The sequence below is a fragment of the Scyliorhinus torazame genome, chromosome 10, assembly GCF_047496885.1.
Source record: "Scyliorhinus torazame isolate Kashiwa2021f chromosome 10, sScyTor2.1, whole genome shotgun sequence".
In the NCBI taxonomy this organism is placed as follows: Eukaryota; Metazoa; Chordata; class Chondrichthyes; order Carcharhiniformes; family Scyliorhinidae; genus Scyliorhinus; species Scyliorhinus torazame.
In genome coordinates, this window is record NC_092716.1 from 176,285,566 (window position 1) to 176,429,744 (window position 144,179).

Genomic DNA, 144,179 nt, shown 5'->3' on the forward strand with positions numbered 1-144,179 from the left:
CTTCCCTCTGACGTCACTTTTGGGGGAAAAACTGGAAAACAGGAAGTTTCCGTTAGGTTTTTATACTCACAGAGACTGCTCCTCCTCCTCCGAACGGCTCCCGAAATTAGGCCCGAAGAAAGAGAGAGAACAAAACAGTAGGGAAAAAGCACCTTCTCCCACTCTTCACCGAATTACCTCACTGCACCAAATTACCAAATTCTCACTCGGTCTGTATCTCTCTCACTCAGGCTGTGTGTCCTTGACCTGCGCAAACCCATCCGGACCTGGAGACTTGTCCACCTTAATGCCTTTTAGAATACCCAAAACTTCCCCCTTCCTTATGCCGACTTGACCTAGAGTATTTAAACATCCATCCCTAGCCTCAACGTCCGTCATGTCCCTCTCCTTGGTGAATGCTGATGCAAAGTACTCATTAAGAATCTCACCCATTTCCTCTGACTCCACGCATAAATTCCCTCTGTTGTCTTTGAGTGGGCCAATCCTTTCTCTAGTTACCCTCTTGCTCCTTATATACGAATAAAAGACTTTGGGATTTTCCTTAATCCTGTTAGCCAAAGATATTTCATGACCCCTTTTAGCTCTCTTTATTGCGCGTTTGAGATTTGTCTTACTTTCCTGATATTCCTCCAATGCTTCATCAGATTTAAGTCGCCTAGATCTTATGTATGCTTCCTTTTTCATCTTAGCTAGTCTCACAATTCCATCCGTCATCCATGGTTCCATAATCTTGCCATTTCTATCCCTCATTTTCACAGGGACATGTCTGTCCTGCACTCTAATCAAAGACTCCCACATTTCAAATGTGGATTTACCCTTAAAGAGCTGCTCCCAATCCACATTCCCTAGCTCCTGCCGAATTTTGTTATACTTGGTCTTTCCCCAATTTAGCACTCTTTCTTTAGGACCACTCTCGTCTTTGTCCATGAGTATTCATAACTTATGGAATTGTGATCGCTATTCCCAAAGTAATCACCGACTAAAACTTTAACCACCTGGCCGGGATCATTCCCCAATACCAGGTCCAGTATGGCCCCTTCCCAAGTTGGACTATTTACATACTGCTCTAAAAAACTCTCCTGGATGCTCCTTACAAATTCTGCTCCATCTATGCCTCCAACACTACATGAGTCCCATTCAATGTTGGGGAAGTTAAAATCTCCCATCACGACCACCCTATTGCTCCTACATTTTTCTATAATCTGTCTACATATTTGTACCTCTACTTCACGCTCGCTTTTGGGAGGCCTTTGGTAAAGTCCCAACAATGTTAGTGCACCCTTCCTATTTCTTAGCTCTACCCATATTGCCTCAGTGCTCAAATCCTCCATCATGCCCTCCTTAATCATAGCTATGATATCATCTCTGATCAGTAATGCAACTCCTCCACCCCTTTTACCTCCCTCTCTATCCCTCCTGAAGCATCTATACCCTGGAATATTTAGTTGCCAGTCTCGCCCTTCCCTCAACCAAGTCTCCATAATACCAATAACATCATATTCCCAGGTACTAATCCAAGCCCCAAATTCATCTGCCTTACCTGCTACACTTCTCGCATTGAAACATATGCACCTCAGACCACCTGTCCCTTTGCGTTCTTCATCTCTTCCCTGTCTACTCTTCCCCTTAGTCACATTGAGTTTATTATCTAGTACCTTACTGGCTTTAGTTGCTGCCTCTTTACTGACCTTTAACTTCCTAATCTGGCTCCCATCCCCCGGCCACATTAGTTTAAAACCTCCCCAACAGTGTTAGGAAAAGCACACCCTAGGATATTGGTTCCAGTCCTGCCCAGGTGTAGACCATCCGATTTTTAATGGTCCCACCGCCCCCAGAACCGGTTCCAATGTCCCAGAAATCTGAACCCCTCCCTCCTGCACCATCTCTCAAGCCACGTATTAATTCTGACTATTCTTGAATTTCTACTCTGACTGTCGCATGGCACTGGTAGCAATCCTGAGATTACTACCTTTGAGGTCCTACTTTTTAACTTATCTCCTAACTCCCTAAATTCTGATTGTAGGACCTCATCCCGTTTTTTACCTATATCGTTGGTGCCTATATGCACCACGACAACTGGCTGTTCACCCTCCCCCTTCAGTATGTCCTGCAGCCGATCTGAGACATTCCTGACCCGCGTACCCGGGAGGCACATTCCATTCGGGAGTCTCGTTTCGACCACATAAACACCTGTCTACTCCCCTTACGATTGAATCCCCTATGACTATAGCCATGCCAGTCTTTTTCCCGCCCTTCTGTGCAGCAGAGCCAGCCACGGTGCCATGAGCCTGGCTACTACTGCCTACCCCTGGTGAGTCATCTCGCCCAACAGTATCCAAAACGGTATACCTGTTTTGGAGGGAGATGACTGCAGGGGACACCTGCACTGCCTTCCTGCACTTTCTCTGCCTTTTGGTCACCCATTCCCTGTCTCCCTCACCAATCCTAATCTGCGGTGTGACCAACTCACTGAACGTACTACCCACGACCTCCTCAGCATCGCGGATGCTCCAAAGTGAGTCCATCCCCAGCTCCAGAGCCATCATGCGGTCTAACAGGAGTTGCAGCTGGACACACTTCCCGCACATGAAGGAGTCAGGGGCATCGGCCGCGTCCCTGAACTCCCACATTGAGCATGAGGAGCATAACACGGGTCTGAGATCTCCTGCCATTTTTACACTTTACCTTAACTGATTACAAATATAATATCAAATAATGAATAAGTGAAAGGAATAAGGATTTTACTTACCAATCACAATACTTACCAACCCACGAAGAGTTACATTTCTCCCAGCTACTTACCTTCCCGACAGACCCCTGGCCACTGCTCCCGCCGACAATCTGAAGCTATAACTTGCGGATAAAATAAAAATAAAAATAAAAGAGAGAGCGTACCTGATATTCACTCACCCACTTAGGTTAGAAGAGGTGGAAGGGTGGGAGACACTACAAGTGTAGTGTCTCGGGTTTAGCAACCGCCCAACTTAAATAGAGGTAAAAATCAAACACTTAAGCACCTACCTGATTCCCAAGCTGCACTCCGGCTCCCTCTCTCTCTCCTGCTCACGGAAATGAAGGCCGCTGGAACCTGGGGGCAAGTTTAAACACCTACCTGAATCCCAAGCTGCACTTGGGCTCTCTCTCCTGCTCCCGAAAATGAAGGCCGCTGGAACCTGGGGGCAAGTTTAAACACCTACCTGAATCCCAAGCTGCACTCGCTGTGATCCGGCTCTCTCTCCCGCTCCCGAAAATGAAGGCCGCTGGAACCTGGGGGCAAGTTTAAACACCGACCTGAATCCCAAGCTGCACTCGCTGTGCTCCGGCTCTCTCTCTCTCTCCCGCTCCCGGAAATGAAGGCCGCTGGAACCTGGGGGCAAGTTTAAACACTTACCTGAATCCCAAGCTGCATTCGCTGCGCTCCGTCTCGCTCTCTCTCTCTCCCGCTCCCGGATAGTGGTAGCATCATGCCAAGATGGTGAAACACACTCTGAACAGGCCAGTACGTGGCTGGGGCAGTGGCACAAGGAGCTACCCGCCTTAAAGCCATTGACTGATTAAACTCATTGCAAAAGATCTCACTCGGGCAGATTAAATAAGCTATTTGCTTCTCATGACTCTCTCTTGCTCTCCATCAGGTCTCCCTTATGCAATCAATTCAGAAACCAGCCCAAATGGAATCCACCAACATGATGCTTTTTCTAGCAGTTATAATTACCATCCCTTAAGGTATGGGATAAAGATGCCCATTGTTTTGAAAATAGAACTTCATGATTCATATATTTTAACATAGAAACATAGAAAAAAGATGCAGGAGTAGGCCATTCGGCCCTTCAAACCTATACCACCATTCAATATGATCATGGCTAATCCCATTCCCGCTTTCTTTCCATACACCTTGATCCCTTTAGCGGCAAGGGCCACGTCTCACTCCCTCTTGAATCCCCTTCCCGGCTTGGGTCACTGTCTGTGCAGAGTCTGCACGTTCTCCCTGTGTCTGCGTGGGTTTCCTCCGGGTGCTCCGGTTTCCTCCCACAAGTCCTGATAGACATGCTGTTAGGTAATTTGGACATTCTAAATTCTCCTTCCATGTACCCGAACAGGCACCGGAATGTGGCGACTATGGGATTTTCACAGCAACTTCATTGCAGTGTTAATGTAATCCTACTTGTGACAATAAACATTATTATTATTATTAACTCCAGTGAGTACAAGCTCAGTCGATCCACTCTTTCTTCATATGTCAGTCCTGCCATCCCGGGAATTAGTCTGGTGAACCTTCGTTGGACACCCTCAATAGCAAGAATGTCCTTCCTCAAACTAGGAGACCAAAACTGCACACAATACTCCAAGGTGTGGCCTCACCAAGGCCCTGTATAACTGCAGCAAGACATCCCTACTCATATACTCAAATCCTCTCGCCATGAAGGCCAGCATACCATTAGCTTGTCCTTTTCACTGCACACAATGTCTTCCAGCTTAGCGTCATCTGCAAATTGGGAGATATTACATGCAATTCCTTTGCCCAAATCATTCATGTATATTGTGAACAGCTGGGTTCCCAGCACTAAATCCTGCGCTACCCCACTAGTCACTACCTGCAACTCTGAAAAGTACCTGTTTATTCCCACTCTCTGTTTCCTGTATGCCAACCAGTTCTCTATCCACGTTGTTATGGGCGAGGTGTTTTCAGAACCCCAAAATGTAACATGGAGTTCAACCAACCTCTCCCTTTAATGGATTTGTTGCTTTTCCGAGCACACGGCTTTTTCCCAAGGTGTGGGATACAATTATGGACAAGTGGGTTTTTAAACACAAAATACTGTTTATTCCATGAACTCAACTTAACATTGTAAATAAACATTGGATCTCTTAACACCCCTTACTTCAAAGATAACTCAGAAAATATTGCAACAGTAAATAATTCCTTAAAATGTTCCTTCAAACGTCCAAGAGACTTAACACCTTTAAACAAAATCACATCAGGTTAAAGGCTTTACAATTATGAGTTTAAATCACCCAAATGATCCAGAGATGGTCTTTTATGGCAGAGATCTCAGCTCACTGCAAAACACAGACACAAGCCCAGCTCTTTTCCTCCAAACTGCAACTTCAGCTCTCTGGAAACACACAGACACACACAAGCTGCTTTTTCAAACTGTAAAACTAAACTGCAAAATGGCTGACCTGAGCTCAGCCCCACCCACTCTCTGACATCACTGTTTTCTTAAAGGTACATTGCTTAAACATCCATGTCTTAAAGGTACTCTCACATGACAACGTCAATACATTACCCCCAATACCATGAGCTTTAATTTTGCTCACTAATCTCTTGTGTGGAACCTTGTCAAAAGCCTTTTGAAGTCCAGATACACAACATCCACTGGTTCACCCTTGTCCACTCTACTGGACACATCCTCAAAAAATTCCAGAAAACCTGTCAAGCATGATTTCCCTTTAGTGAATCCATGCTGACTTGGATCAATCCTGTTCCCACTTTCCAAATGCTCAGTTATTTCATCCTTAATAATTGACTCCAGCATTTTCCCCACCACTGATGTCAGGCTAACCGGTTTATATTTCCCCATTTTCTCTCTCCCTCCATTTTTAAAAAGTGGGGTTACATTAGCTGCCCTCTAATCCATTGGAACTCTTCCAGAGTCTATAGAATGCTGGAAAATGATCACCAATGTGCCCATTATGTCTAGGGCCACTTCCTTAAGTACTCTGGGATGCAGAGCATCAGGCCCTGGGGACTTATCGGGTTTTAATCCCATCAATTTCCCCAATATTATTTCCTGACTAATAAGGATTTCCTTCAGTTCCTCCTTCATGCTAGACCCTCTGCCCCCTAGTATTTCCGGAAGGTTATTTGAGTCCTCCTTAGTGAAGGTCGATCCAACGTATTTGTTCAACTGGTCTACCATCTCTTTGTTGCCCATTATGATTCACCTGATTCTAGCTGTAAGGGACCTACATTTGTCTTCACCAGTCTTTTTCTCTTCACATATCTATGGAAGCTTTTGCAGTCCATTTTTATATTTTCTGCAAGCTTACTCTTGTATTCTATTTTCCCCTTCCAAATTAAACCCTTTGTCGTCCTCTGCTGAATTTGAAATTTCTCCCAATCCTCAGGCTTGCTGCTTTTTCTGGCCATTTGTATGCCTGTTGTTTGGCATTAATACTATCCCTGATTTCCCTTGTTAGCCATGGTTGAGCTACCTTCCCTGTCTTATTCTTGCACCAGACGGGGATGTACAATTGTTGAGGTTCATCCATGTGTTCTTTAAGTGTAGATGTATAACTTTTAGTTTTGGGATTTGAATTTTCAACTACTTTTAATTTATTCATGGGATGTGAGTGGCACTGACTAAGCCAGCATTTATTATCCATCCTTAACGGCCCTTGGGAAGTTGCTGGTGATCAACTGCAGTCCATGTAGTGCAGGTACACCCACAGTGCTGTTAGGATGGGAGTGGCTTAGAGGGGAACTTCCAGGTGGTGGTGTAAGACAGATTGCAAAAAGCAGAATTTAAAAACTGGTAAACACTCCAAATTACAATTCAAAAGATAGTCCACATGTATTTTGTTTTTATTCATTATGGAATGTGGCCGTCACTGGTCAGGCTAGCATTTGTTGCCCATCCCTAGTTGCCCTTCAGAAGGTGGTGCTGAGTTGCCTTGTTGAACCACTGCCGTCCTTGAGGCATAAATACACCCACCATGCTGTTAGGGATGGAGTTCCAGGATTTTGCCCCAGCGACAATGAAGGAACGGCAATATATTTCCAAATCAGGGTGGACAGTGACTTTCAGGGAAACCTCCAGGTGGGCTTTCCAGGTATCTGCTGCTCTTGTCCTTCTGCATGGTAGTGGTCATAGGTTTGGATGGTGCTATCTAAGGAACCTTGGTGAGTTACTGCAGTGGAGCTTAGATGGTACGCACGGCTGCCACTGTTTATTGGTGGTGGAGGGTTTGAATGTTTATTGAAGGAGGATCAATCAAGCGGGCTGTTTTGTCTTGGATGGTGTCAAGCTTCTTGAGTGTTGTTGGAGCTGCACTCATCAGCTGCACTCATCCAGGCAAGTGGAGAGTATTCCATTACACTCCTGACTTGTGCCTTGTAGATGGTGGACAGGTTTTGGAGGGTCAAGAGGTGAGTTACTTGCTGTAGGATTCCTAGCCTTTGACCTGCCTTGGTAGCCACAGTATTGATATGGCTAGTCCAGTTCAGTTTCTGATCAATTAGCTTGGCTAGGGGTGCGGCAATTTCTGGTGCACAAGTCTTCACTACTATTGACGGAATATTATCAGGCCCAAAGCCTTTGCAGTATCCAGTGCCTTCAGCTGTTTCTTGATATCACGTGAACTGAATTGTATTGCTGAAGACTGACATTTGTGATGCTGGGGACCTCTGGAGGAGAATGAGATGGATCATCCACTCAGCACTTTTGGCTGAAGTTTGTTACGAATGCCTCAGCCTTGTCTTTTGCACCTTTGTGCTAGACTCCTCCATCATTGAGGAAGGGGATATTTTTGGAGCCTCCTCCTCCAGTGAGTTGTTTAATTGTTCAGCGCCATTCACGGCTGGATGGGGCAGGATTGCAGAGCTTAGATCTGATGCATCCATTGTGGAATCACTTTGCTATTTCTATTATTTGCTGCTTATGCTGTTTGGCGCACAAGTAGTCCTGTGTTGTAGCTTTACCAAGTTGATACCTCATTTTTCGGTATGCCTGACGTTGCTCCTGGCATGCTCTCCTGCACTCTTCATTGAACCAGCGTTGATCGCTGGCTTGGTAGTAATGGCAGAGTGGGGGATATGACATACCATGAGGTTGCAGATTGTGGTTGAGTACAATTCTTCTGCTGCTGAGGGCCCACAGCGCCTCATGGATGTCCAATCTTGATTTGCTAGATCTGCTAAAGTCTATCCCATTTAGCATGGTGGCAATGCCACACAAGATGGAGGGAATCCTCAATGTGAAGATGGGACTTTGTCTCCACAAGGACGGTGCGGTGGTCACTTCTACTGATACAGTCATGGACAGATGCAGCTGCAGCAGGCAGATTGGTGAGGATGAGGTCAAGTATGTTTTTTCCTCTTGTTGGCTCCCTCACCACCTGCTGCAGTCCCAGTCTAGCAGCTACGTCTTTAGGACCTAGCCAGCTCAATCTGTGGTGGTACTACCAAGCCACTCTTGGTGATAGGCATTGAAATCCCCCACCCAGAGTATATTCTGTGCCCTTGCCACCCTCAAGTGCTTCCTCCAAGTGGTGTTCAACATGGAGGAGTGCTGATTCATCAGCTGATGGTGGTCGATATGTAGTAATCAGCAGGAGGTTTCCTTGCCCGTTTTTAACCTGAAGTCATGAGACTTTATGGGGTCCAGAGTAAATGTTGAGAACTCCCAGGGCAACCCGCCCAAATGTGTACCACTTTATTTCCACCTCTGCTGGGTCTTCCTGCCAGTCTGACAGGAATGGTCAGGGTGCTGCCTGGGACATTGTCTGTAAGGTATGATTCTGTGAATATGACTATGTCAGGCTGTTGCTTTTTTAAAAATAAATTTTGTGTACCCAATTACTTTTCCAATTATGGGAAAATTTTAGTGTGGCCAATCCACCTACCATGCACATCTTTTTGGGTTTGGGAGTGAGGTCCATGCAGACATGGGGAGAATGTGAAAACTCCACATGGACAGTGACCCAGGGCCAAGGGCCAAGATCGAACCGGGTCCTCAGCGCCGTGAGGCAGCAGTGCTAACCATTGTGCCACCATGTCGCTCATGTCAGGCTGTTGCGTAACTAATCTTTGAGTCAGTTCTCCCAACCTCGGTACAAGCCCCTAGATGTTAGTAAGGCGGACATTGCAGGGTCGACAGGGTTTGTCATTGTAGGGACCAGTGCCTGGGTCGATGCCGTCCGGTTTAATTTTTTTTGTGTGTTTTCATAACATTTGAATACAACTGAGTAGCTTACTACAGAGGGGATTTAAGGGTCAACCACGTTGCTGTGGGTCTAGAGTCCCATGTAGGCCAGGCTAGGTAAGGATGGCAGATTTCCTTCCCGAAAGGATTGAACCAGATGGGTTTTTATGACAATCAACAATGGTTTCACAGTCATCATTAGACTTTGCCACATTGGGATTCAAACCCGGGACACCAAATCATTATCCTGGGTCTCTGGATTACTCATCCAGCAACAATACCACTACGCAATCACCTCTCCTCACAGGATCATAGGAGTTAGAATTAGAGGTGTGAAAACAATAAATAGCCGATCTTCTCTTAGCTTCCGAATGGAGCCAGTGAGTCTGATAAGATTGCAGTTATCCCCGTTAGAGATATAAATTATTTGTGTGGGTTCCGGAATCAAAAGGCTGTTTTGAAAGTAAAGCTAATTTGTTCTTAATCTTTATCTGGCACAGCCTAGGTGTACCACATTGTCATGGGGATATATTGCAAGGTTTTTATTTTGTTTTGTGTTTATCTCTGTGATGTTCTCACTGAAACAGGCAATCAGCTTGGTGGAGGTTTTCAGACAGACAGTTGACGAGATCATGGGTTGGAAAGAAGCTGTTGATCAGGACCAGAGGATGATCAGAAACCAAGGGCGATTTTTGATTTGGATTCACTAGCAAAAATGCAATTAGGTCCATGCTTGAGCTGGGGTGCCTTCAATCCTGTGAGGAAGAAGGATAAATACGGCAATTTTCGGGAACCTTGGATGACAAGAGATATTGTAGGCCTCGTCAAAAAGAAAAAGGAGGCATTTGTCAGGGCTAAAAGGCTGGGAACAGACGAAGCCTGCGTGGAATATAAGGAAAGTAGGAAGGAACTTAAGCAAGGAGTCAGGAGGGCTAGAAGGGGTCACGAAAAGTCATTGGCAAATAGGGTTAAGGAAAATCCCAAGGCTTTTTACACGTACATAAAAAGCAAGAGGGTAGCCAGGGTAAGGGTTGGCCCACTGAAGGATAGGCAAGGGAATCTATGTGTGGAGCCAGAGGAAATGGGCGAGGTACTAAATGAATACTTTGCATCAGTATTCACCAAAGAGAAGAAATTGGTAGATGTTGAGTCTGGAGAAGTGTGTGTAGATAGCCTGGGTCACATTGAGATCCAAAAAGACGAGGTGTTGGGTGTCTTAAAAAATATTAAGGTAGATAAGTCCCCAGGGCCTGATGGGATCTACCCCAGAATACTGAAGGAGGCTGGAGAGGAAATTGCTGAGGCCTTGACAGAAATCTTTGGATCCTCGCTGTCTTCAGGGGATGTCCCGGAGGACTGGAGAATAGCCAATGTTGTTCCTCTGTTTAAGAAGGGTAGCAAGGATAGTCCCAGGAACTACAGGCCGGTGAGCCTTACTTCAGTGGTAGGGAAATTACTGGAGAGAATTATTCGAGACAGGATCTACTCCCATTTGGAAGCAAATGGACGTATTAGTGAGAGGCAGCACGGTTTTGTGAAGGGAAGGTCATGTCTCACTAACTTGATAGAGTTTTTCGAGGAGATCACTAAGATGATTGATGCAGGTAGGGCAGGTGATGTTGTCTATATGGACTTCAGTAAGGCCTTTGACAAGGTCCCTCATGGTAGACTAGTGCAAAAGGTGAAGTCACACGGGATCAGGGGTGAGCTGGCAAGGTGGATACAGAACTGGCTAGGCCATAGAAGGCAGAGAGTAGCAATGGAAGGATGCTTTTCTAATTGGAGGGCTGTGACCAGTGGTGTTCCACAGGGATCAGTGCTGGGACCTTTGCTCTTTGTAGTATATATAAATGATTTGGAGGAAAATGTAACTGGTCTGATTAGTAAGCTTGCAGACGACACAAAGGTTGGTGGAATTGCGGATAGCGATGAGGACTGTCGGAGGATACAGCAGGATTTAGATTGTTTGGAGACTTGGGCGGAGAGATGGCAGATGGAGTTTAATCCGGACAAATGTGAGGTAATGCATTTTGGCAGGTCTAATGCAGGTAGGGAATATACAGTGAATGGTAGAACCCACAAGAGTATTGAAAGTCAAAGAGATCTAGGAGTACAGGTCCACAGGTCATTGAAAGGGGCAACACAGGTGGAGAAGGTAGTCAAGAAGGCATACGGCATGCTTGCCTTCATTGGCCGGGGCATTGTGTATAAGAATTGGCAAGTCATGTTGCAGCTGTATAGAACCTTAGTTAGGCCACACTTGGAGTATAGTGTTCAATTCTGGTCGCCACACTACCAGAAGGATGTGGAGGCTTTAGAGAGGGTGCAGAAGAGATTTACCAGAATGTTGCCTGGTATATTGGCTATGAGGAGCGGTTGAATAAACTCGGTTTGTTCTCACTGGAACGAAGGAGGTTGAGGGGAGACCTGATAGAGGTATACAAAATTATGAGGGGCATAGACAGAGTGGATAGTCAGAGGCTTTTCCCCAGGGTAGAGGGATCAATTACTAGGGGGCATAGGTTTAAGGTGAGAGGGGCAAGGTTTAGAGTAGATGTACGAGGCACGTTTTTTACGCAGAGGTTAGTGGGTGCCTGGAACTCGCTACCAGAGGAGGTGGTGGAAGCAGGGACGATAGTGACATTTAAGGGGCATCTTGACAAATACATGAATAGGATGGGAATAGAGGGATACGGACCCAGGAAGTGTAGAAGTTTGTAGTTTAGTCAGGCAGCATGGTCGGCACGGGCTTGGAGGGCCGAAGGGCCTGTTCCTGTGCTGTACATTTCTTTGTTCTTTGTTCTTTGTTCTAATCATGAGCTACGTAAAAAGAGTTGGAGTATAATGAACCCCACCACCCCCACCTCCTGCCACCTCTCACTTGTGGCCTGGATTCTTTGGCAATTATAGGTCTTGTGTGGGTGCATTACCGGCAGTGGGTGTGCCGAGCAATGAGGAACTGCCAGTCACTGATTGGCAGGCAGTTCTCAGTGGATGGGACTTCTGCTCAGTCCTTGATCTTGATGCCCAATTAATTAGTTGGGCAGCCCTTCCTGAATAAACGTGATGCGGACTTTCCGTTGGCTCTTCAGCCTCTGGGTGAGGCCTCCATTGCCTATGTTAAATTCTGCACATAAATATTTTGGTTACAAGAACAGTTCAGAGGTTAGGAATTCTGTGGCAAGTAATTCACCTCTCGACTCCCCAAAGCCTGGCCACTATCTACAAGTCACAAATCAAGAATGTGATTGAATACTCTCTACATGCTGGATGATTGCAGCTCCAACAATACTCAAGAAGCTTGGCACCATCCAGGACAAAGCAGCATCCTTGATTGACACCGTATCCACCACCTTGAACATTTACTCTCTCCATCACCAACACACAGTGGCAGCAGTGTACACCATCTACAAGATGCACTGCAGCAATTCACTAAGCCTCCTTTAACAGCACCATCCAATCCCATGACCTCTACTACCTTGAAGGACAAGCACAGCAGATGCATTGGAACATCACCACCTGAAAGTTCCAAACCCCCCCCAAGTAAAATCCTGGAACTCCCTTTCACATCAATACAATCCCAAAATTTCAGGCCATGAATATTGATCTTTTTTCATGCTTACACACAGGTTGTCTAAGGTTTATTTAATCTAAATTTAATGAGTGGGAGTAACAATTTATTGCACAAATCATTTAATTATTGGCATTCACAATTGCTCATGCAGGGCACTACTAGGATCAAAGAGATTAGGAGAGAACCAAAGTAATTCAGTAACTAGTTAAGGTTCGAACCAAACAGGAGGTGAGGGATACTGAAGAAGTTCTAGAGTTCCATACTCGAGGCGCAGAGAATGAGTGTGAAGGGATAAATTGCAAAGATTTCAAGCCTTGATTTCAAGGCTGAGGGTGTAGGAAAGAGGAAATATGTAGGATCAACTGTTGTGAATTTAGGAGAAAGAAGGGATGGAGAGTTCAAAGCAATAATGGACATACTTATACTGATAAAACAGGATTGGAAAAAAAGTGACTGAGAGCAAGAGTGAGAACTTAATGGGTTGACATGAGAGAAGGATTTTGTTTTGCATTTTATCTAACAGTGTAGGAGAGAGGAGTTAGAAGATTGCCCCTGGGTAAGGGAGCGGTATTTAAATCTAATCCAGTTTGGGCTATAGATTAACAGTTAACAGATGCTGCGGGGAAAAAGAAGTGCTTTCCACAAAAGAAATTTTAAAAGGGCGTTTGTGGAACTTTAACAACAAAAGATATGTGGAAGCTCCACTCGAAGCCAGAGGAGAAAGTAAGCTATGAATATTAATTGATCAGAAAGGACTGAGAGTGCAGGTACCAAAGGTAAAAGGATGTAACAGTTTAAGCAGCCTCCAGATAATTTCTCCCTCCTGCTCACATGAAAATTTGCTTCCTTCAGTGAGCATTTGCGATCAACCGGTTATATGTAAAGTATCTGTGATAGTCTGCCATCAGATGTACAATGAATCAGCAAAGACAGTAAGATATGATTGGCCATAATTAATGAATAAAATTATTACGCATTTAATGAATAGAATCTGTGTTGTAGCATGTACATTTACCTCATCTGAAAAGTGGAAAACTCCATTACACCACCATTGAGAATTTGGCTCAGTCATTGCACACAGTAATTTGATTGGGTAAAGTTGTCCTTTATTAGTGAAGTACAAGCATGTTGGGCACGTTATTTGGCACAAGGAGGACAAGCACATTTAAAGTACTAGAATCTAGCAAGAATTATACAATTGAACACTGTGCCTATATGGGATCCAACCTGTTCCCGTACCAGCCTCCCCGAACAGGCACCGGAATGGGGCGAATAGGGGCTTTTCACAGTAACTTCATTTGAAGCCTACTTGTGACAATAAGCGATTTTCATTTCATTTCATTTCATTTTCATTTCAACCTAATTTGTCATTTTTAGACTATTAATGTTCATTATACATACACTGATGGCTACAGATTATCCCTGCATGATCCCAGTTTCATTTCAATATGTGTACAATTAGTCCCAAATTCTATGCATAGTGCTAGATTATACCAGTGATGCTCATTTGCTGCCTGCTTCATTTTAATCTGGGAGTTCATTCAAAAGCCTTTCCCATTGTGAACGTTAACCAATTTGGGATTCAATGTTTCGTTTTCCGTTCAATTACAATTACCCCAGGTCCACCCAGCAAGCAAATGGCCCCCTAAGACCTGAACTTAAGTCCAGTATTGTTTCCCTTCTTGTAAGGATGTCCCAACCTCCTGTGGGCAACTTTCCACAGTGGGATGCCTGAAATGTGTGTGAATCACAGGCTCAGATCCATCACTCTGTCACCATGCGTCCCATCATTACATGGTGCAGTATTCCATGGTCTTCAAATACTAGGTGAGATTGTAACCCTTGACAAAATGTTTATGGGTAACACCAGACCAAAGCGCCTTCACACAAACTTATCCACCAGCTAAAAATCACATGGGGGGGATTTACGGGCCATTCTCGGCAGCAAGATCTTCCGGTCCCGGCGACGGCAAACCCCACAACAGCTTTCCCAACGGCGTGGGGCGAATTCAATGGGAAATCCCATTGGCATCAGTAGGCCCAAAATATCCCATTGCCGGCCAACAGTGGGCCATCTTCCTCCGCCGAGAAACACACCGCAGAGGGCAGGGAAAATCCCCCCCTACCATAACTTTTCCCTTTGATCATCTATGTAGGACTAAGCTCACATCTGATTGTTTAAGAACTCAAATGAAGTTGGTGTTGTTCAAAGATTGGGGGCAGAATTCCCCCTCCCCACACTGTGTTTTCCAGCAGCGGAGGCAGCTTGCCATTGGCCACCAGAAGGACCTTCCGGTTCTGTCCATGTCCACAGTGTTTTGCGTGGTTCATCTGTCTCACTGCCTTTAACGGGACAGGAAGTTCCTACCTGCGGGGAAGGCTGGAAAATCATGCCCTAAGACTTTCATTTTCTTCTTTCTAGGGGCTGATCCTCCTGAGCTACTGCATAGCCATCCAGTGCCTTGCCCAAGAAACCACTCTCATGCGTGAATTTAAACAGTAAATGTCAACAAGACTTTTCAATTCTGAGGGGGAGACTCACTGCCAATCCTGTTGCTGTTGAGTGTGTCTTCAAACAGCAGATATGTACTTTCTGGCAGGAGTCAAGCACAACCAGAAGCTGGAACCTATCCCACATTCGCCCCTGCACAGCACTCAGACCCATCCTCTATTTGCACATGGAGACCTCACAAGAAGAGATCATACTCTTGAGTCTATGCAGCCCCTCAATGTAATGGGTAGAAACTGAAGTCATTTACGTTTAAGTGATTCTCGAAGCAGAAATGCTACGGGTGATAGCAAATGCATGCACATACATACGGAACAATCAATATGAAAATACTACTGCAGGCAGCAAGGGGATAAGGAAACCACTCACACAGAAGCTTCCAAACTTTCAGAGTGGCTACTATTGCAAAGCAGCTGGATTTCATTCAGCGTACTAGCGATAACCAGGGTTTGCCAACATTAACCTGCAAAACTCAGTGGGCATGGATAGTGTGGGCCTTCGCACCAGAGGCATAGTAGTATCAGGCGACATGCAGTCTCTCCAAGGTGTGATGATTATACCTGAAGTCAGTTGCTGGATTACATTCAGTACCTACTATTATCTTCAGATAATCCTCCAAATTTATATTATAATGCCTTAATAACATAAAACGATGGGCCTTTCAAAGCTCACCCTTCCAATATTCTAATTTTCTCAGCACAGTGCCCACTGCATGTTTCATATGTGACACCTCTACAGACTCCAACCTAGATATTCCACTCCACCAGTTCCCCTTTCACCCACTACCAGAAACGTCATTGCGAGTATGATATGCCTTCCCCATTAAAAATAGGCAAAATGTCACGCAAGTGACAGAAATATGCCAGAATATATTTTCCTCATTTGTTCTCAGTAACACTGGAAAGCAGGAATACCTGCTAGTTTCTGGCATCCAGTATTCCTGTGGGAAGATGCAATGGATAAAAGTTGATGGGGACGGAAATCCATTCCAATCTTTCACCTTCAACTGAATTCTTCAAGCTCCCACCAGATAAACAACCAGCCAGTGGCCAGGGAACCTAATTTAAAAATGTGAATGACCTGATGGCATGGTGGCACAGTGATTAGCACTGTTGTCTTACAGCTTCTGGGACCAGATTCAATTACGGCTTTGGGTGACTTGTGAGGAGTTTGCACATTCTCCCTGTGTCTGCATGTGTTTCCTCCGGGTGCTCCAGTTTCCTTCCACAGTCCAAAGATGTGCCGGTTAGGTGGATTGGTCACGATAAATTGCCCCTTAGTGTGCAGGGATGTGCAGATTAGGGCGGGATGGACGGGGGAGTGGACGTGGGTAGAATGCTCTTTTGGAGGGTCAGTGCAGACTCGATGGGCCGAATGGCCTTCTGCACTGTAGGGATTCGTTAATTCTATGATTTTCACCCCAGAAATATTTAATTGTGTGTCCGTATAGTGGTCAGAATTTTTACCTTGTTGATGCCACTTTGTTAGATTTTCCACTTTTGTTGAAATCAAGTTTGTATCCCGTCTGGCAGATTATCCCAAGTACATCTTTTATGGAGGAGTCGCTTCTGGCATCTTCTTCGCAAATGCATATTTTTGCTCTCTGGCTAGCCTGGCATACCCTATTCTACAGTAATAATCAAGATTTAACTCATATAATACTTCATTTATTTCAATGAAGATTACCCATCACAGCAGCAGGCCTGAACATTAGACTAACAACCAAAGGACAGGCGGATGTTAATTCAGCATTCAGTTTCTTGAAGCTGCAGGTGTGAAAGATATTTTTTGTAACAGGCAATGCACATTGGCCAAATTTGCTCATTGCCGATCATGGAACTATTGATAACTAAGCAATGTTCCTCGGGAATTTTCTCACGATCAAAAAGGTGGCCATTTTATCAACATTATTTTAATCATAGGCAATGGGGAAATGAAGAACGTGCTGCCATCCACTTTTTTATTGCATAAAGGTCCAACAATATGAATGATGGAAACTGTCAGTCTGGTGTTCTAGCTGCATGCCCTGAACTGTACTAGATGATGGAAAAGAACCCATAAGTACACCAAAGCAAAATATTGCCCTCGGCAAGTCTAGCAGTATTCTGTGGAGAGAAAACCAGAGCTAACTTTTCACTGTGGTCTTTCTTCAGAGCCTGACAACCTGACTTCCATACCTTCAAATATCTGGGCCTAGGTGGCTAATTCAGTATTGAGATTTCGTAAACATAGCAACTTGAACAAGGAGCAGTGTCAATGTGTTTCTGCTGAATCCTGAGCTAATTGCACATGGATAGCATGCTTGCTTTCCAAATGCAGATTGTTTCGAAATTGGGAATGCTTTCAGAGTTTGTGCTTTTGCAGGTTAATGTTTTGTAAGGTAATTGGTCAGGATGTTATCTAATTACACCTTAGGAATAACAAACAGGGTTGGACTTGCATTGGGGTGAGGGTTTAGGGTAGGAGTGAGGGGATGGGGAAGAGCTCAGATGCCAAATTGCTTATTGATCCTGTTGAGAGCATCTGAAACAATATCGAGTTCCTGACGAAGTTCCTGTACAATGTTGGTGATGCTCTTGGTGTCTTTCAGAACCTCCACACTTTGTAAGTATGGGTTGTATCTCACAGCAAATGGGCGTTTGATGATCTTTGCAAACTCCCTTGAAAAACAAAGTTGATAAACTGAGGTTAGATAGTTATCTGTGTCACCACACCAAAAGTCCTGTTCTTAAGGTAGACTGGACAAAAGATCCCAGAATACAACCCTTTGTTAAGAAAGCTGGTCTCAGCTGGGAAAGCAACATAGCTTCAGTGATCCTGGGATGAAAAGGAAAAGCAGTCCGGGGTTCCCACTCCTAGTTATTGTTCATTATCTGCCTCTCATTAGTGCTGTTCAGATATCAAATAAGCTACATCAGTCCATTAGGCTGTAATGCACTGCTCCAAATAGCCTCTGGACATTGAATATAAAGGCTAAGACAGGAAGGGTGGCAACTTGAACAAGGTACCAGAGGGTTAAAAGTGTCATTGTTTTCTGGAGAAGTCAACAGAAAAGGGGAGAAGCATGTTCTTGGCCTATAATTATTATCTGCATGTGTACATTCCAGCAGGGGTCTTTGGATAGTGATCAGGAGCAGGAACCATGGTTTTCATTTCCATAATTAGAGAGAATTTTATTGCCAATTGTGGTGTCTTTCCCAAACCTGGGCTGTGATCAGATAAGTCAAATATCAAACCAGAGAGATTTCTGGTATTCCGGGCTCAACCAAGTGTCCCTTCACTTGTGTTGGCAGCAGTCTCATAATTTCTTCAAATCGCCTAAACAGATTGATTACTCTCATAGTCTATTTCAACAAGATGGTAAGAGTGGGCTGAATTGCTATTTAAAGATTTTCCTTGCACAAAGAGGGTAGCTTACCTCATTATTTATTGTGAATTTTATAGTTTAGTTAAGGGATGTTATAGTGATTGCCCCTTTAAGAACAACATAACAGAGTAAGGGTCACATGGCCTGTGTGACCAATCAGGATTCAGAGTGGAATCCCCTCATGGTGAGAGGGGTTCCTTAGCAGAGAAACATTGTGGGAGCTAGAGACAGCAAAGAGACCGCTGTACAATTCTTATTAATAAATATCTATTGTGTTGATTAATGAAGTCTGTGAAAATGCATCTTTGTAGATGTCACTGCTGGAGAATAGAGAATTTGGATATTCATTGTCACCATATAGAACAGGTTGGTGGAGGTAAAGGTCCCTTTTACTCACTTTCATTTCATTTCATTTCAATAATGTCATAGCCTCAACCTCACACAAACAACCAACTTCATCAGTATGACTTTTTTCCATTTTGCACAACAACCATTCTGCATTTTAATTAAGATGCTAATTTAGTGCCACAATGTTAATTTGGAGGGATTTTAGCATAATGTAGCAGCTGATAAGAACTGGATTGACACTGCACCAACCTACTTGGACCCTTGCAGCTAGCAGGCAGTTTTTATTGCAACAACTTGAGGTTGATTTAAGTACAAAAACCAGGGTTGAAAGTTTATTGTCCTATTCAGTCCTCAGCTACCACATTCTACTAGTCCTCCTGCTCACCTCATCTTCTCTTTTGCATCTTCAAAACTTTCTGAAACAAAATAGACATCTTGGAACGTGGTGATGAGACACTCCTGCTTGCTTGTGACTTTTGGGTCAAAAGGCTTCACCTTGGTGTTTCCTGCGAGTGAGTGCTGAAACATTACAGAAAGAGCAGGTTAGTATTCCTCAAAAATAAGACAAGCAACTGCAGGCCTTCTACTTTAAAAAAAAATCTTTATTGTCACAAGTAGGCTTACATTAACACTGCAATGAGGTTACTGTGAAAATTCCCTAGTCGCCACATTCCGGCGCCTGTTCGGGTACACAGAGGGAAAATTCAGAATGTCCAAATTACCTAACAGCACACCTTTCGGGAATTGTGGTAGGAAACTGGAGCATCCAGAGGAATCCCACACAGACTTGGGGAGAACGTGCAGACTCCGCACATACCCAAATCCGGGAATTGAACCCAGGACCCTGGAGCTGTGAAGCCACAGTGCTAACCACTGTGCTGCCATGCCACCCATATTCGTCTGCCTTTAAGGTTGGCGGGTGGGCTGATTAGCCAGGCGGCTTTTACATTATCCATGCCGGGATAAAATGTTAGGGTTGAAATTAAATGTTAAATGTGCCTGAGGTTTATGTTTGAATGCGCTGCCTAGACCACACTCAGTGGTGTTTTCCCATCGCAATTCATTTTTTACAGGCCAGCAGTTCTGCAGTGGCTGTTCCCCTGAGGGGGTACATTAGAAACACCAGCCCACACCCTCCCCTTTCTCGGTGCTTGCCCTCTCCCTGTCATCCCTGACACTTGAGCATTTCTCAGCGCACATCTCACACTGGCTAACCATTAATTGGTCAGCGTGAAATCACGTTCCGGAGCCAATCGCGGCTGGGAATATGCTCCATGTCCATCGAGTGTGTGCGCTCAACATGCGATTAATTCAGGCCTTTATCATAGAATTTACAGTGCAGAAGGAGGCCATTCGGCCTATTGAGTCTGCACCGGCCCTTGGAAAGAGCACCCTATCCAAGCCCACACCTCCACCCTATCCCCGTAACCCAGTAACCCCACCCATCCTTTTTGGACACTAAGGGCAATTTAGCATGGCCAATACACCTAACCTGCACATCTTTGGACTGTGGGAGGAAAGCGGAGCACCCGGAGGAAACCCACGCAGACATCAGGAGAACGTGCAGACTCCACACAGACAGTGACCCAAGCCGGGAATCGAACCTGAGACCCTGGAGCTGTGAAGCAACTGTGCAAACCACTGTGCTACCGTGCTTTATGTCAGATTGAAATGTTAATTATGTAGATCCACTGTACTACCAAGTCCTGGTTTGCTTAGAGTGATACTAACCTTCAGTTCACTGACAGAAGACAGCAGGCCAGCTCCATAGACTCTGAGTTGGCCATCTTGCTTACACAGACCAAATTCCACAGTAAAAAAGTAGCACTGTAAAATGAATCAATGATGAACAGACTTGAAATACAATCAGTCCCTTACATCAGATAGCTGTAGTTCCACATTGAATCACAATATTAATGTAACTTACTGTAGCTAGTTTCTGAACTGCTTCATCCGATGCTCCCAGAGAAGCCAAGCCAATCTCCTGGGAAAATTGAGCAAAGCTTGGTTCAGCCAGAAGAGGAACATGCCCCAACAGCTCATGGCATGTGTCACTGAAAAGGAAGTACAAGAAAAAAAATTGCTTTCAATTCCTGGGGGTAAATGCTATTTGGTTTTAATTATGTAGGCGATGGACAAAACATCAAACTGTAAAGGAACAATTAAAAATGCAATTAAAGATTTAATTCGAAAACCAACGTTGAAATGAGTGAAATAAATTTGAATTACACTCCATTTTGGAATTATAATACAACAAGGAAAGATTCACTATAATGTAGGTTCTCGATTTCTATCTTGGAACATGTTGAATGATTGTGCTTTCACAGCCCTCCGCAGTAGAGAATTCAAAATGATTCACCATCCTCCGAATGAAGAAATTCCTCCTCACCTCAGTGAGATCTTCAATGAAATCACCTTTTATTTTTCGAAAGTGTAAAGAATACAGACCAAGTTTCCTCAATCTTTCCTCTAAAAGAATCCCAGGGATTAGTCTGATGAATCTCTCCTACACTCCCTCCATGACAAGGATATCCTTCCTCAGATAAGGAGATCAAAACTGTACACAATACTCAGGTGCGATCTCACCAAGGCTTTATACAATTACAAGACACCTGGACTCAAATCGATGAATGTCAAACTACCATTTGCCTTTCTAATAGCTTGCCGTACCTGTATGCTAGATCTTAGTGACTCATGAACAAGGGCACCATGGTCCCTTTGGATATTAACACCTCTCACCATTTAGGAAATACTCTGCCTTTAGGTTTTTTCCTACCAAAGTGAATAACTTCACTCTTATTCATGTTATATTCCACCTGCCATGTTCTTGCCCATTCACTTAGCCTGTCTAAGTCTCCGTGAAGCCTCCTTGCATCCTTCTCACAACTTGCATTCTCACCTAATTTTGAGTCATCAGCAAATTTGGAAATATTACATTTGATCCCCAAATTCAAATCTAGATTGTGAACAGGTGTGGCCCCAGTACTGATTCTTGTGGTACCTCACCAGTAACAGCCTGCCATCCTGCGAATGACCCATTTATTCCCAATCTATTTCAGTCTGTTAACCAATTCTCAATCCATACCAATATATTAACGCCAATCCCATGTGTTAGAATCATAGAGGCAGGCAGCGAGTTCAAGACTCCCATCGCCCTCTGGGTAAAAAAGAGTTTCCTTACATCCCCTCCAAACCTCCTTTCCTTTACCTTGAATCTATGCACCCTGGTATTTGATCCCTCCACCAACGGGAAAAGCTTCTTCCTGTCTAGTCTATCTATGTTCCTCATAATCTTATACATCTCAGTCATGTCTCCCTTCTATCTGCTCTTCTCCAACGAAAACAATCCAAGTCTATCCCATCTCTCTTCATAACGAAAACTCTCCAGCCCAGGCAACATCCTGGTAAATCTCCTCTGGACCCTTTAATAGAATCATAGAATCCCTACAGTACAGAAGGAGGCCATTTGGCCCATCAAGTCTGTACCAGCCCTCTGAAAGAGCATGCTATCTAGGCCCCGTTCCCATTACCCCATCTATGGGAAATTTAGCATGGTCATTTCACCCAACCTGCACACCTTTGGTCTGTGGGAGGAAACCAGAGCACCCGGAGGAAACCCACGCAGTTACAGGGAGAATGTACAAACTCCACACAGACAGTCACCCAAGATTGGAATCGAACCCGGGTCCTTGGCGCTGCGAGGCAACAGGGCTAACCACTGTACCACCATGCCGCCCATAAGTGCTATCACATCTCTCCTATTATGTGGATTCTAGAACTACATAACCTCCCCGCTCTTAAATTCTGTGCCTCGCCTAATCAAGGCAAATATACCATATGCCTTCTTAACCACTGTATCCACCTGCTCTGCTACCTTAGGTGCATCCTAAGGCCCTGTTGTTTATCGTGTATTCCCTTGCCTTGTTTGTCCTGCCCAAGTGCAACACCTCACACTTATCCGGATTAGAACATAGAACATACAGTGCAGAAGGAGGCCATTTGCACCGACCCACTTAAGCCCTCACTTCCACCCTATCCCCCTAACCCAATAACGCCTCCTTTTTAAAAATAAATTTAGAATACCCAATTAATTTTTTCCAATTAAGGAGCAATTTAGCGTGGCCAATCCACCTACCTTGCACATCTTTGGGTTGTGGGGGCGAAACCCACGCAAACACGGGGAGAATGTGCAAACTCCACACGGACCGTGACCCAGAGCCGGGATCGAACCTGGGACCTCGGCGCCGTGAGGCTACAGGGCTAACCCACTGAGCCACCGTGCTGCCTACCAATAACCCCTCCTCACCTTTTTGGTCACTAAGGGCAATTTATCATGGCCAATCCACCTAACCTGCACATCTTTGGACTGTGGGAGGAAACCGGAGCATCTGGAGGAAGCCCACGCAGACACGGGGAGACCGTGCAGACTCCGCACAGACAGTGACCCAAGCCGGAATCGAACCTGGGACCCGGGACCCTGGCGCTGTGAAGCCACAGTGCTATCTATTTGTGCTATCGTGATGCCCACACACTGGATTGAATTCCATTTGCCACTGATTTGCCCATCTGACCAACTCGTCTATATCCTCCTGCAAGCGAAGGCTATCCTCACTATTTACCACGCCACCAATTTTCATATCATCCCCAAACTTACTGATCAACCCTCCTACATTCATATCCAAATCATTTATATAAACCACAAACAGCAAGGGCCCCAACACTGATCGCTGTGGGACCCCACTGGACACGGACTTCCAGTCAGAAAAGCACCCCTCGACCATCACCCTCTGCTTCCTGCCATTCAGGCAGTTCTGGGTCCAATTTACCAAATTCCTTTGGATCACATGGGCTCTTACCTTCGCTATCAGTCTCCCATGTGGGACCTTATCACAAGCCTTGCTGAAGTCTAAGTAGACTACATCAAATTAATTTCCCTCATCTACACACCTGGTCACCTCTTTGAAAAATTCAATTAAGTTGGTCAGACATGACCTCCCCTTAACAACACCATGCTGACAGTTCTTGATCAATCCCTGCCTCTCCAAATGCAGATTAATTCTGTCTCTCAGAATTCTGTCTCTCAGAATTGCTTCCAATAGTTTCCCCATCACTGAGGTTAGACTGACTGGTCTGTAGTTTCCTGGTTTATCCCTTCCTCCCTTCTTGAATAATGGTTCCACATTGGCTATCCTCCAGTCCTCCAGCACCTCTCCTGTCGCCAGAGAGGAATTGAAAATTATTGCCAGCACCCCTGCTATTTCCTCCCTTGCCTCACTCAACAGCCGGGGATACATTTCATCTGGCCCTGGAAATTTGTCTTCTTTTACTCCTGCCAGACTACTCAGACCTCCTCTCTGTCTAATAATCTCTTTAATTTTATTACAGTCCTTCTATCCCCACACTGTCCCTCTCATGAGTGAACACTAACACAAAGTATTAATTTACAACCTTACCGACATCCTCAGGCTCCACGCATAAATTACCACTGTGGTACTTAATGGGCCCTACTCTTTCCCTGTTATCCTTTTACCCTTAATGTACTTGTAAAACATTTAGATTTTCCTTTATTTTATCTGCCAGTCTCTTTTTAATGTCTCTTTTTGCTCTCCTAATTTCCTTTTTAGATTCTCTCTTGCACAATTCATATGCCTCTAGGGCTTCTGTGGTTTTGAGCCCTCAATATTTGCCATATGCCTCCATTTTTCTCCTTATCCAGTGCTGTATATTCCTCAATATCCAGGGTTCACTGGATTTGTTGGTCCCACACTTTTTCTTGATTGGAACATGCTGGCCCTGCACACTCCCTATTTCCTTCTTCAATGCGTCCCACTGCTTTGTCACATTTACCTAAAAAAATGTTTGCTCCCAGTTCACTCTGGTCAAATCAGATCTGGGGCGAAATTCTCCCGAAACGGCGCGATGTCCGCCGACTGGCGCCCAAAACGGCGCCAATCAGACGGGCATCGCGCCGCCCCAAAGGTGCGGAATGCTCCGCATCTTTGGGGGCCGAGCCCCAACATTGAGGGGCTAGGCCAACGCCGGAGGAATTTCTGCCCCGCCAGCTGGCGGAAACGGCCTTTGTTGCCCCGCCAGCTGGCGTGGAAATGACATCTCGGGGCGGCGCATGCGCGGGAGCGTCAGCGGCCGCTGACAGTTTCCCACGCATGCGCTGTGGTGGGAGTCTCTTCTGCCTCCGCCATGGTGGAGACCGTGGCGGAGGCGGAAGGGAAAGAGTGCCCCCACGGCACAGGCCGCCCGCGGATCGGTGGGCCCCGATCGCGGGCCAGGCCACCGTGGGGGCATCCCCCGGGGCCAGATCGCCCCGCGCCCCCCCCCCAGGACTCCGGAGCCCGCCCGCGCCACCTTGTCCCGCCAGTAAGGTAGGTGATTTAATTTACGCCGGCGGGACAGGCAATTTATCGGCGGGACTTCGGCCCATCTGGGCCGGAGAATCGGAGAATCGAGGCCCGCAAACCGGCGCGGCGCGGTTCCCACCCCCACCGAATATCCGGTGCGGGAGACTTCGGCAACCGGCAGGGGCGGGATTCACGCCAGCCCCCGGCGATTCTCCGACCCGGCGAGGGGTCGGAGAATGTCGCCCCTGATCTTATTAAAATTGGTCTTCCCCCAGTTTAGAGCTTTGATCTCAGGCCCATCCTTGTCCTTTTCCATAACAATCTTGAACCTAACGAAGTATAAGAACAAAGAACAAAGAAAATACAGCACAGGAACAGACCCTTTGGCCCGCCAAGCCTGTGCAGATAATGATGCCCTAACTAAAAACAAAACCTTCTGTCATTTCTTGGTCCGTATCCCTCTATTTCCTCCCCATTCACGTACCTATCCAGATGCCTCTTAAATGTTGCTAATATGCCTGCTTCCACCACACCCTGTGGCAGCGTGTTTCAGGCACCCACCACTCTCTGTGTGAAAAACTTACCCTGCACATCTCCCTTAAACTTTCCCCCACTTATCTTGAACCTGTGCCCCCTTGTAACTGACACTTCTACCCTTGGACAAAGCCTCTGACTATCCACCCTGTCTGTGCCTCTCATAATTTTGCAGACCTCTATCAGGTCTCCCCTCAGTGTCTGTCTTTCCAGTGAAAACAATCCTAGTTTATTCAACCTCTCCTCATAGCCAAAACTCTTGAGACCAGGCAACATCCTGGTGAACCTTCTTTGCACTCGCTCCAAAGCTTCCACGCCCTTCTGATAATGTGGTGATCAGAACTGCAAACAATTCTCCAAATGCGGCCTAATCAAGGTTTTATGTAGCTGCAACATGATTGCTCAATTCTTGTACTCAATGCCCCGGCTGACGAAGGCAAGCATGCCATATGCCTTCTTAATCACCTTGGTCACTTGTGTTGCCACTTTTAGGGAACCGTGGATTTGCACGCCCAGAACCCTCTGTATGTTAATGTTCTGAAGGGTTCTGCCATTTACAGTATAATTCATACCTAGATTTGATCTCCAAAATGCATTACTTCGCATTTGTCCGGATAAAACTCCATCTGCCATTTCTGTGCCCAAGTCTCAAATCTATCTATATCCTGTTGTACCCTCTGACAATCATCGACACGATCAGCAACTTCATTGCACCTGCAAACTTACTAATCAGACTGCCCATATTTTCCTCCAGATCATTTATACATACTACAAATAACAGAGGTCCCAGCTCTGATCCCTGCGGAACACCATTAGATGCAGATCTCCATTCTGAAAAACACACTTCCACTGCTACTCTCTGTCTTCTATAACCAAGCCAGTTCTGAATCCATCTAGTCAACCCACTGTCTCCAAAATGCTCCCCACTGATACTTCAAACACTTTCCCAGCTTTGTTGCTGAAAATTAAGTCCAGGACCACCCCCTATCTTGCGGGTTCTTGCATGTACTGGCTTAAAAAGTTCTCCTGGATGCATTTTAAGAATTCCGCTCCCTCTAAACCTTTCACACTATGGCTACCCCAGTTAATATTGAGAAAGTTGAACCCCCCCCCCCCCCCCCCCCGCTCCCCCACCCACAATCACTACCCTACCACTTTTACACTTCTCTGAAATTTGCCTACATATCTGCTCTTCTATTTCTCTTGGACTGTTAGGGGGCCTATAGAACACTCCCAGCAATGTGATTGCTCCTTTTTGGTTTTTAAGTTCCACCCACATGGCTTCAGTTGAAGAGCCCTCTAAGATGTCATCCCTCTTTACTGTTGTAATTGATTCCCTGTTCAAAATTGTGACACCCTCTCCTCTTTTACCTCATAGAATCATAGAATTTACAGTGCAGAAGGAGGCCGTTCGGCCCATCGAGTCTGCACCGGCTCTTGGAAAGAGCACCCTACCCAAGGTCCACACTTCCACCCTATCCCCATAACCCAGTAACCCCACCCAACATTAAGGGCAATTTTGGACACTAAGGGCAATTTAGCTTGGCCAATCCACCTAACCTGCACATCTTTGGACTGTGAGAGGAAACCGGAGCACCCGGAGGAAACCCACGCACACACGTGGATAATGTGCAGACTCCGCACAGACAGTGACCCAAGCCGGGAATCGAACCTGGGACCCTGGAGCTGTAACGCAATTGTGCTAACCACAATGCTACCGTGCTCCTTCCCGATCTCACATGAAGTTCCTGCATACTGAATTTTGAGCTGCCAATCATGCACCTCTCTCAACCATGTCTCAGTGACAGCAATGATATCATACCCCCATGTTTTAATTTGTGCCCTGAATTTATCTGCCTTGTCCGTCAGACTCCTTGCATTAAAATAAATGCCATCCAATTTTGCCAAACTCCCTTGTGACTTAACTAGTCTAGACATTCCATGCCTTCCTGACTCACTTAATGTCTGTTTGAATTTTGGCAGTGCATCTATCCATGCTGAACCTTCTCTCAGCATCCCACGCCCCTGCCAAGTTAGTTTAAAACCCTACCCAACAGCACATGCAATCCTTCTTGCATGGACACTGATCCCATTTCGGTTCAAGTGCAAATCGCCCACCTTGTACAGATCCCACTGTCCCCAAAAACAGTCCCAATGTCCCAGAAATCTAAAGCCCTCATTCCTGCTCCATCTCTCCAGCCACGCATTCATCTGGACTAATCTCCTATTTCTATACTCACTAGCACGTGGCACAAAAGGTAATCCAGAGACTACCACAGTCTAGTTCCTGCGTTTTAATTTACTTCCTAGCTCCCTAAAATCTGCTTGCAGGACGTCATCCCTTTTTCTGCTTATATCGTTGGTACCAATGTGTACCACAATATCTGTCTGTTTACCCTCCCCCTTCAGTATGGTCCGCAGCTGTTCAGTGACATCCCTGACCCTGGCACCAGGGAAGCAACATACCATCCTTGAGTCTCTTTTGTGGCCACAGAAATGCCTGTCTGTTCCCCATACAATTGAATCTCCGACCACTATATCACTGATATTCTTCCTCCTTCCCTCTTGGGCAGCAGACCCACCCATGGTGCCATGAAGTTGGCTGCCACCGCTTTCCCTGACATAGTCATCTCCGTCAATAGTACCCAAAATGGTACATCTGTTCTAATTTTGTTTACTGACAAAAGGGGAAGAATACAATTGAAATGGCCCATGTAGGTACCAATGACTTTGGTAAGATTAAGAAAGATCTTCTGCTCAGAGAGTATGAGCAGCTGGGAGCCAAATTTTTAAAAAACTACAAAGGTAGTAATCTCTGGATTATTACCTGAGCCACAAGCAAATTGGCATCAGGTAAACAGGATTCGACAGTTGAATGTGTGGTTCAGAAATTGCTGTGGGAAAACTGGGTTTAAATTCATGGGGAGCTGGCACCAGTTCTCGGGAAAGAAGCAGCTGTAGGGTTGGGAATTTGGCAGGGGGGTGGGAACCAAAACAAAGGTGAATTAACTGAAGGGGAACTAGAGAGTCGTGTCAGTAAGACTCAGAGGAAGAGCAGACAGGGTGTGGTTGCTGATCAAAGAGGGTCTGGTGGTCTGAAGTGCATTTGTTTCATTGCGAGAAGTGTAACAGGCAAGACAAATTAACCTAGAGCTTGGATTAGTACTTGGATCTATGATGTTGTTGCCATTACAGAGACTTGGTTAAGGGAAGGACAGGATTGGCAGCTTAACGTTCCAGGATACAGATGTTTCAGGCGGGATAGAGGGGGATGTAAAAGGGGTGGGGGAGATGCGCTACTGGTTAAGCAGAATTTCACAGCTGTACTGTGGGAGGACACCTCGGAGGGCTCATACAGTGAGGCAATATGGGTAGAGATCAGGAATAGGAAGGGTGCAGTCACAATGTTGGGGGTTTACTATAGGCCTCCCAACAGCCAGCGGGTGATAGAGGAACAGATATGTAGGCAGATTTTGGCAAGGTGTAAAAGAAACAAGGTTGTTATGGTGGGTGACTTTAACTTCCCCTCTATTGACTGGGACTCACTTAGTGCTAGGGGCGAGGATGGGGCAGAGGTTGTAAGGAACATCCAGGAGGGCTTCTTGAAACAGTACGTAGATAGTCCAACTAGGGAAGAGGCCGTACTGAATACGCCTGGCCAGGTGGTCAACGTGTCAATAGGGGAGCAGTTCGGGAACAGTGACCACAATTCAGTAAGCTTTAGGGTACTGATGGATAAAGATAAGTATAGTCCACAGGTGAAGGTGCTACATAGGGGGAAGGCTAATTACAACAATATTAGGCAGGAACTGAAGAATGTAGATTGGGAAAGATATTTGAGGGCAAATCAACATGTGGGAGGCTTTCAAGTGTAAGTTGATAGGAATTCAGGACCAGCACGTTCCTGTAAGGATGAAGGATAAGTATGGCAAGGTCCGGTCACCTTGGATAACGAGAGATATTGGCCGGGATTCTCCAACACCCCGCCTCCCGCCTTGGAGAATGGCGGGGACCGGCATGACTCAATGGGCCCCGGGGCCGTCCAAATTCTCTGGCCCATGATGGGCCGAAGTCCCGCCTGTTTTTTGCCAGCCCAGCTGGCGTAAATTGGAGTAGGTCCTTACTGGCAGGACCTGGCGGCGTTGGCGGTCTCTGGGGTTCTCGGGTGGATCTGGCCCTGGATGGTGCCCCCACGGTGGCCTTGCCCGTGATTGGGGCCTACCGATCCACGGGAGGGCCTGTGCCATGGGGGCACTCTATTCCTCCGCATCGGCCGCTGTGGTCCTCTGGGATGGCCGATGCGGAGATGAACACTCCCGCGCAAGCGCCGGGATGACGCCAGCAGACGCTGGCGCTCCCGCGCACGCGCCAACTCGCGCTGGCCGGCGGAGGCCCTTCGGCGCCTCCCTTCCCCGCCAGCCGACGGGGTGCAAACCACTCCAGGGCGGGCCTAGCCCCTGAAGGTGCGGAGGATTCCGCACCTTTGGGGCAGCCCGATGCCGGAGTGTTTCACGCCCCTCCGTCCTGCTGGAGTTGCCCGCCCCGCCGATTACGGCAGAATCCCGCCCATTGAACCTAGTCAAAAAGAAAAAGGAAGAATTGGTCAACGCTAGGAGGCTGGGAACACACAAAGCAACTGTGGAATACAAGGAAAGTAGAAGGAAACTTAAGCAAGGAGTCAGGAGGGCTGTAAGGAATAATTAAAAGTCATTGGCCAGCAGGATTAAGGAAAATCCCAAGGCTTTTGATACATACATAAAGGGCAAGGGGGTAGCCAGGGAAAGGGTTAGCCCACTCAAGGACAGGGGAGGGAATCTATGTGTGGAGCCAGAGAAAAAGGGTGAGGTATTAAATGAGTACTTTGCGTCAGTATTCACCAAAGAAAGGACTTGGTGGATGATGAGTCTGGGGAAGGGTGTGTAGATAGTTTGGGTCATGTTGTGATCAAAAAGGAGGATGTATTGGGGGTCTTGAAAAAAATTAAGGTAGAAAGATCCCCAGGGCTTGGTGGTATATACTCAAGAATACTGAGAGAGGCAAGGGAGGAAATTGCTGGGGCTTGTGATAAATCTTTGTATCCTCACTGGTTACAGGGGAGCTTCCAGAGGATTGGAGAATAGCCAATGTTGTTCCTTTGTTTAAGAAGGGTAGCAAGGATAATCCAGGTAATTACAGGCCGGTGAGCCTTCCGTTAGTGATAGGGAAATTATAGGAGAGGATTCTTCAAGACAGGATTTAGTCCCACTTGGAAATAAGTGGACGTATTAATGAGAGGTCAGCATGGTTTTGTGAAGGGGAGGTCGTTTCTCACTAACTTGATCGCACTTGAGGAAGTGACAAAGATAATTGATGAGTGTAGGGCAGTGTGGATGTTGTCTATATGGACTTCAATAAGGCCTTTGACAATGTCTCTCATGGCAAACTGATACAGAAGGTGAGGTCGCACTGGATCAGAGGTGAGCTGGCAAGAGTGATACAGAACTGGCTCGGTCATGGAAGACAGAGGATAGCAGTGGAAGGGTGTGTTTTTGAATGGAGGGCTGTGACTAGTGCCTTTCCCCAGGGATAAGTGCTGGGACCTTTGCTCTTTGTAGTATATATAAATGATTCGGAGGAAAATTAACTGGTTTGATTAGTAAGTTTGCGGACGACACAAAGGTTGGTGGAATTGTGGATAGCGATGAGGACAGTCAGAGGATACAGCAGGATATTGATCGGTTGGAGACTTGGGCAGAGAGAATGCAGATAGAGTTTAAACCGGCCAAATGTGAGGTAATGCATTTTGGACGGTCTAATACAGATGGGAAATATACAGTAAATGACAGAACCCTTAAGAGTATTGACAGGCAGAGGGAGCTGGGTATTTAGGTACACAGGTCATATTAAGTGGCAAAGCAGGTAGAGAAGGGAGTCAAGAAGGAATACGACATGCTTGCCTTCATCGGCTGGGGCATTGAGTTTAAAAATTGGCACGTCATGTTGCAGCTTTATAGAACCTTAGTTAGACCGCACTTGGAATATAGTGTTCAATTCTGGTCGCCACACTACCAGAAGGATGTGGAGGCTTTGAAGAGGGTATAGAAATGATTTACCAGGTTGTGGCCTGGTATGGAGGGCATTAGCTATGAGGAAAGGTTGGAGAAACTTGGTTTGTTCTCACTGGAATGACGGCGGTTGAGGGGCGACCAGATAGAAGTCTACAAGATTATGAGGGGCATGGACAGTGTGGATAGTCAGAAGCTTTTTTCCAGGGTGGAAGAGTCAATTACTCGGGGTCATAGGTTTAAGGTGCGAGGGACAAGGTTTAAAGGAGATGTTTAAGGCAAATATTTTTACACAGAACGTGGTGGGAGCCTGGAATTCGCTGCCGGAGGAGGTGGTGGAAGCAGATACAATAGTGACTTTTAAGGGGCATTTTGACAAATACATGAAAAGGACGGGAATAGAGGGATATGGTCCCTGGAAGGGTAGCGGTTTTTAGTTCAGACAGCATGATCACTGCAGGCTTGGAGGGCTGAAGGGCCTGTTCTTGTGACGCAGAGACATCTGGTGGCGGGGATGTGCTGAGTGGAAGCACGGAAGGTGGCTCCCCTCCTAGGACACCTTTTAGGAAATTTTATCCGAAATAACCCGCCAGAACCAAGAAAAAAAAGTATCCCCTCTTCAATTTATACAAGAAGATCCAGGAAATCTAAAAAAAAAATGCCGAACAACAGATGCGGCAGGGCCACAAGGAAATGAGGGGCAACAGGAGCCTGGAGAAACCGGCAAGTGAGACGGTGGAAGCACAAGGCGAGGAAGCCCTGCCGGCTCCTGAAAGGAGAGGGACCAACAAGCCACACAAGGCTCACTAGAGGACAGCTTGAGGAAGTTCCTCACCAGACAGCTAAAGGAGCTCAAGGAGGACATAAGGCTAGGAATCCAGGCAGCAATCAAGATGGCGGTCACAGAAGCGCTGACCATTCAAGTGGCCCTCGACAAAGCAGAAAGGTGACTAGAGGCCCAGGGAAGCACAATCAGGGAGTTAGAAAAGGCATCCACGGACAGATCACCTCTGGCGTTCTCTCCCCGGATGGGGTCATATCGCGTATAGCAGGCACCTGGGGCGAGATTCTCCGACCCCCCGCCGGGGGCTGGCGTGAATCCCGCCCCCGCCAGTTGCCGAATTCTCCGGCACCGGTTCATGCCACTCCTCGGCGCCGGAGTTGCCAGCCCCGCCGGTTTCAGAATCCCGCCCTTGGTCTTTCTCTTTTCTGGGTATCAGCAAGATTGAGGCTTGTGCTAGCATTGTTGGCAGGGTGCCCCTTGCCAGCAAGTCTGTGAACATGTCCCGCAGGTGCAGGGCCAGTAATGTGGCAAATGTTTTGTAGAAGTCCACTCGGAGATCGTCAGGTCCCGGGGCCTTCCCCGGTTGATGCTCTCCATGACTTCACCCAGTTCTAATGGTGCCTCCATGTAGTGACTTCTACACGGACAACGCTTGAAGAACTGATGGAGAGGTTCCAACTGACCAGGGGAATGAGTTATGACTCATGCAAGCCAAAAGCTTCCTCTGTAGGGAAACAAGGGCATACCCACGGGCACCAAGACAAACACTACAAGAAGGATTGTTAGATGTGGGCAACCTGAGGGGGGGGGATGAACTGCAGGGACCTGTATGGACGAATGTTAAGAAAAGCATGCTCCCTACTGGACAAGACTAGAGAAAAATGGGAGGTATAGCTAGGGATCGAAATAGGGTGGGGACTCTGAAGCGAAGCACTGAACAGGGTCAACTCCACCTCCTGCTGCGCAAGGCTAAGCCTGATGCAGCTAAAAGTGGTGCACAGAGCAACCTTAAACAGAACCCGAATGAGCAGGTTCTCCCCGGAGGTGGAGGACAAATGTGAATGGTGCCAGGGAGGCCTGGCCAACCACACCCACATGCCCCAGATTTGTCGGGTTCTGGACTCCTTCTTCGATACAATGTCCATGGTTGTGGGGGTGAGGGTGAAGCTGTACCAAAAGTGGCAGTCTTCAGGGTATCGGACCAGCCAGAACTTCTTATGGGGAGGGGGTCAACGGCCTTGTCTTTGCCTCCCCAATTGCCCGCCGAAGAATCCCGCTCAGCTGGCGATCAGCAGCACCGCTTAAAGCTGCAGACTGGCTAGCAGACCTGTCGGAATTACTCCAACAGGAGAATATCAAATTCACCTTCCGGGGGTTGGAAGAGGGCTTCCACAAAATGTGGAGGACGTTCACCAACCTGTTCCAGGATCTGTTTGTAGCCAACGGCCAAGAGAAAAAGGGGAGGGGTGGGCTCACAGAAAAGGGGAGGGAGGGGAGAAAATAAGGAGGTACATAGGCCAACCACATCCTGCGCAGAAGGGGCACCATCATCCCCCCAGCCCAAAGGTTTGTAAGCACAGGCAGCTGAAGAGGAATAACCTACCAGGATGTAATGTGTTGCCATACGCACCGACTATGTGTGAAAATGGAAACAATAAAGAAAACATACTGGGCTGGATTCTCCGATTAAAAGACTAAGTGCTGACGCCGGCGTGGGAACAGTGGCGTTTTGCACCTGAATAAATGGCGCAAAAGCAGCACTGATCCTCTGGTGGGGGGCTAGCAGCCATGCAGCATAAAGCTCCCAGCTTTAGCTGCGGATACGGCCGGAGAATTGACGGGTCCGTGGCTGCGCACGCAAAAGGCGGCGGCCCGCAGCGGCCATGACGTGCAACATGGCGCCGGCCGCGCGCAGACCCAGCCTGCCAATTAATGTCCCCCTTTGCTCAGGCTTGCCACCCCCGGACCATCCCCCCAACAGTGCCCCAGCCCCTGCCAAAGACCCCCCTGCCCGCGGAACAGCTCCCACCCGACTGCCGCGGCGCTGGACTCAGTCCGCAGCCGCCACATCGGGTTCATGAAAACAAATATCATGAGTGACCCACGCCATCGGGAACTCAGCCCATCGGGGGCGGAGCATCGGGGGAGGGCCTCAGGTGATGTCCTGAAGCCGTCCATACGGCGTCCGGCGTAATCTGTGAGTATGCCGTTTTGGGGGGGATTTCGGCGCAAACGGGGATTCTCCGGCCGATCACCGAACGCGACTTCAACGTTGGAGACCAGAGAATCCCGCCCACTATATAAGAAAAAGGGGAGGGGGCTGGGGGAGCAAGGGAGGGTGGGGTGTTGGAGGTTAACTTCAAAGCGGGGTTTTTGTTAACTGTGATGGGTTTGTACAGACGTGTGTATGTCTATTTTAGTTGTGTATAAAAGAAAAACTTTAATAAAAAAAATTTTTTTTAAATGACATCATTAAGTGTGCAGAGTACTGAGAAAAATAGTTCAATAGTGACATTGGAACTAGTCCACAAATGTTGCAGCTGGACAGTGGCATTTAAAGTCAATATTTGACATTAGTATTTCATACTGTTTACTCAATGCATCAACAGGATAAATAAGAGCATTGGTATACAACTTTTATATCATAACACTAATATTAATGCATTCATTATCAGGTTGTTCATTAACTGTTAATTGTAATTAATTGTGTTTAATTATACGCAAATGGTGACTTTTAACTGGTGATTCATGTGAGTCCCGATGTATGGACAGACTGATGCTTGTTGGGATAGGAGGTATATGCTTGAAATGTACAACTCTATGAATATTGGTTCAAGTTCCATCCTTCAGCAACTGGTTTTGTGTAACAGAAAACCCACTTGATTTTATAAGTCCTTCTTCCTGGGCTTCCAAAACACATCCTTATTAGTACCATTCTTATTAGCACTGGTAATGGAAAGCAGAGACAGCCATTACTAATATTGTCACAATGAATGCATCAGAATATTGGGATTTATTCTAAAATCGTGCTATAGAAATATTAAGATTTCCTTTACTTTCAGCAGTCCAAACATTTCAAATGTACTTGAAGTAGCTGTGATAGCTCTAATTTTATGAAAATAAATTAATATGTAGCACTTTCCAAGTCATATCATGTGTTCTTCTCTCCCCTGCTATTTGATATCATATCCAGCTAAAGCCAGTGCAAGACTTACGGTTCAGGAGTGTATAGAGGGTCTGAACTGTGCCTCATGTATTGAGTACAATGAAACACTCGAAATGCCAGACCTGCCAGGAAATCTCGAGGGGACAGGTAACCAGCCACAGGTCGGATAATGAACCCAGATCTTTCTGAAAAAAAGGGACAGGTGTTACCTTGGCTATAACAATAGAAAAAGATATAGAATGCCATGTAACGTGTAAAAAAGAGTCCCATTTTCAGCGCGTAAAGCGTGGTCTTTCTCAGCACCTGCAGCACTGAGAAAAACCCCACTATCAAAAAGGACTGTGTCGTTTTTCCTGGCTTCGGTCGGACTCGCATCGCCAAGGCCGCACTTACCTCACTTCCTGCACTGAAGGGTTCAGCTCATCAGTGCAGGAAGAGATCAGGTGCCATTTTTAAATGCAGTAGCCCCGATCTCTTTTACACTCCACAATGGCCTCTAGATCCCCTCCCCCCCCCCCCACCCCCCCCCCCCCCCCCCCCCCCCCGCTGCCCCAACGTACCTCTTAGGGAGTCCTCAAGCCCCCCACCCCACCTTTTAAGAGCAGGGCACCCCGAGGCCCGAACCCTGGCACAAGCCACCTGACACCCAGGCACTTTGGCACTGCCGGCCTGGCATTCTGGTAGTGCCACCTGTGCACCCTGGAAGGGTGGCACTGCCAATATGCCAGGCTGGCAGTACCAAAGTGCCTAGGTGGCAGCAAGAGTGCCCGAGTACCATCCTGCCTCGAGCTCGACCACCCGGGGGCCTCTGATAGCCTGGGAGAACCCCCAGGTGCCATTACACCTGGTCCACATTTGTGTGGACAAGTGCTAATAAAACGCCATGGTGAGGTCACCCAGGCGAGGGCGTTCGATCCCAGGCCTCAGGAGAATTGGGCGCAGACATGTTTAAATGAGTCCAATGGCTCACTTAAATACGTAAATCTGGATCTCGGCCAGTGAGGATGAGATCCAGATCGTGGCATCTCACACGATTTCATTAGATCTAGCGAGGCATTCCGAGCGTCGCAAATCTCGCAAGAGGCCTTTCACAAGATTTAACAGCCTTGTCGTGTCACAGAGTCGGCTGCAACAAGGCTGTCGATCGCGCGGATAACTTTAGGAAATAAATAAAAGTTACATGAATGGAAAATATCTAAAGAAAATAAAGATTTGTCCTTTGAAGCTTTCATAAATTGTCCTTAATTGTCCAACCATGCTTCCGGGCCATTCTATTCCACAATGCATTAATTTTAAAAATGCATCAGACTTAGTTTTCATTCTGAATTCCTTGTGTCTTGAACATTTTAACCTTAGCAATATGAACAACATACCTGTATCAAACTTTTAAATTTTATACATAATTTTCTTTAAAACGTAAAAAACATTAAAAAATCCAAAATGAGATGAGAAGATTTTTTCATCCTAACTCACTCCATCTAGAGCCAGTCAGAACAGACTCAGCTCTTCAAGCCTGTTCTGCCATCCTGTTTGTTATGCTACTCCTTTATCTCTTTCACTCCAAATTCCCTCTCCTTTCTCCACATCTCGTTGGTCCTTCAAGTGGCCTTCTTGCTCTTTAAATATCTCAACTGATTTTCTGGCTAACACACACAATTTGCACATAATCGTTGTTTGAAAAATGCTTCCCTATTTTTGAGGGTACCTAATTCAGGCCTTGAATACGTTAGTCAGACTGCCAAGATTTTTTCCCCATAAACTACAAGATATGTGGAATTCCCAAGGAAGGAAATACATTTGGGATCAACGGATAGCTTTTGGAGAATATAAGCCAAATGTATGCATCCTGTCCTCAGAGTTAAATCCCTTTATCCCAGCTCTTGACCTATTAAATTAGCCCTGCACTCCATCCTGAGAAATTATATATCCTTCAGAAACTGGGCACTAACCTGAACAGAATGCTACAGAATGGGGTCTAACTAGCACTATTTTTATAATTGCTTGCTTTGATAGTCAACGTGATAGATCTTTTGATCATGGTGCTCAGATTCTGGTAACAGTGTACATAAAGTCAGTCTAATTATTGATGTTGTGTTAGGTCCTGGCATGCAATGTGCTCAGAATGGGTCATGCAACCCTCATGGAATGTTTTAATGAGTTCACTGAAACACGGGTTAGAGAGAAGTTCCACCAACAGAGAACAAAGAGTTTGACAAAATGCAGGTGAAGTAAGGTGAACTGTATTATTCACATTGCCTTACTTCACAATTTATATTTTTGTGAATTACACCAGTTCATTATTACGATCCAAGACCAGAATCCAGCAATGGCTAGAATACTGGACCAAAACCCCAATATTTTAGTTTATTTGGAAGACTGTGCGGAAAGAATGATTCGCTCCAGGAGTAATTGCATGAAGAAATAGGGATTTGGTATTTTTTTTTTAAACAAAACTTTATTAGGAATATAATATTAAACACTTTAACCTCACACCCGAAAGGAATAGTTTACAATTACCCTTTAACACTATTACTCAATTCCCCATCAAACAACAAGAAATATACAGCTCTCAATCCATCTTAAAATCAGCATGGCATAGAGTAATACTTCCTTTACAGAACAGATTTGGCTCCTGTTAGAACCCCTTCAGACTCTGACTGAATATATTCCCAAAAAATTGGTTCACCTGGCGTGTTTCAGCTTCTTCCTTTTCCTCAGACAAGACTGCTCTGCTTTAAATATTATCATTCTTTTCTAACTATCCTGCTGTGAGAGAATTGTGGTCTCAGTGTCAGACCGATCAGACTTCAACTCCTCTTCAAAGCATTTCCAAAATGTCTCACTGCATCCCTTGGCTCCACCCAGCAATGACATTATCACCCCAAGCTGCAAAACAAATTAACTCTGCAGGCTGAAAGCACATTAACTCCCCTGGGACTTCTTCCAGTCATACCACAGTCCATTAGCCCAAACTGAAAACCGCATCCCTCTGTTCAATTTCACCTTCTGGCTACTAAAAGCTTCCTGGCCCTGCAAAACAAAATCCTTTTTAAAACGTGACCACTGGAGTCAAACACACTATAACCCAAGCTTTTAACCGTTAAATTGCCTCAATATTTAGAAGACAACATTCGTCAATTCGTCACACCATTGATTTATATTTGGCCTTGCTCACTAAATGTTAATATGTTGGTATTTTGGAAGAATGGAGATGGACACATGGCATTACTGCTTGTAGTTCATACAACAAGAAGCCCCAGATTTCACCATCGAAGGACTAAATATTGAGCAGCAAAGGTAACTCCCGATTGTAAGTGATGCTGAACCCAAGAAAATATCTAACATAGAAATCAAATTGTAACAGTGGCATTTAGCGCCAAACCAGGGAGTCAGAAATTCATGGCAGCAAATCAGTGAGATTGCAGTTCACAGCACCAAACCATGGAAACGTGGTTTAAGACCAGAAATGTCACAGCATCAAATCACAGATAGTGTGACACAAGGTGCCAACCCACAGAAAATGTCATAGATCATAGAATTTACAGTGCAGAAGGAGGCCATTCGGCCCATCGAGTCTGCACCGGCTCTTGGAAAGAGCACCCTACCCAAGGTCAACACCTCCGCCCTATCCCCATAACCCAGTAACCCCACCCAACACTAAGGGCAATTTTGGACACTAAGGGCAATTTAGCATGGCCAATCCACCTAACCTGCACATCTTTGGACTGTGGGAGGAAACCGGAGCACCCGGAGTAAACCCACGCACACACGGGGAGGATGTGCAGACTCCGCACAGACAGTGACCCAAGCCGGAATCGAACCTGGGACCCTGGAGCTGTGAAGCAATTGTGCTATCCACAAGGCTACCGTGCTGCCCGTGATTTAGATACACAAAGAGTAGAAAATATGCAAACCAGAATTCCGAGGGCAATACCATAACCTTGTACCATGGATATTACAAATTATACAATGGCACTGCAATTTTCTTCTTCAAAAAGTAGAAATGGATAAATATTTTCCCATGTTTCTGTGACTCACCTTTTAAGAACCTGGACACATCCTCCAACTGAGGAATATTGTCCTCCCTGTAGCCACAGTGCTTTGTCAGCAGAGGCAAATTCTTCAAATACTCTCTGCATGCATGGGTCGGATACAGCTTGTTCAACTCTCGAAAAACTGTGCCCCAGGTCTTCACTTCTTCCTCCGTGAACTCCACCAGTGGAATGGGGTCACCACTGCAGAGAAAGGTCACAGTTAATCTCCAATAGTCTTATTCCCTAGCTGTCAGGAGTGACCATACCATCTTAACCTATCCCAATCGCTGGTATCCAACCACTACCTGTGGGAGTGCAATAACTTCATGGTTTTTATGGACATGGTTGCATTCAAAATTAGGGATATTTAGTCTTGGGGAGAGGAACTGTTTTTCAATTTATGCTAGCTGATTTTGATCGCCAAATTAATGCCAGTCAGTGGCAAATTAGAGAGAGTTTTGTGCTTCGGGACCTCAGCAACTCAGGGACAGATTTAAACTGTGCTACACTCATTTTTTAGAAGACAAAGTGTTAATTCGGGCCTGAACACCCATCAACCAGCACATCCATCCATCCCATCGTCCTTCACTGTCGCGAGGTCAAAATTCCCAAACAACACTGTGGGATGTACTCACACGATATGAACTACAATGGCTAGCAAGGGATGGGAAATAAACACTGGCCCAGCCAGCAATGCCAACATCCGATGAACGAATTTTAAAAACATGTCAACTTGTAGCTACCCCAACCCTAAAATCACACAGAGCCAGAGGCCTAGGCACAGAATCATAGAATCATAGCATTTACAGTGCAGAAGGAGGCCATTCGGCCCATTGAGTCTACACCTGCCCTTGGAAAAGGCACCCAACCTAAGCTCACTCCTCCACCCTATCTCCGTAACCCAGTAACACCACCTAACCTTTTTGGACACTAAGGGCAATTCAGCATGGCCAAGCCACCTAACCTGCACATCTTTGGATGGTGGGAGGAAACCGGAGCACCCAGAGGGAACCCACGCAGACATGGGGAGAACATGCAGACTCCCAGCACAGACAGTGACCCAGGTGGGAAATCGAACCTGGGACCCTGGAGCTGTGATGCAACTGTGCTAACCACTGTACGCGCCACCCAGGTGGTCCCGACCAATGGGGAGGCCCTGCACCGGGCCAGTGCACTGGGACTCCAGTCGGAGGCAGCATTTTCTGACAAGTGCAGAACAAAATCAGAATCTGATTGGTGAGCTTGGAAAAGTAGGAAAAGATAGTGAACGGTTTACTCGAGGCACGCGTATGCGAGATCATGATGGGAGGCAAGGGAAAGGCTGCTGAGGTTTGTGAATCAAGCCAGGAGGAGCCAAGCAGGTTTGTGCTGAGCACCTAGCGGATTCAAGCCAGCAACAGCAACGGGCGTGCGAGGCGCGATTTCCCCCCAAAATGAAGCCACGAGAAGCAAAGGAGAGGAGTTGCCCAGGTCAACATAAAGTGCGCGAGGACGCCCCAAGGCGAGGGAAAGGTGCACCAGCCATGATGAATGAGGAAGGCTGTTTTGAAGGCACCAGGCGAGTGAGGTGAGTGAGATTGTGAGCATGGGAGAGTGTTAGGGGTTGGGGGAGACTGTGAGGGGATGAGGGTTGGGGGGAACAGTGTGAGGGTAAGAGAGTTTGTGAGGGGGTTGGGTTGCAGATTTGCAGGGAGGGAGAGTGTGAGGGCTGGATTACATTGTGGAGGAATTATGGAGTTTGTGATGAGGATGGGGGTCCATGGGAAGGGAAAGTTTGTGAACTCATGAGGGAAATGGGCAGGAGGAGAGTACAGTGAGCGTTTGAACTCCAAGGTCAGAATTACAGCTTCATAGTTAAAAGATGAATCCAATTGGCGGCTCTCCAATGTCTGCAGCATGGTGTCAATGCCCTTGGCGATGCTCCTCAGTGACTGGGATATGCTCTGGAGCACCCCGGCAATGCCCATCTAGGCCCACTCTCTGTTGTGGGTCAACTTCTGCGGGGACACAGAGGGGCATCATGAGCCACACGCTTTGTTCATCATGGATGGAGGGGGAAGGAGGGTATGGGAGGTATGGGGATATGTGGGGGGGCGATAAGAGGGGGCCAGCATGGATAGCAGTGCTGGACATGGTTAGGTCAGGGAATGGTACGGTGCTCGGCGGGGCCAGTGCCAGGCACATGGTCGTCAGGTAGGGGCGGCGGGGCAGTTGCCGGGGGGATTAGTGCTAAACCACCCGCGTGGCCCGGTGTAGGGTGATCTTCTTATGGCGCAGGATGCCGGTCATCCTGGTGACATTCGCTGAGCTGATGGCTACTGCCACCTCCTCCCAGGTGACACTGACTGCCCTGTAGCTGATCCTCCGGGCCCCTCGGGGGAACAGGACATCCTGTCTGGTCTCAACCACGTCCAATAATCTGGCCAGGTGGGCAACCCCGAATTTTGGGGCCAGTCTTCTCAGTGGCATGGCTGCGAGCTGTGACGGGTTTGCTCTGCAGGATCGGTTTAAGTGCTGCACCCCTTTGTTGGCGGGGAGCAAGCGGGCACGGTCCCGACCAATCAGCCGGTGGGACCATCATTTGCAGCGTGAAGCCTATGGGGCATTCCTTAAGTGAACCAATTAACGTTTTAAAGTGGTGATGGTCTCGCCAGGCCGAGCATTGGGGAAGCTCGCGACAGTTCCCCCTCGCTACCATAAGTAGAAACGTTTCCATTAAATCGCGCCTTTATTAGCTGCCCAAAATCAAGATCAGTTTCTTCAGCAATATAAAGCGACACTATTAATCTGCAGTCAAAAACGCGGAAAATTAAACAAGAGACAAGAGGATGAAGCTAAGCAAAAAGACAGTTTGTCATTTTACATTTAAAAGTTTGAAGCATTGAACTGTGCGCAAACTGCACTTTCATCCTCATCCAAACTTTGGGTGAATTAGACTTGCTGATTTCTGGAGATACCACATCACCTGAGAAAGTTGAACAAGTTAAAAGACAGTGATAAATTTGTGTATCTTTATGGCTTCCCCCCTTGCGTGCTGCGGGGGCAGAGTGGTGGGGTAAGGAGGGGGCTGAGGTTGAGGGGAGGGGGCTGAGGTTGAGGGGGTGGGGCTGCCCAGAAACGAAGGTGAGCGTAGGGCCCCATGAATTGTAAATCCACCTCTGCTCTGAGGGTTTAAACCTATATAGAGTATGGAAAATATCTGGTTATTTTGATTATCCAGTATCTTTTATCAAGTCTATTTTTGTTCACAGGAATAACCCATGTTAAGTTTTCTGAAACATCAGTCCTGCATATCTGATGCTGGACTGGGGTAAGTGCATTAGCCTTTGATCTCTTCTAGTCTGATGTGAATCTAACGTAGGCTGATTAGAAGAAAGCTCTCTGTCCCTATTGTCTGTCAGGGTTGTATATCAACTAGTTTGTATCATCTCAATCCAATCCATAAGTGGAGATGAGCCAAATTTAGAATTGGCACTAAACACGTCATTTCATTCCGGTAACCTCAGGATAGTAGTCATGGAAAACTGTCTTACTGTGGTTTTTAGCATGCACATTTGTGACCTTAACATTAGGACAGAAAATATTAAGCTCTCAGTGTATAAATACTGTCAGACCTAACTGCATGGGAAGTGCAAATGGAGTTTTACACTTCTAAGTGGTGCCATTCTGGATTTGGGACTGCTTGATGCTGTTATGGGGTGCATAAAATGGGAAATTATCCAACCTCAGCCTCAACATCCCTCATTTTGATAAGCACAAAATTTAACATGAGAAAAACAGATTAAAAATTGCTTCCCACTCCACAATCCCATGAGTCTCTTACTTTTCCCTTTGCAGTAGCTTCTTCAGATGGCAGAGTAATAGTACAAAAGTAGCCTCATAGTCACTGAACTGCAAGTTTATTCTGATACAGTAAAAGTAAAAGAGTTGCCATCTGAGTGAATGAGACATGGGGATGGGTTTGCATCTCAGGACTGTTATCATACTTACTGTTTGTAGTCCATGGCCAGATCAGCAAAATATTTTCTCCTCTTCCGATAGACATTGTCTTTGAATCCCTGTCAAAATCAGAGCAAACAGATAAGGAAGCATTCTGTCACTCTCTAAGTCAGTGTACACTCAGTGAAGTCAGTCAACATGAAAAGAAACTTTAGATAATAATTATAGTTAAAGCCACCAAAGTGCACCTCAATGAGCAGTTGAAGGAAGTATCAGGTATAATACAGCCATTCAGACCCAGAAGGTCCCAGGTTCAATCCCTGGTCTGCACTGAATTAGCCAAGGTTGTTCCAGGCAGTAGGGCTCCAGTAATAAAAGCATCCATTCCCCGTCTCTATCTAATGGCATCTCCCCCTCCTCCAGCCCCAGGTGTAAAATGGGTGACAAGTTAGAAGGGAATGAGTTCAAATAACGCACAGACTGACACTGTTGCAGCACACATGTGGAGGGCCCGACTTTACTGGAAAGTGGGTAAGACACTGAAGAAGGTAGAATCTCGCCCAAGGAGTGATCATTGCATGAGATATAACAGATCCAGTCAGGAAGATTCATAATCCCGAGGAGGAGAGAAAACAGGAACAAAAGGTAAAGAAAATGTCAGTTCAGATGCAGCCACACTGGCACATTGTCTAAATTGTGCCACAGAACGATGAGGCGTGGACAGCTCTCCATACTGGAAGAACACGTGAGGTGCACCGGAGAGTGAACGCCTGCATCTTTTGCGCGAGGTTGGGGCTGATACAGCTGAAGGTGGTATATAGAGCATACCTCATGATGGTGAGGATGAGCCGATATGTGTGTGAACGTTGTGTGTGTGTGTGGGGGGGGGGGGGGGCAAATCACATTCATATGTTTTGGTCCTGTCCAAAGCTGGGCTGGAAGGAGGTTTTTAGGGTAATCTCTAAAGGGTAGTGCACGTGAAACTGGACCCGGGCCCTCGGGAGGCCATATTTGGGGTGTCAGACCAGCCGGGGTTGGAAACAGGTGCAGAGGCAGATGTTGTAGCCAGCGCCTTGTTGATCGCCCGAAGGCGGATCCTGATGGGATGGAGAGCAGCCTCTCCACTCTGTGCCCCGGCGTGACGGGGGGGACCTGTTGGAATTCTTGACTCTTGAGAAGGTTAAGTTTGAACTGAGGGGAAGAATGGAGGGGTTCTAAAAGTCATGGGCATTATTCATTATGCACTTTCAAGAATTGGATTACATCGAACATTAAGTGGGGGGGGTGGGGGGGTGCTGGGAGGGTTGGGGGGGAGGGGGGCTGTGTGTGTTAATGGCGACTGTGGGTGATTCCTGATTCCTTGTTGTCATTTGTTTATGTGAACATGCGGGCTAATGTTTGGGGTTTGGTGGGAGGATGGGATCATTGTTGTTGATGTGGGGATTGACATATTCGTTACTGATTATTGTTTATTGTTGGTGGGTGTAAATATGGGAGAAAATGTGAAAAACGGAGGAGAATAGAAATATATTTTTTTTAAATACTGAAAGAACATATTGTCGTCATAATTGTGAGAAGTATCACTGAGGCGAGATTAGTGAATATCCCACTCCTTGGAGGAAAATCTGTGAATATAACTTACCCAGTATACTATCATCGAGTTCAAAACTGGGCAAGAGCTGAATAATTTCTTGCTTTTTCAGTTCAAAGGGACAATTTAGCATTTTTTGAGGTTGGGGCTGAAACACCTCATCAGGTCTAGTGGAGGGAGTTCTACTCTTCGATTACAATGTTGTGATCATGAGATGCCTACCAAAAATAAAGCATTCCATTCTCAACGCTGACATTCCTGAGCATAGAAATTCATCTTAAAGTTCAAAGTTATTGGACACTAGCTCATCATTGTGCATATTCCAAATGTCAGTTCTACCATGGGCCTTCCCAGTTCTCAATTAAAGAGCGACATAAGCATCATCATGATGATATTTCATGGAAAGTCTGTAAACAAAGCTGAAGAAAATAAGTAGAAGGGAGTGAGAGAGGGACATTCTCTGTCAGCAAAATATGAAATACATTTCATACCGGGTGATCTGCATCCAGATCTGAGCCGTACATGAGCACCCGGTTTGCACATTTATCCAGCTCAGTAATCTTCTTTGGAAACCAGGGAGTAGACTCCATATCTGTGGAGGGAGGTAAATAACTAAATCACAGTGGGTCTGCTCTCCATATCAACACAAGCAAATAGGGGAAGAAGATGAACAACATCTGCTCACTATTTACACACATTTTAGAAAAGAGCAGTATTTGCAGTGAGAAACAAAAGATTTGGGAAGTTGGTGATGACTCTATAACCCCTTCAGGAAATGGTAATATTAATTTGGAATAAAAAGATACAGGAAATATTGCTCTGTCAGCAGATTAGTACAACAACCAGAGGCTCTCCGTCTCAGAAAACAAGCTTGTATTTCATTATACAGGCACAGGGATTCAAAACTGGACAACGTCAACGTATGTCCAAATCAAGCCCAATTATATTCCATACACATGTAAAGACAACCACAGAAATTTACATGTCATATTCCATGGCGGGATTCTCCGGTCACCAATGCCAAAATCGGCGATTGGCCGGAGAATCCCTGTTTGCGCCAAAATCGGGGGAGGTGACGCTTTTGCAATGCACCGCCCTCTCAAAAACGGCGTACGCCGCACGCCATATGGACAGCCACAGGACGTCACCTGAGGCCCTCCCCCCGATACTCTGCCCCCGATGTTACTGGGGGACAGTTTGTGGAAGGCAGGGTCCGCATGCGGCCAGCGCCATGTTGCATGGAGCAGCCACTGCAGACTGCCGCCGTGCGCATGCGCGGCCACGGACCCGGCAATTCTCTGGCCGTATCCGCAGGTAAAGCCAAGGACTTTACGCTGCATGCCTGCTAGCCTCCCACCAGACGGAGGATCGGTTCAGCTTTTGCGCCGTTTTTTCTGGGGTATAATGCTACTGTTCCCACGCCGGCGTCAGCACTTAGTCTTCAAATCGGAGAATCCATCCCAATATGTCCCATTTTGGACAGAGACAGGTTCAGAACATGATCCATATTTATACACAAAAAGCAACATTGAGATGACAGATAGTTTATATTTGACATTTGTAATGAAAATAGTTATTATAGAGAGCTCCTATTTTATATTTAGACGAGTAATATTCTACATTTATTCAGAGGAAGGCACCTATATTACAAATTAGTAATATTCAATATTTATAAAAGAAAGACAGATTACAGATGCATAATATTCCATTTTTATATTGGGAAGCAGACATATTATAGGAGCATTGGAGCAGGAGGTAAACAAGTATAGCTGAGGAGCTGAGTTCATACCCGAAGGTTTAATGTTGAGTGGGGAGTTTTATCTTGTCCTTGAAAAATCTAGTCTAGTCTGTAATTAGCAATAACTGGGAAATACTGTGTAAGTAGATTGAGTTTATTTATTTCTTCCAGGGCCTTGCAAAAAGTTCAACACTCTCTGCTGAGAGAGCTGAGGAGTTAATTAGCTAACTGGTTGAATCTGGTTTCTCTAGCCCCAGTTCAGCTTTCTATAATTTACTTTAGAGTAGCCAAGGCTAATGAGTGCAGCTGAGAAACTTTTGGCTAAGGTGAGCGTGAGATCAGGTGTAGTGCCTGGATCTATTATGTCTCTCTTGTGGGGATCATGCAATACACTCTGAGCTCTGGCTTTGTAACTGATTAAGTAATTTTAAAAAACTGATTGCATACTTGAGAGTTTGGTGAATGGGGAGGTATACTGAGGAGATGTTCCTTTCCTTTTCCTATGTTTCTCATCATGTAGGAATTGACTCTTATACTACTCAAGGGAAAGGAAATATCTGGTGAGTATCTGGCAAGTGATTATGGTCTATTCCAGTCCTAAGGTTTAAAATAGTATACAGACTGTTAACAAAAGATATTTAATAAGCAACATAAATAATACACATTAAGGATGGCAGGACAGGTAACATGTCAAGATCACAGCATAAGGGAGTTCCTGGATGCCAGTGTGATCGTGAGCCAACACATCACTTAAGTGTTTGCGGCACGAGGAGCTTCAGCTCCGAATCACTGAGCTGTGGACATCAGGGAGAGAATGATTACCTGGATGTTTTGTACCATGAGGCAGTTACACCATTTAGGATAGAGGCTTCTAATTTGGTCAGTGGTCAGATATAGGATGGTGTGACTATGAGTGAGGTAGATCAGGTAACCCACTTGGCAGGAGTATCGGTCTCTGCAATTGCCCAATAGGTTTAATGTTCTCTCCGCTTGTTTAGATGAGAGGTGAGAGCTAAAGAGTGGATGAACAAATTGACTATGGTACAGGAAGCCATTCAAGTGGGCAGAGCAAAAACAAATGTACTGGTGGTGGTAAGGGACAGTGTAGTGAGGGGGGTTGACATTGTTCTCTGCAGCAGAGGGAGAGTCCGGGCAGCTGTGCCAGTGTTTGGACATTTGCTCCGGGCTGATAAGGAACCTACAGAGGGAGGGGAGGATCCAGTTGTCATGTTAGAAGAATGAGAGGTGACCGTTTTGTGACATTTAGGATTCTCCGGGAGCTTAACAGGGTAGATTCTGAGGTTGTTTCCCCTTAAGACCATAAGACATAGGAGCGGAAGTAAGGCCATTCGGCCCATCAAGTCCACTCCACCATTCAATCATGGCTGATTTCAACTCCATTTACCCGCTCTCTCTCCATAGCCCTTAATTCCTCGAGAAATCAAGAATTTATCAACTTCTGTCTTAAAGACACTCAACGTCCCGGCCTCCACCGCCCTCTGTGGCAATGAATTCCACAGACCCACCACTCTCTAGCTGAAGAAATTTCTCCTCATCCCTGTTCTAAAGTGACTCCCTTTTATTCTAAGGCTGTGCCCCCGGTCCTAGTCTCCCCTGCTAATGGAAACAACTTCCCTACGTCCACCCTATCTAAGCCATTCATTATCTTGTAAGTTTCTATTAGATCTCCCCTCAACCTCCTAAACTCCAATGAATATAATCCCAGGATCCTCCGACGTTCATCGTATGTTAGGCCTACCATTCCTGGGATCATCCGTGTGAATCTCCGCTGGACCCGCTCCAGTGCCAGTATGTCCTTCCTGAGGTGTGGGGCCCAAAATTGCTCACGGTATCCCTTGCGAGAGAGTTTAGGACCAGAGGGTATAATCTCAGAATAATCCCATTTAAGACAAATATGAGGAGGAATGTCCCCTCTGAGTAGATGGGCCAAATGGCCTACCTCTTATGTCTTATGGCCTTGATCCATGTCGGTGCAATAACATAAGTAGACATACAAAATAGGTTCTGCACAGAGACTAGGAGGAGCTAGGCACAAAATTAAAAAGCAGAACCTCATATGATTTCTGGATTGTTATCTGGCCCACATGCATATTAATGCAACGTACATGGTTAGAGAGATGAATACGTGTCTCAAAGGCTGGTTTGTGGGGCACTGATACCAGTACTGGGGAAAGTGGGGGCTTTACCATTGGGACAGTCTATGAACCATGTTGGGACTAGTGTTCTGTCAAATCGTATAAATAGAGCAGTAGCGAAGGCTTTAAACTAAATAGTGGAGGCAAGGGATTAAATGTGGGATATCAAAGAATAGAGAGGAAGGTATTAATATGGGAAAGGAAGGGACAGCGACTACAAATTATCCAAGAGGAAAATCAACAGATAAGGTGATTGGTTACAAAATAATAAAAGGACAAAACTGAAGACTCTATCTGTGCACCAAGCATTTGACAAAAACAGATCTGATGGTGCAAATAAAGATTAATAAACACAATCTAATAGCCATCACAGAGGCATGGCTGTAGGATGGCATAGATTGAGACCTGAATATGAAAGGTATGTGACTTTTATGAAGGATAGCAAGTTGGGAAAAAAGTGGAGGGGTGGCTCTGTTAATTATAGAAGACAGCACAATAGAAAGGATGCTTTGTGTTCAGGAAACAAAGATATAGAAGCAATCTGGGTATAAACAAGGAATGGCAAAGGCAATCCCAAGCAGATGGACTGAAACCAACACCAGGCAGGCAACACAGTCTTCTGGACTCTTGCCCATGGCTGTGGAGAGCTGTGTTAACGCTTCGAGAATACTGTCCCCTACCACCATCATATTCCTATTAATATCCCCGGTTGAATGGGTTTCTGTACCATGGTGCTATGGTCAGTTTTTTCTTCGAGTCTGCAGCCTTGTTTTTATCCATACAAGATCTCAAACCTATTGAACAATTGCAATGGATGAGGCTCCTTTACTTTTACTTTTTGCGACCCCCCCCTTACTTGTCTCATTCAGTCACGCCCTCTTGATCCAGACCACAGACCAAATCAAATGACCCTATCCAAAGGGGTGTGACTTCCTTCTGGAACAAAGCGTCCAGGTAACCTTTCCCCTCCCCGGTGCATTGCAGTGTCTGCAAATCTGCCTCCAGCTCAATGTCTAGAACCAAAGTTCCTCTAACTGTAGACACTTACTGCAAGCATGTTTGCCTTGGATCATTCAAGTGCCCACGAGTTATCGCATTTTGCGGCCACCACACTTCAGCTGCCCTGCCATTTAAGTGTTTAATTAAGTGAATAAATATTTTTGCTGATTTAAATTTTAATTAATGTCTCTGGTTCTGTCTGTGCCTATATTCTTATTTCAATAAATGTGCTACTTACCAATTGAAATTCCCCAGTATAGGTAAAATAGGAAATACTCAGCCAATCTAATAAGCTTTACTACTATTGACTAACTTTCTACTACCAATAAAACCTTACAATCACTTGTGAGAAAAACTCACTACCCAATCAGCCACCTATTTTCCTGTGATGTGACACTCAATGACAAGCTGTTTGCTTAGTTTGTGCTCTAAGCTTAGTCTAACTGAAATTCTCATGAGTTGAATCAAAACTGCTGGCTAATGAAACCAGTACAAACTAACTAGATACCTAATCACTAACTGCCTCTCTCGTAGACAGTTTATTTTCCCTGACTCAGATGAAAAGAAACTTAAACAATGAATTATAGTTAAATGCGAAGTGCAAATTAGACAGGAATTTAGCAAGGGATTAACCTTTAAAATTCCCCAACTCATCAACTTCTGAAGATCACGTGCTGTGCCGAGCTGCATTCAGTGACAATCTGCTCTCCTCGTGCTTGCTGACTTCACGCACTTGCAAGACACCTGTAGTTACACTAGCTGAAATTCTAGTGTTGAGTCAAACACTGCTGGCCAGAGACAATGTTCAAACTAGCTACCTAATTAACTAACTGCGGATGTCTCTCCAGTAGAGAGCTAATATATCCCTGATGAAGACTGAGAGAAACAACCTTTTAACAGTAAAATCGAGTTAAATGCTCAAAGCAAACCACACTAGGTTTCAGGCTACGATTAGCCTGAAAAGTTATCCCTTAAAATTCCCTCACTCAGCAAATTCCCAAGCTCACACATTGGCAGAATCTTCTATTCTGGAGTACAATTGGGAGGTGCATCACTCCGACTGTCGATCCAAAGGGAAGAATCCACTGCAGGTACCAAGATGTCGCAGAGCAGAAGAATGGCCCATAGTTTGCTGCTGGTCATCCTCCAGAGCATCGCGGAAAATTGGGAGCTCCTATTCTCCAGGGATGGCAGCAAGAGGCCCTCCTGTCTGGCCAAGGCAGCCTGGCATCGGTAGCAGCACAGGTCAGCGCCGGTGGGGCCCACAAAAATATCTGGGTGCAGTGCCAAAAAAGGATGACTGATCTGCTGCACTTCACACAGGTAAAAGGCACAATCTAGTCACTGTAAAGTGACACTGATAGTGAAATCAGGCATGTAAATGTGAGTGCTGAGGGATGTCAGGTCGGGGGTTTGTGTGCAGGACTCAGCAGCAGATGGGATATGTGGACTGAATGTGTGGCAGCCAATTCATGCTGCCAATGCTGTACCAGATTCAGGATAGTACAGTTGTTAATCACTTACTGCGGGGGGCTCAGGAGATACTGTGGTGATGTGCATCAATGTAAATACATGTAGGCTAGCTAGACACTAGAGGGAGCACTAGAAACATCACACACACACACACACACTCAACCAATAGATCAAGTAGATAGGACATGACCAATAGACATTCACGATGCACAAGGAGGTGACACGACCACAGGGGGGCATTACACCAACCCATATATAAAGGACACCACACACATGATCTTCCTCTTTCCAGTGGAGACAGTCAGTGAGGACAGACACAGGGTTGATGCAATATTACACCCACCACGTGGATTGCAACAACTGGTTAGTCAGTCTGGGTAGCTATAGTAAGATTAGCAATAGTGTCGAACCCGAGTAATAGAAGTGTAAATAGTTTAATAAACGTGTTGAAGTTATCTCCACGTCTGAACCTTCCTTTGTCAAGTGCAACACAAGGAAGCCGCTTATGTTACACCTACAACATAACAATTCAGATACCATAGGCATTCATGCCCCCCAACTGCTCTTGCACCCATTTCGATAATACTAAATATTTTGTCTGAATGCAAGAGAAAAAGGAGGAATGAGTGGTAAAATATTCAGATGCTCACACATTCAAAGAAGCCCAGAACTATTCGGGTGAAATGATATGCATAAGCTATATTGTGTATAATGATGTAAATGAACTCCGACCAACAGGTGGCAGTGTATGCCCACCATGTGACTCTGTACCTCGAGGAGTTGGGAGTTGGTTGTGTTAGTGGATAGTCATACTTGCAGCTCCAGGATAATTCACCAATATTTGTAGACAATATGGGTGTTCCCTAATTGGAAATCCTGGCTTAACCAAAAGGTTCACTACCTGCTGAAGTCCCGGACGGAGGCATTAAAGTCTGACAACCCTGACCTATATAAGAAATCCAGGTACAATGTACGTAAAGCCATCAGGGACGTCAAAAGACAATACCGGATTAATAGAGTCCCAGGCCAACGACACAAACCCATGACGTCTATGGCAGGGCTTACACAGGATTACGGGCTACAAAGCAAGGCCATGGAAAAATCTCTGGGGCTGGAGCATCCTTCTACGATGAACTGAACAAGTTTTATGCCCGCTTTGAACAGACAGGCAATACATCAGTGCCACCCGCCCAAACAGCCCTGGACACACCCATACCCACTATTACAGCCTCAAGAGGGAAGAGCTGCCTTCTTGAAAGTGAACCCGCGGAAAGCGACGAGCCCTGATGGAGTCCCTGGGCGAGCACTCAGATCCTGCGCAGATCAGCTGACGAGTGTATTCGCAGACACCTTCATCACTTCACTTCTCCGTTCCGAAGTTCCCACCTCCTTCAAGAAGACCACCATAATACCACTACCAAAGAAGAACAAGAACAACAACTATCGACTGGTGGCCCTGACATCTGTAATCATCAAATGCTTCGAGCGGCTAGTCATGAGAAAGATCAATGCCTGCCTCCCAGGCGGTCTCGATCCACTGCAGTTTGCCTATAGCCACAACCGGTCCACAGCAGATGCTATCTCCTTCAACACTCGAACACCTCGACAACAAGGACACCTACGTCAGACTGCTGTTCATAGACTACAGCTCTGCCTTCACCATCATTATCCCAACAAGACTAATAATCAAACTCTGCAATCTTGGACTTGACCCCTCCATGTACAGCTGGATCCTTGACTTCCTCACCAACAGACTGCAATCTGTCAGGATAGGTAACAGCACCTCCTCCACAATAGTCCTCAACACCAGGGCCCCGCAGTGATGTGTGCTCAATCCTCTACTGTACTCTCTGTACTCACATGATTGTGTGGCAAGATTTAGCTCCAATTTTATCTATAAGTTTGCGGATGATGCGACTGTGGTGGGTCATATCTCGAGCAACGACGAATCAGAGAGATAGATCACATGGTTGCATGGTGTACCGAAAACAATCTCTCTAAATGTCAGCAAAACCAAGGAACTGATCATCAATTTCAAGAAGCGTAGCACGATGCATACGCCCGTTTTCATCAATGGCTCCAAAGTGGAGATGGCTTTAAGTTCCTGGGTGTCACCATCACCAACAGTCTGTCCTGGTCCACTCGAGTTGATGAAACAGTCAAGAAAGCCCAACAACGTCTCTACTTCCTCAGGAAGCTAAAGAAATTTGGCATGTCTGCATCAACTCTCTCAAACTTCTACAGATGTGCCAGAGAGCATTCTATCAAGCTGCATCATTAGCTTGGTATGGCAACTGCTCAGCCCAAAATCGCAACACACTGCAGAGTGTGGTGAACTTGACCCAACACATCATACAAGCTTGCCACCCTCCCATTGATTCTGTCTACACCTCCCGCTGCCTCAGGAAGGCAGACAGCATTTTCAGAGACCGCTCACACCCAGGCTTTTCCCTCTTCCAGACCCTTCCATCAGGCAGAAGATACAGAAGTCTGAAGACCCGCACATCCAGACATAGGAACTGCTTCTTCCCCACAGCTACTAGACTCCTCAACGACTCTCCCTCGGATTGATCTGTTCCCTGTAAGAACACAATAATAATGCCCTATGCTCCTCTTGCTCATGTATTTGCTTTGTTTGGCCCTTGTTCCACACTGTAACCAATCACTATTTGTTAATGTACTTTGTTGATTATTCTTTTGTCTACTGTATACGTTCCCTTGGCTGCGGAAAAATACTTTTCAGTGTACTTCGGTACCTGTGACAATCAATCAATGAGTAGTTTGTAATATATTTATTATACTTATCTTTGCCACGCATTTATTTTGCAGGGGCTGGTTTAGCTCAGTGGGCTAGACAGCTTGTTTGTGATGCAGAACAAGGTCAGCAGCACGGGTTCAATTCCCATACCAGCTGAGAATTCTGAATTCTCCCTCTGCGTACCCGAACAGGCGCCGGAATGTGGTGACTAGGGGCTTTTCACAGTAACTTCATTTCAGTGTTAATGTAAGCAATAGTTATTGTGACAATAAAAAGATTATTAATAATATTTTATAATAAAATACTTTAACTAGTCAAGAACTAGATGTTCTAATGTACATTATTCACACCGGCCAAGGCACAATAACATAGCAGATACACGATTCTTTGAAGATCCAAACATCTAAAGATAACTCCTAAGGAAAAAATAAAAAATCTTCTACCAACTCATCAACTATTGGCAACTTGTACTCAACGCAAAGAAAGACTTAAGTACAGGATGGAAGGTTTGAAGACACCTTACCAGCTTCAAGTCACTGATAATGTAGATGAGAATTAGCATCTATTCAAACAGCAATTTACTCTCTATGTTGCGTCATGTGAGAATACCTTTAAGAAATGGAGTTTATGAATGGGTGTGTATATAAATATCTGTAGTGAGAGTACCTTTAAGAAATGGGTGTTTACTACTACAGTGATGTCAGAGAGTGGGTGGAGCTGGGCTGTCTCAGCTTTTTCTTTCGTTTTAGGCTGTTTGCTGCAGCGTGTGTTTTAGTTTCGTTTTCAGTGTTTGGAGCTGAAGCCAGACCAAGCAAGTGTATTGTTGATCTCTCTGCCCTCAAAAGACTATCTCTTAATCATTTGGTGAATTCAGAATTATAAATGTTCTCAGTAGTGAACGTAATCCTAATGTACTTCTGTTGAAAGATGTTTTAAGTCTTATGGATGTTAAAAGGAAAGCTTAAAGGATTACTTAGTGTTGTATTCTTTGGGGGCTGTATTGAATTAATGGTTGCTAAGATGTTCACTGTATGTTTTTAAAAGGTTAACTTGAGTACATAGAATAAACATTGTTTTGTTTTTAAAAATACTTTTCAATTTCTGCTGTACCGCACCTGTAGAGTGGGCCGTGTGCTCCCCATACCACAATCTACAAAAGGTTGTGGGTCAGGTGAACTCCATGATACACTTTGGGGTTATCTAAACCCTGACCCATAACAGTTGCAACCCTTGGTCTGCAATCACAGCCTGCTGAAAGATGTATAGTGTTGCTGCTCACTGTGGCAGGTCTACAAGCAATATTTAATACATTTGTTTTTGATAACGAGGCAGATAACAAGAACTTCAAGGAAGTTGTAAAGCAATTTGATTGGCATTGCACTCCAATACTCTGACCGATTTGAGACTGAAGGCACAATCATGTAATTTTGCTACCTTACAATCATTGATGATACGCGATCAGCTCATATTTGGGATTTGTAACGACCAGGTACGCGAGAGGCTGTAAAGAGAAAATGAGCTTCAGCTTGATGATGCTATCAAAATTTGTCATGCCAGTGAGCTAGCTGCATTGCAGATTAGCACTCGGAATCTCAGACATTTTGGCGCAAAGATAGGAGAGGCCTAGCGCCGCCGGCAACTATTAAGCGACTGACTGAAACCTCCATTTCATGTTAGCAATCGACATTTGCTTTCAAAACGCTGGACATCATCATGGCAATGTTCTATGACCAATCCGCGAGAAGGCTCCAGCCATTGCAAACAGATGACACAGTCAGACTGGAAGATCCAGAAGGGTTGGTTAAAGTATGCTAAGATACTGTGGCAAGCAGGTCCACATGTATCTAATCATTACGGATGACGGAGTAGTCTTACGGAGAAACAGAAGAGCCTTGCTCAAGGTTCAGCAACCTTTTGTAATGGAACCACATGAAGACATTGTGAGCACTCCTAAGAGAGTTGAAAAAGAACCAGTGCAGCATAAAGAACCAGAACAAAGTCAAGAAGAACAACAAGAAACAACAACAAATGAACATGAAACATGTCACAAGTTCAACCACTGCTCAGAAGATCAAAAGACAGAGACAGAAACCTGAGAGACTGAATTTGTGATGAACTTTAAATAGTTAAATGTGATAAAGAATTATTGCTATCATATTGTAATGTAAAAAAACAAAGACCTGAATGTAAAAGGCAGTGCGTTAGCACAGTGGTTAGCACTATGGCTTCACAGTGCCAGGGTCCCAGGTTCAATTCCCGGCTTGGGTCGCTGTCTGTGCAGAGTCTGCACATTCTCCTGTTGTCTGCGTGGGTTTCCTCCGGGTGCTATTAGGTAATTTGGACATACTGAGTTCTCCTTCTGTGTACCCGAACAGGTGCTGGAAAGTGCCGACTAGTGGCCTTTCACAGTAACTTCATTGCAGTGTTAATGTATGCCTACTTGAGACAATAAAGATTATTATAAGACTATTATATTATTATTATAGTTACATTTCCAAAGGAAAGGGTGTAATAACATGCATAAGCTATCTTGTATATAATGATGTAAATGCCCACCGACCAGTAGGTGGCAATGTAAGTCTACCATGTGTCTCTGTACCTCAAGGAGTTGGGAGTTAGTCATGTTAGTGGATAGTCATACTTGCAGTAGCTCTAGGATAATTTACCAGTATTAGTAGTTTGTAATATATTTATTATAGTTATGTTTACCACACATAGATGTTCTTCTGTGCATCATTCACTCCGGCCAGGGCACAAGAACATAACACAGGGGAAACACAGCACCATGCTTGCATGGATGTTGATACATGACTCTCACTGGAAGCCAGTTAAGATGTCTCCAGTCTGCTGTAGTCCGATGCCCTCACAGATTGAGACATTGTTTAGATAAGGGAGTGAATAACTATCAGCTATTTATTTCCCTTCTCCACTCCAGGCACAAACAAGCATGCCAAGTGGAAGAAGTGGAGATGGTTCATGCCCAGCTCCATGCTAGCTCCACCCCCCCACTTCACTCCAGCTTAACCACCACCTCTGAAGATAGTGCATCTTCTGATGATTGAGAATCATTATCGCAACATTTCCCTTCATCCTTCACCACTGTAGAGACACCCAGCTCAGTGGGTGCATATTCTGGAGTAGGCTCGGGGTCACTATCTGCTGAGCACATCACAGTCACAGGTCCAGAACTGACGAAGGAAGTGACAGCCAAGGTTTCTGACACTCCGAGAACTGCCCGAGGTCAGGCCGTTGCTCAGCCCCATGAAGAGGATGAACCTCTGGATTCATCCACGTGAGAAATGTTGGGGATACAGAGATAGGCAAGGGAACATCAGGCAGAGCAATCAGAGGCCATCCTCATCCATCTGGGATATTAATGAATGCTATCTCGGGAAGGAAGCCAGACTGTCTGGGATAGGAATGCTATCTCGGGAAGGAAGCCAGACTGTCTGGGATAGGAATGCTATCTGAGGAAGGAAGCCAGACTGTCTAGGATAGGAATGCTATCTGAGGAAGGAAGAATGGCTGTCTGGTATAGGAATGCTATCTGAGGAAGGAAGGAAGCCAGACTGACTGGGATAGGAATGTCATCTGAGGTAGGAAGCCAGATTGTCTGGGATAGGAATGCCATCTGAGGAAGGAAGCCAGACTGTCTGGGATAGGAACACTCTCTGAGGAAGGAAGCCAGACTGTCCGGGATAGGAATGTTATCTGGGGAATGAAGCCAGGCTGTCTGGGATGGGAATGCTATCTTAGGAAGGAAGCCAGACTGTCTGGGATGGGAATGCTATCTGAGGGAGGAGGCCAGACTGTCTGGGATAGGAATGCTATCTGGGGAAGGAAGCCAGACTGTCTGGGATAGGAATGCTGTCTAGGGAAGGAAGCAAGGCTGACTGGGATAGGAATACTATCTGGAAAAGGAAGCCAGACTGTCTGGGATGGGAATGATATCTGGGAATGAAGCCAGACTTTCATAGAATTTATAATGCAGAAGGAGGTCTTTTGGCCCATCAAGTCTGCACCGGCCCTTACAAAGAGGACCCCACTCAAACCCACACTTCTATCCCCGTAAACCAGTAACCCCCACTTAACCTTTTTGGACACTAAGGGCAATGGCCAATGCACCTAACCTGCACCTCTTTGGATTGTGGGAGAAAACCGGAGCACCCGGATGAAACCCACGCACACACGGGGAGATCATGCAGACTCCGCCCAGACAGTGACCCAAGCCGGGAATCGAATCTGGGACCCTGGAGCTGTGAAGCAACTGTGCTAACCACTGTGCTACTGTGCTGTCTGGGATAGGAATGCTATCTGAGAAAGGAAGCCTGATTCTGATATCACCCTGTTCTGGGCAGTCTGACTTCCTTCCCTGGACATAATCCCTGTTCAGGACAGCCTGGTTTCCTTCACTGGACACCATCCCTGCCCTGGACAGTCTGGCTTCATTTTCCCTGGACATTATCCCTGTCCTGTATAGTCTGTTTCCTTCCCTGGGCACATCTGACCCCACCTCCACATTCTTGCATCTTTGCCTGTCCCCAGTTTCACACTTCCCCACCAGCCTTGCCTCCCTTGTCCAGCCTCCCTTATTTATCTTTGCCCTGTAAATTCCTCCCTCCCTCCCATGGTTACCATCCATGCACTTTGGACAACTGACACCCAAACTCAATCATAGGGCTCAATTCTCCAGCCTCGTTACGCTTGAAACAAAGCCGTGAATAGCGGGAGAGGCCAAAAACAAGAACCGCACCAGGCACCAACAGTTTGCGATGCAACTGGCCCGCTCACGAAGGCAAAATCGGGATCTCGCATGGCGAGAAACTAATTATCATCACTTAAGCCCTATTTCCATGCAACTAGCGGGAGCCACCCCGTATCCAACGGCCTCCTGTCATCCAGTGGCCTCCCCAGCAAGTGGTCACGCTGGCGCCGATTAACACTCCTTTTTAAAAATGTGAACCTGGCAGAAGGGCTTCTGTGGGGAGCCGAGGAGGTGAGTAGCCATCTTTGCTCACAGGCAAAGAATCCGGTCGTGCTGGTCCTGCCACCCCAGTGCCCGGTGGGGGGTGGGAGACTTTTGGCTGGCGGGGGGGGGGGGGGGGTGACGCTGGGGGGGCAGCCGCTCATGCCCACCACCATGCCAACCCCTGGATTGTTTAACCATTCCGGGGGCAACCCATGACCCTGCCCGCCTGCCCCAACAAACACCCATAACCCTCGCCGACTACCTAAAATATTATTTGAAATTCTACAGAGACCGGTCTGCACTGCTGGCTAGAGAAACCAGTTCAAACTAACCATCTAATTACCTAGCGGCAGCTGGCTCCAGTAGGGATTAGGTTTATCCCTGACCAAGACTGAAAGAAACTTTACGGTAGCACAAGTGGATAGCACTGTGGCTTCACAGCGCCAGGGTCCCAGGTTAGATTCGCCGCTGGCGCACTGTCTGTGCGGAGTCTGCACGTTCTCCCCGTGTCTGCGTGGGTTTCCTCCGGGTGCTTCGTTTTCCTCCCACAGTCCAAAGACGTGCAGGTTAAGCGGATTGGCCATGATAAATTGCCCTTAGTGACCAAAAAGGTTAGCAGGGGATATTGGGTTACGGGGATAGGGTGGAAGTGAGGGCTTAAGTGGGTCGGAGCAGACTCGATGGGCCAAATGGCCTCCTTCTGCACTGTATGTTCTATATTCTAAAGCAAATTGTAGTGAAATGCTAAGTACAGACTTTTGAAAGAAAGTAACCCTTAAAACTCCCCCATTCACCAAATTCCCAAGTTTTCACTTTTTTTACAGTAGCTTCATTACAGTGTTAATGTAAGCCTACCTGTGACACTAATAAAGATTATTATTATCAACCTGTATTCAGTGACGAGCTGCTATATTCCTGCTTGTTTACAAGTGTGGTCACATTCTATATTATTATCAAGGGGTAACATTCCATATTTATATCGGGACAGACACACATTACAGTAGTAATATTCTGTATTTTTATAGATAAAAACATATATTACAGATGAATAATATTTTATAAAGAGAAAAAACTTATTACAGAGGTTTATCCATATTTATAAAGTGAAAGGCACTTATTACAAATGTGGGGGCTGCACAGTGGCACAATGGTTAGCACTGCTGCCTCACAGCGCTGAGGTCCAAGGTTCGATCCCGGCTCTGGGTCACTGTCTGTGTGGACATAGAACATAGAAAATACAGCACAGTACAGACCCTTCGGCCCACGATGTTGTGCCGAACCTTTGTCCTAGATTAATCATAGATTATCATTGAATTTACAGTGCAGAAGGAGGCCATTCGGCCCTTTGAGTCTGCACCGGCTCCTGGAAAGAGCACCCTACCCAAACTCAACACCTCCACCCAACACCAAGGGCAATTTTGGACATTAAGGGCAATTTATCATTGGCCAATTCACCTAACCTGCACATCTTTGGACTGTGGGAGGAAACTGGAGCACCCGGAGGAAACCCACGCAGACACGGGGAGGACGTGCAGACTCCGCACAGACAGTGACCCAAGCCGGAATCGAACCTGGGACCCTGGAGCTGTGAAGCAATTGTGCTATCCACAATGCTACCGTGCTGCCCTTAAGAACAAATTAATCTACACTATATCATTTTACCGTAATCCATGTACCTATCCAATAGCCGCTTGAAGGTCCCTAATGTTTCCGACTCAACTACTTCCACAGGCAGTGCATTCCATGCCCCCACTACTCTCTGGGTAAAGAACCTACCTCTGATATCCCTCCTATATCTTCCACCTTTCACCTTAAATTTATGTCCCCTTGTAATGGTTTGTTCCACCCGGGGAAAAAGTCTCTGACTGTCTACTCTATCTATTCCCCTGATCATCTTATAAACCTCTATCAAGTCGCCCCTCATCCTTCTCAGTTCTAATGAGAAAAGGCCTAGCACCCTCAACCTTTCCTCGTAAGACCTACTCTCCATTCCAGGCAATATCCTGGTAAATCTTCTTTGCACCTTTTCCAAAGCTTCCACATCCTTCCTAAAATGAGGCGACCAGAACTGTACACAGTACTCCAAATGTGGCCTTACCAAAGTTTTGTACAGCTGCATCATCACCTCACGGCTCTTTAATTCAATTCCTCTGTTAATGAACGCGAGCATACCATAGGCCTTCTTCACAGCTCTATCCACTTGAGTGGCAACTTTCAAAGATGTATGAACATAGACCCCAAGATCTCTCTGCTCCTCTACATTGCCAAGAACTCTACCGTTAACCCTGTATTCCACATTCATATTTGTCCTTCCAAAATGGACAACCTCACACTTTTCAGGGTTAAACTCCATCTGCCACTTCTCAGCCCAGCTCTGCATCCTATCTATGTCTCTTTGCAGCCGACAACAGCCCTCCTCACTATCCACAACTCCACCAATCTTCGTATCATCTGCAAATTTACTGACCCACCCTTCAACTCCCTCATCCAAGTCATTAATGAAAATCACAAACAGCAGAGGACCCAGAACTGATCCCTGCGGTACGCCACTGGTAACTGGGATCCAGGCTGAATATTTACCATCCACCACCACTCTCTGACTTCTATCGGTTAGCCAGTTCGTTATCCAACTGGCCAAATTTCTCACTATCCCATGCCTCCTTACTTTCTGCATAAGCCTACCATGGGGAACCTTATCAAATGCCTTACTAAAATCCATGTACACTACATCCACTGCTTTACCTTCATCCACATGCTTGGTCACCTCCTCAAAGAATTCAATAAGACTTGTAAGGCAAGGCCTACCCCTCACAAATCCGTGCTGACTATCCCTAATCAAGCAGTGTCTTTCCAGATGCTCAGAAATCCTATCCTTCAGTACCCTTTCCATTACTTTGCCTACCACCGAAGTAAGACTAACTGGCCTGTAATTCCCAGGGTTATCCCTAGTCCCTTTTTTGAACAGGGGCACGACATTCGCCACTCTCTAATCCCCTGGTACCACCCCTGTTGACAGTGAGGACGAAAAGATCATTGCCAACGGCTCTGCAATTTCATCTCTTGCTTCCCATAGAATCCTTGGATATATCCCGTCAGGCCCGGGGGACTTGTCTATCCTCAAGTTTTTCAAAATGCCCAACACATCTTCCTTCCTAACAAGTATTTCCTCGAGCTTACCAATCTGTTTCACACTGTCCTCTCCAACAATATCGCCCCTCTCATTTGTAAATACAGAAGAAAAGTACTCGTTTAAGACCTCTCCTATCTCTTCAGACTCAATACACAATCTCCCGCTACTGTCCTTGATCGGACCTACCCTCGCTCTAGTCATTCTCATATTTCTCACATATGTGTAAAAGGCCTTGGGGTTTTCCTTGATCCTACCCGCCAAAGATTGTTCATGCCCTCTCTTAGCTCTCCTAATCCCTTTCTTCAGTTCCCTCCTGGCTATCCTGTATCCCTCCAATGCCCTGTCTGAACCTTGTTTCCTCAGCCTTACATAAGTCTCCTTTTTCCTCTTAACAAGACATTCAACCTCTCTTGTCAACCATGGTTCCCTCACTCGACCATCTCTTCCCTGCCTGACAGGGACATACATATCAAGGACACATGGCACCTGTTCCTTGAACAAGTTCCACATTTCACTTGTGTCCTTCCCTGCCAGCCTATGTTCCCAACTTATGCACTTCAATTCTTGTCTGACAACATTGTATTTACCCTTCCCCCAATTGTAAACCTTGCCCTGTTGCACGTACCTATCCCTCTCCATTACTAAAGTGAAAGTCACAGAATTGTGGTCACTATCTCCAAAATGCTCCCCCACTAATAAATCTATCACTTGCCCTGGTTCATTACCCAGTACTAAATCCAATATTGCCCCTCCTCTGGTCGGACAATCTACATAATGTGTTAGAAAAGCTTCCTGGACACACTGCACAAACACCACCCCATCCAAACTATTTGATCTAAAGAGTTTCCACTCAATATTTGGGAAGTTAAAGTCGCCCATGACTACTACCCTATGACTTCTGCACCTTTCCAAAATCTGTTTCCCAATCTGTTCCTCCACATCTCTGCTACTATTGGGGGGCCTATAAAAAACTCCTAACAAGGTGACTGCTCCTTTCCTATTTCTGACTTCAACCCATACTACCTCAATAGGGTGATACTCCTCGAACTGCCTTTCTGCAGCTGTTATACTATCTCTAATTAATAATGCCACCCCCCCCCCACCTCTTTTACCACCCTCCCTAATCTTATTGAAACATCTATAACCAGGGACCTCCAACAACCATTTCTGCCCCTCTTCTATCCAAGTTTCTGTGATGGCCACCACATCGTAGTCCCAAGTACCGATCCATGCCTTAAGTTCACCCGCCTTATTCCTGATGCTTCTTGCGTTGAAGTATACACACTTCAACCCATCTCCGTGCCTGCAAGTACTCTCCTCTGTCAGTGTTCCCTTCCCCACTGCCTCATTACACGCTTTGGCGTCCTGAATATCGGCTACCTTAGTTGCTGGACTACAAATCCGGTTCCCATTCTCCTGCCAAATTAGTTTAAACCCTCCCGAAGAGTACTAGAAAACCTCCCTCCTAGGATATTGGTGCCCCTCTGGTTCAGATGCAACCCGTCCTGCTTGTACAGGTCCCACCTTCCCCAGAATGCGCTCCAATTATCCAAATACCTGAAGCCCTCCCTCCTACACCATTCCTGCAGCCACGTGTTCAACTGCACTCTCTCCCTATTCCTAGCCTCGCTATCACGTGGCACCGGAAACAAACCAGAGATGACAACTCTATCTGTCCTGGCTTTTAACTTCCAGCCTAACTCCCTAAACTTGTTTATTACCTCCACACCCCTTTTCCTACCTATGTCGTTGGTACCAATGTGCACCACGACTTCTGGCTGCTCCCCCTCCCCCTTAAGGATCCTGAAGACACGATCCGAGACATCCCTGGCCCTGGCACCCGGGAGGCAACATACCTTCCGGGAGTCTCGCTCGCGACCACAGAATCTCCTATCTATTCCCCTAACCATTGAATCTCCTACAACTATTGCTTTTCTAATATTTATGTTCTCCCGTGTCTGCGTGGGTTTCATCCCCATAACACAAAAATGTGGATTGGCCACGCTAAATTGCCCCTTAATTGGAAAAAATGAATTGGGCACTCTGAATTTATTTTTTTTAAATGAGTAATATTCCATCTATATTCACTCTGCCGCAAATATTCCAATATTCTAGATAAAGAGAAGACATATTATAGATGAGTGATATCCCACATGCATATAGAGGGAGGCACATATTGATAGATGAGTAATAATTAGCATGTATAAAGTGAAAGGCACGCATTACAGATACGTAATATTCCATCTTCATGGACACAAGTACAGATAGAGTTGAGGAATATTGTGTATTTACATAGAGACATGCACTGACATTAAAAGTAGGTAATATTTCATATCATATAAAGAAAGACACAAAGTAAAAGGGTAGATGTCATAATTATTAAGAAAAAGATACAGATTACACATGGGTAATATTCAATTCTTATATGGAGATACAGTAAGAAGTCTTACAACACCAGTAAAGGTTGTGATGAAGGAGCTATGCTCCGAAAGCTAGTGATTCCAAATAAATCTGTTGGACTTTACCCTGGTGTCATAAGGTTTCTTACTGTGCCCACCCCAGTCTAATGTTGCAATCTCTGCTATATGGAGATAGGCATAGGTATTACAGAGGGGTAATATCCCATATTTATATAGACAAGCACTGAGATTAAAACAGGCAAAATTCATATATAAATAGAGATTGGCACAAGCATCAGAGGTAATATTCTGTTATTAAGTAAAGACGGGCACAGATACCACAGGAGGTTAATAGTCTATATTTATATAGAGATAAGATTGATTAAAATTAGAGAATATTCAGAACCAGTCTTATACTTATTATCTATTCCAAATATTCCATATTATTATACGTTTATCTCATCATCCCAGCATAGCCATCAAGCTCATCTATAGCCATATCACTCTTCTGTAGTATGTCTTCTCTTTATATAGATGGAATATTACTCATTTAAAAAAAAAAATTTAGAGTACCTAATTCATTTTTTTCAATTACGAGGCAATTTAGCGTGGCCAATCCATCTACCCTGCACATCATTGTGTTGTGGGGGCGAAACCCATGCAGACACGGGGAGAACGTGCAAACTCCACACAGACAGTGACCCAGAGCCGGGATTGAACCTGGGATCTCAACGCTGTGAGGCAGCAGTGCTAACCACTGTGCCACCGTACCACAGTGCCGCCTCCTCATTTGAATTCTGCAACATTCTATTGGTTCCGCAGAAGAAAGAAAACAAAACGAAAGGGAAAAAAGCAGCTCCTCCCACTCTGCACCGAATCACCACACTGCTCCAAATTACCAAGTTTCAATCCTCACTCCATCTTTCTCACTCTTACATCCTGCATCGGTTCCCATCCCCCTGCCACATTAGTTTAAACCCTCCTCAACAGCGCTAGCAAACAACCCCCCTAGGACATTGGTTCCAGTCCTGCCCAGGTGTAGACCGTCCGATTTGTAATGGTCCCACCGCCCCCAGAACCGGTTCCAACATTCCAGAAATTTGAATCCCTCCCCCCGCACCATCTCTCAAGCTACGCATTCATCCTGCCTATCCTGTCATTCCTACTCTGACTAGCACGTGGCACTGGTAGGGATCCTGAGATTACTACCATTGAGGTCCTACTTTTTAGTTTAGTTCCTAACTCCCTAAATTCAGCATCCCGTTTTTTACCTATATAGTTGGTGCCTCTATATACCACGACAGCTGGCTGTTCATTCTCCCCCTTTAGAATTCCTGCAGACGCTCTGAGACATCCAAGACCCTTGCAGCCAGGAGGTAATATACCTTCCTGGAATCTTGTTTGCATCTGGAGAAAGGCCTGTCTACTCCCCTTACAATCAAATCCCCTATCACTATAGCTCTACCACACTTTTTCCTGCCCTCCTGCGCAGCAGAGCCAGCCACAGTGCCATGAACCTGGTTACTGCTGCCTTCACCTGGTGAGCCATCTCCCTCAAAAGTATCCAAACCGTTATACCTGGTTTTGTTTGGAGGGAGATGACCACAGGGGACCCCTGCAGTGCCTTCCTACTCTTCCTCTGCATGTTGGTCACCCATTTCCTATCTCCCTCAGTACTCTTTATCTGCAGTGTGACCAACTCGCTAAACGTGCTATCCACGACTTCCTCAGCATCGTGGATGCTCCAAAGTGAGTCCATCCGCAGCTCCAGAGCCGTCAAGCGGTCTGACAGAAGCTGCAACTGGACACACTTCTTGCAGGTGAAGGAGCCAGGGACAGTGGACGTGTCCCTGAACTCCCACATCACATAAGAGTAGCATGACACGGGTCTGGGATCTCTTGCCATGTCTTAACCCTTAGGTTAACTATACAACCACAATGTCAAAAAAAATAGATAAATGAAAAGAAAAGAAAAACTACTTGCCAGTCACCACTACTTACCAGATGAATTCAAATTTAGCAGGTCCCCTCATGGTCAATCCAATCACAGCCCTCCTGTGACGTCACTCTTCACTTTCCCCCCAGTCCAAGCCTCAGATTCACCGTTTACCCGCTTACCTTCCCCAGATTCCGTCGGTCCAACAACTCGACTCCGCTCCGCTCCTGAAAAGGAAAGCCGCGTTCCCGAGGTAGGTTTTTAAACTCCCCGCTTACCTTCCTAAGATGCCATTGGTCCAACTACTCATCTCCGCTCCGCTGCTGAAAAGCCAGAAGAAAGAAAACAAAACGAAAGGGGAAAAAGCAGCTCCTCCCACTCTGCACCGAATTACCACACTGCTCCAAATTACCAAGTTTCAATCCTCACTCCATCTTTCTCACTCAGGCTGTCTCTACTTCACGTGCACAAGGTTGGGATCAAACCCAGGTCCCTGGTGTTGTGAGGTAGCAGTGCTAACCACTCTGCCACTTTGCCGCCTTGTGAATGATTACAAGAAATTCATCAGAACATTTCACAAAAATAATAACAATACTGTATGAGACTCAGTCACCAACAACTGGAGCATTCTCCATGGCAATGCCTCTACCAATCAAACTCCACTTGTCAACCAATCAGCACTTGCTACTCATGCAGTAGAGATTTGTTATCTCCCTTGGATTTGTATCCTTACAAAAAATTCTGATTGAGTGCAAGTCAAAAAGTTTCAACAAGTTATATACTATCAATATATATTGTATCAATACTGTAATTTGTAACTTGTCTATCTGCCTGTCTATTTACGTAGCCATCTGTCTGTCTGTCTGTCCCTTTCTTCCACAGTTCCAAATAATGTGATTTTCGAAAAATAATAATGCTGTAATGTTTACAACTGAGAAATTTCCTGTGATATTTCAAATTATATATTTACTGTAGTTATCATTTTTATTGATACTGTAACATATGGGTTTTAATGCGGTTGCTTTAAATTTATATGTTTACCTATAGTAGTAATAATTTAAAATATTAATGAATAATTCATCAAAGTATTCATACATTTTCATATATTTAGAATTCCCAGTAATACCCTTTCCTGGAATATTTATATCATAGTATCATAGAATTTACAGTGCAGAAGAGGTCCATTCGGCCCATCGAGTCTGCACCAGCCCTTGGAAAGAGCACCCCATGTTCATCTTCCTGTAATATTTATAATTTCTGTTAATAATTTCCCTAATTGTTATAATTTCTATTGCCACATTTACATAGTAACATTTATAGTTTCTATTCATATATTTCCTCAGCATATATAAAATGTTTAGTAAAACATTACCTTGTGACCTTTTTATTATATATTTACAAGGAATAGTTCAAAGTTGTATTCATATGTTTCCCCATAGTACTTTCAATTTCTATTTGCACATTTCCCAGAATATATATCAAGATTTTTATGGTTTTACCTGCAATCCTAATTTCTATTTTAGTATTTGTCAATAATCTTTGCAATTTCTACCGTACATGACACTGTACACTTAATTATAAGCTATAATTACAAAAAACAAATGGAAACAATGTATGAATTAAATTAATTCTTAAAATGAGATGTCATAACCACACCAAAGGTGATCATGCTTTGCAACACTGCCCCACTATTGTCTCAGCCATCAATGTTACTGGTTACATTTCAACCACATTTTAAGATTGTATTAGTGCATGTTCTCTGATATATTTGAGGCTGCAGAATGCTGCCCTCCTGCCTTATGCAATCACTTCTTCTACTTGTCATGTTTCAATAACTTTGCAACAGAAAATGAATGCACGAGTATACATACCGTCAACAATAATGGAATAAATTTGTACATCTGTGTGATAAACAAAACAATTATTTTAACTTACAAATATGCACAAGCCATAAGGCCATGGAATTCTATTCTACAGATGTGGCATTGTCTTATTCAGATCATAGTTCACAATGAAATAACTACTGAAATATTTCTTACTACAAGCATATCAACTGAGACATTCAATGATACATAGACAATGACGCTGATACATTAGATGCATTATCAAATGGTGGCACATGCATAAGTTCACACTGACATACTCATTTGCTCAATAATAGGGATTCAACCGCAGTGACAAACTGTTTAGGGTACACACTTACTGACATTCAAATTGTCATGAACTGACGCACCAATAGTGAAATGCAAGCACACTGACATACATGCGAATATGCTCAGTTATTAATATTACTGGCCCATTGAAATACTCACAGACAGTTTCAGCATCACAGACTCAGGTTATAGATTGACATGTTTCTTACCATCTCCCTGTGTATAGAAGTTGTCAAGTGGGTTCGAGGTGACCACATTAACGTGGCATTTCAAAATTTGGATGATTTCATTGAGCTGCTCTCTGTTACTGTCACAGTCCAAGAAGATCTCAAACTCTGAGTTCCTTCGCTTGGACTTTCGAGACTCAATGTGAACCAGGTTCACATGTTTCTCCTGGAGAGTGAATAGAGACAATATATGAAATTGTGTGCTTTCAACACAAAATACTGAAAATCATAGCATGACTATCTTCATTTGAAATGTTTTATTTTTATTTCAAATATAATGTTGTTTGGTTGTTCATAATAGGCAGGATACAGACCATACTCACAGCCTGTGCCTGCAAAACCAAAATATCTACCTTTCGATGTGATCCTGCAATTGGACAGCACCTGCTGAACAATCTTAAGTGTGCTAATAGCTATACTAACTACCAAATTAAAATAATCAATTGAGTTCGTAACATGGCTCATTTACACTTGTTAAAAGGAAAGACCCATGGCAGCACAGTAGCACAAATGGCTAGCACTGTGACTTCCAATGCCAGGGTCCCAGATTCGATTCCCCGCTGGGTCACTGTCTGTGCGGAGTCTGCACATTCTCTCCATGTCTGCGTGGGTTTCCTCCGGGTCCTCCGGTTTCCTCCCACGGTCCTAAAACATGCAGGTTAGGTGGATTGGTCATGCTAAAATTGTCCTTCGTGTCCAAAAAGGTTAGGAGGATTAACTGGGTTACGGGCATAGGGTGGAAGTGAGGGATTAAGTGGGTCGGTGCAGACTCGATGGCCCAAATGGCCTCCTTCTGCACTGTATGTTCTATATGATCTTTGAAAACAAGCCTTGTGCCTTTTGTTAATTATCCTGTAGCTTAGGGAGCCTATATATCCCCCCTTGCTTTCTCCATGGCAGCGCCTCAGCAATTCAGAATCAAGTTGCCAACCAACTGGCACTCTTACTCCTATAATATAAATTCTGATTGTTTGAAATCTGGCATTCTTGCAATTGTCCTGATGAGTGTAAGACAAAAACTTCAGCAACACTCAGAAATATTCAAGTTCTTTCCCACCAAGCAACTGTAAGAATGATGTTGTGCTTTGTTACATTTGACTGTGAAATAGATCATGAAAGGATCTTGAGGCATGTGTTTTTCTTCAGCTAAAATGTAATAGGAGAAAGCCACTGTGATCATACAAGTAAATATTAGGACAGTGTGTGCCTTGCATGTACCTGTGCAAAGGTTTGGTTTGGAGACTGGGCCCTATAAGGGCTCTGAAACCAGGGCAAGTGCCTAAAATCTGTCTCTAATGGATAGAATCCATACAGACCGGTCAAGCAGAAACAGGGTTCATTATACTGAGAGCACAGGCTGCCTGGACCAACCCCTGCTGCCAGTGGCAGACGGTCATTAGAACTGGATTCACTCAGAGCCCCGACTGGGAAACTACACAGGTCGCAGTGCCTTAGTGCTGCTCCTGAGTGAAAAACAACTGGGATGAATTTTTTTCCATTTCACTGCTTTACAATATTTTGCGCTGTTTTTAAATGTCTTTTGGGCAATTAGCTGTAAAAAGCAACATTTGTTAACTGAACGAGAAACAGAAGATAGAAGTGCTCAACAGGTCTGGATAGCATCTGGGGAAAGAAACTATGGTTAACATTTGAGATTGTGTGGTCTTTCATCAGAACTGGGTTGCTTTGTCCACAGATGCTGCCTGACCTGCTGTGTGTTTCGAACAGTTTCTGATTTTTTTATTTCAGATTTATTATGTTGCCTTTCCTATTTGTTAACTGTTCACTAAGTACTCTTAAATCTTTCTAAAGGACAGTCAAGATGAACCCTTGAGCTTTTGTTCAGGGTTAATAAGGAAGCTTGAGATAATGGCTAACACAGAGGAGATTTAGAGAGTGCGCAGGGGATTTTATTTTTTCAAGAAATATACTTTATTCATAAAATCTATCATAAACATTACAAAACATTTCGAATTGTCTTGACTGTACATTTCCATCAGAGTTACACATTCCCTTGACTTTCTTCCATTCAATTTTGATAACATTACACACACATCGCTCTTTATGTTACGATTCCTTCTTAAATATTTACATTGTCATGTTTCTTTTATACATTGGAGTGTTAAGAGCGCTGGGGATTTGAGTACATCCACTAATTAAGCTGATTTAAATTGGCAATCCCTACCTTACTCATCCAGGCAGACCTTACAGCTGATAACTCGCATCTTAATTTACTTAGTGAGCAATTTCTTTCTTTATTTGTTTCATGTCATTTAAAGAAAAATAACATTTTAAAACTTAATCATTCACACCAAAATCCACCTTTTCCACATTTACAACTTGTTATTTGCTGGAGTCAGGTTGGACCTTATTTACCAATAGAATTTAGACCAGGGTGAGAGCTAGGTCAGTAGGTGAGATACAGTAGTAACATTGCAGGAGCTTGTTGATTGAGCTCTATCATAGATTTTGACCATCTAATCGGCTTTGTAAAATTAGATTAGCACTATTCTTGTGATACTTAATGCTTTGCAGTCTCCACTATTGTATGTATATTCCCACTTACGTTGGTTCGATACCAGTTGGGTGATCAAGAAAAGTAAAAGCACCATAATTATAATTAGGTCCTGGTGGTAGATTTCCAATCATTAATGCTAGAAAATGGCTTAAAATGAAAATTTTCTGTGAGAAATAGCATGCACCTAACAATTTGATTTGGTGTGATTGTTTTCTACCATTCATGGGGCCATAATTTTTATTCCCAAAATAAGGAAAATATATCCCTAAAAAATTCAAAATTGCAGGAATGGACAAGAAGTTAAGAGAGAGACAGAGGGTTGCTGGCTGAGATTAATAATAACCTGTGGATGGTTAGATAAGGAGCATATCCAGTGCTCCTAGTACCACATGTGGGAGCATCAGACTCAAATCAATAGACCCGTCATCTGAGCAAGAGCTGGAAGTGAGAGTTACTGTGACACAAACTGGATGTTTGTAAGGATTAAAGTCACTGGGTATATGGAATTGCTCATGGAACATGTTTGTGGACCAGGTACAAACATGAATGAGTGTCTGACTGAGCGAGACAGAAGGTATATGGTGTTTTCTCCTAGTTTGCTCCAAATGTGTGAAATTATGCTACCTGGAAGAGTTTCAGTGCCTTCACCAACCCTCCTATTTCATTTTTCAGTGAGAAGACAACAGCCACCCGTCCTCGCTCTACAGACACATTGCAATTCTCTTTATTCTCCTTATTCTCTTCAATCTTGCTGAAAGTCGACTTGTTGATCTGTCAGATATAAAAACACATGAATAAAGACCGCCGGTATTGAGAGTTAGCTGAAATTCTACAGAAACAAATCAGCACCACTAGCTAGAGAAGCCAGTTCAAACTAGCTAGCTAATTAACTAACTTGTTGCCATTCCAGGACAAAGTTTGCTTATCTCTCAGCCTGAAAGAAACTTCACTTTAACAGTAAAATGTAGTTAATGTAAACTAGACTAGATTTTAAAAAGAGATTGACCCTTAAAATTCAGTCACTCACCAAATTCCCAAGCCCCACATTGGGTGGAATTGTGCCCAATAGGAAAAAACAGTTTAGACCGATATTCTTATTCCCAGTTTTTGCTGGTGTTCCATTTTGAGGTATACAAGACCAGTTTGGACCAGTATTCTTATTCCCAGTTTTTACAGTTTCTTGCTTCTGGAATATAAATTATGAGTTGGGCGAGGAAGTGAGAGTGATTTCCACTCAGGGGTGGGATAGCTGACCATGCACAATCTTGTTGGGGATTTAAGGGCATTGCACATCATTCCCAATCAGATTTGGATGATGTGGTCCTACTGAGTCACTATTTATTGCCTCACATCATTAGTAGTATCATCACTGACTATCCCAGCAAGAGTATGTTTAAGCCTTGTGGCCTAGGTATCCATGAGGCAGCTCATTTATTGCTAACCCAGTTTTGTGCACTCAGGAAATGCTGTCTGTGCAGCGTTGGCAGACAAATCATCGCCTGTCCTGTTGCTGTAGGAGCCTGGAAATAGCATCAAAGGGGTGCATTTTAAAGATAGATTGCAGCAAATGCAGTCTGAGCCAGGCCACCCCAATCCCAAGAGGGACAGCCCAAGTTCACAGACTTGGCACCAAGTCACGACCCGCTTCATCCCCCAGCCCAGGGAGCTATCCCCCAGCAAGCCCGGCAGTTTTCAGCAGTTTTTCAGTGGCTTTTTAGCCTTCTGCTCCACCTCTGCAGCCCAGCCCATGTTTGTCAGTACTTGTAGTAATTCACGACCGCACGGCTTCTGCCTGAAAGGAGTGGAGCATTGCGGAAGGACGGAGCATACTGTGTCCAACCTACTTACCACATTTAAATGCATGCAGATGCCGGTTTTGCATGCTGCTGTCTGCGTGGGGCACAAACCTCGTCATCACCACCGGCAAAGCATGGTACCCGAAAGGTGCCAGATGTGGAACTCTATTTTGGACACTCGATTCTCCGCCCTATTGCAGTCCAGGTTTGCGGCATTTTGAGGTAGGGAATTTTGCCCTTCCTCATCTGGATTATTGTATGTCCTGTTCGTCTCTATACTTAGGGAAGAGTAAGTAGTCCTCTCATCAAGCGATTGTAGCCAAGATTCACCAGATTGAGTCCAGGGACTGTGAGAATGGGCCTGTTTTTTAAAGTGCAGAGGACTGAGAGGCTATGTGTCTATGTAAAGCATAAAAACCCTTTACAGGGCTCTACAGGGTGGATGTTTCCCATGGCTGGGGTGCCCAGAACAAGGGGACATAGTCTCAGAGTAAGAGGCCATCAAGGATTGAGATGTGTAGGAATTTCAACATTCAGAGGATGCTGAGTGTTTGGAAGACGCCACCATAGAACAGTGGAAACTTTGACATTGAGAATGCTCCACTAATAGATCGATAGATTTGTAGCTAAAGAATCGGGACCCTCAGGGATATAAACTGGAACACTGTTGTTGTTCCCTCCCCACCCCAAGCCCTAGGGAGCTAACAGTTGCCTCCCTCCCTCTGTCTCTCCATCCCTCCATTCCTGTTCTCCCACCAAGGTCAACTTGAATTGCACTTTAGCACAGAGTTTACTGCAGCTCTTGACCTTGAGGGATCTCAGAGTTTCAGAGTTAATTATCATAGAATTTACAGTGCAGAAGGTGGCCATTCGGCCCGTCGAGCCTGCACCGGCCCTTGGAAAGAGCACCCTACCCAAGGTCAACACTTCCACCCTATCCCCATAACCCAGCAACCCCACCCAACACTAAGGGCAATTTTGGACACTAAGGGCAATTTATCATGGCCAATCCACCTAACCTGCACATCTTTGGACTGTGGGAGGAAACTGGAGCACCCGGAGGAAACCCACGCACACACGGGGAGGATGTTAAGAGACCCATGAATCAGTGAGCAAAACCTGCTTCTGTGTGGGCTTCTCCATGGAGAGAACACAGTTGACTACAATTCTCATCTAGATTATTAGGGTGGTCCCTTTAGTCAGCCAATTATGCTCAACATTAACTCCTCCCACCCAAAATCATCATCCTCCCACTTTGAAGGATCGTATTTCAGAACGATCTCATTTGGACAAACACATTTTAAAAATGCCACGTGTCACATTTCAGGCCTGCTCCACCACCTTCCATCTTCCCCCATGACCCATCAACTTCTCCCAAACCCCTGAGCAACCCAACATAACCATTCCCCTCCTCTCTGTTGAGTCGTGTAAAATGGTTGTTTTTCAAACTAGATGATAGTAGACAGTAGTGTTCCCCTAGGGTAAATCCATAGAATCCTTACATTGCAGAAGGAGGGCATTCGGTCCATTGGGGCTGCACTGATCCACTGAAAGAACAGCCTACCTAAGGCTGCTCCCTCACCCTAACTCCACCTAGCTTGTACATATTTGGACACTAAGGGGAAATTTTAGCATGGTCAATTCACCTAACCTGGACATCGCTGGTCTGTGGGAGGAAACCCAGAGATACAGGGAGAATGTGCAGACTCCACACAGACCATCACCCAAGGCCTTAATTGAACCCTTATCCTTGGCGCTCTGAGGCAGCAATGCTAGCCACTGTGGCACCGTGCCTTGGCCTACTACATGCTAGGACCTTTTGTGATATACTTAAAAGACTTGGATATTGGAATACAGAGTAAAATGTTAAAATTTGCCAATGATTCCAAACTTGGAAGTGTGGCAAATGGTGAGAATTGTACCAATTGTTTGCAACAGAACATAGATGGGCTAGCTGAATGGGAAAACACATGAAATGAAATGAAAATGAAATGAAAATCACTTATTGTCACAAGTAGGCTTCAAATGAAGCTACTGTGAAAAGTCCCTAGTCGCCACATTCCGGCGCCTGTTCGGGGAGGCTGGTACGGGAATATAACATAACAGATAAAAGTAATACGTGGACATGTGAGGTGATGCATTTTTACAGACTGGGTGGGAGAGGTATTATAGAATTAATGGCACTATTCTAAGGAGTGTGCAAAGACAGAGAGACCTGGTGGTTTATGTGCCTAGATCTTTGAAGGTGGCAGAACATATTAATAGAGTGGGACCTGTACAAGAAGGACAGGTTGCACCTGTACTGAAGGGGCACCTGCATCTTGGGTGGGAGGTTTGCTAGTGCTGTTTGGGAGGGTTTAAACTAGTGTGGCAGGGGGGTGGGAACCGGAACAGCAGGCTAGTAAGTGTAGAGACTGGGGAAGAAAGTGAGATTGAGGTAAACATAACGCAGCATAAGAGCAGGCTGCAGGGAAGCTGCAGGGCTCAGTGGGACTGTAGATCTGGAGTGCGTTTGCGTCAAAGTATAACAGGTAAAACAGATGAACTGAGAGCCTGGATTATTGCATGGAACTATGATGTAATCGCAATTATGGAGACATGGTTAAAGGAGGGACAGGACTGGCAGCTTAACATGGCGGGATATTGTTGTTTTAGACAGGACAGAAGGGGAAACAAAAGAGGTGGGGAGTTGCATTGCTGATTAGGGAACAGATCACAGCTGTGTTGAGGGAGGACACATTGGAGGGATCTTGTAGTGAGGCATTCTGGGTGAAGCTCAGGAACAAGAAGGTTAAAATCACAATGTTGGGAGTGTACGACAGACCTCCCAACAGCCCGCAGGAGACAGAGGAGCAGTTATGTAGTTAGACACTGTGTGAAAAAAACAGGGTAGTTGTGATAGGCAACTTTAACTTCCCCCATATTGATTGGGAGTCCGTTACAGCCAGGGGCTCGGATGGAGAATAATTTGTCAGGTGTGTCCAGGAGGGCTTTTTGATACAGTATGCTGACAATCCAATAAGGGAGGGAGCCATACTAGGCTTGTTATTGGGGAATGAGCCAGGTCAGGTGATTGATGTTTCAGTGGGGGCGCATTTTGGGCTTAATTCCATAAGATTTCAAGTAATGAATCAGCACAAGAATGGCCCGCGGGCAAGAGTGCTTAATTGGGCAAGGGCCAATTCCATCCAAATTAGACAGGAATTGGGGAATTTGGATTGGGAGCGGCTATTTGAGGGCAAATCCACGTCTGACATGTGGGAGGCTTTTAAAGGCCAGTTGACTAAAGTGCATGACAGGCATGTCCCCACAAGAGTGAAGGCTAGAAATGGCAGGATTCAGGAACCATGGATGACAAGGGATATAGTAAGCTAAGTCAAAAGGAAAAAGGAAGCATGTGATAGGTCTAGACATCTAAAAACTGATAAAGCCCTTGACGATTACAGTGAAAGTAGGAAGGAACTTAAACGTGGAATTAGGAGGGCTAAAAGGGGCCATGAAATGTCTTTAGCAAACATGGTCAAGGAGTATCCGAAGGCTTTTTATGTATAGAGTAGAAGCAAGAGGGTAGCATGAGAAAGAGTGGGTACCATTATATTTATGAAAATGTGGTCTATTGCCCAGTTATAGATGTAGGTTTAAATAATAAATTAATAAAAAGGGACAGGGGAAGCTGACAAGCAGAATACAAAGATAGAAGAATGCTAGACTGAAACAGAAACCAGCTGTAAAAACAGCTAGGATTAATTTGTCCATTCAGACTGGGTGTTGTCGGCAAACTTGCAGAATCTGGCATTGTATCACCCAGGGGAAACGTGCAGATGAGAAATAGAAGGGGCCATGGATAGATCCTTGGGGAACTACAGAGGTAGCAATCCAGATCAGGAAAAGAAGCCATTGCATAAGAATATCCAACTACGACTGGATAGGTTAGAGAGGAACCAGGCGAGTGTAGCTCCACTCAGCTGGACAACAGAAGAGTGACATTGGAGGAGGATGGTATGGTTAATCATGTCAAAGGTTGCAGACAGGTCAAGAAGTATGAGGAGCAATAGTGTGTCTCAGTCACAGTGGATGTTATTTGTGACTTTGATTACAGCTTTTAAGTCTTTAGTAGATGTATCTGTCTGTCCATGCTTGCTTATTGTTGGACTCTGTACATGTTTATATATTGATGGGTTGTATGTGTATATTGGATATCTGGATGTAAAATAGTGGTCTGTAAATGTGTATTGTGTGGCTCTTGTGTGTACTGTGGGCTCTGTAGTAATAATTGCATAAATGTGCACTTTTCATGTACTGAAAACCAATATCCGGAGATCGCAACCAGACAACCTCTCACCTATCCCATTACCTTCTGTTAATTTTAAATGGATAAATTTAAAATCATTGGGAATAACTCTGCATTCTCAATATGTGTTCCCAGCAGTCATGTTATTGATTAAATTGATTCACGTCTACTAATGGACTTTTTGGCTGGGTTTGTTCTACTTCAGTGAGGGACAGCCTGCAGTTATCTGCCCATGATAAGTGAAGTAATTGCATTGAAAATCCTGGGTTAGGGCGCACAAAAGTGGGACCCACCAATCTTTGTGTCTATTTGTGGCTGTCTGTGTATTAATCATTACAGATGTATTAATAGACCTTTTTTTTCATCCATTGCTGGAAAGAGTGGCATTCATTATTGTCCATCCCTAATTGCCTTTGAGGTGGTATTGGTACTTAGACACCTTCTTGAGTATAACTGAATGGTTTGTATTAGGGAATGGTTTTTGTGGTCACCATTACTGATACTAACTTTTTATTTGGATAAATTAATTTGAATTCCACAGCTGCCGTGGTGACATTAGTCCGGGCCTCTTGATTACTCATTCCAGTAACGTACGCACTATGCTACTGTAGCTCCTGTTTGAGATGATCGATATGTGCATTGACTGTGTGCAGGAATGGGGTTGATCAGTGTGTGTGTGTGTAAGCTATGCGTCCAGTGCTTGTTCGCCAGGCACTCAGGGGAGTTAACAAAGAACAAAGAACAAAGAAATGTACAGCACAGGAACAGGCCCTTCGGCCCTCCAAGCCCGTGCCGACCATACTGCCCGACTAAACTACAATCTTCTACACTTCCTGGGTCCGTATCCTTCTATTCCCATCCTGTTCATATATTTGTCAAGATGCCCCTTAAATGTCCCTATCGTCCCTGCCTCCACTACCTCCTCCGGTAGTGAGTTCCAGGCACCCACTACCCTCTGCGTAAAAAACTTGCCTCGTACATCTACTCTAAACTTTGCCCCTCTCACCTTAAACCTATGCCCCCTAGTAATTGACCCCTCTACCCTGGGGAAAAGCCTCTGACTATCCACTCTGTCTATGCCCCTCATAATTTTGTATACCTCTATCAGGTCGCCCCTCAACCTCCTTCGTTCCAGTGAGAACAAACCGAGTTTATTCAATCGCTCCTCATAGCTTATGCCCTCCATACCAGGCAACATTCTGGTAAATCTCTTCTGCACCCTCTCTAAAGCCTCCACATCCTTCTGGTAGTGTGGCGACCAGAATTGAACACTATACTCCAAGTGTGGCCTAACTAAGGTTCTATACAGCTGCAACATGACTTGCCAATTCTTATACTCAATGCCCCGGCCAATGAAGGCAAGCATGCCGTATGCCTTCTTGACTACCTTCTCCACCTGTGTAGCCCCTTTCAGTGATCTGTGGACCTGTACTCCTAGATCTCTTTGACTTTCAATACTCTTGAGGGTTCTACCATTCACTGTATATTCCCTACCTGCATTAGCCCTTCCAAAATGCATTACCTCACATTTGTCCAGGTTAAACTCCATCTGCCATCTCTCCGCCCAAGTCTCCAGACAATCTAAATCCTGCTGTATCCTCAGACAGTCCTCATCGCTATCCGCAATTCCACCAACCTTTGTGTCGTCTGCAAACTTACTAATCAGACCAGTTACATTTTCCTCCAAATCATTTATATATACTACAAAGAGCAAAGGTCCCAGCACTGATCCCTGTGGAACACCACTGGTCACAGCCCTCCAATTAGAAAAGCATCCCTCCATTGCTACCCTCTGCCTTCTATGGCCTAGCCAGTTCTGTATCCACCTTGCCAGTTCACCCCTGATCCCGTGTGACTTCACCTTTTGTACTAGTCTACCATGAGGGACCTTGTCAAAGGCCTTACTGAAGTCCATATAGACAACATCTACTGCCCTACCTGCATCAATCATCTTAGTGACCTCCTCGAAAAACTCTATCAAGTTAGTGAGACACGACCTCCCCTTCACAAAACCGTGCTGCCTCTCACTAATACGTCCATTTGCTTCCAAATGGGAGTAGATCCTGTCTCGAAGAATTCTCTCCAGTAATTTCCCTACCACTGAAGTAAGGCTCACCGGCCTGTAGTTCCCGGGATTATCCCTGCCACCCTTCTTAAACAGAGGAACAACATTGGCTATTCTCCAGTCCTCCGGGACATCCCCTGAAGACAGCGAGGATCCAAAGATTTCTGTCAAGGCCTCAGCAATTTCCTCTCCAGCCTCCTTCAGTATTCTGGGGTAGATCCCATCCGGCCCTGGGGACTTATCTACCTTAATATTTTTTAAGACACCCAACACCTCGTCTTTTTGGATCACAATGTGACCCAGGCTATCTACACCCCCTTCTCCAGACTCAACATCTACCAATTCCTTCTCTTTGGTGAATACTGATGCAAAGTATTCATTTAGTACCTCGCCCATTTCCTCTGGCTCCACACATAGATTCCCTTGCCTATCCTTCAGTGGGCCAACCCTTTCCCTGGCTACCCTCTTGCTTTTTATGTAAGTGTAAAAAGCCTTGGGATTTTCCTTAACCCTATTTGCCAATGACTTTTCATGACCCCTTCTAGCCCTCCTGACTCCCTGCTTAAGTTCCTTCCTACTTTCCTTATATGCCACACAGGCTTCGTCTGTTCCCAGCCTTTTAGCCCTGACAAATGCCTCCTTTTTCTTTTTGACGAGGCCTACAATATCATTCGTCATCCAAGGTTCCCGAAAATTGCCGTATTTGTCTTTCTTCCTCACAGGAACATGCCTGTCCTGTATTCCTATCAACTGACACTTGAAAGCCTCCCACATGTCAGATGTTGATTTGCCCTCAAACATCCGCCCCCAATCTATGCTCTTCAGTTCCCGCCTAATATTGTTATAATTAGCCTTCCCCCAATTTAGCACATTCATCCTCGGACCACTCTTATCCTTGTCCACCAGTACTTTAAAACTTACTGAATTGTGGTCACTGTTACCGAAATGCTCCCCTACTGAAACATCTACCACCTGGCCGGGCTCATTCCCCAATACCAGGTCCAGTACCGCCTCTTCCCTAGTTGGACTGTTTACATATTGTTTTAAGAAGCCCTCCTGGATGCTCCTTACAAACTCTGCCCCGTCTAAGCCCCTGGCACTAAGTGAGTCCCAGTCAATATTGGGGAAGTTGAAGTCTCCCATCACCACAACCCTGTTGTTTTTACTCTTTTCCAAAATCTGTCTACCTATCTGCTCCTCTATCTCCCGCTGGCTGTTGGGAGGCCTGTAGTATACCCCCAACATTGTGACTGCACCCTTCTTATTCCTGATTACAAAGAACACAGCGGTAAGTCTTGGTGGATACTTTTCAAACTAGATTGAATTGTGAGTCATTGTTTTAACAAGGGTAGGGACTTAGTTGATTTATTTTTTCAAGTATAATAGTCTTTTAAAGATTTACATTTAAAAGGTCATTGCAGGAGAGCTCAAAGCCGTGGTTTGTTCCTCTTGCTCCATGTGGGAATCCGGGAACATTCGAGTCCCCAGGACCAGCATGCGTGCAGGAAGTGTGACCAGCTGCAGATACTAGAAGCTCGGGTTTCAGAGCTGGAACGGCAGCTAGGGACACTGTGAAGCATCTAGGAGGGCATCGTGAATAGCACGTTTAGAGAGGTGGATCACACCACAGCTGAAGGGACTTGAGGAAGGAAGTGAATGGGTGACCACCAGGCAGTCCAAGAGAAATCGGCAGGTAGTTCAGGAGTCCCCTGGCATCCCGCCCGCAAATCAGTATTCTAAGTTGGAGCTGGTTCCTCCAGGGAGTGCAGACAGAGCCAAGCTTCTGGCACAACAAGCAGCCTGTCTGCATAGGATGGGGGAAAGAGAGGAAGAGCAATAGTAATAGGGAATTCTATAGTCAGGAGAACAGATAGGCACTACTGTGGCCATCAACGTGACTCCAGGATAGTGTGTTGTCTCCCTGATACCAGGGTCCGGGATGCCACTGAACGGCTGCAGGGCATACTGAAGGGGAGGGTGAAAATGCAAGCGAGTACAGAAATAGGAGAATAGCACAGATGAACATGTGGCTTAAGAATTGGTGCAGGAGGGAGGGTTTTAGATTCCTGGATCACTGGGACCATTTCTGATGAAGGTGGGACATGTACAAACGGGATAGTCTACATCTGAACCAGAGCGGGACTAACATCCTTACTGGTTGGATTGCTAATGCTGTTGGGACAAGTTTAAACTAAGTCGACAGGGGGAGGGGAAGCAGACTGTTAGCAGAATAGGGACACAGCCTAACACAGAAAAGCAATCAAGTCAGAGGGAATACAGCGGTAATATGTTCCAAGGGAGTGTAATTGACAATATGGAAAGATGTGTCATTTGAAACATGGAAGTCTGGCAAAACCTGATTTAAGAAACATGAGAGAATGTAGGGAAAGATCCCACGAAGGGTTAACAGCAGCTGCAAAGAGCAGGATTATAAAATGCAGATTCTTTCTCACAAACAAGCACACAGGATTTTTGTATGAAGCTAAAAACAAGGATTCACACCTTCATTGAAATTAATTATTTTAGTAAGCATCTGGAAAAGCATGGATGAGGGTTTCAGTGGAGCTAGGTGATAAATGTAAACCTTTCAAGTTATAACCAAGTGGATTTTTAGCATTACGCTAAAAGCAATGATTCACACCTTCATTGAAATAAAATCAGCAGATAGAAAAGAATTACTAGAGGGCAAATATATAGGTGTGAAATTCTGCTAACACCAAGTAAATTAAAGAAAATTGGAGACTATCAGTCTACGAGAAAGATAATTTAAAGCTAAAATCAAAGTCAAAATTATGAGCTGAGGACACAATTGGAAAATAAAACTATAGAAATGACAGGAACCAAACTTCACACCTCTATTGAAACCAAAGCATTTTTGAATACCACAAAGGAACTTTGAACATCACCAAAGGAAGAATGTAATCAGATCTATGGGCTGAGGTCATGTCAAAATGAATACTTAGTCGTGTTAGAAAAATTCAGATTAAAGGTATCTTTTACAATCCAAGTGAAATAAAAGTTACTTTACAATAAAGTCATAAAAACTTAATAACTGTTAGAAAGAGAATATAAACCCAGAGACCAGAGCAGGAACTACCAGAACTCAGAGAGAGGAGAGAAGCAGAGAAGGAACAAGAGGAGCAAGCAGAGTCAGCTTACAGTCAGCTCGGTCATGGGAAAGGGACAGAGCCAAGCAGCCGAGCTAAACCAACGAATAAATCTAAGGAAGACCAAAATTTTAAAGAGGAGGCAGAGTCAGCTCAGAGTCAGCTCAGAGATAGCCAGCTGAGTCAGCTCAGTACATGGGAAAGATAGGACATAGCAACCGAGCAGAACAGTGAATACATCTAAAAAAGACCGGATTTTAAAAAGAAGATTAATTGTCAAGATGGGCCTGAAGGTCCCTTCAACCAACCAGGAGGGTCCAGAAGCAAGATCCTTTTACCTTTCTGTAAAGATAGTGATTGCAACTTTTAAAAGAAAAAGAAAAAATATAATAAAATAACTTAAAAGTTTTAACCTGAAACACCTAAGTCTACTTTACTTACTTAGCAATGCGAGATCCAGGATCGATGCTACTAAGTGGCAAGTAGATGAAATCTTCTGTGAAGGTATGGGTTATACCAGGGGGATAACTTGAAAACATAGTTTGACCTAAATAGCACCCACCGAAGCCTGCATAGGAGTCAGGGAGTGAGAATCCCTGTTCACCATTTAGAATGTCGGCCCGTTTTGGTATATGGGGACTTCTAAGAATAGTGGTGAGTAGTTTTCAACAACATGGGCCCAACGTTTAATGAAAACTGTGTTAATTACGCCTAGTGGGTTGCTTTATTTTCTACATGGCACCCGACGTGTTAACACCGTGTTAATTACGCCCAGCCGGTTGTTTTGCTTTCTCCATGGCACCCAGCGTGGAGGCCTAGGATATTAGAAGTTTCTAGGTAAAGCGAGGCTAGAATATTAGAAGTTTCTAGCTGAGCAGAATGGGGGCTAGAGTGGGTGCTAGAATATTAGAAGTTTCTAGTTCCCAAGAAACGGTTGGAATATTGGAAGTTTCTAACCGGCACAAAGGCTAGAATATTAGACGTTTCTGGTCTATGTGTGAGTCAGACTTTACCTGCCGAGTTTAGTCTGGAAAGTCATGTGTGATTGACTTTTGTAAGGATATTCTGTGGATCGAGGGGACTAAAACTCAGGTTGGGTGTGAAAATCAGCAGACTAGAAGATGCTGACCCTGAGAAAAAGTCTGCGAGACATCTTAGTGACAGCACTGAAAATCTTGCATCCATTACTGGTAAAAGGAGGCCAAAAAATAAATCATCCACAGAGTAAGGTAGATTGTGAGGGAACATCCTAGAGAAATAGGGATGCCTAGATTCCTTTAGAGACCAATAACCAATCGACCCTTAACTAAAACAGGAAGATAGTGCCTTAGTAGCCTTGGATAGGGCCCAGAAAGGATACGTATCCTTAATTTCAGATTGCAACTGAAAGGGACAACCAGGAACAGAAGCTAGAAATCCGAAAAATGGCAATTAGAATAATCCTCTTGCTCTGAAACACGGTCAAGAGAGTTGAAGCAATGAGACAAGAGTGGAAAAGATTAATAGAGGCAAAAAAATCCTGCATAAGAGAGACTTATCAGCACGGAGGGGTCTCACTTTTTGTTAAGAGTAACTAAAACCCTACTGAATAGAGGTCCAAGATCTCAGTGGATAAATGAGTGTGTATTTAATAAGGATTTGTGAAACCCTCCAAAGTAGAGATCCAAAATCTGAGTGGATGAATGAGTGTGTGTATGTTTAACAAGGATTTGTGAATTTCCTTTGGTGTTTGTATTTTGAAAAATGTTGTATTTTGCAAAACCGAGTTTCACATCAATTGGATGGTATAAACAGCAGGCAGAAATGTGATCAATATTATGAGGTAATAAATCAGTATGTTCAGAACAAAATTGGTCTCAGAATAAACAGATAAAGAAGTTTTTACTGGGCAGCAGACAGCTGTGTGCAGGAAATTACTTTGAAACAGGTGCATTGAAATTGACACGGCATAGCTCCGCAGGGTCGTCGTGCCCGAGGATCACAAAATGTCACTAGCAAAAATAATGATGTTTAGAATGTTAAATACATTGAAGAAGGAGCTTTGGAGAATAAAGATATTGGACCAAAAGTTAGATTAAGAGAATTAAGCAGGATCAGGAAATGAGAATCTGATGGCAGGAAAAGATTTAATAAAAATAGATGCGGGAGAACTTAAGGGGCGGGATTCTCCCCTACCCGGCGGAGAGGGGGGTCCCGGTGGGATGGAGTGGCATGAACCACTCTGACGTCGGGCCGCCCCAAAGGTGCGGATTTCTCCGCACCTTTAGGGACCAAGCCCTCACCTTTAGGGGCTAGGCCCGCGCCGGAGTGGTTGCCATCCCACCGGCTGGTGTGGAAGGCCTTTGGCGCCACGCCAGCCGGGGCCAAAGGGACTCCGCCAGCCAGCAGAAGTCCGCGCATGCACGGGAGCGTCAGCGACTGCTGATGTCATCCCCACGCATGAGCAGGGGGGTCACCTCCGCGTCGGCCATCGCGGAGGCTATAGCCGACGCGGAGGGGAAAGAGTGCCCCCATGACACAGGCCCGTCCGCGGATCGGTGGGCCCCGATCGCAGGCCAGGCCACCGTGGGGGCACCCCCCGGGGCCAGATCGCCCCGCGCTCCCCCAGGACCCCGGACCCGCTCGCGCCGCCTGGTCCCAGCGGTAAGTGAGGTTGGTTTAATTCACGCCGGCGGGACCGGCATTACAGTAGCGGGATGACGGCCCATCGTGGGCTGGAGAATCGCCAGGGGGGGCCCGCCGACCGGCGAAGCGCGATTCCCACTCCCGCCAAACCTCCAGTGCCGGAGAATTCGGCGGCCGGTGGGGGCGGGATTCACGCCGCCCCCCGGCGATTCCCCGACCCGGCGGGGGACGGAGAATCCCGCCCAAGATATTAAAACCAATTGATAACACAGAGGAAGTTTGGGTGAAGCTACCAACTAAAACTCTAGGAAAAATAATCAGTGAAGCTGTAAAATGTAAAGACAAGATTGTTCAGAATCTGGGTAAACATACAGTTGAATTAGAGAAGCATGGTGTCTGAAACAAAATAAATTGTAACACAATTAAAACACATGACCCAATTGGTGGGAAGACAGTGAATTAAAACCAGTTAGCAGCATTGATTGGACAGATGATAAAGTTAAAATGTCATGTTTGGAACTTACCTTCATAAAAATCCGGTCGTAATCAAAATAAAGTAATTAAAGTAAATGCAGTGGCAATAGCCGGAATGTATCAGGGTAAGGTTTCGACCAGATTGGATCACTGAGTGAGCACAAGAGGAGGAGTTTGACATTCTTCGAATCTCACTCAGGGGTGCAATGACAGAAGGAGGAGGCTTAACAGGCCTTAATTGTATGATGTACATCAATGATAAGGAAAATAAACCAGTTCAAAAAGAAAAAGGAAAGAAATGGTGGCAAACGAAATCCAGAAGACCTGGAGAGTGCACTTCTGGATTATCCAAACGAAGATAGAAAGTACAAATTAAAGAATAGGGCCCTCTCCACCCTTGACCTGTTCATTTGATTTTTCAGATGGAAAAAATAAATAACAGACAAACTAGTTCACAAGAAGGAAGAGAACTACACTCCAGAGAAGAATGTTTTAGACAGGATTGGGGGAAACTAATGATACAATTGGTTACATATTTGGGAGAATTAAATGACAGAGCCCGGAGGAAAACTTTACGGGTTAGAAACAAATCAAAATATCAAATTATTACAGAGCAATGAAACCTCCGGACAGATATCTCTAACTGGACATCAGCTGATGGATGAACTGCTGTCTCCACGGGGTATGTACTACACAGTGGAGTTATTAAGGGTCTCGGCAGACAGCAGTGACTGACGAGGAACCCCAACATGCTAAATGACAATAGTTTAAGAATTTTTGCAGCTTGATGCCACGGTGGGAAAATTATTACCAATGCAGCAAACAATATTGCATCGAAGAGCTGTAATAGTTATTAAGGAAGAAATGTCATGTAAATTGGTAGGGACTGGTATGTTATGATAATGGGGTTATGTGTGCCGTTCGAGAACTTGATCAGCATTTCTAAACTGTGTGAATGTTTTAATAGAGGGGGAATAGTAGTAGTTTAGTTTGTTTTCTTGATTTAACTGCAAATAATATCACAAATAATATTGATGTTGTTAACATGCCATATTTTATATGTAATGATTATTGGTCCCAAAGCCACGAAGGGATGTGTCAATATTGTACTTTAATTTTAGTATTGAAATTGTGATAACAGTTGCAAATATGTAAAGTTGTAACACACAGTCTATTTGTGTGGTTAGGTGATGAGTAATGTATTAAGATAAGACTTAATTTTTTTTACTGTGTATTTAACAATAGGGAGAATTTATTTGGAAAAAGTGACAGTTCGATGTGGTTTTGCGAATACTGTTGGCATATTATTTTGCAAATGTTGTAATGGAAAATATACACTTTCATGTTGTAAGGGAAATGATGACACACAAAAGGGATTTGAAGGAAATTTGTCAGAAATAAATTCTTTCATGTACACCAGGGGCTGGCAGACATTCATGGTTCAGGACAATGTTAGACATTAATGTGAGGAAGTCAGGAATAGAAGCAGGATCAAATGAACCTTTTAAATTAATGAAGCAAGGGAATCAGTGGGTGGTACATGATATCATAATTTACCATTCCAGTGAGAAACGGAAAGCAATTTGGATGACGGAAAAATGGGACACTAGACAGCCAGTGATGGACAAAAGACCTTTTTGGTTACTGATGGACTGAGTTGTGTACTGTTTCTAAGGGACATGAGAAAGCTTCTACGGTGCTGCTACCCCAAGGAAGTAAAATGATTTGGAGGTAGTGGAACACATGGATTTAGCTATTGTGTTATCTTCCTGAGCGGCTGCAGCTATGGTTCACGGTAATTGGAGTTGAGGGAAGAACAAAAAAAGACTCGTATCGACATTGGTCTGTGATATGGATACATTTACGAATTGATTTCGGTGCACAATTTAAAATCACAACATGTACATACAAATGAGAAAGATCGGGGATAAATGTTAGTCAGTACAATTAGATGGGGGGATAATTGACTAAATTATATAGTTATGTTTCAAATGTCAAGATGGGGTGTAATTGATAATATGGAAAGATGTGTCATTTGAAAGATGGAAGTCTGGCAATACCTGATTTAAGAAACATGAGAGAATGTAGGAAAAGATCCCATGAACGGTTAACAGCAGCTGCAAAGAGCAGGATTATAAAATACAGATTCTTTCTCCCAAACAGGCTTAGCAAACACACAGGATTTTTGTATGAAGCTAAAAACAATGGTTCACACCTTCATTGAAATTAACCATCTTAGTAAGCATCTGGAAAAGCATGGATGAGGGTTTCAGTTGAGCTAGGTGATGAATGTAAACCTTTCAAGTTATAACCAAGTGGATTTTTAGCATTACGCTAAAAGCAATCATTCACACCTTCATTGAAGTAATATCAGCAGATAGAAAAGAATGACTAGGGGGGCAAATGTATAGGTGTGAAATTCTGCTAACACCAAGTAAATTAAAGAAAATTGGAGACTATCAGTCTACGAGAAAGATAATTTAAAGCTAAAATCAAAGTCAAAGTTATGAGCAGAAGACACAATTGGAAAATAAAACTATAGAAATGACAGGAACCAAAATTCACACCCCTATTGAAACCAAAGCATTTTTGAATATCACAAAGGAACTTTGAACATCACAAAGGAAGAATGTAATCAGATCTATGGGCTGAGGTCATGTCAAAATGAATACTTAGTCGTGTTAGAAAAATTCAGATTACAATCCAAGTGAAATAAAAGTTACTTTACAATAAAGTCATAAAAGCTTAAAACTGTTAGAAAGAGAATATAAACCCAGAGACTAGAGCAGGAACTACCAGAACTCAGAGAGAGGAGAGAAGCAGAGAAGGAACAAGAGAAGCAAGCAGAGTCAGCTTACAGTCAGCTCGGTCATGGGGAAAGGGACAGAGCCAAGCAGCCGAGCTAAACCAGCGAATACACCTAAGGAAGACCAGAATTTAAAGAGGAGGCAGAGTCAGCTCTGAGCCAGCTCAGAGATAGCCAGCAGAGTCAGCTCTCATACCTCGGTACAAGGGAAAGCTAAGACATAGCAACCGAGCAGAATAGTGAATACATCTAAAGAAGACCAGATTTTAAAAAGAAGATTGATTGTCAAGGTGGGCCTGAAGGTCCCTTCAACCAACCAGGAGGGTCCAGAAGCAAGATCTTTTTACCTTTCTGTAAAGATAGTGATTGCATCTTTTAAAAGAAAAAGAACCATGGATGACCAGAGATTTTCAGGATATGATGAGAAGGAAAAAAGAGGCTTTTAACAAGTACAAGGGGAGCAAAATCAGCGAAGGCATTAGTGGAGTACAGAAAGTGCAGGATGGAGTGGACTAGATTATCTCGGAGGGAATGGCGGAGGATCCTGCACCATTTTCGCAAGCTCCAGAGTGATGCCACCATCAAACACATCTTCCCTTCACTCCATCTGTCAGCATTCCACAGAGACCGTTCCCTCCGAGATAATCTAGTCCACTCCTCCACCATACCCAGTACCTCTCCCATCACCAATGGTACCTTCCCATGCAATCGCAGAAGGTGTAACACTTGGCCCTTTACCTCTTCCATGTTTAACATCCCAGGCCCAAAACACTCATTCCAGGTTAAGCAGCGTTTCACTTGCATCTCTTCCAATTTGGTCTACTGCATTCGCTGCTCCCAATGTGGTCTCCTCTATATTGGAGAGACCAAACGCAGACTGGGTGATCGCTTTGCTGAGCATCTTTGGTCTGTGCGCATTCAGGACCCAGACCTTCCCGTTGCTTGCCATTTTAACAAAAGACCCTGCTCCCATGCCCACATGTCTGTTCTTGGCCTGCTGCAATGTTCCAGTGAAGCTCAACGCAAACTGGAGGAGCAACATCTCATCTTCCGGTTAGGCACGCTACAGCCTTCTGGCCTGAACATCGAATTCAACAACTTCAGATGATCAGCTCTATCCCACCTCGACCCATTTATTTTCATCCCATTTCATTTTAACTGTCTTTTACCATTTCTTTCTTTATATATATTTAACCCCCACCCCCAATCGTATCCACCTTTCCTTAACCTTTCTCCTCTTTGCTTCCCCCTTCCCCTCCCCCCCCCCCCCCTTCCCCTCCCCCCACATCTATAGTTCACCCTCTGATGTTAGTTTCTCTGCTGTTTGGCCTTTCATATCTTTTGTTCTCTCTGGGGACTGCCATTAGCACTCTTTCCCTGTGATTTCTGTGGTCATTAGCACCCGATTTCCCTGGGTTTCTGTGGCTATGACTCATCTTTCATTCTCACTCCACAGTATAAATATTTCCCACTTTCTCTGTCTGTTAGCTTTGACAAAGGGTCATCGGACTCAAAATATTACCTCTTTTCTCTCCCTACAGATGCTGCCAAACCTGATGAGATTTTCCAGCATTTTCTCTTTCGTTTACCAGGATGTTACCTGGGATGGAACATTTAAGTTATGAAGAGAGGTTGGATAGGCTTGGGTTGTTTTTGCTGCCGCAGAGAAGAGAGGGGCGACCTGATCAAAGTGTACAAGATTATGAGGGGTATGGACAGAGTGGATCGGGAGCAGTTGTTTCCCTTAGTTGAAGGGTCAGTTATGAGGGGACAGATGTTCGAGGTCAGGAGGTTTAGGGGGGGATGTGAGGAAAAACTTTTTTTCTTGTTTTTTGAAGTGAAGGTCTGGATTCACTGCCTTGGAGGGTGGTAGAGGTGGGTTGCCTCACATCCTTTAAAAAGTGCACCTGAGGAAGGAGCAGTGCTCCAAAAGCTAATGTTTGAAACAAAGCTGTTGGACTTTAACCTCGATGAGTACTTGGCACATCATAATATTCAAGGCTCTCTGGGCCAAGTGCTGGAAAATGGGATTAGGTAGGCAGGTCAGGTGCCTTTCATACTCAGTGCAGACTCAATTGGCCAAAGGGCCTCTTCTGCACTGTATTAGTTTGTGATTCTGTGACTCTGGGTCTGGATGTGTATTAACTGCATGATGCTTGTATTAGGAACTGCATGTATTTCTCTGTGTATGTTGTATATTGTATGTATTAGTGACTGTGCATATTGCTACCTGCTGTGAATGTGAAGGACTGCATATATATTGGCCATAACTTGCTGGAGCAGAGCAACAACATGTGCCCACTATTGGTTAGACTCCCTTTGCCCATTTCATCGTGATGATATTTTGAACCATAAGTTGCTGTAATACAATATGATAATGGTGAAGTGAGGGAAACTGGACATCTGGGGCCTGAGTCTCGGGTAAAACTACTGTGTATCTTCTTTACACATCATATTGAAAGACTGTGAAATTAACAGCACAAGGAATGAGAAGGAAGTATAAATTGGAGTGAGTGAATTCAATGTCAAATCAGGGACAGAGTGGAAGAGAGGGGAAAAATATAGATTGAGAGGGAGAGAAAAAAGAGACCGAAAGGAAAAGATCCATCAAGAAATCACATTTTCATATCTCCAATAATTTAAACACGGAGGAATGAGGCTCCACTCTTGCAATCGGTCATTTTCAGTTTCAGAGGTTAATACTTATTAGATAGAGAAAGAACACCTAAACTGAAATGGAATGGACTTCTTTCTGGAAAATGTGTATTTCCACCATAAACAGGAACGAATAAGTGAGGCTAGCAATAAAATGCCGAATTCGCAATAATACTGAAGCTGCATCTCCAACAGCAACCTTTGGATTTCCGACCTGCCTGAAGTTTCTGTAACATTTGCACAGAAATCTCGCTGAGTGCCACCATTCTCAGCCTTTAGGGTCCAGTGCATTTACACAATAGATTTGCTAAGATATTCCTTACACAATACGCGTTACCTGGGAGGGCTTCTGTTTATATAACAAGTCTCCAAAATTTCAAACGCGCTCCTGACTGCCAGGTTTGTCCTCCAATCCGATTTAACTTGACAAGTGTTCAACACGGGTCAGCTATAAATAGCTGGATTTATCTAATGCGCAATAAATAGGACTCTGAACCTTGGATTAAAACATCTCCAAATGACAATGACGAGAGACTTCAACAGCAGGAGATGGAAACTAAAAGTAAATTTGGAACAGCAGGAAAATAGTTCATGGTAAATATCCCAAATAGGCGCTTTTACCAGGCATAGATGATCCTTATTCACCTTTAGCCATCACAGTGTGGTGCAAACCAACATCACAGTCTGGGTGCCAGGAACTAAAATGTGGGAGAATCATGTGACATTCAGATGAAGCGGGTAGGTTCAGAGCGGGATTGAATGACCCAAATCTCCTCGTTACGCGCAGATCTAACAGGTTCAATCCCACAGGATCGCGGAGGGGGGATAGGGAGTCTCAAATGGGCACAGACATTCTGACCAATTCCTACTCCATAGCCATAATTGTACAGCCGGAGGGGCTCACACATTGCCGGTTGAGGTCTGTACCAGTGTGCAGTGAGGAATCCCTCTGTCCCACCACACACACTGCACACTCAAGCGCTGGCTGCATCTAAATAGGTGGGCTCCCACCCTCGCCACCTTCCTCTCTGCTATTTAACCCTTTCCTTTCAAACACTGACTATGTGAGGGGGTCGCCACAACCTTTAAAGGCTAGTGCGACCCGGCGAGTTTCCAGCAAAGCCTGTTCAGTCTCAGACATACTGGGGAGCACCGGGACTATTCCAGCCTTACTGCAGAGTAAGGACATAACCCATTGCCCAATTTATATCTGTAAATTTACACCCTCCCCCCGCCCCAAACCCAGCGCACCTGCACCTTGGCTAAGATCCCAGAACATTGTTCTCCAAGATAATGGCAATCTCCACTAACCTCGTTATTCAGGTACTTCTCATCCAAGCCGGGGTTCATGGATTCAAAGGACCGACCTCTCCTGGGTCCCTCGTATCTGTTGGAGTACATGGTGCCAAGTTGCCAGCTGTTTGCTGTTGGTGCCAGGCGGTGCTTGCCTGGTACAATGCCCTGCCCTCTCTGGGATTCCACTTTGCTCTGTGTTACCCTGAGAAGTGTCCAGTTGCTGTGCTGCCTTTCTGCTCTCCTCTGCTGTTCTGCTATTTATATACCCGGGCTGAGAGACTGGGAACCTCCCCAACTCTTAATCTCCCAGCAAAGTTACTCAAGAGCAAACATGGAAATGAAAGGACTTACGCCATTGCCAGAGCTTCCCCCGAGCTGGGAGCAGAGTGTGTTTGCGCACAGAGAATGACGGCATTGTGCACTGGGTGAGTGCAGAGGCGGGGGTGCCCAGATACAATTGCTGCAAACGGTGGCTTATTGTGCAGGGAGGATATGCGTAACAAACCGCGTCTGCTCCTCATTCCTTCCTATTGAATTTACAGCCTGGGGGGGAAACAACAAACTATTTTTACTTGATGTTGTGAGAGCTCAAAGTGGGGGGGGGGGGGGGGGTGGAGAGCCGGAAAGCAAACATGTTTTAATGAAAGGAGGGAGAATGAGAAGCGGCTACAACTCCAGAGAGTGCAACAGTGGAGAGCGCAAAGTACTGGGTCCGAGCACAAAGCAGCTAACCAGCAACTGATAACTGGCACTGGACATTATATTCGCAAATAATGACCCTTTCCTTCATTGCCTGTCACTGTTCTGGGGTTTATTTGTTGCCCTGTCATCGATTATAAGTATCCACTCGCTGGCAGACTTTCCTTCAAACCTGTTTGCCTCAGCTCCGTGTAAATAGGCAGCGTGAATTCACCAACTCGAAACGAAATCAGTGAATCTGTGTGAAATCGCTGCAACCTCTCTCCAATGTAGTGTAACCGCTGCCCACCTCTATCTCAACCTCTCTCCCCGTCTGTTCTTCAGTCCTCTTTCTCTCCTCCCTATCTAGACCTTTCTCTCAATGCCTCACTTTCCACCTGTCTCCGTTGCTATTTTTTGCTTTCTATATCATTTTCTTTCTGTGTAATCTGGTAAACGTTCCTGTTTGTGTTGTTTATTTCGCCTTTCCTGATCCGCCTGTTTATTCTTCTTTAAACTGATCCTTTATTCTGGCTCGTTCTCTGTCTCTTTTTCTAACTGCCAGATTCAGTTTTGCCCACTTCACACCTTGCTCCCCATGTCTCTGTCATTTCTCTGCCTCATTCCACATTTTTCCAACTCTCTGCCTCCCTAACTCAGTCTCCATTTGTCTGCATCTCTCTATTTCATCTCTAGATCGCTCTGTTTTCACCTTTGCCCCTTCTGCTTGTGCATTTCTTTCTCTCACTCTAACTGATTTTTTATCCTGTTTTTCTTCACTTGTACCAGTTTCTCTGCAGATCCCTTTTATTTCTCATTGTTTCTACATCTATATGTTTATGTGTCCTCGCCTGTCTCTGCCTCCATGTCACGGTGTCCATCTCTATATCTGTCTCTTATTTCTGTCTGCGCCTCTTTGCTCCTATATCAACCTGTCTGTTTAGCTCTACCTGTGTATCTCTCTCCCCCTGTATCTTTCTTTGTTACTGCCTCTCTCTGTTCGGCCCTTGACCAAATTGTTAAAATAAAAAATCGCTATGTGGGTATTAACGGTATGTGGATATTAAATCTCTGCGTGTATTAATGCTGTGTGGGTATTAACGCTATGTGGTATTATCGCTATGTGGATATTACCTCTATGAGGGTATTGAAGCTTTGCTGGTATTAATGCTATGTGGTATTGAGAAAGATTATTATTATGCAAATACCACCAGTTGTCCTTGCTGCATTAGGGTTTCTCCAAGTCCTGTCTCACTGGCATCATGCAAGGTGACTTCATCATTGACATCATGGTACTTCAGCACTGGCATTTTCATCACTAGTTGTCAGTAGGGCTGGTTTAGCACAGTGGGCTAAACAGCTGGCTTGTAATACAGAACAATGTCAGCAGCGCGGATTCAATACAGTATGTGGCGACTAGGGGCTTTTCACAATAGCTTCATTGAAGCCTACTTGTGACAATAAGTGATTATTATTATTAATGCTATGTGGGCATTAAAGCTCTGTGGCTATTAATGCTATGTGGGTATTATTGATTAGGAGTTGGGACCAAGTGTATGTAATGTGTCAAAGTTTGCAGATGACACTAAGATGAGTGGGAGAGCAAAGTGTGCAGAGGACACTGAAAGTTTGCAGAGGGATATAGGTAGTTCATCAGGTGGAGGTAGGAACCTCCAGGCGAGACAGCAGTTGGGGGGCTGCTGGATCCCAGGACCCATTGAGTCCCAGTCTGATGCTGGAAGTGGGTTACCTGGAGTTGATAAAGACAATAGGGAATGGCCGAGACATTCAGAGGGAGTTGTCAATGTCCCTCCAGCAAATCCCGAGCTGCTTGGATGAGTCCCAGAGGCTACGGGCACAGGAGATGGTGCCGACAATGAGTGGTACCGAGGCTAACACTGCAGTGGTGGCGATTGCACGACATCAACGCCATGAGTGATGGCCATGGCTGAGGGCCTTGGCAGAATGGCTGCCTCACTGGGGAATGTCACCCAGTAACAGGCCAACCTTGATGAGTTTCTAGGGAACATGTCATGCTCTCAGATGGGCATGGCCAAGGCACTGCGGAGCTTGTCCCAGTCACAGGTGAGCATTGCCGAGGTGCTCCAAAGCATGTCCCAGTCACTGAGGAGCACCGATGAGGGTGATGATGGTGAGGACCATGAGGAATCGTCAGTTTGACAGAGCCAGATGATGCAGGGGCAGCCGGGGTTCGAACCAGCAGCCCCTCCATACCAAGGTGATACCCAGGGCTCTATGGGCACCAACCGGGAGGAGGGGGCACTGAGTGCCAACCTGGACCTGTCACATGTGATTGCAACGGTGGCCACCAGCTCTCCCTCTGATCAGGCTGCACCTTGACCTCAGCACATGGGACAGGGTGGCATGGCTATGCATGTGCCGCCAACAAGGGAGGGGTTGGGGGTGTGGCACCACTGGAAGTGGGGTAATGAAAAGCACATCAAACTCCTTTTTTCACAACCATTATAATGCCCCTGTCACTTTGTTCCACAATGCGGGCTGAACTCTGGACCCCTTTCCCCGTTCTCCATGCATCCCCCACCGCAGCCCCCCCCCCCCCCCCGCCCCCCCCATCCTCTCCCCTGGGTGATCGTCGGGGCAGAGACAAATGTTGCCCCCGAAACAGGTAAACACGATCCAGGGTTGGCATGGTGGTGCCGCGAGTGTTTTCCGCCAGCCGCCCCCCCCCCCAGTGCCTCCCCCCCCCCCCCCCATGGCGGCCCACCCCTGCGGAGGGTCCCCCACTCCCAGCCGAGGGCCCCCCAACCCCCGCCAAGCACTGGGGTGGCAAGCCCAGCACCCCTGGGCTCTTTGTCTGTGAGCAAAGATGGCTACTCACCTCCTCGGCTCCCCACAGAAGCCCTTCCGCTAGGTTCACGTTTTTCAAAAGGAGTACTAATCGGCGGCAGCGTGAGCGCCTGCTGGGGAGGCCACTGGATGACAGGAGGCCGTTGGATAAGGGGTGATGCTCATTGATTGTGTGGAAATGGGGCTTAAGTGGTGAGAATTGGTTTCTTGCCACACTACAGCAAGATCCCGATTTCGCCTACGGGAGCGAGTCAGTTGCATCGCAAACTGTTTGGCGCCTGGCACGGAGCTTGTTTTTGGGCTCTCCCGGTATACACCGGCCTTGTTTCGCTTGAGCGAGAACGCAATGAGGTCAGAGAATCGCGCTCATAAAACTATGAATCGAATAGATCTGATAGAAGCAGGGAGGTTGTTTCCACTGGTGTGTGAAACTAGAACTGGTGGCATAGGCTCAAAATAAGAGGGAGCAGATTCAGGACTGAGTTGAGGAGGTACTTCTTCACCCAAAGGGTTGTAAATCTGTGGAATTCCCTGTCCAATGAAGCAGTTGACGCTATCTCGTTGAATGTTTTTAAGGCAAAGATAGATAAATCTTTGAACAGTAAAGGAATTAAGTGTTACGGTGAGTGGGTGGGTAAGTGGAGCTGAGTCCACAAAAAGATCAGCCATGATCTTATTGAATGGTGGAGCAGGCTCATGGGGACAGGTGGCCTACTCCTGCTCCTAGTTCTTATGTTCTTATATATTAACATTGTGTGGGTATTAATGCTCTGCAGGTATTAATGCTGTGTGTGTATTAAAGCTAGACAAGTATTGAGGTTATGTGATATTAACACTATGTATGGGTATTAAAGCTCTCCAGGTATTGACACCATGTGGTATTAAAGCTCTCCGGGTATTAACGCTGTGTGGTATTAACACTATCTGGTATTAACTCTCTGCAGGTATTAACACTATGTGGTATTAAAGCTTTGTGAGTATTAACACTATGTGTGTATTAATGCTATGTGGCAATAACGCTATGTGGGTACTAACGCTAAGTGGTGGTGACACCATGTGGGTATTAGCACTCTGTGTGTATTAACACTTTAGGTATTAAAGATCTGCAAGTGTTAACGCTAGGTGGTGTTAACAGTTTTTGATACAAACTCGATGTGGTATTAACACTATGTGGTATTAATGAAATGCAGGTATTAATACTGTGCAGGTATTAAAGCTATGCCAGCATTAACACTATGCAGATATTAACATTATGTGGGTATTAATGCTGTGCAAGCATTAATGCTATGTGGGTATTAAAGCTCCGCAGGTATTAACACTATGTGGGTATTATTAAGGATTTTCACAGTAACTTCATTGCAGTGTTAATATAAGCCTACTTGTGACACAAATAAATATTATTATTATTATTATTAATACTAAGTGGTAGTAACACGTTTTGGGTATCAAAGCTCTGTGATTATTAACGCTATGTGGGTATTAACACTATGGGTATTAAAGCTCTGCAGGTATTAACTCCACATGGGTTTGAACACTATTTGGTATTAAAGCTCTGTTTGTATTAATGCTATGTGGCATTATCTCAAGGTGGGTATTAATGCTCTGCGGGTATTAACCCGATGTGGGTATTAAAACTATGTAAGTATTAAAGCTCTGCAGGTATTAACGTTATGTGGGTATTAACACGATGTGGGTATTAAAGTTCTGCAGGTATTAATGCCGGGTGGTATTAATGCCAGGAGGTATTAACGCTGTGTGGGTATTAACGCTATGTGGGTATTAAAGCTGTATTGTATTAAGGCTATGTGGGTATTAAAGCACTGCAGGTATTAATGCTCTGTGGGTATCAATGCTCTGTGGGTATTAACTCTATGTCAGTGTTGATGCTGCGCAGGTATTAACACTATGTGGTTATTAATATTATGTGGGTATTAAAGATCTGCATTTGTCAATGCTATGTGGATATTAACGCTACGTGGTATTAAGACTATGTGGGTATTAAAGCTCTGTGGGTAGTAATGCTAAGTGGGTATTAAAGCTCTACGGTTATGAATACCATGTAGGTATTAATGCTATGTGGTATAAATGCTATGTGGGTAGTAGAGCTCTGCAGCTATTACTGCAGTGGAGGTATTGATGCTATGTAGGTGTCAACACTGTGTAGGTGTTAATACTGTGAGATATTATCATTATGTAGTACTGACACTATGTGGTATTAGTGCTATGGGGCATTAATGCTATGTGGTACTAATGTTATGTGGTACTGAGACTATATGGAAATAACACCATTTAGTTCTAATGCTAATTGGTATTAATGCTTTGTGGTAGTAACGCTTTGTGGTAGTAATGGGTTGCTGCTGTTTTCTTCTTTTCCATTCCCTCTATCTTTCTGTGAGGTAGTCGACGAACGGTTGCCACCACCTGGTGAACCCTTGAGCCGAACCCCTTAGTACGAACTTAATCCGTTCTAACTTTATAAACCCTGCCATGTCGTTTATCCAGGTCTCCACACCCGGGGGTTTGGCTTCCTTCCACATTAACAATATCCTGCGCCGGGCTACTAGGGACGCAAAGGCCAAAACATCAGCCTCTCTCGCCTCCTGCACTCCCGGCTCTTCTGCAACCCCAAATATAGCCAGCCCCCAGCCTGGTTCGACCTGGACCCCCACCACCTTCGAAAGCACCTTTGCCACCCCCACCCAAAACCCCTGTAGTGCCGGGCATGACCAGAACATGTGGGTGTGATTCGCTGGGCTTCTCGAGCATCTTGCACACCTATCCTCTACCCCCCAAAATTTACTGAGCCGTACTCCAGTCATATGCGCCCTGTGTAACACCTTAAATTGTATCAGGCTTAGCCTGGCACACGAGGACGATGAGTTTACCCTACGTAGGGCATCAGCCCACAGCCCCTCCTCAATCTCCTCCCCCAGCTCTTCTTCCCATTTCCCTTTCAGTTCATCTACCATGATCTCCCCCCGTCCCTCATTTCCCTATATATGTCCGACACCTTACCATCCCCCACCCATGTCTCTGAGATCACTCTATCTTGCACCTCCTGCGTCGGGAGCTGCGGGAATTCCCTCACCTGTTGCCTCGCAAAAGCCCTCAGTTGCATATACCAAAATGCATTCCCTTGGGGCAACCCATATTTTTACGTCAGCGCTCCCAGACTCGCAAACGTCCCATCTACGAACAGATCTCTCAATTGTGCTACCATGCTATGCCAATATTAATGCAATGTGGGTATTAAAGCTATGCTGGTATTAATGCTATGCAGATATTAACGCTATGCAGGTATTAATGCTATGTGGATATTAAAGCTATGCAAATATTAATGCTATATGGGTGTTAATGCTATGCCTGTATTAATGCTATGCGGGTATTAAAGCTATGATGGTATTAAAGCTATGCAGGTATTAACATTATGTGGGTATTAACGCTATGCAGATACTAACACTATGCAGATATTAACGCTATGTGGGTATTAATGCTATGCCAATATTAATGCAATGTGGGTATTAAAGCTATGCCGGTATTAATGCTATGCAGATATTAACGCTATGCAGGTATTAATGCTATGTGGATATTAAAGCTATGCAAATATTAATGCTATATGGGTGTTAATGCTATGCCTGTATTAATGCTATGCGGGTATTAAAGCTATGATGGTATTAATGCTATGCAGATATTAACGCTGTGCATGTATTAACGCTATGCAGGTATTCATGCTATGCAGATATTAACGGTATGAGGATATTAAAGCTATGCAAATATTAATGCTATATGGATATTAATGCTACATGGTTATTAATGCTATGCAGGTATTAACGCTATGTAGGTATTAACACTATGCATGTATTAATACAATGCGAGTAATAAAGCTATGCAGGTACCAATGCTGTCATGTGAGGGTACCTTTAAGAAATGGATGTTTAAGCAATGTACCTTTAAGAAATGCAGTGATGTCAGAGTGTGGGTGGAGCTGGGCTTTAGATCAGCCATTTTGCTGTTTTTTTAGTTTCAGTTTGAAAAGAGCTTGGGTGTGTGTGTGTTTGCAGTGAGCTGCATCTGCTGTGATCTCTGCCATGAAAGACTATGTCTGGATCATTTGGGTGATTTAAACTCATAAAAGTAATGCCTTTAACCTGATGTGTTTCTGTTTAAAGGTGTTAAATCTCTCTTGGATGTTGAAAGGAATAACTGAAGGATTATTTAGTGTTGTAATATTTTCGGGGTTATCTTTGAAGTAAGGGGGTGTTAAGAGATCCAATGTTTATTTCATAGAATTTACAGTGCAGAAGGAGGCCATTCGGCCCATCGAGCCTGCACCGGCTCTTGGAAAGAGCACCCTACCCAAGGTCAACACCTCCACCCTATCCCCATAATCCAGTAACCCCACCCAACTCTAAGGGCAATTTATCATGGCCAATCTACCTAACCTGCACATCTTTGGACTGTGGGAGGAAACCGGAGCACCCGGAGGAAACCCACGCACACACGGGGAGGATGTGCAGACTCCGCACAGACAGTGACCCAAGCCGGAATCAAACCTTGGACCCTGGCGTTGTGAAGCAATTGTGCTGTCCACAATGCTACCGTGCTGCCCCTTTTAAAAGGGTTAAGTTGAGTTCATGGAATAAACATTGTTTTGTGTTTAAAAACCATTTGTCCATAATTGCTGTATCACACCTGGAGAACAAGCCGTGTGCTCGGGAAAGCAACAAATACATTAAAGGGGAGGTTGGTTGAACTCCATGATACATTTTGGGATTCTGAAAACGCCTGGCCCATAACAATGTTATGCAGCTATTAAAACTATGCGGGTATTAAAGCTATGCAGATATTAACACTATCTGGGTATTAACGCTATGCAGATATTAATGCTACACAGGTATTAATGCAATGTGGATATTAAGGCTATTCAGGTATTAACGCTGTATGGGTTTTAATGCCATGTTGATATTAATGTTATGTGGGTATTAATATTAATACTATATGGGTATTAACACTATGTGGCTATTAATACTACGCAGGTATGTAAGTTGTGCAGATATTAACACTCTGCAGGTATTAATACGATGTGGATATTAAAACGATGCAGGTATATAAGTTATGGGGGTATTAACGCTATGCAGGTATTAACCCAAATGGGTATTAACTCTGTATGGGCATTAACGCTATGCATGGTGCTTTTTCCTGTTTCATATTGGATCATTAACCGGCACGGTAGCACAGTGGTTAGCACTGTTGCTTCACAGCACCAGGGTCCCAGGTTCTATTCCTGGCTTGGGTCACTGTCTGCAGAGCCTGCACGTTCTCCCTGTTTCTGGTTTCCTCCGGGTGCTCCAGTTTCCTCCCACAAGTCCCGAAAGACATGCTGTTAGGTAATTTGGACATTCTGAACTCTCCCTCCGTGTACCCGAACAAGCGCCGGAATGTGGCGACTAGGGGCTTTTCACAGTAACTTCATTGTAGTGTTAATGTAAGCTTACTTGTGACAATAAAGATTATTACAAAAATATATAACCTTTCACAATTTGTGTGACTATCAAAGCTAATAGACTGGGACATGGGAAAACCAGCTGTAGGAATGGTTTTGATGGTAACCTTCTCATAAACAGTCAGAAAATTAGAATGCATTAGACTTGTTAATCTTTATCTCTGCCCTCACTCGCTTTCTCCAATGCTAATGAAATAGGAAGAGGCCAGCAAATTTACTGAAACAGAAAGATCCAAACACTCAATCTATATCATCGCGACCTGAAATGTAAACATCTCTTACTCTTCACACTAAAATAGAAATATCACAGCAATTGTAACCAAAATGGGAAGATCGCAATCATTATCAATGAAATGAAAAAGTCCATCTGCCAGAACCAGTCTGAAACATTGCATTATTAGATAGCAGGAAACCCAATTTCAAACTATTCATACATTTTTAGTTTGAACAAACCATTTGTATTTATTTATTTATTTTAAATCTTTTTATTGGCATTTCTCATATTTATAAACAGTTGTATAGATACACATCACATTTTTCTCGCCTGCGCTAATTTCCTTTATTATACAGAGGTTTAGTTTGTCCTTCGTTTAACTGACCCTATGTGCCTTTCATTGCCCTCTGGATCGGTCTATGATTCCTCTCCCTTCCCCGTTCACCCCCCCCCCCCCCCCCCCCCCCCCCACCCCCGCCCCCCCTGGCTTCGGCTGTGCTTTTATTTTATTTTCCGGACATAGTGGAATCATCTCTCGTGGTTTCCCTGCCTTCCCCGAAGATTGCCACTGTTGGGCATGGCTTCACCCTCACCCCCACAACCCTGGACATTGCCTCGGAGAAGGCTGTCCAGAACCCAGCAAGCCTGGGACAAGCCCAAAACATGTTGGTGTGGTTATCCGGGCCCCTCTGGCACCGTTCACATTTGTCCTCCACCTCCGGGAAGAACCTGCTCATTCGGGTTCTGGTCAGGTGCACTCTGTGCACCACTTTGAGCTGCATTAGGCTTAGCCTTGCGCAGGAGGAGGTGGAGTTCACCCTGCCCAGTGCTTCGCTCCAGAGTCCCCATCCTACCTCTGTCCCCAGTTCATCCTCCCATTTTTGGCTGATCTCGTCCAGTGGTGTTCGGGCTCTGTCCAGTAGCTATCCGTATATTTTCCCACATAACCCCCCCCCCCCTTCTCGTTGCTTGTGCCTATCAGGCACTCTAGTAGTGTGCTTTCTGGGGCCCAAGGGTACCCCACTGACTCTTTGCGGAGGAAGTGTTTTATTTGGAGGTGTCTCATTTCCTGTCCTTTGCTAGCCTCCACTTCCTCGTCAGTTCATCTAGTGTCGCCAGTCTGTGCCCTACGTAGAAGTCCCCGACCGTCAATGTGCCCCCGTCCCGCCTCCATCTTTTGAAGGTGGTATCTAGCATGGCTGGGGGGAATCTGTGGTTGCCCGCAGATGGGGCCATGGGGGACATTTTAGTTATCCCGAAGTGTTGTCTGAGCTGGGTCCATGTTCTCAGCGTGGCCGCCACCACTGGGCTCGTTGTGTATCTTGTTGGGGGGATGGGAGTGCTGCTGTGGCCAGGGCCCAGAGGGTCGTTCCTTTACAGGATGCCTCCTCCATTTGTACCCAATCTGTGTCAGGTTCTTGTACCCATCCCCTCACTCTTTCTGCCGTTGCTGCCCAATGGTAGTATTGTAGGTTTGGTAAGGCCAAGCCCCCTTTGATTTTCCTTCTTTGCAGTGTCTGTTTTGGGATTCTCGGGTTCTTATCCCCCCCCCCCCCCCCCCCCCCCCCCCCCCCCCCCCCCCCCACACACACACACACACACACACACACAAACGCCATGAATAGACTGTCTAAGTTTTGGAAAAAGGCTTTGGGGATGAAGATCGGAATGGATCTAAACAGGAGGAGGAACCTTGGCAGTATGTTCATCTTGATCGTCTGCTCTCTCCCCGCCAGGGAGAGTGGGAGTGAGCCCCACCTTTGAAGGTCTCTTCTTACTTCCTCCACCAGGCTGGTCAGGTTCCACTAGTGGATCTGTGTCCAGTCTCTGGCTATCTGGATCCCCAGGTAGCGGAATCTGTTCTATTCTGTTTTGAACGGGAGCCCCTCCAGCTCTCTCCCTCCCCCGTTTGGGTTCACTGGGAATGCCTCGCTTTTGCCCAGGTTAAGTTTGTAGCCCGAGAAGGTTCCAAACTCTTTCAGCATTTGCAGTATTGCCTTCAGTCCCTCCTGTGGCTTCGAGACATAGAGGAGCAGGTCATCTGCATAGAGTGAGACTCTCTGCTCTCTGTCTCCTCTCCGGATTCCCTTCCAGCTTTTCGCGTCCCGCAGGGCTATCGCCAGGGTTTTGATGGCTAGCGCGAACAAGAGTGGGGACAGGGGGCAGCCCTGTCTTGTTCCTCTCTGCAGCTGGAAGTATTAGAGCTGGTGGTGTTAGTTTGGACACTCGCTTTGGGAGCGTTGTACAGGAGCCTCACCCAGGCGGTGAACCCCGCTCCTAGCCCAAACCGTTCCAGTACCTCGAGGAGGTATTTCCATTCGACTCTGTCGAAGGCCTTTTCTGCGTCCAGGGAGACATGACCTCCGGTGTTCTCTCCCCAGAGGAGGTCATTATTACATTCAGCAGCCGCCTGATGTTCGCTGTGAGCTGCCTACTCTTGACAAAGCCGGTTTTGTCCTCTGCGACCACCTCTGGTACACGGCCCTCCAGCCTTTTGGCCAGGACCTTTGCGAGTATTTTCGCATCCACGTTCAGCAGTGAAATGGGTCTGTATGATCTGCATTCCGTCAGGTCTTTATCTTTTTTGGGTATCAGTGAAATTGTGGCCTGCGCTAGCGTGGGGGGCAGGGTGCCCCTTGCCATGATTCAGCGAACATGTCCCTTAGGTGTGGGGCCAGGACTAGTGCAAATTGTTTGTAGAAGTCCGCCGGGAACCCATCGGGTCCCAGTGCCTTCCCCGCCTGCATGGAGCTGATGCTCTCCATGATTTCTCCCAGGTCTATTGGTGCTTCCAGCTCCCCCCATTTGTCTTCCCCCACAACTGGTCGTTCCAGTCTGTCAAGGAACAGTTTCATCCCCGCGTCCCCATTGGGGGGCTCGGAGGTGTACAGTCCCCGGTAGAAGGTCTCAAATGCCCGATTGACCTCCTTTGGTTCTGTTACCAGTCTGCCTCTGCTATCCTTTACCTGCGCTATTTCCCTTGTGGCTGCCTGCTTTCTCAGCTGGTGAGCCAATAGGCGGCCAGCCTTGTCTCCGTGTTCGTAGAAGGTCCCCCGTGTCTGACGGAGTTGGTACACTGCTTTCCTAGTGGATAGCAGGTTAAAGTCCATTCGCAGCTTTTTCCTCTCCGCCAGCAGCCCTACGGTCGGGGCCTCGGAGTATTTTCTGTCGACTTCCAGTCCACCAGTTGTTGCCTGGCCACCATCTCTTCCCTATCTCTGCTTGCCTTGTAGGCTATGATCTCTCCTCTAATCCTGGCCTTCAGTGCCTCCCAGAACGTGGAGGGTGAGACCTCCCCGTTTTGGTTGTTACTCACGTAGTCGCCTATGGTCCGCGATGTTTTCTGACAGAAGGCCTTGTCGGCCAGGTGGTCCGTGTCCAGCCTCCATGTGGGGCGTTGGGCACGGGCTGTCTCCAACCTCACATCCATATAGTGTGGAGCATGGTCAGAGATAACGATCGCAGAGTACTCCTTCCCGTGATCCCTGGAAGAACCGATTTCCCCACTGCAAAGAAGTCGATACAGGTGTATACCTTGTGTACTTGTGAGAAGTATGAAAATTCCTTCTCTCCCAGGTGCAGGAACCTCCATGGGTCCACCGCCCCCATCTGCTCCATAAATGCTCCTAGTTCCCTAGCCATGCCAGTCTTTTTCCCTGCTCTGGGGTTTGATCGGTCGGTCAGTGGGTCAAGGTCGGGGATTTCCGCCATGGTCTTCTTTATGAATTCTGTGTCGTCCCAGTTGGGACCGTAACTGTCTTGGTTTCCATAAACCTCGTCCTCTAACAAATTAATATTGCTACTCCCCTAGCCCTCGTCTCATAACATGAGTGGTATGTCTGTCCCACCCAGCCCTTCCTTACCAGCTGCATCAGGTGCATCTCTTGTAGGTAGATTATGTCTGCTTTCAGGCTTCTTAGGTGGGTGAAGACTCTGGATCTTTTGACCGGGCCTTTGAGTCCCCTTACGTTCCAGGTAACAATCCTGGTGGGGGGTTTTTGACTCCCCGGTCCTGCGGGGTCACCCATACTTACCTGGTGGATGCGCCCCTGCCCTCCGGGGTTTCCCTTCATTAGGGGGCCATACAAAATGGCCACGGTCACCGCTCTCACCATGTGGTTGGGCCCCAGGGCTCCGGGGTTTCCTTTTGTCCAGGGGGCACCCACCATGGTCGCCAGCTGTGTGTACGCCACGTGGCTGCGCCCCTGCTCTCCAGGGTCTCCCTTCGTCCTGAAGCCCTCCCGAGTGGCTGTTTGTGGCACCATCTTGGTTCCTCGCCCTGCTCCCTGCCTGCCGAGGCCTGTGTTTGTGCTGCTTATCTACCTCACCCTTCCCTTTGCTTCACTTTTGTTCTGCGCTCTCCCCCCCGACTCCTCTCCCCCACTCTTAGTCCCTGTTCCTCTGTCCCCCCCCCCCCCCCCCCGTGTTCTTCCCCCCCCTTCTGCCTTGCCCCCCCCTTCTCTTTGTGGCAGGCGCTCCCTCTCCCCTGAGAAGCGCGCCGCGGCCCTCCTTTCTTCCTGCCCTCCCGTGTTAGCCCTCCTCGCTCGCACGGTGGCCCCCCTCCGAGCACTTGCCCTGTTCTGGTCCTGTTTTACCTTCCTTTTGCTAGCCCTTGTCTTGCCCTCCTGTCCGCCTTTTTCACCCTCATTCACCTTGCTTCGCTCCCCCCCCCCCATTGCATTGAGAGGTGGAACGAGCCCGGGAACGAGTCAGCACAGTCCCGCACAGTGCACCAAACATGTGTGTACAGTTCGTGATCGTATTGTCTCTGTTTGCGGTCTGCCCTCCGCTCTTTGTTCCGATTCTTCCTTTCTTTTCCATCCCCGTCGCTTTCATGATGGCCGTTGTGGCTGTCCCTCCCCCAGTTTGTTTGCTCTAACGAGCTCCTCCGCTGCCGCTGGGGTGTTAAAATACAGCTCCTTCCCCTCAAACGTTACCCAGAGTTTGGCCGGGAATAACATCCCAAATTTCACATTACTTTTGTAGGGTGCTAATTTGGCCTGTTGAATTCAGCCCTTATTTTGGCCAGGTCTGCCCCAATGGTCTTCCCTTCCCACGTGCTCGCTTTCGTCTGCCGGGCCCACTTTAGGATTTTTTTCCCCTGTCTTGGAACCTGTGCAGCTTCACGATAATCGCTCTGGGCTGCTCTCCGGCTTTGGGCCTGGGTCGGAGCGACCTGTGCACCCTGTCGATTTCTGGGGGGGTTTGGAAACTTCTCCCTTCCCACTAGCTTGCCCAGCATTTGGGTGATGTAGCCTGTTGGCTCACTGCCCTCCATCCCCTCTGGCAGACCCACTATTTTAACATTCTGCCGTCTGGACCTATTTTCCTGGTCCTCCACTTTCCCTCTTAGGCTCCCCGGGTCTTTACCAGCCTTTTCACCTCGGCTTCCTGAGTTACCATCCTGTCGCTCTGGTCCGAGGCGGCCCTCTCCAACTCCTGGATAGTTTTCTCCTGCACCTCCACCTTCCTTTCCAGGCCGTTGATGGTTCGCTGCATTTTTTCTGTTGTCTCCGCCAGCATCTCCTTCATCATTGTGTGGAGCTCCGTCCTGAGTGCCTCCCTCATGGCGTTTATCTCCGTTTTTATCTCCTCCTTTATGGCGTTTATTTCCGTTTTCAGCACGCTTCTCCATTCCTCCCCCTGTGCGTGGGGGGGGGGGGGGGGGGGGTGGTCGCCGCGTCCTGTTCCTGCTCCGCTGCTCGGCTCGTCAGCTTTTCCGCTTCCTGATTCGCCTGAACCTCCGCCTCGTCCCGTGGGGTCGTCTACCTGCGCAGCCGCAGCTCCTGCTTTTTTCCTTCGCCTTTCTGTCTGTTCCTTCTTACATCTCGCCGTCCCCCCAATTTATTATTTGCAGGCATATTTCTGTCTGTGCCTTTCTCCTTTTTTCCTGGGTTTTGGTGCGAAAAATAAAATTTTATTTATTTTTTGTTCCCCCCCAAAGAAAAAAAAAACCCACGGGTTTTTTTTAAAAATCCTTTTAAAAACGATTTTTTTTTTAAATATAAAAAGGGATTTTTTTTTTTTTGAAAGGTTTTTTTTCCCTTTAAAAAAGTTTTTATTTTTTATAAAAAATTTGCAGGAGAGGATCAAGGAAGGTTGAATTTAAAAATTCTTATTTTGTTCTTGTGATCCTCTCCGTGCTCCAACTTTCAGGCCGTTCCTGAGCGATCCCCTCTCCTCGTGCAGCTCACCGGGACCAGTCTCTCCTTTTTTTTTCTCTCCCTCTCCAGCTCCCTGGTTCGGAGCTTTGGCGCCTGGGCAGGGCCGAATTCGCGGGGCCTAAAGAATTTTTTTTTTTGAAAACTCCCCGGGAAAACCCCCCCAAAAAAGCCGCGATTTTGTGGCTGTGCGGGAGCGTCTTTGCTGCGGCCATTCCGTTCGCGATCGCCGCCGCCAACCATTTGTACTTATGATACCAAGTGCCCAGTGCCACGCAGTGGTTCACACATCATTTCTCTAGGACTGTGAGCTATAGGCAACCTAATGGCATCACATAAAGCAATTAGATACATTCCAACTTCGCTGCATAAGATCTATCTGAAGCATTAAGTGCCTGCACAAGATCCCAAACACCAAAGTTTGTGCAAGGTGCTGCATACCTGATATTGAGAGCATGCTCAATAGAACTTAGCTTCGCTGCAAGAGCCATGTGATTCACATGGACAAATCCTGTGTGTCAAAGGTGGTACTCTACAGCTAGATGGGCTTGGGAATATGCACTATAGGGCATTCTAAACTCAGATTCATTCTGAAAACCAATCTCAATCTGTAATTCAGACCTTTTCTTTCTTCCTATTAGGCAGATCCTTGGGATTGAGGATGACTTGCTTCCAACAAAATGAGAAAATATTGGACAAACTCAGCAGGACTGACAGCATCTGTGGAGAGAGAAGGGAGCTTTTGTTTTGAGTCTGAATGACTCTTTGCCAAAACTAGAGAGAATTGGAAATAGGATCAGATTTAGTGTTGTGAGGGGCAGGGGTCATGGAGCAGTGGGGCTGGAAAGAGGACCAGCGATAGGTGAAGATTGACAAAGATGTCTTGGACAAAAAGACAAAAGGAATGTAAATGGTGGTGATCACAATCGGAAGGGTGCTGATAGTGGTACATTGTGCCGATGCACATTATGACACTTTGCTGTTTAGGTGTCATTATATTTGATGTATTTCATTTGAAGCTCTGAGGTGTTTTCATTGTCTATTGGCAGTAGCAATTGTTTCTAGGTAAATAAATGTTCCAAATGATTGTCAGCCTGTGAATGGCTGGTATAAATACAAGAGACAAAGGCTCACAACATTTAGGGCGGGATTCTGCCGTAATCGGCATGGCGGGCAACTCCGGCAGGAAGGAGTGGCGTGAACCACTCCGGCGTCGGGCCACCCCAAAGGTGCGGAGGAGGGGCTAGGCCGGCCCCGGAGTGGTTTGCGCGTGCCGGCTGACAGGGAAGGGCCTTGGCGACACGCACCGGCGCCGAAGGGCCTCCGCCGGCCGGCGCGAGTTGGTGCATGCGCGGGAGCACCAGTGTGTGCTGGCGTCATCCCAGCGCATGTGCAGAGGGCTTTGTCTCCGCACCGTCCATGGCGGACCGCTACAGCTGCCGGTGCAGAAGAATAGAATGCCTGCACGGCACAGGCCTGCCCACGGATCGGTGGACCCCAATTGCGGGCCACGCCACCGTGGGGGCACCTCCCGGGACCAGATCCCCCCGCGCCCCCCCCCGAGGACTCCGGAGGCCGCCCGCGCAACCAGGTCCCGCCGGCAAATACCTGGTGTAACATACGCTGGCGGGACTGTCCGAAAACGGGCGGCCACTCGGCCCATCGCAGGCCGGAGAATTGCTGGGGGGGGGGGGGGCCACTGCCAGCGGCCGCCGACCGGCGCGGCGCGATTCCCGCCCTTGCCAAAACCCCGGCGCCGAAGAATTCAGCAGCCGGCGGGGACGGGTGTCACGCTGCCCCCTGGCAATTCTCTGACCCGGCAGGGGGTCGGAGAATCCCGCCCCTGATCTCTGAAGTTTTCTACTATTTTTGATTTTAAATACAGTATAACATCAAACCAGTTTAGTCCTTTTTGTGTGTAGGTTGCTTAAAAGAAACAGTCTACAGTCAATTTCAGTTTAGCAGCAAATATATAGAGGGTGTTGTATTTAGATTTTGTACAATGTGTTACGATCCATCTAAAGACTAATAAATTTTAAAATAAATTTGAATTCCCAGTGAGAGACCAGACTCAAAGCATTACACAAATTTTTACTGTAACAAACAAACTAAAATCAACATCAACTAAACATTACTTAGTAGGCAACTAATACACAAACTACAGAAAAGGTATGCCCCATTAACCTCCTAACACAACCGAAAATCCCACCATGCATTTGTATGATACAATGAACTCAGAATTGTTGTTTCTACAGGAATCAGTCCCAAGTTACTCCCAAGTTCCAATAAGCTTGCTTCTTTCCATTTCACTGAGTTTTAATGTTCAGTGTCCATTGAAAATCGTTTCCGTCAGTCTTCTGAGAATCCCTGGACAGACTCCCAGCAGCAAAACCCACTTCAACAATTCCTTCTCCCAGCCATGCCAGGGCAAATCTTCCAGGGTCCTGAAATCTCTACCATCTCTTCAACAGAGAATGAGCTCCCACCAGCATTTTGTCTGGTGGCTAACAGAAAATATCCTTTTCCCCTGCTGTACATAGCAGCTACTGTTTCCCTGTCTCTCTCTCCAGGACTTTCTCTCTCTCCCTCTTGGGGACTCCCTTGCATTCTGCCATATCTGAATCAGTAAGTCTGCACACAGCAAAGCCTGCTCCTTTCTTTGAATCCAGGTGTGAAAACTGGTATATGAGTTTCAATAGGACTTGCCCTGGGCCTCTAGCCCCATAGCCACCAGATCACATAGCTTAATCACCAGGTCAAACTAGTATATCACATGTCACTCGTCACTCTCTACTACTACCTTGACTTAAAAAATACAGTTTAAAACAAACCAGATGAAATTGCAGAGCCGTTGGCAATGATCTTTTCGTCCTCACTGTCAACAGGGGTGGTACAGGGGATTGGAGAGTGGCGAATGTCATGTCCCTGTTCAAAAAAGGGAATAGGGATAACCCTGGGAATTACAGGCCAGTTAGTCTTACTTCGGTGGTAGGCAAAGTAATGGAAAGGGTACTGAGGGATAGGATTTCTGAGCATCTGGAAAGACACTGCTTGATTAGGGATAGTCAGCACGGATTTGTGAGGGGTAGGTCTTGCCTCACAAGTCTTATTGAATTCTTTGAGGAAGTGACCAAGCACGTGGATGAAGGTAAAGCAGTGGATGTAGTGTACATAGATTTTAGTAAGGCATTTGATAAGGTTCCCCATGGTATGCTTATGCAGAAAGTAAGGAGGCATGGGATAGTGGGAAATTTGGCCAGTTGGATAACAAACTGGCTAACCGATAGAAGTCAGAGAGTGGCAGTGGATGGCAAATATTCAGCCTAGAGTCCAGTTACCAGTGGTGTACCGCAGGGATCAGTTCTGGGTCCTCTGCTGTTTGTGATTTTCATTAATGACTTGGATGAGGGAGTTGAAGGGTGGGTCAGTAAATTTGCAGACGATACGAAGATTGGTGGAGTTGTGGATATTGAGGAGGGCTGTTGTCGGCTGCAAAGAGACATAGATAGGATGCAGAGCTGGGCTGAGAAGTGGCAGATGGAGTTTAACCCTGAAAAGTGTGAGGTTGTCCATTTTGGAAGGACAAATATGAATGCGGAATACAGGGTTTTCGGTAGTGTTCTTGGCAATGTGGAGGAGCAGAGAGATCTTGGGGTCTATGTTCATACATCTTTGAAAGTTGCCACTCAAGTGGATAGAGCTGTGAAGAAGGCCTATGGTGTGCTAGCGTTCATTAACAGAGGGATTGAATTTAAGAGCCGTGAGGTGATGATGCAGCTGTACAAAACTTTGGTAAGGCCACATTTGGAGTACTGTGTGCAGTTCTGGTCGCCTCATTTTAAGGATGTGGAAGCTTTGGAAAAGGTGCAAACGAGATTTACCGGGATGTTGCCTTGAATGGAGAGTAGGTCTTACGAGGAAAGGTTGAGTGTGCTAGGCCTTTTCTCATTAGAACGGAGAAGGATGAGGGGCGACTTGATAGAGGTTTATAAGATGATCAGGGGAATAGATAGAGTTGACAGTCAGAGACTTTTTCCCCGGGTACAACAAACCATTACAAGGGGACATAAATTTAAGGTGAATGGTGGAAGATATAGGGGGGATGTCAGACGTAGGTTCTTTACCCAGAGAGTAGTGGAGGCATGAAATGCAGTGCATGTGGAAGTAGTTGAGTTGGAAACATTAGGGACCTTCAAGCGGCTATTGGATAGGTACATGGATTACGGTAGAATGATGGGGTGCAGATTCATTTGTTCTTAATCTAGGTCAAAGGTTCGGCACAACATCGTGGGCCGAAGGGTCTGTTCTGTGCTGCATTTTTCTATGTTCTATCTTATTAAACCCCACACTCGTAACACTAAGCAGCTGAACAGTTGAGTCTTTCAGGGGTTGTAGTTCAATGTAGGAAGTGAATTTTACATTACTGGAGAGAAAATAAGTGCTGCCTTTATTTTACATATCAAAGTGAGTGCAGACTGTTTTATTCTATTTACTGTTCATGCATTTGACTTATGAAAAGAAAATATTTACTGGGCTACAGGGAAATGGGAACAGAGTTGTTCAACAGCTGGAACAGAGATACTTTTCTGCATTGCAAGCAATCTATGGTCCTATGTATCAATGTAAATAAAACTCCTTGCTGTTGCAGAGGCTGCATTTTGGTCTGGTAAAAATGTATATTCAGTCCATTGTTTGAGGAAAGGAGAATCCTATTGGAGAACATGAAGTAGCTGCAATGTAGAGTCTTTAATGATGCCTGTATTAGGTGGATGCTAGGCAGGTACATTCCAGAAGGAGGGACTTAAATGGGGCTTACAGAACTGGTCAGTAATAAGGTACTGGATACAATATCATGTTTAAAAACTCAGAATTATGACAGGCTTCAACAAACTTTTTCATTCTTCTTTAAAATGTTGGGTCCTGGACATTCAGATCATAACAATCCTCAACTCTTGTATTCTGACACTACTGTCAATAATCAGCCAATTAATGTGCAAACAGTATCAAAGGATACCTGTTATACAACATAATTTCCTGGTTCCCCAGCGTTGCATTTCGTGGGTACCCCAATGATGCGCTGGCGAATCCCTCCAGGAAGTTCCCAAGTAAAGGTTAACTGGGCAATTACCCAGAAATGTTAACTTTCCCCGGACAATTGCGCTGGGCTGAAAACCATCTGACAGGAGTGATTTAAATCGCTAACTTCCGATGGTTCTGCCAGTTTTACCCAGATAGTTACTCTGAAAGAGTGAGAAGGAAAAAAAATCATTTCCAACTCCAGAGTAACTATTTAAATACCCAGCTTTAGCCTCTCATGGACATCCCGCACCCCCCCCCCCCCCCCACCCCCAGCGGATCTCCCACACCAACCCCACCCCCAACCCCTGCCCAGGCCACAGCCCAAACCTCATCCCCCGCCGGCCCAAACAGACCCGATCCGAACCCCTTTACCCCCATCCCCATCCCCAGCCCACCCCGTCCAACTCAACCACACACCCCCTCGGTCCAATCTGACCTGACCTCCCAACCCTCCTAATCCCACCCCTCCTCCCTCCCTCCTGGTCTCGCCCCAATTGTCTGAACCACTCATCTTTGAAACTTACCTTTAAATTGTTCCTTTAAACATCTCCTTTGACATCAAAAGGTTCCTTTCTCCCCAGTTACTCCTCGCTGATGCAGCCAGGGGCATGCTTCGCTGCTCCTGTCTCACCCAGCCTGGGTGAGGAAGATTGGAATTTGGAATTTCAATGTGAGGACGTCCATTCAGAGTGGCAATCAGCCAATGACTCAATATTAGACGGCAGCATAAAGATAAAGCTCAAGCAAATCCTCACTTTTGCCCCAGGCCAAAGCTTTTCCTATCTGTTCCCTCAATGGCCTCCAGCTCAATTTATTAAATTGCCTGTTCAGTTTAGCAACTGATGTGTTGCCAGCTGGCTGGCCTTCCAGGAGTAAAGGTTCCCACATGATGGTTACAAGTCACCTTCACCTTTGAAAAGAGGAGAATGAGACCCTTCTAGCATTAGATTACACAAATGGTACTCTAATACTCTTCCCGTACCGGCCTCCCCGAACAGGCGCCAGAATGTTGCGACTAGGGGCTTTTCACAGCAACTTCATTGAAGCCTACTTGTGACAATAAGCGATTATTATTGTTATTAATTATTATTATTGATAAGGAACACCCAATGTGGATGGGGGAGTTTCCAAGCTCTTCCAAAAGTCATGCAGTGAGCCAGTGATAATGTATATCAGTTACAAGATTGATAGGAAGCCCATCTCTTTGGCTGCTGCCAAGTTGGAAGTACAGCATTTAGAAAGTCGAAGGATGAGGGGCGAAGTTAGAAATTAGGCCAGTGGGTTAAAAGCTGTGTTGCAAATGAGAGGTGTTGTGGTGGACATCTTCCAGCTAACCACAGGAGATTGGCATGGAAAGCACTGCTCCAGAGAAACCTCTGAAGCAGAACTCTCTTCTAATACAGCTCTCAGCTCTAATACAGGTCCTGCAGGGCGAGTATTCAAATACAGCTCTCTTTCCTAAGTCACAGGTACACACTGTTCTATCAGTACACAGAACATTGTTTAATTTCCAAACTTGCATTATTAACCTTTTCACCCAAAAGCACAACTGTTATTTCCACCTTGCTAGATACTATGGGCAGGATTCTCCTTTTCAGGGTCTCTAAGTGCTGACGCCGGATGGTTCTATGGTCCCAATGGCAGCGCCAGTCCTGGAGCCATTCAGGACATGCTATTGGGCAATGGTGCCAGGTGGAACTAGAGCGATTCCAACGCATGCTGTGTGGTTCACCGAGGTTGGCATTAGCACTCGAGAACCTGACAAGCTGGAGCTGCAAATAAGCAGTCCACTCCCCATACACTCTCACCCAGCCACGACGATGCCACTCCGAGAGCGGCACCAAGGTTCACCAATGCAGAGCTGGAGATACTGCTGGATGTCGTGGAGGAGAGGTGGGACATCCTTGTTCCCCATGGTGGAAGAGCAGCTGCCACCCACAGAGGTCATCTGGACACAGGTGGCAGAGGCTGTGAGCGCTGTGGGCCCCGCTGCCAGGACCGCAGAAACAAACTGCACGTCCTCCTCAGGGTGGCCAGGGTGAGTCACCACCACCACCGTCCCCAGGCACCAACCCCATCCCACATTCCGCACCCCCCCCCAACCCCCATGCAGCCCCCACCAGGTGCACCAATAGGCAGCGCTGGGTGAGGATGGCCAACCTCCCAGCCCATCCCAGGGTGAGTCACGACCGTCACCGCGCCCCTGGCACCAGCCCGTTTCCCGCAAACCAATATCAACGTCCCCCCCCAAAGAGGGCGATCGAACCCCACCCGCTGGCAGTCCGCTCGCACCCCACCCTGCACCGCATATCAACACTCATACCGCCCGCCATGGCTGTGTGCCCCGCAAACATAGGACATTGGCTCGGACCCCCTGCACTGCCCGTGTTCAAGAGTCTCACACTGTGCATTATCTGTCCCCCCCCCCAGGAGAAGGTGGCCCATGACCTCTGGGAGAGAGAGAAGACCGGAGGGGACCTGCCAGACCTGCGGCCCCTCACCATCGCAGAGCAGGGGGCATTGCACCTGATCAGCAGATTGGAGCACGGGCAGTCACCGAGGTGGAGGTCAGCATCCGAGATGCAAGTGAGCCCCCAACGAATTGCAATGTCCCTATAGTACGTGTGTCACCCCTCCCCCATCACACTACGCATGCCCTCTATCTAACCATACGTCTTGTCTTATGTCTTGCAAGATCACCTGGAGACGAGGCAGGTCCATCTGGGGTCCCCCAGCCGTAACCCTGCGGCTCACCTGACGACAAGCCAGGACCTGCTGGTGATCTGCGCCCCTGCTTCAACAGAATGACAACCCAGAGCACATGCCTGGAGATGACACCAACATTTCGTCACTCCATCCACCATCACAGAGGCACTCACTTTGGTTGGGCACTTTAGTGAAAAGGCTCCTGGGGCACTATCTGGTGATCACCACACACGTGCAGCGGTACTTCAGGTGGAGGTAGGAACCCCCAAGGGGGCAGTCGGTCGGAGGGCGGCCCGGATTAGCTGCCATCCAGGCTGTTGTGTTCTGTGGCCTTGCTGTAGCAATGATACTCACAGAACTGTTGATGGGTTACTTAGAATGAAGATTTTATTTAACATGTGGAAGGATAACATGCAGAATGTTTCTCTAGACTAGGTTGCTCTGGAACTACCCAAAGTGCGACAGTCCTTGTGTACGCCTTACTTCCAACTGATGAGTCTGCTATGCAACGTGACCAAGGCTTGACGCCACCAGCTGGTTGGAGGTCACATTGCTATCTGCATGCAATCTTATTCATGTTGTGTTTGGTCCCTTGTACTTTATGATGAACTCACCAAACACTTTGATCTGTTCAAATCAAGATCCTTTTATTGGGTCTCATGCGGTAGGATGACGATCTGATACAGAACACGTTATCATGGAGTCTTGCTACTCCTCTGGAACTTACATCTTGCGCTGACCAATTACATGTATGTCTTATTATCCTCTATCTCTTGTTCTGTCAATGGCCAGATGCGCCTCTCTTTATATGCAGGTCCCAGGTCACATGACCTTGGTCTGGAGACCGCATGGTGTGTCTGTACCATCACCTGCAGGTTGGAGGTCACATACCATCCAACTATGATATAGCCCATAGACATATCACCACATCCCCTTCCCTCACAAAACATCAATATAAAATTATTTTTACAGGCAACATTACACAATACATTTTATACAGATATGGCATGTCACTGATACAGTGAGCAAGTTTTACAAAAAGTGTCCATTTGCATTCTGTGCAGAAATCATTGTTTCAATTCAGTGTCTACTTCTGCAGAGTCTGGCTCATTTGCCGGCTTCTTGCTTGTCTTGTGTGTCGCCCTGTGTCGATGAAAGGCCTTTGCCCAAGGCCGCCATATCTGCGGCAGCAGTCGCTTTCGCTTTCGTTTTCTGGCACATTTTTGTTTGTTACCTGCAAGTGCTTTCGATACTGGTTGGCTGGTGGGATGCGGTAGTTCTCCCAGCCTTTTCTTCTTTTCTTTCTCATTTTCTGGACACGGTGAAGTGCTCTAGTGTGTCTCTTGGTTGGCTTCTTTGTCGCGGTCTCTGCCGTGGCGCTGGTTATTGTTGTCTGATGAGGTGTCTGAAGAGGTCGAGGCATCTACTCATCCCTTGTCGGTGTGAGCACGCCCATTTCTGAAGCCTCATTAGCATACTGGATCGCCTCGGTTTCTGGTGCCGGCACAGAGGATGGAACCATGTTTGGTGGTCTCACCTCATCTCGATGTGCTGGAGCATCAGTGACTTGCTCGTCATCAATGGAGATGTCTATGGCTTCTGGTTTAACTGATCCAAGCCCTGGGTCTTCTAGATGAAACTCGTGATCCGTGGAGCTGTATAATGTTCTGGTCATTTGGTCGCCTTCAGAGTCAGTGTCAGAGTTGCCTAATAATTCAACTTTCACATCACTGCAATCAGCTTCTTCATCGATGTCCTCCCACTCGTCCTCGGTGTCACCGACTGCTTGGGGGTACGTCACTGGAGCCGTTTCCAGAACTTGTGGCGGGACATCATGGGCTGGATTCTCCGATTTTGTGACTATGTCCGGAGGATGTGTCTAGTTCTACGATGAAAGAATTGGCGAGGCCCCAGCACCGATCCTCCGACTGGTGAGGGGCTAGCAACCATGCCACGTAAAACACGTGGCCTTCACGAAATAAATGGCGGGAGAATTGCCGGGTCCATGGCTGCGCATTCACACGGCGACCACCTGCAGCGGTCACGCCATACAACATGGCACCGGCCACGCACGGACCCGACCTGCCAGATAGTGCCCCTGGACTCCCCCTTGCCACCCCCTTGCCACCCCCCACCAGCCCCCCCAGCCCTTGCCAAAGCCCCTGCAGCCAGCGGCACGGCTCCCCCCCCCCCCTCCCCCGACTGTGGCGGCGCTGGACACAGTCCGCAGCCGCCACGCCAGGTTCCTGAAAACTGAGAGACACGGGCCCCGTGCCATCGGCAACTTGGCCCATCGGGGGCAGAGCATCGGGGGAAGGCCGTCAGGTAACATCCTGAGGCCGTCCCAACAGCGTGCGGGCGTACTCCCCGATGATGCCCTTTTGGAAATGAATGAAAATGAAAATCGCTTATTGTCACAAGTAGGCTTCAAATGAAGTTACTGTGAAAAGCCCCTAGTCACCACATTCCGGCGCCTGTTCGGGGAGGCTGGTACGGGAAGTCTGTACGGGAGGAGGCGGAGCATCTGAAAACAGGTGCCGCCACCGATTCAGTCGTAAAAAGGGATTCTCCGCCCAATCGCTAATTGTAAAATCGGCGTTGGCAAGCGGAGAATCCCACCCCATATATTTCCGAGGTCAGTTTTTTTAAGATCGGTACGATTTCATGTACCTCTGGTTACCTCAATAGCTGATTGTCAGAAGTATCAGCAGCCTTGAATTCTGCATGCACCATCTCCAAACTCCCGCTCTCCACAGATTCCAGTGTGGTCCCAGCATCCCCCATTACCACCTTGTCATTACCTGCAGACCACCGGAGCCTTGCCGCTGGAGCCTCACCTGTGCTGCTGGAGAAGAGATGTACAAGCACCTCAAAGTGCTCATCGTCCGTTTCACCTTCATCATCGTCAGTAACCTCAAACAGATTTTAATGGTAGTCGGCCTCAAATTCAGCATTATCGTCAGTCTTTTCACCTGAAAAATATAACGTTGCACACGGAATTACATGTTTTCAAAATAGGGCGGCAAGTTCAAAATCAGCCTTTTGTTTGGCCGCCTAAGCTGTATTTAAAATTCCACACTGTGGAACTGAAGTGGGACTGGAAAAGTTGAAGAACGATTCCTTGAATGTGGTTCTGGTCACTGTTTTTCGATTGCTTCAACCCCTGTGGTTTGGTTTTGTTCGAGTTGCTTGGACTGTTACATTTGTCCCTTCCCTCCAGTTGATTGTGCAGCCTGTGGAGCCGATGGTCTGCGGCTCATCCAGGTACGACTTTAGCGGCTGTGAGTCCAGCTGATACACTTAAGTGATCACCTCATTCGTGAAATATTCATTAGGCCCGAATGTAAACTCCAGAGTGAAGCTCCATGCTTTCCATTTCTCTGTCCATTTAACACTCGCAGATACTTTAATATGGTCATCATGTTCGTACCATGCCATTGAATTGATGCACGTTCTTCAGGACTGTTAGCCAGAATTGCGGAATGATCGCCGGCAGTTCCATCCCTATGTCTGGTTTGTCGTCTTCCACTCAGATTTCTTCTAAATTCTCATACACCGTGCACACCGTAATGCCTTGCAGTGATTCACTGTGTTCAGGTCACCAGCTATCTCCTGGGAAATGTAACCGCTCGACTAGATTCAAGGATTCACACAATTTTACACCAATTACTGAGTGATGCACAATCAATAACCTCAGAAACGAGATTGGAGACATTTGAAGGCTTTAATACGCTAGATGTTTCCCCCAGCAGCGCAGGTACAGAAGAAAGCTGCTGGGACAGCACAGGCTCTTATACCCAGCCTTGCAAGGCGGAGCTAACATACAAGCTTATCCAATGGGAACAAGTCCATTCTTCACCAAGGGTATTCCGGCATTACTAGGTACCGTAATGCTCCTAACACAGACTACCACATTCACCCCCTGTTAAAAAAGAGTCTGGCGGGGGTGGTGGCTTCGTATTACAACGTGGTAAAAATGGTAGAAGTTATAGTTAGGAAGGTACCGTAATGACTCCGTACAGCGTTTTGCCTCATTACAACTTTTAACTATTTACAACTGTAATGTACATTTCAAAAGGAAGCAATTAGTCGATCGGGGGCCCTGGTCATTCTCTGCAATCGTCGTAGCTTTGGTGGTGATGTCGGTGGAGGTTCGGGCTTCTGTGACTCCGGAAGTGTGGTTTCGGCTTTTGCGGCGGCTTCATCAGCCCTAGACGTGGCTGGTGGAATGGCCGACTGGCCTGGGAAGGGGGCAATTGTGGGGTGCGCCAGTGGGCAGGGCCTAGATGGGCCGGTGGAAGAACCAATCCACCTGGGAAGGGGGCGGTTGTGGGGTGCGCCGGTGGGAGGGAGGGTGGGGCTGGTGGCGGGGGTGTGTGTGGGGATCCAGCGGGCGCCAGGACCCATAGGGAGACCATATCCTGCCGGCCGTCGGGGTACGCCACGTAGGCTTACTGAGGGTTAGCGTGGAGGAGATGGACCCTCTCGACCAATGGGTCTGATTTGTGCGCCCGCACATGTTTTCGGAGCAGGAGGGGTCCGGGAGCTGCCAGCCAGGTCGGGAGCGAGGTCCCAGAGGAGGACTTCCTGGGAAAGACAAGGAGATGTTCGTGAGGTGTTTGGTTGGTCGTGGTACAAAGCAGTGACCCGATGGAGTGGAGGGCATCCGGAAGGACTTCCTGCCAGCGGGAGACTGGGAGATTCCTGGACCGCAGGGCCAGTAGGACGGTCTTCCAGACCGTTCCGTTCTCCCTCTCTACCTGTCCGTTTCCCCGGGGTTTGTAACTAGTCATCCTGCTCGAGGCAATGCCCTTGCTGAGCAGGAATTGACGCAGTTCGTCGCTCGTCGCCCCTATCACTGTGTATGTAGGCGGGGAAACCGAACAGCGTAAAGATACCATGGAGGGCTTTTATGACGGTGATTGCGGTCGTGTCGGGGTAGGGGATGGCGAAAGGGAACCGGGAGTACTCGTCAATCACGTTCAGGAAGTACGTGTTGCGGTCGGTGGAGGGGAGGGGGCCTTTGAAATCCATACTGAGGCGTTCAAAGGGACGGGAAGCCTTTAGCAGGTGCGCTTTCTCTGGCCTGTAGAAGTGCGGTCTGCACTCCGCACAGATTTGGCAATTCCTGGTGGCTGTCCTGATCTCATCGATGGAGTACGGTAGGTTGCGGGTCTTGGTGACCAGCCTACTTGTGACAAATATTATTATTATTATTATACTCCTATCATGCCAACCATCCCATTTTCCAACCTATGTAAACCTGAACTCAAACAAAATTCTGCACATTCTCCTAACTCATCAATCATATGCTCATTATCTTCTCATGTTCTAAATTACCTCCTTGACCTAACCCCGCCTTGCAAGGCGGAGCTAACATGCAAGCTTATCCAATGGGAACAAGTCCATTCTCCACCAATGGTATTCCGGCATTACTAGGTACCGTAATCCTCCTAAAACAGACTACACACTGAGTCCACATCCAAATCTACAATATGAAAGAGTATTGTGTGCTTTATGGCTGCCATTGAGAACATTAATTCACAAACATCAAAAGTTTCTAGTATTCTTGTGCCGAATTCGATCATGATTCCTGACCAATCCGCAAAATTTCACTTCACATATAGTTTCTGCAAAACATGTCGACTTACTGGGTTGGCTGTTGCTTTAGGGTCAAAGTCACACCGAATGAAAGGACCATTAAGCATTACCTTCGATTTGAGTACAGACGTGAAATCATTTGGAACATTCTGATTGTCTTCTGTTGTTCTGTTGCTTTGTTCTAATTGTGCTTCCATCTTTGTTTCTGTTAGTCATGTGGTTTCTCAGCACGATGGGATCAATGTAAAATTGGTCTTCTGTGTTGATTTCACAGGCCAGCACAACACAGGTGACGTCCGCATTGGAGGCTTGGGTGCGAAGCCATAGGTCAAGATGTCCAAGGCCTGGGGCACTGTGTGTGGGCAGTGGCTGCAGCACAAGACAAGTGGCCATGTCACAGGCAATCATGTACCAGGGCCACATGGACATTGCAGCTGCACTCCAGAGCTTGGCCCTGTCATAACAGGTCATGATGGCTGCGGGTCTCGAGGACATTGACCTAAAGATGGCTGACCTGAGCCAGACCCAGAGGGAGGTGGTCCTGTCCCTGTGCTCCATGGCCATGAGCATGGAGACCCTACTCAAGGTGGGAGCAGGCGGCCAAGATCGGCAACACTGACCTCCAGGAGGTAGGGGAACCCCGGGGCTCTCTCCAGCCATGCCACATCCCAACGAGTAGCCCTGGGGCCACCGGGCACTCCAAGGATGGAGGCGATGATGGAGCCCATGCCGGTGACTCTCGCAGAGGAGATGCTGGAACACCTCAGCGCCTCTGAATTCCCCTCCACCCCCCCCCCCCCCCCCACATCCGATGGTAAGCAGGCAGAACGCTCCAGAGGATGGTCACCAAAGGGGACACAGATCACAGGCGAGATACACAGCTTCTGATGTACCACTTGAAGGATCCACAAAATGGAGTGTTAGGGCATGTAAGGTCAGAAAGTTAGACACCAGTTAAGTTGGCATGGGGGAAGCACATAGCTCCTGGTCACTGCATGGGTGTCGTTATAGTGGTTCTCTGCACAGGTCTGAGGCCTCCGGATAGGCTTCATCAGCCTCAACCACAGCAGGTAATCACTGTCACCCAGGAGCCAACCTCTCACCGAGGGAGTGCCTCAAATGTGGTAGGAACTATTGAGTGTCGCAGGATGAAGGTGTTATGCATGCTAGCTGGGTATTGGGTGCAGACATATGTTCTGGGCCACGGTTTAGAAAATTTCAAAGTATATTATGGAGTTCACCTGACCTATAACTCTTTATTGATTTGGGCTAGGAAGAGCAGAAGAGTCTGTCTTTCAGGTGTTATTCAACAGACTTCGTAGGAGCTTTTAATCAAAAATAACACAAACTTTATTCTAAGAATTTAGTTAACATTTGTATGAACACACACAGCAAGAATTTTTATCAACTACAAACATAAGTACCCCACACAGCTACAGTAATCTATGTATAACCTTTAACGAATTCCCCCTTAACTGTTCCAATTCAACAACAAAATCCAAGTAAAACCAGAAATCCCCTTTCAATGGCGTGGCCCAGCACTCAGCATTCGTACTGGTATGAGACTTGTTATTGATACTCTGTTTCCTTTTTCAAACAACAGGTTTGAATTCCTTCCAGAAAGCAATTATCTCTTTTACGTTACCAAGCAGTCTGGAAACAGCTTTTAAAATGAAGATATACACTTTTTTTTAACCTGTGCAGTTCAAAACCAGTCCAAACTCGAAGCGAAAGTAAGAACTCACAGAGCCGTAGCCCTGCTCCACCCACATAATGACATCACTGAAGCCATGTGATAAGACAAAAACCTTTCTTAGAGGGACACTCCCATGACACATGCATGATGTGCAGCTGGTGGTCACACACCAACTACACATTGAGGGAGTGAATCACTTTCATTTGTGAAGGGCATCCCTCATGCTCGTAGGGGGACATGCATCCTGTTGATCACCTCCTTGACCTGGGGCATCCCAGTGATGGCAGCGAATCTCACTGCCTTGGCAACCTGGTGGACTCAGTCCATATTCAGGTGGGTATATTGCGCATGGAGGTTTGGGAGATGCCAAACAGGTACCCAATTGTTGGCTAGAAGGACCTTGTGACAGAAAAGCTCAGGCGACTGTCACCTTGATGGCCACTGAGAGCGGGTGTCCTGCCCCATACCCCTGTGGCTCCAGGTGCACCATGTTGCAGCAGATATGCCACACAGTTTCCCTGATCAGCTGGAGTCTTCGGTGACAAGCTCGGCCCGGAAGGTCCTTGAATGACAGGCGCTGCCGATATACACGAGGCCTGATGCGATACCTCCTTCCCACCTCCTCCTTGGCCTGTTGGTCGGCCGGCTCCCTAGTCTCACTGGCTGGCTCCTGCTCCTCTGAGACAGGCTCCAATTCTGAAGGCCCACCCCCCACCCCACCCCCCGAGCAGCTTCTGCTCGTGCAGCCACATTGCGTCCACTAGGGCTGCAGCGGCTAGGCAGATGCCAACCATTCCTGGTTCGATACCAAAATCCATTGTCAACAGGGGGTAAAGGGCAGATATGTTCGCATGGTGAGTACTCCTGTGTCCAACCAGGTCTAACGTGCTGCCAGGTGGCCCTGGCCCACACTGCAGCCCCTACCCCAGCATGTTCCTCGCCCCCTCCCCAGCCCACCCCCATCCCTGGCTGTTCCAGCTGATACTTTGCCCTCCACAGCCCACCACTGGCCCCATCCATGCTTGACACCAAGGGGCATCTAACCCCACCACACGTTCCTGCCGGCAGGGGTACCGGTGGGTCTGCGACCCCTATCCTGCGCACTCCGATGGGGTCTACTGTGGCCCTCCTTAGGTAGCGGCAGGTTGGGGGGTTGGGCAAAGTGTGCCACCGACTGGCACCATGCTTGGCTGCATGCGTGCGGGCAAGGTCCATGGGTGGGGCTCGGACAGGGGGTGGGCACCTATTGGGACCATATCTGCGGTGTGCTGTGGGTCCTTTGTGTGGCATACTGGTTATGCCTATTTGCCTGGGGTCAGGCAGATGGGGCCAGGTGCACAGTAGGCAGGCAGCGCTCAGTGACACCCGATGGTCTGGCGGGGTGTACTGATGGTGTGATGAGCAGGTCATGTGCCCTGCAAGGGGCAGCGTGCCAGGGAGGTTGTCAATGGCCACAATGCATTCACCCGTCCCTCTGCTGCCTCTACAGTGGGGCAGCACCTTGGCTGGGTGCACTGGGGAGTGCCAACAGTTGATGGGCTATGGGCTGTGTTGGACCATGCCCATCGCATTGATGGGTCAGCTGGGCATTGTGGGCTCCTAGTTGGGTGGCCTGGGGGACGGGGAGCACATATCCGGTCAGCAACACGCTGCTCATCTACGGGACAAGGTGGGCAGTCAGTGGGGTGTGCAGCCAGATGACTACCTTGCCGTCCGTGCCTTGTCACCCTGGTCTTGGGGGGGGGGAGACACCCTGACCCCCAGCCCGTCTCCTTGTCACTGCACCCCCTCCCCCCTGCCCCGCTACTCTCCCTGGCCCCAGGACTCCCCGTTTCCCTCAGCCAGCGGTACAACTGGCAGTTCACGGTTGTGTCTTTGGAAAATTGGCTTACCTCCTCTTGCTCCCTCATCTGCCATGGGCCCTGTTTCCCGATTCTAAATACCTCAAGTTAACTGCTGCCATCATCACTTCTGCTTGGAGGAGGCAGATCATCGCGGGAGACCGGAGACTACTGGGTCGGGCCCGTTGATGATATGCTGATGGCCGTTGCTGCACAATTTGCATGCCCAAATCAGCACGTGGTGTGGAATGCGTTCACACTGCTATCGAGGCACCGGGGTGTGGCGTCACGTTGGTCGCTCGCTGCCAACTCAATTCTTGACTGATTCTCCACCCGATCGTGTTTTGCGATTTTGGCATTGCTGGACGGAGAATCCCACCCTGTATGTTCTTCGAATAGGTAAACAATCTTTGCTGGTGAGTTCTGCTGATCTCAAGTCCTTGAGGTGTGTAAAGTCCATTGTGTGTAACCATTTAACCTGCTTTGTGCAGCTGAAGGAGCCACTGCCTGAGTGAGTGAGACACATCCAGAGTGGGAATTGGAACTTGGTCATTTGGTGCAGTGAGGTAATCAGGAAAGGTAAGTGGTGAGTCTAATTCTGCTGTTTTTCAGTTAAAAGTGCAGTGTGTAGCTTAGTGTCTGATTGGCTGAAGCTGCCCCTAACCTAATTGCTGAGAGGCAGTTATCTGTCAGTCACCTGAAGCCTCCTTAGTGGCACAAGGGAATACATTGTATTCTTCAGTTTGAAGTTTAAGTAGTGTGAGTCACCCTGGTTAGCTGAGTTCTGTATAAAAGACAGACAGTGGGGCTGGAGAGGTAGTTTAATTGGTTTATTCATGTGGGAAGAGGGGTCCTGACAATGAGGCGACAGTCTGATCGGCGCCAGGGGCGGGAGCTGCGGGGGTCAGCATGGGTCAGCTGACTCTCGGGAGCATAGTGGGGGTGAGCAAGTGCTCAGCTGGTGCTTGGCGGGGGGTTTTGGGGTCGTGGGGCTGTTGCGGGGGGGGGGAGGGGAGGATGCTGCTTTGCTGACAGAGGAGCTATCAATTTCGGGGTACCAATTGAGGGTCGGGGCGGTGGCTCCCTGTGGGGGCGCTCGAGGAAGCGAAGGGCGCGAGCTCAAGGTTGGCCAAAAAAAGGCGATGGCTAGTCAGCAGGGGTGGGGGAGGAGGTTAGCCCCCCCCGTCCAGGCTGATCACGTGGGGGGTTAGCCCCCCGTCCAGGCTGATCACGTGGGGGGTTAGCCCCCCGTCCAGGCTGATCACGTGGGGGGTTAGCCCCCCGTCCAGGCTGATCACGTGGAATGTGAGGGGTTTGAATGGGCCGGTCAAAAGAGCACGTGTGTTCGCGCATCTAAAGGGGTTAAAGGCAGACGTAGCAATGCTCCAGGAGACACATTTAAAGGTCGCAGATCATACGAGATTGAGAAAGGGATGGGTAGGCCAGGTGTTCCATTCAGGGCGGCAATTCTGATCAGTAAGGATGTGGCATTTGAGACTGGGAGAATTGTGACAGATAAGGGGGGCCGGTATATAATGGTGAGTGGAAAGTGGGAGAGGGTCCAGGTGGTGTTTGTGAACATCTACGCTCCGAATTGGGATGATGTGGAATTTATGAGAACCATGCCGGACTTAGAGTCACACAACCTGATCATGGTGGGAGAGTTTAACACAGTCACTGACCCCTAGCTGGACAGGTCGAAGTCCAGGACAGGGAAGCGACCGGCAGTGGCTAAGGAACTGAAGGGCTTTATGGAGCAGATGGGGGGGGTGGATCCCTGGAGGTTCGCGCAGCCAAGAGCGAAGGAGTTCTCTTTTATCTCCCACGTTCATAAGGTTTATTCCCGCATAGACGTCTTTGTCTTGAGCAGTGCGTTAATCCCAAAGGTGGCGGGGACAGAATACTCAACAATCACAGTCTCGGATCATGCCCCGCACTGGGTGGACCTGCGGCTTCATGAGGAGAGAGGGCAGCGCCCACTCTGGAGACTGGATGTGGGGCTGCTGGTGGTCAAAGAGGTTTGCGGGCGGATTAACAGAAACATCCAGGATTACCTGGAAACAAACGATACGGGTGAGGTAGCAGCGGCAACAGTCTGGGAGGCTCTGAAGGCAGTTGTCAGAGGGGAGCTCATCTCAATTCGATCCCATCGGGAAAAGAGAGAAAGAGCGGAGACGGAGAGACTGGTGGAGGAGATACTCCGAGTGGACAGGAGATAGGCAGAGGCCCCCGGGGCTACTGAGGGAGCGGCGGAGTCTGCAGACGGAGTTTGAACTGCTGACCACAGGGAAAGCGATAACACAGCTGAGGAAGGCAAGGGGGACAGTCTATGAGTACGGGAGAAAGCGAGCAGACTGCTGGCACACCAACTGCGAAAGAGGGAGGCAGCCAGGGAAACCGGGGGAGTAAAGAATGTGGTAGTCACCACTGTTTGTATAATACGTGTATTAGAGGTAATACTGTAAAACTCCTGTACTACAGGTACGGGGGTAGATCCCTGCCTGCTGGTTCCGCTCAGTAGGTGGAGTATAAATGTGTGTGCTCACCGAGCTGCTACCAATTCTAGTAGTAGCTGCAGGAGGCAACACATCTCTGCTTAATAAAGCCTCGATTACTCTCTACTCTCATCTCGTCGTAATTGATAGTGCATCAATTTATTAAGCAGAGATATTACAGCGATGGAACTACGTATCAAGCCTGATCGCCGACAGCTGCACCCGCAAGCAGCCAACGCCGCTTCGGCCTTCGACCACTGGCTCGCTTGTTTCGATAGCTACCTCCGATCCGCGACGGACCAACCCTGGGAAGAACAGAAACTTCAAGTCCTCTACTCACGGGTGAGCTCTGATATTTTCCCCCTTATCCGGGATGATCCTACTTACATGGAAGCAATGGTTCTTCTGAAAGGACATTATATCTGCCCAATCAACAAACTGTACGCCAGGCACCTCCTGTCCATGAGACAGCAACTCCCTGGTGAGTCTCTAGACGATTTCTGGCGTGCCCTGAACATCCTGGCGAGGAACTGTGATTGCCAGGCAGTTTCGACAGTCGAACATACTGAAGTTTTAATCTGGGGCGCTTTTGTTACGGACATGGGGTCAGCGTACGTCCGCCAGCCCCCATTAGAAGGGGGTACACTCGACCTTGCGGCAACCAGGCAACTCGCAAACTCACTGACTGTTGCCTCCTGTAACATACAGTCGTACGCCCCCGACCGCACAGCGCCCTCATGGACCAGCAGCCGCCCCCAGCCAACCCCAAGCCTGCGCCGCGGCCAGCCAACCCCGGGGGGCCCAAATGCTACTTCTGCGGCCAGACAAAGCACCCCCGGCAGCGCTGCCCAGCGCGGAGCGCAATCTGCAAGACCTGCGGGAAGAAGGGACATTTCGCTGCGGTGTGCCAGGCTCGGTCGGTCACCGCTGTATCCAGGCCCATTGTTCCCGCACCCCCCACGTGCGACCCGTGGGCGCCGCCATTTTCGACCCCGCAGCACAGGTGCGGCCTGTGGGTGCCGCCATCTTCCTCCTATCAGACCACGTGCGGCCCATGGGCACCGCCATCTTCGCCGCCATTTTGGACGGCGCCTCAGGACCCCTGCTCATCGAACACCTCATCGGGCCGCTCATCGCCTGCCACCGCCGCCGACCAGCCCGGAGCCTACCAACACCAGCCGCAGCTCGCCTCCATCACGCTCGACCAGTCCCGGCCGCACAACCTCACAACCACGACGACGACGGTGAACGTCGATGGGCATGATACGTCCTGCCTTCTGGACCCCGGGAGCACGGACACTTCATCCACCCCGCTACAGTAAGGCACTGCTTCCTCGCGGTACACCCCGTTACCCAAAGAATCTCCCTGGCCTCCAGATCCCACTCCGTGGAAATCTGGGGGTACTGTATTGCCACCCTCACCGTCCAGGGCGTAGAGTTCAGCAACTTCCAGCTCTACGTCCTCCCCATCCTCTGCGCTGCCCTGTTACTCGGTCTGGACTTCCAGTGCAACCTCCAAAGCTGAACTCTAAAATTCGGCGGACCCCTACCACCCCTTACTGTTTGCAGCCTCACGACCCTTAAGGTCGACCCACCTTCCCTGTTTGCAAACCTCACCCCGGATTGCAAACCTGTCGCCACCAGGAGCAGACGGTACAGTGCCCAGGAGAAGACCTTCATCAGGTCCGAGGTCCAGCGGCTGCTGCGGGAAGGCATTATCGAGGCCAGCAACAGCCCCTGGGGAGCCCAAGTGGTAGTAGTTAAGACTGGGGAGAAACACAAGATGGTCATTGACTACAGTCAGACCATCAATCGGTACATGCAGCTCGACGCGTACCCCCTCCCACGCATATCTGATATGGTCAATCAGATTGCACAGTACCGGGTCTTTTCTACAGTGGACCTGAAATCTGCCTACCGCCAGCTCCCATCCGCAAGGCAGACCGCCAATACACTGCGTTCGGAGCAGACAGCCGCCTTTATCACTTCCTTAGGGTTCCCTTCGACGTCACTAACGGGGTCTTGGTCTTCCAACGTGAGATGGACCGAATTGTTGACCGGTACAGGCTGCGGGCCACCTTCCCGTACCTAGATAACATCACCATCTGCGGCCATGACCAGCAGGACCACGACGTTAACCTTTTCAAATTTCTCCACACCGCCAAACTCCTGAACCTCACATACAATAAGGAGAAGTGCGTGTTCCGCACCAACCGCTTAGCCACCCTTGGCTATGTTGTGGAAAATGGAGTTCTAGGGCCCGACCCTGACCACATGTGCCCCCTCATGGAGCGCCCCCTTATGGAACTCCCCCTCCCCCATTGCCCCAAGGCCCTCAAATGATGCCTGGGGTTTTCCTCGTATTACGCCCAGTGGGTCCCTAACTATGCGGACAAGGCCCGCCCACTCATCCACTCCACAGTTTTCCCCCTGACAGCTGAGGCTCGCCAGGCCTTCAACCGTATCAAGGCCGACATCGCCAAAGCCGCGATGCACGCGGTCGACGAGACCCTCCCCTTTCAGGTCGAGAGCGATGCATCAGACGTCGCTCTGGCCGCCACCCTCAACCAGGCAGGCAGACCATGGCATTCTTTTCCCGCACCCTCCATGCCTCTGGAATTCAGCACTCCTCTGTCGAAAAAGAGGCCCAAGCCATCGTAGAAGCTGTGCGGCATTGGAGGCATTACCTGGCCGGCAGGAGATTCACTCTCCTCACTGACCAACGGTTGGTTGCCTTCATGTTTAATAATACACAGCGGGGCAAGATCAAAAATGATAAAATCTCAAGCTGGAGGATCGAGCTCTCCGCCTACAATTATGAGATTTTGTATCGCCCCGATAAACTCAACGAGCCCCCCGATGCCCTATTCCGAGGTACATGTGCCAGCGCACATGTGGACCAACTCCAAATGCTACAAGATGGTCTCTGTCAACCAGGGGTCCCCGGTTCTTTCACTTTAGAAAGGCTCGCAATCTGCCCTACTCCATTGCGGAGGTCAGGGCTGTCACCAGAGACTGCCAGGTCTGCGCAGAGTGCAAACCGCACTTCTACCAGCCAGATCGCGCGCACCTGGTGAAGGCCTCCTGCCCCTTTTAACGTCTCAGCATGGACTTCAAAGGGCCCCTCCCCTCCACCGACCGAAACACGTACTTCCTGAACGTGGTTGATGAATACTCCAGATTCCCCTTCGCCATCCCATGCCCCGATATGACATCTGCCACGGTCATTAAAGCACTCAACAGCATCTTCACCCTGTTCGGTTTCCCCGTTTACGTCCACAGCGACCGGGGATCCTCCTTTATGAATGATGAGCTGCGTCAGTTCCTGCTCAGCAAGGGTCTTGCCTTGAACAGGACGACCAGCTACAACCCCTGGGGAAACGGGCAGGTGGAGAGGGAGAATGAGACGGTCTGGAAGGCCGTCCTGCGGGCCCTGCGGTCTAAAGATCTCCTGGTCTCCCGCTGGCAGGAGGTCCTCCCCGACGCGCTCCAATCCATCCGATCGCTACTCTGCACTGCGACTAATGAAACCCCCCATGAATGTCTCCTGGCCTTCCCTAAGAAGTCCACCTCCGGGGTTTCGCTCCCAACATGGCTGGCAGCTCAAGGACCCGTCCTCCTCCACAAACACGTGCGGCTCCACAAGGCGGACTCTTTGGTCGAAAGGGTGCAGCTGCTGCATGCAAACCCGCAGTACGGTACGGCGTACCCCGACGGTCGCCACGACACAGTCTCCCTCAGGGACCTGGCACCAACTGGATCCCCACCCGCGGCCCCACACCACTCGGCACCCCCGCCTCCGATTGCCCTGCCCTGCCCGGAGGATCAAGGCACCCGACTGGCTAAATTTGTACATTTTCAAAACACTGTAAACTTTAAATTCTCACATACTTGTAAATAGTTTTCCACCACCTCCGCTGGACTCTTTTTTTAACAGGGGGTGAATGTGGTAGTCACCACTGTTTGCATAATACATGTATTAGAGGTAATACGGTAAGGCTGCTGTACTACAGGTACGTGGGTAGACCCCTGCCTGCTGGTTCCGCCCAGTAGGCAGAGTATAGATGTGTGTGCACACCGAGCTGCTATCATTTCTAGGAGCAGCTGCAGAAGGCAACACATCTCTGCTTAATAAAGCCTTGATTACTCTCTACTCTCGTCTCATCGTAATTGATAGTGCATCAAAGAATAAAGAGGGTAACATAGTCTTGAATCCGGGGGGGTGAATGGAGTCTTTAAGGAGTTCTGTAGTAAACTATACGAGTCGGAGACCCCGACGGGAGCGGAAGGGATGAGGCAATTTTTGGACCAGTTGAGGTTTCCAAAGGTGGAAGAGGACCTGGTGGAGGGGCTGGGGGCCCCGATTGAATTGGAGGAGATTGTCAAGGGTATAGAGGGCATGCAATCGGGTAAAGCCCCGGGGCCGTACGGTTACCAGGTAGAATTCTATAAGAAATTTTCGGAAATACTGAGCCCACTCCTGATGAGGACCTTCAATGAGGCTACAGAGAAAGGAACCCTCCCCCCAACAATGTCACAGGCCTTGATCTCACTCATTCTTAAACGAGGGAAGGACCCGGAACATTGCGGGTCATACAGGCCGATTTCGCTTTTAAACGTGGATGCCAAATTGCTAGCTAAGATTCTGGCCACAAGAATTGAGGATTGTGTCCCAGGGGTGATAGAGGAAGACCAGACTGGGTTTGTTAAAGGGCAGACAACTCAATACCAATGTCCGGAGACTTTTGAATATTATGATGCCCTCAGAGGGAGGGGAGGCGGAGGTGGTAACAGCGATGGATGCAGAGAAAGCCTTTGACCGGATGGAGTGGGAGTACCTGTGGGAAACGCTGGGGAGGTTCGGGTTTGGTGAGGGCTTTATTGGCTGGGTGAAATTGCTGTACCAGGCGCCTGTAGCAAGTGTATGTACAAACTGGCTGAGGTCGGGGTACTTCGAGCTTCACCGGGGAACGAGGCAGGGGTGTCCCCTCTCCCCGTTACTATTTGCCCTAACTATAGAACTGCTAGCTATGGCGCTGAGAGCCTCTAGGGACTGGCGGGGACTGGTTCGGGGGTGGGGGGGGGGGGGTGGAACATCGGGTCTCGCTATACGCGGATCATTTGCTCCTGTACATTTTGGACCCTTTGGAGGGGATGGGGGAGGTTCTGCGGATCCTGAGGGATATTGGTAGTTTTTCTGGGTGCAAACTGAACATGGGAAAGAGCGAGTTGTTTGTGATCCAGACCAAGGGGCAGGAGGAGAGACTGAAAGAGCTGCCGCTCAGGATGGTAGAGAAAAGTTTTTGTTACCTGGGTATACAGGTGGCCAGAAAATGGGGTGCCCTGTACAGGCTCAACCTGACCCGGTTGGTGGAGCAAATGGAAGGGGACTTTAAAAGGTGGGACATGCTCCCGCTGTCACTGGCAGGGAGGGTGCAGACCGTGAAAATGATTGTCCTCCCCAGATTTTTGTTTCTCTTTCAGTGCCTCCCCATCTTCATCTCTAAGGTCTTTTTTAAGCAGGTGAGTAGGATCATTCAGGCTTTGTGTGGGCGAATAAGACCATGCGAGTAAGGAGATCATTGTTGGAGTGCAGTCGCTGGGGGGGGGGGGGGGGGGGGGGGGGGGTGGTAGGTTGGTGCTGCCGAACCTTCGCAACTCATACTGGGCGGCCAATATAGCTATGATTAGGAAGTGGGCGATGGGGGTGGGGGGTGGGGGGGGATGTGGGGGCGGGGCAGCGTGGGAGCAGCTGGAGGCGGCGTCATGTAAAGGTACGAGTCTGGGAGCTTTGATAAAGGCTCCTTTGCCATTCTCGCCGACCCGATACTCCACAGGTTCGGTGGTGATGGCGACACTGCAGATCTGGGGACAATGGAGGAGGTACAAAAAGGTGGAGGGAGCGTCGGTCTGGACCCCGATAGGTAACAACTACAGGTTTGTCCCGGGTAGGATGGATGGTGGGTTGCAGAGCTGGCAGAGGGCAAGCATCAGAAGGATGGGAGATCTGCTCATAGACGGAAGCTTTCCCAGTTTGAAGGCGCAAGAGGACAAATTTAATCTGCCGCCAGGAAACGCCTTTAAGTATCTGCAAGTTCGAGCCTTCCTGAAAAAACAGGTAGTGGCCTTTCCGACACTGCCGCCACTGAGGATACAGGACAGGGTTGTCTCCGGCACCTGGGTGGGGGAGTGGAAGTGTCGGATATCTACCAGGAACTACAGGAGGCGGAGGAAAGCCCGGTGGAGGAGCTCAAGGGCAAGTGGGATGAGGAGCTAGGTGAGGAGTTGGAAGCGGGTCTGTGGGCAGAAGTCCTGGGCAGGGTTAATTCCTCCTCATCATGTGCCAGGCTCAGCCTGATTCAATTTAAGGTGGTCCACCGGGCACACATGACGGCAGAGAGAATGAGCAAGTTTTGGGGGGTAGAAGACAGTTGTATGAGGTGCAAGGGCAGCCCTGCAAACCATGTCCACATGTTTTGGGCATGCCCGGAGCTTAGAGAGTTCTGGCAAGGGTTCGCGAGGGCAATGTCCAAGGTGCTTAACACACGGGTGGTGCCGAGTCCAGAGATAGTGATCTTTGGAGTGTCAGAAGACCTGGGAGTTCAGGGGGCAAAAGAGGCCGACGTCTTGGCCTTTGCCTCCCTGGTAGGCCGGAGACGGATTTTATTAATGTGGAGGGACTCGAAGCCCCCGAGTGTAGAGACTTGGGTTAACGACATGGCTGGGTTTCTCAGCCTCGAGAAAATAAAGTTTGCCTTAAGAGGGTCCACGCTAGGGTTCTCTCGAAGGTGGCAGCCATTCGTCGACCTTCTCGGGGAAAATGAAAATGTCAGCAGCAGCAGCAATCCGTAGGGGGGCGGCGGGGTGGGGGGGGGGGGGGGTGAGTGCTTCATTGGGATGGTGTGGGAAGACTGAGTGGCACGGGGTTATGTCTATTTAATTGTTATTGTATATTCTCTTTTTGCATTATGTTAATTTTCACTCTAGTTTGTTTTGTTATTATTGTTACTACTGTTTTATTATGAAAATTTCTGCAAAACCTTAATAGAAATATTTTTTTAAAATAAATAAATGAAAGACAGACAGAAAGCGCACTCAGTAAGCTTTGCGCAGGTGAAGGAGACACAGTCTGAGTGAGCGAGACACATCCAGAGTGGGAATTGAAATTTGGTGCAGTGAGTGGGAGAAGGTGCTTTTTCCCTCCCGTTTTGTTCTCTTTCTTCTGGCCTGTAACTGTTAATCTGCAGGGAGACAACCAGAAAGCATTCTGGGAAGGTAAGTGATTTTTATTACCTTTTAAATTGTGTGTGTGGGGGGGGGGGGGGGGACTGTAAGTGACATCACAGTAAAGCTGTGACCTGATTGGCTGGTTGGGAATCTGTTAAATTTGAAGAAAAAAAACATTGCAAAAAAGATCTAATTGGTTAACTAGATAGTGGAGTCACTAAACCTGAGGGCAGAGATCAGTATTTAGCATTTAATTTTACAGTAAAAATCATCTAGTGTCAGGGCCATGTAGTTATGTGTAACTCAATTGAACAATAATTCAAGTGTTTATTTTAAATTAATTAATTAGTGCTTAAATGTCACTCAGCGGGGTGCAGTGCTCCAACTGTGAGATGTGGCAAATCTGTGACTCTTCCAGTGTTCCGTTCGACTACATCTGCAGCAAGGGTAACCAATGGCAGCTCCTCAATGACCATGTGGTTCGGTTGGAGCAGCAATTGGATGCACTTAAGAGCATGCAGGTGGCGGAAAATGTCATAGATAGGAGTTATAGAGATGTGGTCACATCCAAGGTGCAGGCAGAGAGATGGGTGACCACCAGAAGGGGCAGGCAGTCAGTGCAGGAATACCCTGTGGTTGTCCCCCTCTCAAACAGATATACCCCTTTGGATACTGTTGGGGGGAATAGCCTATCAGGGGAAAACAGCAGCAGCCAGAGCAGTGGCACCACGGCTGGCTCTGATGTTCAGCAGGGAGGATCAAAGCACAGAAGAGCAATAGTCATAGGGGACTCTATAGTCAGGGGCACAGATAGACGCTTCTGTGGACATGAAAGAGACTCCAGGGTGGTATGTTGCCTTCCTGATACCAGGGTCCAAGATGTCTCCGAACGGGTAGCGGGCATCCTGAAGGGGGAGGGCAAACAGGCAGAGGTCGTTGTACATATTGGTATTAAGACATAGGCAGGAAGGGGCATGAGGTCCTGCAGCAGGAGTTCAGGGAGCTAGGCAGAAAGTTAAAAGACAGGACCTCTAGGATTGTAATCTCGGGATTACTCCCTGTGCCGCGTGCCAGTGAGGTTAGAAATAGGACGATAGAGCAGCCAAACACATGGCTAAACAGCTGATGTAGGAGGGAGGGTTTCCATTATCTGGACCACTGGGAGCTCTTCCGGGGTAGGTGTGACCTGTATAAGAAGACGGGTTGCATCTAAACTGGAGAGGCATAAATATCCTGGCCGTGAGGTTTGCTAGGGTCATACGGGAGGGTTTAAACTAGTATGGCAGGGGGGTGGGTAATGGAGCAGTAGGTCAGAAGGTGAAAAAATTGAGGGAGAACTAGGGAATAGGGCCAGTATGGCTCTGAGGAAGAGCAGACAGGGGGATGTTGCTGAAAACAGTGGGATTGGTGGCCTGAAGTACATATGTTTTAATACAAGAAGTATAACAGGTAAGGTAGATAAACTTAGAGCTTGGATTAGTACTTGGAACTATGACGTTGTTGCCATTACAGAGACCTGGTTGAGGGAAGGACAGGATTGGCAGCTAAATGTTCCAAGATTTAGATGTTTCAGGCGGGATAGAGGGGGATGTAAAAGGGGTTGCGCTACTGGTTCGGGAGAATATCACAGCTGTACTGTGGGAGGACACCTCAGAGGGCAGCGAGGCTATATGGGTAGAGATCAGGAATAAGTAGGGTGCAGTCACAATGTTGGGGGTTTACTACAGGCCACCCAACAGCCAGCAGGAGATAGAGGAGCAGATAGGTAGACAGATTTTAGAAAGGAGTAAAAGCAACAGGGTTATTGTGATGGGAGACTTTAACTTCCCCAATATTGATTGGGACTCACTTAGTGTTAGGGACTTGGACGGGGCAGAGTTTGTAAGGAGCATCCAGGAGGGCTTCTTAAACCAACATGTAGATAGTCCAACTAGGGAAGGGGCTATACTGGACCTGGTATTGGGGAATGAGCCCGGCCAGGTGGTAGAAGTTTCAGTAGGGGAGCATTTCAGGAACAGTGACCACAATTCAATAAGTTTTAAAGTGCTGGTGGACAAGGGTAAGAGTGGTCCTCGGGTGAATGTGCTAAATTGGGGGAAGGCTAATTATAACAATATTAGGCAGAAACTGAAGAATCTAGATTGGGGGCGGATGTTTGAGGGTCAATCAACATCTGACATGTGGGAGGCTTTCAAATGTCAGTTGAAAGGAATTCAGGTCCGGCATGTTCCAGTGCGGAAGAAGGATAAATATGGAAAATTTCAGGAACCTTGGATAACGAGAGATGTTGTAGGCCTGGTCAAAAAGAAAAAGGAGGCATTTGTCAGGGCTAGAAGGCTGGGAACAGACAAAGCCTGTGTGGAATATAAGGAAAGGAGTCAGGAGGGCTAAAAGGGGTCACGAAAAGTCATTGGCAAATAGGGTTAAGGAAAATCCCAAGGCTTTTTACAAGTACATAAAAAGCAAGAGGGTAGCCAGGGAAAGGGTTGGCCCACTGAAGGACAGGCGAGGGAATCTTATGTGTGGAGCCAGAGGAAATGGGCAAGGTACAAAATGAATACTTTGCATCAGTATTCACCAAAGAGAAGCAATTGGGGGATGTTGAGTTTGGAGAAGGGTGTGTAGATAGCCTGGGTCACATGGAGATCCAAAAAGATGAGGTGTTGGGTGTCTTGAAAAATATTAAGGTAGATAAGACCCCAGGGCCTGATGGGATCTACCCCAGAATACTGAAGGAGGCTAGAGGAATTTGCTGAGGCCTTGACAGAAATCCTCAGTCTTCAGGTGATGTCCCGGAGGACTGGAGAATAGCCAATGTTGTTCCTTTGTTTAAGAAGGGTAGCAAGGATAATCCAGGGAACTACAGGCTGGAGAGCCTTACGTCAGTGGTAGGGAAATTACTGAAGAGAATTCTTCGAGACACGATCTGGCTAGGTCATAGAAGGCAGAGAGTAGAAATGGAAGGGTGCTTTTCTGATTGGAGGGCTGTGGTGTTCTGCAGGGATCAGTGCTGGGACCTTTGCTGTTCGTAGTATATTTGAATGATTTGGAGGAAAATGTAACTGGTCTGATTAGTAAGTTTGCAGACGACACAAAGGTTGGTGGAATTGTGGATAGTGATGAGGACTGTCAGAGGATACAGCTGGATTTACATCGTTTGGAGACTTGGGCTGAGAGATGGCAGATGGAGTTTAATCGGACAAATGTGAGGTAATGCATTTTGGAAGGTCTAATGCAGGTAGGGAATATACAGTGAATGGTAGAACCCTCAAGAGTATTGACAGTCAGAGAGGCCTAGGTGTACAGGTCCGCAGGTCACTGAAAGGGGCAACACAGGTGGAGAAGGTAGTCAAGAAGGCATACGGCATGCTTGCCTTCATTGGCCGGGGCATTGAGTATAAAAATTGGCAAGTCATGTTGTAGCTTTATAGAACCTTAGTTCGGCCACACTTGGAATATCGTGTTCGATTCTGGTCGCCACACTACCAGAAGGATGTGGAGTCTTTAGAGATGGTGCAGAAGAGATTTACCAGGATGTTGCCTGGTATGGCAGGCATTAGCTATGAGGAGAGGTTGAATAAACTCGATTTGTCCTCACTGGAACGATGGAGGTTGAGGGGCGACCTGATGGAGGTCTACAAATTTATGAGCGGCATAGACAGAGTGGATATTCAGAGGCTTTTTCCCAGGGTAGAGGGGTCAATTACTAGGTGGCATAGGTTTAAGGTACGAGGGGCAAGGTTTAGAGGACATGTACAAGGCAAGTTTTTTACACAGAGGCTAGTGGGTGATTGGAACTCGCTGCCGGAGGAGGTGGTGGAAGCAGGGACGATAGTGACGTTTAAGGGGCATCTTGACAAATACGTGAATAGGATGGGAATAGAGGGATACAGACCCAGGAAGTGTAGAAGATTTTAGTTTAGTCGGGCAGCATGGTCGGCAAAGGCTTGGAGGGCTGAAGGGCCTCTTCCTGCGCTGTACTTTTCTTTGTTCTTTGTTCTTTGCTCTTAACGAGCATCTGCTGTTTACTCTATTGCAGGGGTGCTAGATCTAAACTCCCCCCGCCTTTACTAAATGTATTCATTCACCCTAACATGAGGTGCACTTTGGACTGAATGCTAGGTGCAATACAGCCATTGATAGTGAACACCTATTCTTGAGCCCCACATGCTTGCTCTTCCTCGGTCTGCAAAGCTGATTTCTCAGTAACTTCCAGTATCCAATACATGAAAATACACAGCCAACATAGCAGGAGTTACCTCATTTGGAGAATTTCTTTCTGCCCCATAAAATATTCATTTTTCTTAGAGCTGGCTCCCCCAATAAAACCTACAGGCTCCATTTTGGAAAAAAATATCGCCGCCTTCCTGAAAAAAGTGCAGCACTCCTGATTCTGTGACCTTCCACCAAAATATCAGCAAAAATAAATAGATTTAATGGTGAAACCACACAGAAAATTATAGAAATAATCTGACCCAGCAGTATCCATCTTTTCACCTGATCGCCAAAATGCCTTCCTTGGTTTCAGTGTCACAGGTCATGTGCAAGTGGGCACTTGGTCCCTAGAACCTGAAGTAAACTATTCGTGCCTAATATCTGGGTACTGAGTCCTGGAGCAAGTGGGAACTCTAGTCACCCTGTTTCAGCATACATCATTTTTATAATATTGTTTCATGGACATGAGCGTCACTGGTTAGGTCAGCACTTTTATTGCCCGTCCCTAATTGCCCTTGAGCAAATGGTGGTGAGATGCCTTGTTGAACCACTGCAACCCATGTGGTGTTGGTGCACCCACAGAGCTATTAGGAAGGGAATTCCAGGATTTTGACCCTGCAACACTGAAGGAACGACAATATATTTCCAAGTCAGGGTGGTGTGTGGCTTAGAGGGGAACTTGGCTGTTCTTCCCATGCACCTGTTGCCCTTGTCCTTCTAGGTAGTATTGGTCATGGATTTGGGGGGCGTTGGTGAAGGAGCCCTGGTGAGTTGCTTCAGTGAATCTTGCAGGTGGGACACGCTGCTGCCACTGTGCGTTGGCGGTGGAGGGAATTAATGTTAGAAGTGGTATAGGATGCCAATCAAGCAGGCTGCATTGTCCTGGATGATGTCGCGTTACTTGAGTGTTGATGGAGATGCACTCATGTAGTCATCTAAGCAAGTGGAGAGTATTCCTTCATTTTGTGCCATGTGATTTTCAGAACTTCAGAAGCTAGTACGTCAAGCGTTTGTTGGAGGAAATTAATACATTTAGTAAAATGGGGGTTAGCGTGAACACCCCTGCATTAGAGTAAAGAGCACAAGCTTGTCAAATGCTAATATCCCGAGTGAACCTTACAGGCCCCCAAGAACCTAAGATCAGCAAGAACCCTCCAGTAAGGCATTGGTTGTTTATGTCAGAGAAAAAGCTGGAAGGAGATAACAGCCAAGCTCTGGGTGAAGGTGTAATAATAAACCTATGTTGACAAGATCGGAATTTTACACAATATGTTAATGTTGCATGTTAATGTTTTACTTAAAAATTTGGTGTCTATAACTCATTGGGCAGTCAAGGGTTAAAGATCTTCGGAAAACGCAAGTTATTGGTTCATTCACTTATGTTGAGACTTTGGGGTCTGTGGGGCTGGAACTGACCACGCACTTGCCGGGGGTGTTGTAACATTCTTTCTATATATCCCTTTCTACAAAAACGGTTTCCTGCTTTCTGTTTCTGAGACTGCAGAGAGGTTTTGAGATCCTGATGAATCTACAGTGAAAACCATTACAGACTGAAAACAAGAACTCCCAACTCAAGGCCTATACTAAAGGAATCTAACTGAAAAATGTCCATCTGAAACAGAGACTTTTATCCTTTCACTTTTCGTATTTTTCTTTTTTACACCCCTCTGTGTTTGTTCATCTTGTGTGTGTTTAGAGGGTGGGGCAAGTTAAAGAAGGAGGATTGGGAATTAGATAATAGTTAATCAGTTGTATTTGCTGCCTATTTAATTATAGTTATTGTTGTTAATAAAAATTAATTGCGTTGAAATTAAAAACCTCTGGTGACTCTAGTTATTGGGCAGCCAAGGATCAAAGTCTTCGGGTGTTTCCTAGAAATTAATAGTTCATTTTAATTGTGTTGCAACTCTGGACCAGGTGGTGTTGGAATTGGTTGTGCCGAGGGTACAGTAAAAACCATCATTATCATGGTCCTTACCCCGAGTGTGTTTCCCTGGTTGAAAGAATACCGTATGTTCGAGTCAAGTCATCATCAAAGCAAGGCTTTGTTCGCAAGCATGATAGATTCAAAGAATTAGTTTGGAAAGAGAACTAAAATTCATTTAATTTGAACAGCTGTGAGTTTCTGTTTAAAATAAATTTGAAGTGTGTTAGAATTCAAATGATTGGGTTTGAGTTTAAATAATCAAGCTGTATAAGTTTAGAATTGTTAAGGGCAGTTGGTTCCCAAAATATAAAGATAAACATGCAGTTTGACAACAATCCAATTTGAACTTTCCAAAACATTTAGTTTTTTTAAATGTTTAAGATTTGGTTAATGACACATTTCACAATGTATTTCTTGCAAGATTAAGCAGCGAATATTGGAAATTGGAATTGGTTTAAAGGAGAAAAAGGATGGACAAAAGAGATGAAATATTGGCAAAATTGAAGAAAATAGAGCAAAGGAATTGTTTTAAATTACGTGAAGTGATGCAATTGCGTGAAAAGATTTCTCGGTCCACCCCTCGCCCCTTTAGGCCTTTCAACAGACAGTTGATTTTTAAATAAATCTCCACACATCTTTTGTTTTTTTAATGCAGCTAGCCCATGGTTGGACATATTAACTCACTGGACTCTTAAGCCGAGCCAGAATGGATTGTTTGTGCCTTTTTGAAACTGTTAATGATGGTTTCCAGTTCCTGGTGAAGCCAGCAGTTTTGAGAATTAAAGCACAGAATAAAAGACGTTGGCCTGCTTTTGAAATTAGAATTGTTAAATTTCTGGACATGAGTTGCTATTTCAAGCATTTTAAATGGAAATTTATCTGATGTTTATGGGAAAGTGCAAACAAGCAAAATGCCTGGACTCAAACAGTAATGTTAGATTTCTGTTTTAAAGATATGAGAATATTTTGTTTTATTCAACTCCTGAAGAGATACAACAACTCACCTTGGGTGTAGTATAATGCAATAAATTAACTTGGGTATTGATGAATATTCTAGCGAAAGGAAAGTATAGACAATATGAAAGAGGTAACCACTTTCTCTTGGAGCTATTTATGTTTTTGCCAATGAGCCTTTGCAAGAGAACTGAATTCGATAATTTGGACACCACCTGTGACATTGGAACCATACAGTGGGAAATAAGCAAAGATTTTGAGATGGAGACCCCTTTTGACTTGTTGAGAAGATTCTGGAAGAATTATTGAATGGTCGATTCTTTTAAAGACAGTGGATACAGAGTGATGAAATTGATTGGTAAAATACACAACACAATTCCTATAGATCTGATAAATCTTCCACAAATGCAAAAACAAGGTTTTGTGGTCGAGAGAGCGTGACAAAAGAACACTGCCTGGAAAAAAACAAACACAAGAGATTACATCCAACATAAGAAAATATGTGGAGGTTACTTACAAATGTAAGATTCCAACAGAGGATTAAAGGAGTTGTAACATCGATGTGAGAATGAAGAAGTGGTTTGTAATCTATGAACTAATCTATGGTTATGGGGAGAAGGAAGGAGAATGGGGATGAGAAAAATATCAGCCATGATTGAATGGCGGAGCAAACTCAATGGGCCAAGTGGCCTAATTCTGCTCCTATGCCTTATGGTCTTACATATTAGGGATGTTCTTGGCTGGAACGATACTCATGACCCTTTAGACATCAGCATACCATTGCACCTTTTGTTGCATGGGAATGTTATGGGAGAGGCGTCTTCAGACCCCCAAAATGTATCATGGAGTTCAACCAACCTCTCCCTTTAATATATTGTTGCTTTTGAAGCACACTGTGTGGTATTGCAATTATGGCCACGTGGGTTTTTAAACACAAAACAATGTTTATTCCATGAACTCAACTTAACCTATTCAATAAACATTGGATCACTTAACACCCCTTACTTCAAAGATAACCCCGAAAATAATACAACAGTAAATAATCACTCAAAATGTTCCTTCAAACTTCCAAAAGACTTCACCTTTAACAACAGACATGAGGTTTCATTCAATATACTTATAGTCTCAACAGACCAGTTCTGTGTTTTCTTATTGCAGCTTTTTTCAAAACACCTCCCAACTTTCTCCTCAAACTGGCTTTCTCCTTTTATTCAGCTCTCAGCAAACCAGCCAGGCACTTTTCAGCTGCTCTCCTCAAACTGGCTTTCTCCCTTTCGGCAGCTCTCAGCAAACCAGCCAGGCACTTTTCAGCAGCTCTCAGCAAACCAGCCAGGCACTTTTCAGCTGCTTTCTCAAACCAGCCAGGCACTTTTCAGCTTTCTTCTCAAACTGAAACTAAACTACAAAATGGCTGAACTACAACCCAGCTCCACCCACACTCTGACATCACTGCATTTCTTAAAGGTACATTGCTTCAACATCCATGTCTTAAAGGCACACTCACATGACACCTCCCCCCCCAAGAAAAAAAAACCATCAACTTCAAGATGGTTCATTTTTCACTTTTGCACCATCCACTAAGAAATGTACACAGTAAATATACCTTTTCGTTTATTTTAAAAAACAACACACGCAAACAGGTATAACAATATAGTACATTTTCTTTGTTCGTCTTCCTCCAACCGAAATTCTTCTCAATTGTCAGTCTCTTTGAACAAAGGCTCTGCACGTTCCATCCATTCCTCTGCGCCTCGGCATTTCTCTTTAAAGTTAGATACTTTAGATCAATCTGATCACAGAGTCCCTTCCAATTCTCCAATACAGGAGCATCGATGATCACAGCTTTCAGGCAGTCAAATGCCTGTTGAAAGTCCGCTGTCCATTGAAATTTTTGGCGTTTCTTTAGCAAGTCCATCAGTGGAGCAATCACGCAACAAAACTTTTGCACAAATGTTCGATCAAGTCCACTCATGCTAAGAAATTGCAATATTTTCCTTCGTCTTGAGGGTATCGGAAACTCCTCAAGGAAAGTGATTCGGGCTTCTCCAAATTCACTTTCGGCTAGGTTCATCACCAAACCCGCCTCCTGAAGTCGATCGAAGAACTCCATATGATGTTTTAAATGTTCTTTCCACGTCTGGAAGTTGGAAATAAAAGCAGACTGTCTAACTTTCTCAATGCAATCCTTCAAACGTGGGATAGGGTAAGAGTCCGTTCTTGTAACTGCATTCACCTTTCGATAGTCCACACACACCCATTGGGTATCATCTGGTTTAGGTACCATCACTATGAGTGAGCTCCATTGGCTG

The 144,179-nt window shown here is 46.5% G+C and overlaps 1 protein-coding gene across 1 annotated transcript; it reads right to left on the minus strand.

The window, feature by feature from the left end:
- Positions 1 to 13,585: 13,585 nt before the first annotated feature.
- Positions 13,586 to 93,130, minus strand: tph1a (tryptophan hydroxylase 1 (tryptophan 5-monooxygenase) a). Its single transcript, XM_072518975.1, has 12 exons — positions 92,760 to 93,130; positions 72,254 to 72,400; positions 69,094 to 69,277; positions 68,603 to 68,632; positions 45,665 to 45,765; positions 43,634 to 43,701; positions 39,648 to 39,844; positions 35,659 to 35,794; positions 20,653 to 20,779; positions 20,457 to 20,552; positions 19,111 to 19,244; positions 13,586 to 17,670 (listed from the first exon to the last, which is right to left on the minus strand). Exons 1-12 carry the CDS (start codon positions 92,847 to 92,849, stop codon positions 17,496 to 17,498), a joined length of 1,485 nt encoding a protein of 494 aa, XP_072375076.1. The 5' UTR covers positions 92,850 to 93,130; the 3' UTR covers positions 13,586 to 17,495.
- Between the last annotated feature and the right edge of the window lie 51,049 nt (positions 93,131 to 144,179).

What these genes read in the sequence shown, in the direction of transcription:
- tph1a (XM_072518975.1), bottom strand. Translation starts at nt 92,849, where the DNA reads ATGTACTCCAACAGATACGAGGGACCCAGGAGAGGTCGGTCCTTTGAA. An exon ending in CTTCTGTCAGTGAACTGAAG is followed by an intron (nt 19,245 to 20,456) that starts GTTAGTATCACT and finishes GTAATGTTTCAG; the next exon opens with CACTCACTCGCAGGAAACAC. An exon ending in GATGCAAAAGAGAAGATGAG is followed by an intron (nt 17,671 to 19,110) that starts GTGAGCAGGAGG and finishes TTGTTTTTCAAG; the next exon opens with GGAGTTTGCAAAGATCATCA.